Source organism: Cetorhinus maximus, chromosome 13 (genome assembly GCF_964194155.1).
Source record: "Cetorhinus maximus chromosome 13, sCetMax3.hap1.1, whole genome shotgun sequence".
Taxonomy (NCBI): Eukaryota; Metazoa; Chordata; class Chondrichthyes; order Lamniformes; family Cetorhinidae; genus Cetorhinus; species Cetorhinus maximus.
In genome coordinates, this window is record NC_135891.1 from 117,964,895 (window position 1) to 118,089,284 (window position 124,390).

At 44.7% G+C, this 124,390-nt stretch overlaps 3 protein-coding genes and 1 pseudogene across 5 annotated transcripts; 3 read left to right on the plus strand and 1 right to left on the minus strand.

The window, feature by feature from the left end:
• Positions 1–21,480: 21,480 nt before the first annotated feature.
• Positions 21,481–36,208, plus strand: LOC144689040 (uncharacterized). Of its 2 annotated transcripts, XR_013578549.1 has the most exons (5): positions 25,741–25,762; positions 31,273–31,354; positions 32,946–33,078; positions 34,040–34,156; positions 34,644–36,208. XR_013578549.1 is itself a non-coding variant. In XM_078556155.1 (4 exons), the coding sequence occupies exons 1-4, from the start codon at positions 21,607–21,609 to the stop codon at positions 34,672–34,674; spliced, it is 423 nt and encodes a 140-aa protein (XP_078412281.1). In that variant the 5' UTR covers positions 21,481–21,606; the 3' UTR covers positions 34,675–36,208. The 2 variants fall into 2 exon arrangements, 1 of the variants encoding a protein (XP_078412281.1); XM_078556155.1 differs by lacking the exons at positions 25,741–25,762; positions 34,040–34,156 and adding an exon at positions 21,481–21,783.
• Positions 36,209–39,196: 2,988 nt separating this feature from the next.
• On the plus strand, positions 39,197–64,329 carry LOC144689077 (uncharacterized). 2 transcript variants are annotated; one of them, XM_078556227.1, is made up of 6 exons: positions 39,197–39,675; positions 53,256–53,352; positions 56,296–56,407; positions 58,715–58,822; positions 60,951–61,695; positions 62,097–64,329. In XM_078556227.1, the coding sequence occupies exons 1-4, from the start codon at positions 39,379–39,381 to the stop codon at positions 58,818–58,820; spliced, it is 612 nt and encodes a 203-aa protein (XP_078412353.1). In that variant the 5' UTR covers positions 39,197–39,378; the 3' UTR covers positions 58,821–58,822; positions 60,951–61,695; positions 62,097–64,329. The 2 variants fall into 2 exon arrangements, with proteins under 2 accessions (XP_078412353.1, XP_078412354.1); XM_078556228.1 differs by lacking the exon at positions 39,197–39,675 and adding an exon at positions 45,683–46,013.
• LOC144689299 (small nucleolar RNA SNORA53) lies at positions 57,335–57,513 on the plus strand (annotated as a pseudogene).
• A 7,353-nt stretch (positions 64,330–71,682) lies between the features above and the next one.
• pgpep1 (pyroglutamyl-peptidase I) lies at positions 71,683–108,532 on the minus strand. The gene is made up of 5 exons (XM_078556226.1): positions 108,308–108,532; positions 93,775–93,827; positions 84,835–84,951; positions 83,254–83,486; positions 71,683–79,194 (listed from the first exon to the last, which is right to left on the minus strand). Exons 1-5 carry the CDS (start codon positions 108,342–108,344, stop codon positions 79,002–79,004), a joined length of 633 nt encoding a protein of 210 aa, XP_078412352.1. The 5' UTR covers positions 108,345–108,532; the 3' UTR covers positions 71,683–79,001.
• Positions 108,533–124,390: the final 15,858 nt, after the last annotated feature.

Here is a 124,390-nt window from a genome sequence, read left to right on the forward strand (position 1 = left end):
GAAGCAGGCTGGGGAAAGAGAAACACAATCCCATCAACGTTCAGAAAGAAAGGCCCACTGAGACTGAATCATGGGCTTGTGTCCCACCCAGGTATTTGTTATTTTAAATAATATGTACTTTAGCGGGATATTGGTTTCTGAATCTACTGAACACAAAGGGTGTGAAATAGGCAGAGACAGAATCCAAATTCCTGGAATCAAGGCTAGGCTGAGGGAGCCAGCAAAAAGTGGAACCAAAATATCCGCAAGGAATTCTGTGGAGCCTTATAACTTCCACCGAAAAGATGATTTCCAAAGGCCATTAGATTTGTAAACATTGAGAAAATTATCGGACGCACAGGAGCCATGAGTTCTGGTCTGTCTTCCTGAAGCATTCATAATGCGCCAGGCTCTCTCTCACTCACATAAACAGCGTGATTTTAACTTCCCACCACATGCCGTCGGGGGTGGGGGGTCAGTTAAAAATGAGGCCAGTGATTTGTCTCCCTCTGACCCCACTCTCTTATTCCATGTCCCGATCTTAACCATTCTTTTGAGTAAGTGAACACAGCACCAGCATTGAAGGAAGGAGGCTCCTTATTTATAATTTCATCAGCCTCCTCAGGACTTCCCAAAAGGCTTTACAGGCACTAAAGCATTTTTTTCTGAAATGTATTTACTGTTTCAATGTAGGAAATGCAGAAGTCAGTTTTCACACAGCTCATGATCCCACAAGCATCAATGAGTTGCATAAAATCAATTTAAGTGATGTTGACTGAGGGATAAATATTTGCCCAGAGCACCAGGGAGAACTACCCTGCTTTTCTTCAAAATGGCGGCCGTAGGGTATTTAACATCCACCTGAGACAGCAGACAGGGCCTCGGTTTAATGTCTCATCCAAAGAACGGCACCTCCGACAGTACTGCACCGAGAGGTTTTGTGCTCAACTCTCTGGATTGAGACTCAGACCCACAACCTTTTGCTCCAGTGGCTACACACTGAGCCACAGCTGACACTTCAAGGCCTGTTGATGTTATGAGGACTTGGTTACTATATTTGTCAGAGACCTGCAGGGCAAACAGCAAGAGTTTTATTCTCACGGAGACGGGACCTTTTGGGAGCGAGGGATTCATGAGCCAGTTAGGTCATTACATTTTATTCGGTTTCCTTTGTGAGCCGGTGGGGGGGGGATCAAAGCTCCTCTTGCTTTTGCGATCAAGACTTGAGCCTCCCATCGTCTGGCCTTCCCCACCACTGCACCCCACCTCCCCTGGCCCCTGATTGCACCCAGAGCTCCCCATTACCTGAGTCCCTGGCTGTGGCCTTTTGCTCCTGCTTGCTGGCCTGGTGGTGGATCTGGATGGTTTTAGGTGAATCACCAATAAAAGCTATGGAACTAGATGTTAGGATTGGCTGGGCCTCAATTCCCTGGATTCCCCAGACGGTGAGGCTAGGCACCTTTAGAAATTGGGGCCATTGTTTCTGTGAAGAGTAGGCCTGTCTCTGTCTATCTAGTTACCCCTTTGTCCTCATTTTGCTCCTCTCTGCTCTGGAAGGCACCACCACTAGTGCTGAACCTGCCCATACTGCACACAAGTAGCCATTCTTCATGTGTGAGGTAACAAGCTTGTTGGACCAGAGTGGCGGTCACAGGCGAGTAAGATCTCGAGGTAAGAATGAAGAGTTCTTGATGCTAAGAAAAATGTTTTCCCCGCCCTGGGGAATCTAGAACACAGGGTCATAATCTCAGGATGAGGGGTCAGCCATGAAGACTAAGATGAGGAGAATTTTCTTCACTCAGGGGGCTGTGAATCTTTGGAATTCTCTACCCCAGAGGGCTGTGGATGCTCAGTCATTGAGTATATTCAAAACTGCGATTGGTAGGTTTTTGGACACTAAGGGAGTTAAGGATATGGGGATAATGTGGGAAGGTGAAGTTGGGACAGAAGATCAACCATGATCTTGTTGAATGGTGTAGCAGGCTCTGTTTTATTTTACTGCTCAATCACTGCGTAAAGGTGAAATCTGGAGCCAGTCTTTCCTTGACATAGGTTCATTCACAAAACCCAAAGAACACAGGCACAGACTCCCTTTTCCTTCCCCCAATACAGGTGGAAACCAGTTCTTATATATACTTAAGAATAATGCCCTAACCTTTCCCCGGTTAGTAATAGCTGCTCTCACAGCTAGAGCACGCACTTCATTGTGACAGGACTGCAACATTAACAGACCCAAAGGAGCAAATGGCCTACTCCAGCTCCCATTTCTTACATTCTCACCTTCCTAAGCCTAAAAGGGAGTTGGGTAGGAACTTGAGGATGAGGAACTTACAGGGTTAGAAAAGGAAAGCCAGAACATGAAACTAGCAGTGACTGCTCTTTCATAGAAACAGCACAGGCACGATGGTCCGAAAGGCCTCCTTCTGTGCTGTAGGCTCGTTTGGTTTTATTTACTCAGCATTGCACAAACAGCTCGACCCCCTAAGAATGCAAGAGAGCGACAGGGAGAGAGAGGAAGAGGAAGACACAAGGCAGGCCTAAAATTTGTCCTCCATCCTCATTAGCATTTTATATATTAGAATTTCAGTGCGGTGAGGGGAGCATGCAGGGCATCGCACAAATGGACATGTGCGTTCACGCACCCTGCTTAAAATGATGTTTAAATCCTATCACCAAAAACAACAACAACTTATATTTATATAGCACCTTTAATGGGATGAAACGTCCCAAGACACTGCACAGGAACATTATAAAACAAAGTGTGACACTGAGACACATGAGGAGATATTAGGTTGGATGACCAAAAGCTTGGACAAAAAGGTAGATTTTTAAGGAGTGTCTTAAAGGAGGGAAGCGAGGTAGAGAGGTGTAGGGAGGGAATCCCAGAGTTTAGGACCCAGGCAACTGAAGGCACGGCCGCGATTAAATTAAAGGAGTGCAGATATCCCGGAGGACTGTGGGGCTGGAGAGATTGCAGAGATAAGGATGGCATGACCATGGATGATTGGAAAGCAAGCATGAGAATTTTAAAATAATGATATTGCTTGATCGGGTGCCAGTGTAGGTCAGTGAGCACAGGGGTGGCAGGGGGTCTGGACTTGTAGTGAGTTAAAACATGGGCAGCTGGGTTTTGGATGACCTCGAGTTTACGGAGGGTAGAATGTGGGACAGCAGCCAGGGTTGCGTTGGAATAGTCACGTCCAGAGTAACGAAGGCACGGCTGAGAGTTTGCAACCGACGAGTTGAAACAGGGGCAAAGGCGGGCGATGTTACGGAGGTGAAAATAGACGGTCTTAGTGGTGGATTCACCAAGGCAACAGTGCCTCTTTAACTAATAAGTAAGTGCGGGAAAAAATTGCGCAACTGAATGCGATTAGTCAGAGAGGTGAATGCAGACAGTGTGTGGTGAGCAACGTCCACAGGCTGTTTCCTGCAGCTCTCTGTCAACCCGGCAGTTTTGTATGGGCCTCACTACCATCTGGCATTGATAAAACCCTCAACGTGAATAACTGAACTATATTGTACACAGGCATGTACAGACACGCAGAATTAAGTACCAAAATAAATACACAACCAATTATACCCATACTCACGCACAGATAAACAATGACAATTTTAATATTAATCATTTTCTAGCATTATCTGTGCAAATTTATCAACACGCCCCATTCAGAGTCCAGTGCGCAGTGGACAGCATCCCCACTTCTGCCCCCACCCAAACCTCCCCCATCCTCACTGTGACACCCACTACCCCTGTCTCCGTTACCCTCAGGGGCCCAACAATCTCAAGCAAAACATTGGAGCGTGCTGGATTTGTATCTGATTGGCAGCGTGCAGATTGAAGCAGCAGCTTGTATTTTGCTGTGAGGTTGGCCACAGAGAGGCAGCCTGGACTTCCTGGTGCTCAGGCCCTGCGTGACCAGTGTTTATTCATGTTTTTAAGTGTCCTTCATACCAATGCCGTGAGGCAGCAGGGATCAAAGGGGTGAGACAAGAAGCAAAGGAACGCGCAGCAACTCATCTTTGGCAGGAGGGCAGCACTGGTTGGCACCCGTACCATTTGCCATTTGTTCTAACTAATCTTCCCACCTCATAAAGTGAGGGTGCCAACTCATTTGGGATGCAGGTCATTGGGCACTGGCTTTCATCCAGTGCTTCTCCCCAGTGGCCATTCATATAATATCGAATGGTGGAGCAGGCTTGGAGGGCCAAATGGCCTACTCATGCCCCTCTGTTCCTAATCATATAGCACAGGAGGCCATTTGGCCCATTGTGCTTGTGCCATCCCTTTGAAAGAGTTATCCAATTAGTCCCACTTCCATGGCCTTTCCTATTTTCTTCTTCACGTATTTAACATACATAACGAACATACGAATTAGGAGCAGGAGTAGGCCCCTCGGACCCTGGAGCCTGCTCCACCATTCAATAAGATCATGCCTGATCTGATTGTAACCTCAATCCCACATTGCCGCCTATCCCCGATAACCTTTCACTCCCTCGTTAATCAAGAATCTAACTAGGATAAACCAATTCCCTTATGAGTGTTACGATTGAATCTGCTTCCACCACCCTTTCAGGCAGCACATTCCAGATCACAACAATTCACTGGGTAAAAATAAGTCTCCTCGTCTACCCCTCTTGTTCTTTTGCCAATTATTTTCAATCTGTATCCTTTGGTTACCAACCCTTCTGCCACTGGAAACAGTTTCTCCCTATTTACTGTTTCATAAACTCTTTGTAGTTTGGAAAACTTCTATTAAATCTCCTCTTTAACCTTCTCTGCTCTAAGGAGAACAATCTCAGCTTCTCCAATCTCTCCACATATCAAAATTCTTTCATCCCTGGTACCATTCTGGTAAATCTCCTCTGCACCCTCTCCATAGCCTTGACATCCTTTCTAGAGTGTGATGCCCAGAAATTGGACCCAATACTCCAGCTGAGGCCTAACCAGTTATTTTTTGTTTATTTGTTCATGGGATGTGGGCATCACTGGCTAGGCTGGCATTTATTGCCCATCCCTTGAGACGGTGGTGGTGAGCTGCCTTCTAGAATCGCTGCAGTCCATGTGGTGTAGGTACACCCACAGTGCTGTTAGGGAGGGAGTTACAAGGCTTTGACCCAGCAACAGTGAAGGAACAGCGATATATTTCCAAGTCAGTGTGGCTTGGAGGGGAACTTTCAGATGGTGGTGTTCCCATCTATCTGCTGCCCTTGTCCTTCTAGATGGTAGCGGTCATGGGTTTGGCAGGTGCTGTCTCAGGAGCCTTGGTGAGTTTCTGCAGTGCATCTTGTAGATGGTACACACTGCTGCCATTGTGCATCGTGGTGGAGGAAGAGAATGTTTGTGGATGGTGTGCCAATCAAGTGGGCTGCTTTGTCCTGGACGGTGCCAAGCTTCTTGAGTGTTGTTGGAGCCGCAGTCATCCAGGAAAGTGTAGAGTATTCCATCACACTCCTGACTTGTGCCTTGTAGATGGTGGACAGGCGCTGGGGAGTCAGGAGGTGAGTTATTCACCGCACAATTCCCAGCCTCTGACTTGCTCTTGTATTTATATAGCTGGTTCAGTTCAGTTTCTGGTCAATGGCAAACCCAGGATGTTGATGGTGGGGGATTCAGCGATGGCAATGCCATTGAATATTGAGGGGTAATGGTTAGATTCTCTCTTGTTGAAGATGGTCATTGCCTGACACTTGTGTGGCGTGAACGTTACTTGCCACTTATCAGCCCAAGCCCGGATATTGTCCAGGTCTTGCTGCATATGGACACAGACTGCTTCAATATTTATATCTGAATATAATGTATATTTACTGTATCTTCCTTGATTTTGTACTCTAAGCCTTTATTTATAAAGTCAAGGGTTCATCTTGTTAGACAGGCAGCAAGGACACTGTTAGAATCATGATTACACAGGACCCTGAGCCAATCAGAGGCATCGACAGCAGTGTTTCCTGGTATGCTGTGTCAGCCTTGGCTAAGTGGCTAGCAATGAGCCTCCGACTCAGGGGGATGTGGGTTCAAGCCTCACTCCAGAGACTTGAGTCCACAATCTGACCTAACGCTCGCAGTACAGAACTGAAGGGGTGCTTTACTGTCAAAGGTGCTGTCTTTCAGGTAAGATGTTGGGCCGAGGCCCTCTTGGATTAGTATTAGATATCAAAAATCCACTATTTTAAAGAAGAGCAGGGAAGTTCTCCAAGGTGTCCTGGCTAATATTTATCCCTCAACCAACACCACTGACCCAGATTATTGGATCATCATCTTAGTGCTGTTTGTGGGATCTTGCTATGCCCAAATTTGTTAAGTGGGGGGGTGGGACAGGTAGAGCTGGATAGAGGGCCAGTGATAGGTGGAGATAACCAAAAGATGTCACAGACAAAAGGACAAAGAGGTGTTGACGGTGGTGACATTAGCTAAGAAATGTGCTGATGGTGACAATAAGGGTAGAAAGCAGGACGAGCAAGGTACAGATAGCCCTAGTGGGGGTAGGGATGGGGGAGAGAGTTCATGATCTAAAGTTGTTGAACTCAAGGCACTTTACAGCCTTCCGGACTGAATATTGAGTTCAACAACTTTAGATCATGAACTCTCTCCTCCATCCCCACCCCCTTTCCGATCCCCCTTTTTCCAATAATTTATATATATTTCTCTTTTCCCACCTATTTCCATTATTTTTAAATGTATTTCCATCCATTGTTTTATCTCTACCTTTTAGTCTATTTCGATCCCTTCCCCCCACCCCACCCCCACTAGGGTTATCTGTACCTTGCTCGTCCTGCTTTCTACCCTTAATGTCACCTATTAGCACATTTCTTAGATAATATCACCACCATCAACACCTCTTTGTCCTTTTGCCTATGACATCTTTTGGTTATCTCCACCTATCACTGGCCCTCTATCCAGCTCTACCTGTCCCACCCTCCCTTAAACCAGCTTACATTTCACCTCTTTTCTATTTTTCCTTAGTTCTGATGAAGAGTCATACGGACTCAAAATGTTAACTGTGTTCCTCTCCGCAGATGCTGTCAGACCTGCTGAGTTTTTCCAGGTATTTTTGCTTTTGTTTTGGATTTCCAGCATCCGCAGTTTTTTGCTTTTATCTAAGAGATTGCCAAATATGTCATAGACAAAAGGACAAAGGGGTGTTGACGGTGGTGATATTAGCTAAGGAATGTGCTAATGATGACATTAAGGGTAGGAAGCAGGACGAGCAAGGTACAGATAGCCCTAGTGGGGGTGGGGTGGGGGGAAGGGATCGAAATAGGCTAAAAGGTAGAGATAAAACAATGGATGGAAATACATTTAAAATAATGGAAATAGGTGGGAAAAGAAAAATATATATTAAAAAAAGGTTAAGTGGGTGACTGAATAAAGGCTTTGAAGATGATGAGAGGTTTGAGAATGTAGATAAAGACATACTATAATAAAAGCAAAATGCTTCAGATGCTAGAGGGCTGAAATAAAGACAGAAAGTACTGGAAAAACTCAGCAGTTCTGGCAGCATCTGTGGGGGAGAGAAGCAGAGTTAATGTTCGAGTCCAATATGACCCTTCTTCGGGACTGAGAGACAAACTGTTCCCTCTGGTGAGTTCACCAATAACCAGGGGTCATAGACTTAAAAATCATCGGCAAAAGACCTAGTGGGGCAATGGGAGAATACTTTTCACTCAGCGTTGCCAGGATCTGGAATGCTCAACGCAAAAAAGTGGCGGAAGCTGATTCCATCAATAATTTTAAAACAGGTTGGACAGGCAGCTAACTTGCAGGAAAAAGGAGAGACCATGGGACGAACCTTTACTGCTCTTCCAAAGAGCCAGGACTAACCTTTACTGCTCTTCCAAAGAGCCAGCACGATGGGCCAAATGGCCTCCCTCTGAGTTGTCAGGTTCTGTAAAAAGGCACTATCTGAATGCAAGTTCTTTCACACTCTTTAACCTTCAGTCTGGATTTGAAAAACGGCAGGAAGACTTGGCAACTTGATAGACACTCGAAACACTGAGTGAATGAAGGAAGAAGCTGCTGATTAAACAATCTGCCACATTCACTGACAAACGCAGCATGGTTTAAAAAAATGTGAAGAATGAGATGGGGCATCCTGAATGGCTCCTGGCACGTTCCCCCTTGGCAAAGAGGGAAACAACACTCGCTTTGAGGTGTGGGCGTAAATGCTGGCCATAAAAAATTGCCAAGTGATTGGGAGAGTAACGGGCAGAGCAAAGTGCCAAAATTTGATCAAAGTTTGTCTAAAACAGATCTGTCTCTCCACAAACCTCAAGTTAAATAACTGACTGGTTAACGACTGACTGGTTAGTGTGACTGATTGTTTAATGACTGACTGGTTAGTGTGAATGATTGATTCATGACTGACTGGTTAGTGTGAACAGCACCAATAGTATGTCCCGTAATTGTTTCTCATTCAAGAGAGGAAACCAAATCTGGAGGCTGACATTTTGGCTGAAAAACAGGTGTAAATTCAGTCTCCCAGTCCGAAAGCGAAGTCCAAAGGAATGTGGGCTGGGGAATCAAAGTTACAGTATGTAGCCTTGTTGCGTTCAATAAATACTTGACTTAGAATGGTTAATGGAATGGCTGCCTTTATTTCAGAACCCCTGGGATGTTCTCCTAGATAAAACAATATCAGACAATATTACAAAGAGGGTCCCGGAATGAATAGCTGCTGGACCATCCTTCTGGCTCAGTGGGACTTGAGCCCATAATCCAGGCTGACACTCTCTGTGCTGTACTGAGGGGGAAGTCTGCACTGTCGGAGGTGTCGCCTTCTGGATGAGTTGTTAAATCAAGGCTCCGTCTGCCCTCTGGCCATTTACCTTCATTGTTTCTTGTGGCATCTTGCTGTGCACAAATTGGTTGCTACATTTGGGGAGGCGGTCGCATAGTGGTATTGTCACTGGACTAATATTCCAGAGACCCAGGGTAATGCTCTGGGGACCTGGGTACGAATCCCACCACAGCAGATGGTGGAATTTAAGTTCAATAAAAATCTGGAATTAAAAGTCTAATGATGACCATGAGACCATTGTCGATCGTTGTAAAAACCCATCTGGTTCACTAATGTCCTTTAGGGAAGGAAATCTGCCGTCCTTGCCTGGTCTGGCCTACATGTGACTCCAGACCCACAGCAATGTGGTTGACTCCCAAATGCCCTCTGAACAAGGGCAATTAGGGATGGGCAATAAATGCTGGCCTAACCAGCGACACCCACACCCCATGAACGAATAAAACAAATTATAACAGCTACTGCACTTCGGAAAAATATCCCATTGTCCGTATAGCAATCTGGGACGCCCTGAGGTTGTGAAAGGTGCTATACAAATGCAACTTCTTTTTTTTTCCACCACTGGGGGCCCTCCAATGATCAAATAGAAAAACAACTTTCATTCCTATAGCACCTTTCACAACCACCCGACATCACGAAGCGCTTTTAAAGCCAATGAGTAGTCAGTCAGTGAAGTGTAGTCACTGTTGTCATGGCAGTCAATGTGTGCACAGCAAGATCCCACAAAACAACAATTTGACAATGAGCAGATGATGTGTTTTTAATGATATTGATTAAGGGATGAACCAAAATCAGGAGCCTGCCCACTACATTTAACTAAGTAATTAAGGGTACATTAGGCTTGTTACCAAGCCAATTGACCTTGACAATACGTTGCCCGCACCGTACCATGGTTGGCTGGGCAGTCAGGCGGGAGTGGGCAGCCTGATATTTTAAAATAAATTCTTCAAAGAGCGGATAGAAAGGGGGCGTTCTATCTCCGGGGTTGGCCTTTTGCCAACTGGGGGGGTGGCTCCTCCAAGATAGAAACTCCCCTTTCTTCCTACCCACCCTCAGCCTTAAACTCACCCCCATCCCTTTCCTAACCTACCCAAAACCTCCCTGCCCAAGACCCCAGTTCTACCTGTTTGCACTGATCCATGGGTCTTCTTCCTCCCCCTCTTGCAGTCCTGGTAGTGTCCACTAAAGCACATTTGGCGCTCCCAGGACTGACAGCTCCCGAGGGAGGGTCTTCCTCAACAGAGAGGGGTGGAAGTCCCACTCTGCCCCTCTTTAACCTGCCCGTCGTGCATTCTGGATGAGGTGGAGATTAGCACGGAGCAGGTTGGCTCTGACCTGTGCATCCTTCCAGCCAGTTGTGGGTGGGGGCGGAGGAGTGGGGGGCAGTAGTACCCCAGTGTTATACAGTGACAGACCGGCACTGTACCCCAGTGTTATACAGTGACAGACCCGTACTGTACCCCAGTGTTATACAGTGACAGACCGGCACTGTACCCCAGTGTTATACAGTGACAGACCCGTCCCCACCCGTACAGTACCCCAGTGTTATACAGTGACAGATCTGTTCCCACCAGTACTGTACCCCAGTGTTATACAGTGACAGACCCGTCCCCACCCGTACAGTACCCCAGTGTTATACAGTGACAGATCTGTTCCCACCAGTACTGTACCCCAGTGTTATACAGTGACAGACCCATCCCCACCCGTACTGTACCCCAGTGTTATACAGTGACAGGCCCGTCCCCACCAGTACTGTACCCCAGTGTTATACAGTGACAGGCCCGTCCCCACCAGTACTGTACCCCAGTGTTATACAGTGACAGACCCGTACTGTACTCCAGTGTTATACAGTGACAGACCCGTACTGTACCCCAGTGTTATACAGTGACAGACCCGTACTGTACCCCAGTGTTATACAGTGACAGACCCGTACTGTACCCCAGTGTTATACAGTGACAGACCCGTACTGTACCCCAGTGTTATACAGTGACAGGCCCGTCCCCACCCGTACTGTACCCCAGTGTTATACAGTGACAGGCCCGTCCCCACCCGTACTGTACCCCAGTGTTATACAGTGACAGACCTGTCCCCACCAGCACTGTACCCCAGTGTTATACAGTGACAGACCTGTCCCCACCAGTACTGTACCCCAGTGTTATACAGTGACAGACCTGTCCCCACCAGCACTGTACCCCAGTGTTATACAGTGACAGACCTGTCCACACCAGTACTGTACTCCAGTGTTATACAGTGACAGACCTGTCCCCACCAGTACTGTACCCCAGTGTTATACAGTGACAGGCCCATCCCCACCAGTACTGTACCCCAGTGTTATACAGTGACAGACCTGTCCCCACCAGTACTGTACCCCAGTGTTATACAGTGACAGGCCCATCCCCACCAGTACTGTACCCCAGTGTTATACAATGACAGACCTGTCCCCACCAGTACTGTACCCCAGTGTTATACAGTGACAGACCTGTCCACACCAGTACTGTACCCCAGTGTTATACAGTGACAGGCCCGTCCCCACCAGTACTGTACCCCAGTGTTATACAGTGACAGGCCCGTCCCCACCCGTACAGTACCCCAGTGTTATACAATGACAGGCCCATCCCCACCAGTACTGTACCCCAGTGTTATACAGTGACAGACCCGTCCCCACCAGTACTGTACCCCAGTGTTATACAGTGACAGACCCGTACCCACCAGTACTGTACCCCAGTGTTATACAGTGACAGAGCCGTCCCCACCAGTACTGTACCCCAGTGTTATACAGTGACAGACCCGTCCCCACCAGTACTGTACCCGTGTTATACAGTGACAGACCCGTCCCCACGTGTACTGTACCCCAGTGTTATACAGTGACAGACCCGTCCCCACGTGTACTGTACCCCAGTGTTATACAGTGACAGACCTGACCCCACCAGTACTGTACCCGTGTTATACAGTGACAGACCCGTCCCCACGTGTACTGTACCCCAGTGTTATACAGTGACAGACCCGTACCCACCAGTACTGTACCCCAGTGTTATACAGTGACAGACCTGTCCCCACCAGTACTGTACCCCAGTGTTATACAGTGACAGACCCATCCCCACCCGTACTGTACCCCAGTGTTATACAGTGACAGACCTGTCCCCACCAGTATTGTACCCCAGTGTTATACAGTGACAGACCCATCCCCACCCGTACTGTACCCCAGTGTTATACAGTGACAGACCTGTCCCCACCAGTACTGTACCCCAGTGTTGTACAGTGACAGATCTGTTCCCACCAGTACTGTACCCCAGTGTTGTTCAGTGTCAGACCTGTCCCCACCAGTACTGTACCCCAGTGTTATACAGTGACAGACCTGTCCCCACCAGTACTGTACCCCAGTGTTATACAGTGACAGACCCGTCCCCACCCGTACTGTACCCCTGTGTTATACAGTGACAGACCTGTCCTCACCCGTATTGTACTCCAGTGTTATACAGTGACAGACCTGTCCCCACCAGTACTTTACCCCAGTGTTATACAGTGACAGACCTGTCCCCAACAATCCTGTATCCCATTGTGAAATTGTGACAGTCCTGCACAATACAATGCAGTGGAATGTACACACAAGTTTTAGACACTCATCTCAGAGTTATATTAAAGCAGAGAGGCAGTAAAGGATTTAAAATATACTTTGAGATGCAGTGAGAAGGTGTTATGAGCTGATGCATCAGTGATGATGTATTCCAAAGGTCTGCAGACTCCACTGCCACCTAGTGCCTATCAGCTGCAACTGGAGCAAGATGGCCTTCTCTCCAACAACAATGTGTATTTATATAGCGCATTTAACATAATAAAGCAATCCAAGGTGCTTCACAGGGGGCAATAAGAAGCAAAATTTGCTAGTGAGTCACATGAGGAGATAATGGTCTTAAGGATTTTAAGGAGGAAAGAGAGATAGAGAGGTGGAGAGGTTTAGGGAGAGAATTCCAGAGCTAGGGCCCCTGGCAGCTGAAGGCGGAGCACATGGTGGAGCGATTAAAATCAGGGAAACACAAAAGGCCGGAATTAGAGGAGCACAGAGATCGCGGAGAGCTGCTCAGCTAGCAGAGGGTACTCAGATAGGGAGGCCTCGGAGGGATTTGAAAACAAGACTTCAAATTTTAAAATTGTAGCATTGCTTCACCGGGAGCCAATGTAAGTCAGGGAGCATAGCTCTCCGATGGGTGAACGGTTCTCAGTGTGCCTAAGGAGAGGGGCAGCAGACCTTTGGACCAGCTCAAGTTTAGCAAGGGCAGGATATGGGAGGCCAGCCAGGAGTGTGCTGGAATAATCAAGCCTAGAGGTAAGAAAGGCATGGATGAGGGTTTCAGCAGCTGATGAGCTGAGACAGGGGGTGGACTCGGGGCAATATTACAGAGGTGGAAATAGGCCGTCTTAGAGATGAGACGGATCTCAGCTTGGGAGTTCATCTCAGGGTCAAACGGGTTTAGTCTCAGATGTTGAATTCTTCACTCAGAGGGCATTGGACCTCCAGAGAACCACAAGATTCAAGAGGCGGAAACTTCACTGAAGGTAAGTTTTGGATTAATTTTGCAATAACTGCCGGCCTGTGTGAGAATAATCTCGGGTACAATTATAATCAGCTACTCTTGCACCAAGTCCATTCGTCCAACCCCTGTGCTCACCAACCTACATTGCCTCCGGTCCAGCAATACCTCAGGTTAAAAAATTCTCATCTGTGTTTTCAAATCCCTCCATGGCCTCAACACTCCCCACCTCCCCCCCGCTCCACCACCCTCCACGATTAAAATGGAAAATGCTGGAAAAACTCAGCAGGTCTGGCAGCATCTGTGAAGGGAGAAACAGAGTTAACGTTTCGAGTCCAGTACGACCCTTCCTCAGGCGTCCGAGATGTCGGTGCTCCTGGCCTCTTTAATGTCCATCATTTCCGTCACCTTCACCGTTGGCGGCCGTGCCTTCAGCTGCCTGAGCCCGGAGCTTTGGAATTCCCTCCATAAACCTCGACCGCCTCGCTACCTCTCTCTCCCCCTTTAACACACTCCTTAAAACCAGCTCCTTTGATCTGTCCTAATGTCACTTACCTGGCTCGGTGTCAGTTTTTGTTTGATAACACGCCCGAGAGATGCCTCGGGATGGTTTACTATGCTGAAGGCATGATCTAAATGCAAGTCATTGTTGTCAAGAGGTCAGAAAAAAAGACTTAGCCTATTTCTAGCACACGGCCCCCATCTAGTGGTCATTCTTGGTGCAGCAGATTTAGGTGTTCATTAGATTAAGACCAAGTGGTCCAATAGAAATAGCTGACTATAGCCGACACAGGTGAAGAGGCTGTTGTAACCACATCCGCTGATTTTAGTAGAAATTGCCTCACACACAATTCGGGTAAATGTACTTCACACACATGTACATGCATTAAGGAGAATCTTGGTCATTATATGAGGGAGAAAGGAATAGGTGAACGCGCTGATCGGGTGAGATGATGTGGGTTTGGCAGAGGCTCATGTGGAGCATAAACCAGCACAGGCCAGTTGGGCTGAATGGCCTGTTTCTGTACTGTAAATTCTGTTTGATGTGCATTTTCTCCTACGAAATTCCACAACCACTCTGGAACGAAGGAAATAAAACAGTCACAATGATTTTAAAAAAGCTCGCACACTCTGCTCCTAGTCTCACCATTTTACTAACAAAGGCACAAAAGAGGTTAAAATTCACAACTATGCACCATTCAAACATGAGCATAGGCCCAATGACAGTGCCAATTATTCATCATTCCTGCCAGTCAGAAATGAAATTATCCACATCTGGATTTCCAATGAGCCACATGTGGTTAGTGGTTTCACACTGTCTTTGTGTGAAATCCAAGCTGCCAGTGCAGAGACCTCCATCAAAGGGTAGGGGTGGGGCGGGTGGGGGTGTGCACAGAGAGGAACAGGCCGCAATTGGAGAGACAGTGGCATGATAGTAATGTCACTGGACTTGTAACCCAGAGGCCCAGGCTAATGTTCTGATGAACATGGGTTCAAATCTCACCACAGCAGCTGGTGGGATTTAGATTCAATTAATAATCTGGAACTGAAAATTGGTCCCAGTAATGGTGACCATGAAACCATTGTTGACTGTTGTAAAAAACCATCTAGTTCACTAATGGGAAGGAAATCTGTTGTCCTTACCCGTTCTGGCCCTACATGTGACTCCAGACCCACAGCAATGTGGTTGACTCTTAATTGCCCTCTGAAATGGCCTGGCAAGCCTCTCAGTTCAAGGGCAATTAGGGATGGGCAACAAATGCTGGCCTTGCCAGTGATGCCCACATCCCATGAAAGGATAAAGAAAATAAATCAGGGCCTGGAGCCTGCAGTCAATCAGATCATGCCTGATCCGTTTGCCCATCTTCACTCCATGTTCCTTAATACCCAACAGAAAGAAATCTATCAATCTCAGTCTTGAAATCTTCAACTGCACCCCCCTCCCCGAGCATCCACAGCCTGTTTTTGGGAGAGAGTTCCAGGTATCCACTCCCCTTTGTGTGAAGAAGTGCTTCCCGACATCAGCCTGAATGGCCTGGCTCGAATTCTAAGATTATGCCCCCTTGTTCTTGATTCCCCCACTAAAGGAAATAGTTTCACTATATCTACCCTATTAAAACCTTTTAGCATTTTAAACACCTTGATTAAAATCAGCCCTCAAGGGAACGCAAGACAAGAATCGCATTCATTTTTGATCTTTAAACACTGGCATCATTCTGGTGAAAACAGAAAATGCTGTAAATAGTCAGTCTGGCTGTATCTGTGGAGGGAGAGAAATCCTCGGTCGATAGGTCATCCCTGAAACGTTGATTCTGTTTCTCTCACTCTCTCCACAGACTCTGCCACACCTGCTGAGTATTTCCAGCATTTTCTGTTTTTATTCCAGATTTTCGGCATCCGCAGTATTTTCCTTCCATATCCCTCCTGCTATCTCTGCGCTGCACACTGTCCTAGGCCAACACACCCTTCCTGATCATTCCTGTTAATGTGAGGTTGTCCACTTTGGCAGGAAGGTTAGAAAAGCAGAATGTTGTTTAAACGAAGAGAGATAGCAGACTGCTGCAGAGGGACCTGGGTGTCCTTGGATATGAACCACAAAAAAATCAGCATACAGGCACGGCCAGTAATTAGGAAGGCAAATGGGATGTTGGGGCGGAATTTTCCATAAATGAGACTGAGTGTGGTGGTGGTGGGCATTTTCGGCAGTGTTCACCCCGCTCACTGGGATGGGAGCCTCGTTAAATATGCAAAGGCACGTATCAGTCCAAATCACCTGGTGGGTCAGGAGTGCGGCGGCTGTCGGCTGGTGGGTTCGCTGGTCCATACGTCATTTTTTAAAGGCCAGTCCAGCACACAATCGCACTCCTTCCAGCCCACCAGAGATGTCCGGCAGCCAGAAGAGGAAGGCCAAGAGCCTGAAGAGAAATGCAGCACCCACTTCACGCACCAGGCCCTCCAGGTCTTAACCTGAGGGGTTCAGGCACACGGGCAAGTGCTCTATCCCAGGGATGGCTGCAGGAAGCGCAGCAGCCTCACCTCTCTGGCCTGGGAGGCCATCGCGGAGCAGGTCAGTGTGGCTGGCACTGGTGCCCGAAATGCCATCCAGTGCAGGAAGAGGCTGAATGATCTCATCTGCTCTGCCAGGGTAAGTCATCCTTCAACACCCTCCTCCAATATCAAACTCTCATCGTGGCATCATACACTCCAATAGCTACTCTCTTCAGGGATCCCACACAACCATTAGCAGGGGACACATCAATGCTTATTCTCCATCCGAGACTTTCACACCACCACCATCCCATTGATCATGTTGCTCACACTCCATCCTCTGGCCCTTCTGGGGAGGGCTCCCCACACACAGGGGACAAGCATGTCACCCAACCTCTGCTCCGTCCCTTCTCATCACCTGCCTCTCTTTCCTCTTCATACAGGACAAGCTGGGGCACAACAGGAGCGAGAGAGCGCAGACCAGAGGAGGGACAGCCGACATCATCACCCTCAGTGAGTTTGAGGGGGCTGCAGCTGAGCTAGCTGGGGAGGACAGGGGTCGCTCCTGTGGGGGAGGGGAGACCGGCCTCTCCCACCAACCCAGTGCAGACCACAGCTCCATCACCTCATCAAACCCTGACATTCACAGTGAGTCACGTGCAGTCTTATCGAGCTCATGCCCTCTTTGCTTAAAGTCTGCTCTCCGCAGCCCTTTCTCTAACTTTGAGCCTGTTTCTCTGTTCTTCTCTTTTAACTGAGCTAAACTGGGATTTATTTCTGTCCCCTGTCTTGGTCCCATACTTGGGGCTTCTATTTGGGATGTCTCCCTGTCCCCCTCCCTTGTCCCCTGCCTGGGACACTTGCTCACCATGGTGCTCTGCACCCAGTCACCTGACCCAGGTTTCCGCGCTGTTTTTCTCCTGCACAAGCGCACTTGGTCCTCAGCCCTAAGAGCGTAAAAGATGTAGAACTGTGCGTTTGCAGGCCGATCCCGGACTGGGTGTGAGCGGGAGGTTCGAGCGTTGTTGGGATTTGGAGTTCACGACCTCCATGCTCAAGACTATGGTAGGCTTGGGTTGCGAAACAGATTTCAGTCTGATCATTTAACGAGAGCGGAGGAGTTGTGAGAGGTGATAGTGAGGTAGAGCTGGGTGTCATCAGCGTAGATGTGAAAAACTAATGTTATTGAGGATGTTGCCAACAGACACAATATAGGTAAGAAATAGCTGGGGGCCAAGGATAGATCCTTGGGGAACACTAGAGGTGACGGTGCGGGAGCAGGAAGTGAATCCATTGCATGAAATACTTTGGCTATGATTAGATAGGTGAGAATGGGACCAGTTGGGAGCAGTCGCCCCCAGCCGGACGACAGTGCGGAGGGGTTGGAGGAGGATGGTGTGGTCAAACCGTGTCAAAGGCTGAAGACAGGTCGAGAAGGACGAGGAGGAAAAGTTTACCTTTGTCACAGTCACACAGGATGTCATTTGTGACTTTGATAAGAGCTGTTTTGATACTGCGGCAGGGCAGAAACCTGATTGGAGGGATTCAGACATGGAGTTCTGGGAAAGATGGAAATGGATTTGGGAGGTGACAACACATCCAAAGACTTTGGAGAGGAAAGGGGGGGGCGCGGGGTAGAGATGGGACAGTAGTTTGCAAGGACAGTGAGGTCAAGTGTCGATGTTTTACGGAGAGGGTGATGATGGCAGATTGAAAGGAAAGAGGGACAACACCAGAAAGAGGGAGAACTGTTTACACTATCAGCTAAAATGAGGGGTAGTTGGGTGGTCAGCAGTGATGATTTCGAGAAAGTGGAGGGATTGAGAGAGAGATGTTGGTGAGGTAGATCTGGGTGCACATGTGGCGTCTGATCTGTGATTTTGATGGAATCATAAATTCAAATTAAAAAAGACCCTCCCTCTCTCTGCCTCAGGCATAAACAGACAGAGAAAAAAACAAGTGTTTCAGTTCACAAATTACATTCTATAAATTTCTCAAGAGCTCGACAAACTGAACTGCTTCCCCCAATTATCAGAAATCGAATTAACTAGAAGGAGAGCTGAAATCTCTGTTATTTCCTGAACTCCCAGGTTGAGTTTCAGTTTATATTTTTGATTCTCTGTGAGTTCAGATCAAGTTTTGTGTTTTAATCGCATTTATGTAAGAGATGGAACAGGTCATTTTATTTTTTATTCTTTCACGGGATGTGGGCTTCGCTGGCTGGGCGAAGGTGGTGGTGAGCTGCCTTCTTGAACTGCTACAGTCCATGTGGTGCAGGTACACCCACAGTGCTGTTAGGGAGGGAGTTCCAAGATTTTGACCCAGCGACAGTGAAGGAACGGCGATATATTTCCAAGTCAGGATGGTGAGTGACTTGGAGAGGAACATCCAGGCGGTGATGTTCCCATATGTCTGCTGCCCTTGTCCTTCTAGATGGTAAAGACTGCGGGTTTGGAAGGTGCTGTCTAAGGAGCCTTGGTGAGTTGCTGCAGTGCATTTTGTAGATGGTGCACACTGCTGCAACTGTGTGTCGGTGGTGGAGGGGCTGTAGTATTAGGGTTGTTCTGAACTGTAAGGATTAATGTGGGACTGGGGAAACAGTACCGCCCACATTATTATGTAGAGAGTCACATGGGAGTAGTAGAGTGTAGTGGTGAGCCTGGTAGAAATCAGCATGAAGATAGCACCTAGTCAGGACTGTATCCTATATATAAAATTGGAGCAAGCAAAATTTAACAAAACAGTCCAAAAGCCCGGGGAACCTGTAAACCCTGTCATAAATGATTTTTACAGATTGACTGAAGGCTGTGGCTATGGTGACCTTAAGTCAGAGCTCATAAGAGACCAAAAAGTAGGGGAATGGCTAATGATACTCTTTCAGATGTATTTCAATCTAAAGAAGACCTGACTTGGAAAAAACCATCCAAATCATCAGACAATTGGAAATCCACCAGCAAAACTGACCCATTTTGTGTGGTGAAGTTAAACTGTGCTACAGAGAAACCCCAACAGTTCAGCTCATAAAGCCACAAAAGGGCAAGGAGAGTCCAGGGTAAGGAAAGCAATACCCAAGCAAAACACAAGATGGTGGCAGACCATGTGAGCGCTGCGGTGCCAAAAGACCTCACAGGCATGAGCAGTGTCAGCAATCAGTCTGCAGAGCCTCCGCTGCAACTGACTGGGACACTTTGGAAAGGTGTGTAAGTCCAAAACCTCGAGACGTGTGGAGGATCCCAAACGGGTCCATGAGATAGAAAAGCCATGCCAAGAAATCATCCAACAATGCTTCTTGGGGGAAATTAGGGATCCCAGATTCACACTTTGGAATGCTGACACATCTGTAAATGGTCACTGCACGAATTTCAAGTTAGACACAGGAGCCAGTGTGACAGTCCTGTTAGATCAGTAACTGTGGCTAAAAGACCTCTGGCTATGGACAACAGACACACCATTGTGCAGCCCTGAAGGAATCTAACTACCGGTCATAGGCATGATTCAAGAGCCACTCCAGTATGGCAACAAGCAAATAACTGAAATTCTGAAAGCCATCTACAATTAACCCTTTTTTCTCCTGAGCAGCGATGCCTGTGTGTTGCACAAGTGCACATGAAGAAACAGAGCACAGCTTTAGAAGCCAAACTGCAGGTTGAGCTCAAGGATGAGGAACACACAAAGATAAGGGAGGTAAACCTTCAACTTCCAGGAAGAACATGGCGGAGATTACTGAAAAAGAAAACCCGAGTCCACTCTGTGAATGACCGGAATGAACATTCTCTCCGGATGGAGAGGGATGAGCCCATGGTATCCAACCAAGGAAGACAGATCCTCGGCCAAGAAAACTACAACACTAAGGTGAACAAGGAGCGAACCAGGTGTTGACACCTGAGTATTTGAAACACCAAGTACTACAACTTCAACTCCAGGCCCACAAAGTCAGCACAAAGCAGTTGAGACTACCACTCCTCCAAACTTGAAAAGAATGACATCTGGAAGAGTCGCAAAGTCTCCAGACCATCTGAATCTGTAAATCCAGAGACTGTGGGTGGGGTGGAGGGGAGAAGAGGTAGCATGTAAATATTATTGTAAATATATTTGAGTAAAGACTTGGTGGGGAGGTGTAGTATAAGGGTGTTCTGGACTGTAAGGGTTAATGTGGGACGGGGGAAATAGTAACCCCCACATTATGATGTACAGAGTCACATGGGAGGGGAAGAGTGTGGCGGTGGGCCTGATAGAAATTGACCTGAAGATAGCACCTAGTCAGGGCTGTAGCCTATATATATGTACATAATTATGTGTTATTAATAAACAGTTATTGTTCAACCATACAAGCCTCTAGATCTCTTCATGAGGCAACAAGCAAAGTTACAACAATTACCCTCGTATCAATGGCTGGAAAAACTAATAAAGGATCAGATTAAAATTCTCCTGCTCACTCCCCACACCCTTTAATATCTCACCCTGTCTAATCCCACTGTGGCCACCCCACCTACCCCCTAATATCTCTAATATTTCATTAGCTTTCTAAATCATTTTTTATTGCTTCGTATGGGAGATATTATTTACACTCATAGTTGCCAAAGTCACCAACAAGCTTCTCACTGGTTTTAACATTTTGATGATGTGCTGTGACAATCCAACTCTTTCTTTCATTTCCAACTCCACAACAGTGACTACAACAGTACTCCATTGGCTGTAAAGCACTTTGCAACATTCGGTGGTCATGAGGGGCGCTATGTAAATGCAAGTCTCTCTTTTCTTTTCCCTGGATCTAAAGAGCAAATACAGGTTTTGTTAGCTCTGGATTTTCGGCATCTGCAATATTTTAAACAAGTCATTTTGCCGTCCACTTCACCTGGACAGACAACGGCCCATCCTGGTCCCCAGGCCCTGAAACTATCTACCGCTCAGCAAGAACTTCCCTGTCAGTTCTAAAGAAAGGTCATCGACCTGAAATGTTAACTCTGTTTCTCTGTCCGCAGAAGCTGCTGAGTATTATCTGCACGTTCGGTTTAGGTTCCTCTCTCAGTGACCCTGGCTGAGCCAATCAGTGCAATCCTGAGCACCCTGTGGTTTCCAGCAGTTTGGTGTTGATGTTGTGAACTTCACTGATGATGTTGAGAAAGGGAAATGTGACTGTCCAACGTTTCACCGGAGTAAAAGCAGTACAACTTCTCCATACACCAATCTTGGGCCCTGCCAGCTATGTCCTTTTCCTGCTGCTTTTCCAGCACTAAAATACATTTCAGCTTCTGGGAGGACAGGAAAATGCTCAAATCTTTAAGTGCCTGCATCACAAAACTCCACTGCCTTTTATGTGCCCTGATCGTGGCATTTTGGGGTATGACTCTGATTTCCACCCATTCACAGCAAGAGGAATATATACAGTGACAGAACACGCATCTGCGGGAAGCTTTGAAGAATTCGAGGCGAAGGAAGAAACCCTGGCCAATCAGCTCCAAAACATCCAGGGTGATATAGTCAAGGAGATGGTGAGTCACAGAGCGGGTTATTGGAGGGAGATCCAGCACGATGGATAAACCACAGGAGAGAGCTGGGCAGTGTTTAACTCAAGGCCAATGTTAGATACTGAACATGGAGTGAGGGTCAGTATTGAGGGAGCGTTGCACCTTCGGAGGCCCAGGACTGAGGGAGAGCTGCACTGTCAGAGGGTCAATAGTGACAAAGTGCTGCACTGTCGGAGGGTCAGTGCTGACGGAGTGCAGCACCGTTGGAGGATCAGTACCTTTGGGGTGCTGCACTGTTGGCGTCAGTACTGAGGGAGTCCTGCACTGTCAGAGGATCAGCACTGAAGGAGTGCTGCACTGTTGCAGGGTAAGGAATGAAGGAGTTTTACACTGTCCGAAAGTCAGTACTGAGGGAGTGTTGCATCTTCTGAGGGGCAGTATTGAGGGAGTACTGCACTGCCAGAGTGTCAGTACTGAAGGAGTGCCACACTGTCACAGGGTCAGAACTGAGAGAGTGCTGCACTGTCGGAGGGTTAGCAGTGACGGAGTGCTGTGTTGTCGGAGGTCAGAACCGAGGGAGTGATGCGTTGTCGGAAGGTCAATACTGAGGGAGTGCTGCCCTGTCAGAGTGTCCATACTGAGGGTGTGCTGAACTGCCAGAGGTCAATTCTGAGGGAGTACAGCACTGTCTGAAGATCAGTACTGAAGCTGTACTGCACTTTCAGAGGGTCAGTACTGAGGGGGTGCTGTATTGTCGGAGGGTCAAGACTGAGGGAGTGTTGCACTGTGGGAGGGTCAGCACTGAGGGAGTGCTGCACTGTCAGAGGTTCAGTACTGAGGGAGTGCTGAATTGTTGGAGGGTCAGGATTGAGGGAGTGCTGCACTGTTGGAAGGTCAGCACTGAGGGTGTGTTGCACTGTCAGAGGGTCAGTACTGAGGGTGCGTTGCGCTGTCAGAGGGTCAGTACTGAAGTGGTGCTACACTGTCAGAGGGTCAGTACTGACGGAGCACTGTACTATCAGAGGGTCAGTACCTAAGGAGTGCTGCAATGTTGGAGGGTCAGTACCGAAGGAGTGCTGCACTGTTGCAGGGTAAGGAATGAGGGAGTTGTACACTGTCGGAAAGTCAGTACTGAGGGAGTGTTGCATCATCTGAGGGGCAGTATTGAGGGAGTGAGGCACTGTTGTAGGGTAAGAATTGAGAGAGTGCTGCACTGTCGGAGGGTCAGCACTGAGAGAGTGCTGCATTATCGGAGGGTCAGTACTGAGGGACCACTGCACTGTCGGAGGATCAATAGTGATGAAGTGCTGCACTGTAGGAGAGTCAGTACTGAGGGAGTGCTGCACTGTAGGAGGGTCAGTACTGAGGGAGTGCTGCACTGTAGGAGGGTCAGTACTGAGGGAGTGCTGCACTGTAGGAGGGTCAGTACTGAGGGAGTGCTGCACTGTAGGAGGGTCAGTACTGAGGGAGTGCTGCACTGTAGGAGGGTCAGTACTGAGGGAGTGCTGCCCTGTCAGAGGGTCAGTACCGAGAGAGTGCTGCACAGTCAGATGATCAGTACTGAGGGACCGCTGCACTGCCAGAGGGTCAGTACTGCAGGAGTGCTGCACTGTCGCAGCGTGAGTGATGAGGGAGCGTTGCACTGTCGGAAAGTCAGCACTGAGGGGGTGCTGCACCTTTGGAGAAGCAGTACTGAGGGAGTGCTGCACTGTCGGAAGGTCAGTACTGAGAGAGTGTGCACTGTTGGGTGGTCAGTACTGAGGGAGCGCTGAATTGTCGGAGGGTCAGTGCTGAACGAGGCCAGTATTGAGGGACAAGTGAGAATCAGAGAGGTTTACGGAGGAAATTCCAGTGTTTAGGGCCCAGGCAGCTGAAGATACGGCCACCGATGGTGGAATGATGATAACGAAGAACGTGCGAGTGTCAAGAATTGGAGGAATGTAGAGATCTTGGAGGATTGTGGGGCTGGAGGAAGTTACAGAGATAGGGCGGGGAAGAGATGTCGGGAGATATGAAGGCACAGCCATCAATTATGGAGCAATTAAAACTGGGGATGCTCAAGAGGCCAGAATCAGGTAGGAGGGAGGGAGTGGAGTGCAGAAATCTCAGAGAGTTGTAGAGTTGGAGGAGATTACAGAGATAGGGAGGGGGGCGCGAGGCTATGGAGGGAGTTGAATCTAGGATGAGAATTTTAAAATCAAGACATTTCTTGACCCAGAGCCAATAAGGTCAGTGAGCCCAGTGAGGGGTGATAGGGTTACGGGACTTGATGCGAGTTAAGACATGAATAGCAGAGTTTCGAGTGACCTCAAATTTAGGGAGGGTAGAATGTGGGAGATCAGCCAGGAGAGCATTGGAATACTTAAGTCTAGAGGTAACAAAGGTATGGATGAGGGTTTCAGCAGTAGTTGAGCTGAGACAGGGGGAAAGATGAGCGATATTACAGAGGTGGAAATAGATGATCTTGGTGATAGCATGAATATGAGGTCAGGTGCTCAACTCAGGATCAAACGTAACACTGAGGTTGTGAACAGACTGGCTTAATCTCAGACTACTGCCAAGGAGAGGGGTGGAGTCCGAAGCTAGGGAACAGAAGTTGGGGCAGGAACCAAAACAATGGCTTCAGTCTTCCCAGTATTTAATTGGAGAAAATTTCTGCTCACCCAGAACTGGATATCAGATTAGCAGTCTGATAACTTAGCAACAGTGACGGAGCCGAAAGAGGCGGTGGTGGGGTAGAGCCGGGTGGCATCAGCATATATGTGAAAACTAACACTGTGCTTTTGGATGATGTCGCCGAGGGTCAGCATGTAGATGAGAAATAGGAGGAGCCGAGGACAGACTGGGGTAACCGAGCAGTAGCAGGGAGGGAATCTATTGCAAGTGATTCTCGGGCTATGATTAGATAATTGAGAATGGGACCAGTTGGGAGCAGTCGCCCCCAGCCGGACGACAGTGCGGAGGGGTTGGAGGAGGATGGTGTGGTCAAACCGTGTCAAAGGCTGAAGACAGGTCGAGAAGGACGAGGAGGATAAGTTTACCTTTGTCACAGTCACACAGGATGTCATTTGTGACTTTGATAAGAGCTGTTTTGATACTGCGGCAGGGCAGAAACCTGATTGGAGGGATTCAGACATGGAGTTCTGGGAAAGATGGAAATGGATTTGGAAGGTGACAACACATCCAAAGACTTTGGAGAGGAAAGGGGGGGTGCGGGGTAGAGATGGGACAGTAGTTTGCAAGGACAGTGAGGTCAAGTGTCGATGTTTTACGGAGAGGGTGATGATGGCAGATTGAAAGGAAAGAGGGACAACACCAGAAAGAGGGAGAACTGTTTACACTATCAGCTAAAATGAGGGGTAGTTGGGTGGTCAGCAGTGATGATTTCGAGAAAGTGGAGGGATTGAGAGAGAGATGTTGGTGAGGTAGATCTGGGTGCACATGTGGCGTCTGAACTGTGATTTTGATGGAATCATAAATTTAAATTAAAAAAGACCCTCCCTCTCTCTGCCTCAGGCAAAAACAGACAGAGAAAAAAAAGATGCTGTCAGACCTGCTGAGTTTTTCCGGGTATTTTTACTTTTATTTTTATTTAAAAAAAGAACAAGTGTTTTGGTTTACAAATTACATTCTATAAATTTCTCAAGAGCTCGAAAAACTGGACTGCCTCCCCCAATTATCAGAAATTGAATTAACTAGAGGGGGAGCTGGTCTCCCAGGTTCAGTTTCAGTTTCTATTTCCGATTCTCTGTGACTTCAGTTCAAGTTTTGTTTTTTTAGTATCATTTACATAAGAGACAGAACAGGTCATCACCCTGGCAACACCAGCTAGAAAAACCAATGAAGGAGATGGATTAAAACCCTCTCTTGCTCACTCCCCCACGCCCTTAAAGATCCCACGCAGTCTAATCCCACTCTCCACATTATATCCACTACAGATAACTGCACAGCCTGGTCATCAGGTGCTGAAACTCTCTGTACCTCGGCCTTTGAGGGGGAGAAGGTGATCAGGTGGGGATTTGAAGAAGGTTGTAGTTGAACAGTCAGTGCTGAAGCTGTCTGTCCCTCGCCATTAATTTTCCGTCAATGCCCCTTTAAGTAATCCTGGCTGAGCCAATCAGGGCAATCGCGAGCACAATGTGATTTCCAGGAACTTGGTGTTAATGTTGTGAAGTTCACTGATGATGTTGAGAAACGGAAACGTGACTGTCTAACATTTCACTGCAGTGAAAGCAACATAACCTTCTCCATACGCCATTTTTGGGCACTACTGGGGAGGTCCTTTCCCTGCTGCTGCCGGGCCACTAACACACATTATTTCAGCTGTGTGAGGACAGCACAATGCTCAGATCATACTATGCTTTTGCCAGACAAAATCCCTTAATTGTTATTTTGATTTGCCTGGTCGTCTCTATTTTTTGCTATATGTTAATGCCTCCCACTCCGCAGCAAAAGGAGGGACAGCTCCATGAACAGCGAACACATCTGCAGGAAGCTTTGGAGAGATTCGAGGCGAAGGCAGAAACTTTGGGAATTCAGCTCCAGAGTGAGCAAGTCAAGGAGCCGGTGAGTCACAGAGCGGGTTGTTAGAGGGAGAGCCAGCACGGTGGATAAACACAAGAGGGAGTTGAGATCTGTTTAATTTAAGGCCAAGGTTAGATTGGGGTTAAACAGAATGGGGAGTGAGAAGAAAACCTGCTTCTCTCACTTCACTCTGAATGAATGTTGAGTCCAAGTGAAACACCTTTCCGGATTGTCCCAGGGAATACTGAGGGCGTGCTGCACTGCCGGAGGGTCAGCGCTGAGGGAGCGCTGCACTGCCGGAGGGTCAGCGCTGAGGGAGCGCTGCACTGCCGGGGGGTCAGCGCTGAGGGCGTGCTGCACTGCCGGGGGGTCAGCGCTGAGGGCGTGCTGCACTGCCGGGGGGTCAGCGCTGAGGGCGTGCTGCACTGCCGGGGGGTCAGCGCTGAGGGCGTGCTGCACTGCCGGGGGGTCAGCGCTGAGGGCGTGCTGCACTGCCGGGGGGTCAGCGCTGAGGGCGTGCTGCACTGCCGGGGGGTCAGCGCTGTGGGACCGCTGCACTGCCGGGGGGTCAGCGCTGAGGGCGTGCTGCACTGCCGGGGGGTCAGCGCTGAGGGCGTGCTGCACTGCCGGGGGGTCAGCGCTGAGGGCGTGCTGCACTGCCGGGGGGTCAGCGCTGAGGGCGTGCTGCACTGCCGGGGGGTCAGCGCTGAGGGCGTGCTGCACTGCCGGGGGGTCAGCGCTGAGGGCGTGCTGCACTGCCGGGGGGTCAGCGCTGAGGGCGTGCTGCACTGCCGGGGGGTCAGCGCTGTGGGACCGCTGCACTGCCGGGGGGTCAGCGCTGAGGGCGTGCTGCACTGCCGGGGGGTCAGCGCTGTGGGACCGCTGCACTGCCGGGGGGGTCTCTACTAAGGGAGCACTGATCTGTTGGGGGGACAGGACTGGGGGAGAACTGCACTGTTGGGGGGGGACGTCAGTACCGAGGGACCACCACACAGTTGGAGAGTCATTTCTAGTGGCACTCTGCACTATTGGCATGGCATTAATGAGGTATACTGTGGCATCTTTATTTTGTTCTTCAATCCCAGGGTTCCCGTCCTGGAGGATTTACTGTCAGTGATTATCACTAAAGTAACATCACTGCGCCACCCCACCACCCCCAATATGCTCACATACACTCACACTTCTGCATGGTTCCTAAAAGCCCTTTACTTTGTAATTTCCCTCCCCACCTTTATAAACTGTTTCTCAGCTACCCTTACAGCTGACGTCTTTCTGAATCTTTCTTAGTTATTTCTCTCCCATTTGGGTGTTTTACTTTCGTTCCTCCAATTCCGGCCTCTTGCATACCCATTGGCAGTCGTGCCTTCAGCCCCCTGGGCCCCGAGTTCTGGAATTCCCTCCCTAAACCTCTCCGCCTCTCAACATCTCTCTCCCCCTTTAAGACGCTCCTTAAAACCAAACTCTCTGACCAAGCTTTTCTGTCCTGACAAAAACATAAGAAGTCAGAGCTGGAGTCAGTTGTTTGGCTCCTGCTCTGCTATCCCACAAGATCACAGCTAAGCTTCCACCTGAACTCTCCACGCATGTTTCTCTGTCCTTTCCCAGCGTAATGCCAAGTCTTTTCTGATAACTCTCTTAGGAAACACCTTGAGATATTTTACAAAGTGAAATGGTGCTCCATAAATGTAACCTGTTGTTGTAGCATTACGAGCTCCATATAAAGTGCATTTTTCATGTTCCATGCTATTTATACTCATTTCCCTCTCATCAGTGAGTTTTTAAAAGACGCTTTTTTGAGGAACTCTCAGATAAGCTAAAGACACCTTGCAGCTTTGATCATTGATCTTGTGGTGGGACAGTGACTGTTGGTGTCTCTGGCTCATTGTCACATAATACCTGAAAAACATAACAACAACTTGTATTTATATAGCACCTTTAACATAGTAAAACTTCCCAAAGTGCTTCACAGGAGTGTTATCGGATAAAATAGTGACCCGTGCCACACAAGATATTAGGGCAGGAGATCAAAAGCTTGGCCACAGGGGTAGGTTTCAGAGGAGGAGTGAGAAGCAGAGAGGTTTATGGAGGAAATCCCAGAGTTTAGGGCCCAGGCAGCTGAAGATACGGCCACTGATACTGGAGTGATGTTAACCGGGAACGCGCGAGAGTCTAGAATTGGAGGAATGTAGAGATCTTGGAGGGGAGTGGGGCTGGAGGAAGTTACAGAGATAGGGCAGGGAAGAGGTATGGAGGGATTTGAGAGCAAAGATAAATATTTTAAAATTGAGGTGTTATTTAACTGGGAGCCAGTTTAGGTCGTCAAACACAGGGATGAGAGGTGAACAGGACTTGGTGCAAGTTAGGATAGAGGCAGCAGAGTTTTGGATTAGCTCAAGATTGCAGAAGGATTCTGGACTGGAGTTCATTGGAGTAGTCAAGTCCAGAGGTAACAAAGGCATGAATGGAGGTTTCAACAGCTGCTGAGCTGAGACAGGGCTGGATACAGGTGATATTACAGAGGTGGAAGTAGGCACGCTACTGTGATAATTGATGGTTGTGAAAGCAGTCATGCAGCACTAATCCAGGAATGGAAACTCTCAGGCTTATGACAACAGACAGAGTGAAATAGCAAGCAATAATTTTTTAAAACACTGCAGACATTTTTTTTCAAAGATTTAATGAACAGGACTTTTAAATGCCTTGACAACTTGACAACACTCTTTGATAGGTGTTTTGGACAGCTCCTCCTTGCAGTTTTGACAGTTAATTTTGACAGGTCTGTTGTCAGTCCCAATGAGCTTCACAGTGCATTAGCTTATGCACTTTTTATGCACATTCATGCCCAGTTCTAACACTTCCATAAGGCACCTGACTTCCCCCAAAGGGCACCTGACCTCCACCAAAGGGTTCCAGGACCATATCGAAGGGGGTACCTTATCTTTCCAAAGGGCCTGGCTATCCAAACAAATCCACCAAGTTCTGACCTGGTCTTACCAGGTCTACTCTGCACATTCCAGGTTTCACACTCCTGGGACACAAAAATACCACTTCACTGGAGGCAGCTGATGATGTGCATAGATCATTAAATGTGGCAGGGCAGGTGGAGAGAGCAATTAATAAAGCATATAGTATCTTGGGCTTTATTAAGAGGGGCATAGAGTACAAGAGCAAGGAAGTTATGCTGAATTTATATAAGACACTCGTTAGACCTCAGCTGGAATATTGTGTACAGTTCTGGGCACCATATTATAGGAAGGGTGTGAACATTGGAGAGAGTGCAGAAGAGGTTTACAAGAACGGTTCCAGGGATGAGAAACTTCAGTTACGAAGATAGATTGGGGAGTTTGGGGCTGTTCTCCTTGGAGTGAAGAAGACTGGGAGGAGACTTGATAGAGATGTTCAAAATCATGAGGGGGCTGGACGGAGTAGATAGGGAGAAGCTGTTCACACTCGTAAAAAGATCAAGAACGAGAAGGCACAGATTTAAAGTGATTTGCAAAAGAAGCAAGTGTGACGTGAGAAAAATTTTTCACATGAGTGTCTCAGATCTGGAATGCACTGCCTGGAAGTGTGGTGGAGGCAGGTTCAATTGTGGCATTTAAGAGGGCATTAGATGATTATTTGAATAGAAACAATGTGCAAAGGTACATTGGGGAAAAGGCAGGGCAATGGCACTAGGTCCTAATGCTCATTTGGAGAGCTGGTGCAGACATGATGAACCATACCCAATCGCGCCCCTGTGAAAATGGGAAGTGTCATGTTCCAGGGTGGGACTTAGGATTTTCGGGCAGTTCCATTATTTTCGCCACAACAGAGGGGATCTCTCCATCGTGGCGAAAATCTGGGCCAAGTTCTCTTTGTCAAGTTTGCCACTGACATCACACCCGCCATTTTGAAGGGCTGATTAAATACTGTTTGGAGGATTTGCAAATAGGGTTGAGGTTCGGATCAGGCAAGTCAAATTGAATGGCAGAAAAGGCTGAATGGCTTCCTTCTGTTCCTGTATTGTTTGCGCTATGTTCTAAATAAGTTAAGGGGATAGTAACATTGTGGTAACGTTACTGGACTAATAATCCAGAGGCCCAGACTAATGTGACATTAGTTCAAATCCTGCTATGACAGCTTGGGGAATTTAAATTTAATTCATTAATAAATCTGGAACCCTCTCCGGCCTACATGTGAATCTAGACCCACAGTATTGTGGTTGACTCTGAAATGGCCTCACAAGCCATTCTGTTGTACAAAATTGCTACAGAAATGCCAAAACTGTGGGTGTATCTACACCATGTGGAGTACAGCAATTTAAGAAGGTGGCTTACCACTCAAGGGCAATTAGGGATGGACAATAAATGATGGTCTTGCTAGCTACGCCCACATCCCAAGAGTAAATTAAAAAAAATAACTATAGCCAGAGGTTGAAAAATTCCTAGATTTTTGGGTTGGGTTCTGGTTAGCTTGGATACTTGGTGAAGATGTGAATTGTTTCTTTGTCACACTTCTCCTAGCCGCTTGTACACAGCTGTAAACTGCAGCAGTGACACACTCTTGGAGATGATACCAACCTTGGAGTCCAGGTCCACTTTCCTGATGCCTGATGACCTGTCACCTCTCCGTGGAAGATAACAGAACAAAGACAGCAAAATCTCAAAGGGAACAAAGATCAGGACCCTTATCATCTGGAGAGACTTTCCTCTGGATTCAAACCCCAATTCCTGAAGTGAGAGGCCAGTAAGGGAGCCAAATTGCTGATGGCATTTAAACCTGTTCATTACTGTGCACGATGACACAATGGGCCAATGGCCTCTTTCTGTGCCATAAACTTTCTATGATTTTGTGTTTTTTGCCCAAGAAGGTGATCTGAGTCCTTGCTCCTGTGGGTTATCCCACAGTGTAAACTCGTTTTCTCAAAGGGACTTGACAAGCACTTGAACAATGTCTCACTTTTATTGTGCTTTTTTTGACCTTTTCAAACAGACATCTCTGCGAAAGGAAATCGTAGATCAGAAGGAAACCATTGCAGGCCTACAGAATCAAATCAGTGACTTGAACAAGGAAAACGGAAACGTGCAAGGTCAGTACAACAACAAAGTGCATTTATATAGCATCTTTAATGTAACAAGCGATCCCAAGATGCTTCACAAGTGTGCACTTGGACAAAATTTAATACTGACTCACTTCAGGAAAAACTTTGGTCAAAGAGGTAGTTTTTAAGAAGTGTCTTAAAGGACGTGAGAGGTAAAGAGGCAGAGAGCTTAGGGCCCAGGCAGCTGAAGGCACAGCTGCCAATGGTGGAGCGATTGAAATCGAGGATGCTCAAGAGGCCAGAATTAGACTGTGGGACTGGAGGAGGTTCAGAGAGAGGGAGGGGGTGAGGTAATGGAGGTATGAATCCCTCCAAGATCCATCAGATACATCGTAGCTCTATGGTTTTACTAAGAAGTTAAAAAGCACAGCCTAGCACACAATGAGAAAAGGAATCTTGACCACTAACTCCACGCATTTCTGTTTATATGGAATAATCTTGGCTGAAGTGGATGGAGAAAAATTGCAAAACTGAAATTGAAGCAATTCCCAACCCCAATAGCCCCTGTTGGAAGTGTGAAGACACAGGCTCAATTGCGATGCACCTCAAGCGCAAATAGCCCTATGACACTCACTACCTGGGCTCAAACAACAAGAATGGGCCACCTTGGGCTGGTAGCTGGTCCTAGTGAGCCTATATCCCATTAAGAGTCATTGAGCTGCATTTTATCATCAGGAATGGAGGTGGGTGGTGGAGGGTGGGGTGCAGTAAAATAATGGGCAGCCATGTTGGGTTGGCTCCCTATCATTGTCATGCCGTCAGGGAACTTTCCCAGCGATGGGCTCTGAAAGGGATCGGCTACTCACTCCATCAAGGCAGCTGATTTGCATAATTAAAGGCCATTTAAGGGCCATTTTACGGGGCTGCCATCACTTCCTGCTGATGGCCGGGTGAGCCCCTGCCCCTCTCCACCCCACCACGGAGGAAGGCCACCAGCTTCATGGAGGCAGCCTCCCTGAAGCAGCCTTGCCGGGGGGTGGGGGGGTGGGGGTGGGGTGGGGGGGGTGTCATCAGAGCCAGAGGATCCATTCCCCAGACAGGGGGCCACATTAGGCAGCCCCCGCTGCCCCAACAATTCCCTTGGAGAGGCTTCCCCTTCATCTTGTGGGGCCTACTTGCTCCTGGCCTACCACCCCCGGAGTTTAATTTTTGCTCATCTGTCTGAGGCCACTTCCATTTTGAGGTGCCCCCGAGGTCACGCGCCTGCCTCAGCTGTGCCTATCCCTCCATGGGGCCGGTGCAAGGCTTCAGAGCTGCCAGCCTTGGATTGGGCCAACAGCATGGAGATCCCAATGTCGTGCTTAATTGAATGGTGGGCCTGCAGGCAGCCAATAAAGAGGCTGCTTGTAGTAAAATTAGTGAGCGAGCCCAGATGCCCAGCAAGTGCAAACCCAGGACACACTTTTCAGCCCAACATTGGGATCCCAATAGCATTCAGTAGAGGAGCCAAGAGAATTCGTAAAAACGATATGAAAGAGCGATTTGCTTTTAATTCAGGGTCAAACACTTTGAAGCTGAAAAGGCCCCAGGATCAAATCAACACTGTCCGTGATTTCAACAGTTTTCTGTTTTGCTATAGGTGATCTTGTAAAATTGATGAAGCAATTCTCCATCCAGGAACAGCAGCTCAGTAAGGTGACTGGCTACCTGCAGGGGAAACAGGGAGACGTTGATGAGTTGACTAGTCAAAACTCAAGGTTGCGTTCACAACTGTAAGAGCCTGTGTCATTTTAAATATTATTTTTACATTTGGAAGTGTTGGTGAAAGTCAGAGGCCCAGAGGCCTGCACACAGCAGCAAGAAACTGCAGATTTGGAAAAATACTTGAAAAACTAAAATGGGGAAAAAGAAAGAGGATTGAGGCTCTCTTTCAGGGAGCCAGCACAGACATAATGGGCCGAATGGCTGCCTTCTGTGCTGCATCACTCTGAGGGAACATGCATTGCAAAGAAAGAAAGGCTTGTATTAATATCGTTCCTTTTACAACCTCAGGACTTCACAAAGCGCTTTACAGCCAATGAAGTACTTTTTGAAGTACATTCATTGTTGTAAATGTAGGAAACAGGGCAGCCAGTTTACACACAGCAAGATCCCATAGACAGCAATGTGATAATGGCCAGATAATCTGTTTTTTTTGATGTCAGTCAAGGAATAAATATTGGTCACGGGGATAGATAACCCCTCCTGCTTTTCTTCAAAATTGTTCCATGGGATCCTGCCTGAGAGGGCAGGATTGGATTAACATCGTATCCGAAAGATGGCACTGCCAACAGTGCAGCACTCCCTCAGTACTGGCACCTGGAGTATTAGCCTGCATCATGTGCTAAAGTTCTGGAGTGGGACTGAACTCACAACTTTCTGGCCCGGAGGTGAGAATGCTACCGACAGGCATCTAAAGAAATTATCGGAGAGCATCGGGATCAGGCTTAACTAGCGAGGATAGGTGAATATTCTGGGGATCCTCTTAATTCCCTTTAGCCAAGAGGCAGTGTTTCAACAGAATTTTCCTGCAGGAATGTAAAAGTGTGGACAAAGTCCATGACAGGGTAGAGCGTACATGGACTATTGGAGGATTGGGTTGATGGACAAACCTCTCTGCATTCCGTGCTTTACATTCCTATCATTCTTAATATTGGAATTAATTCTCACTTTATCTTAATTCATTTCTTATAGAGACAAGTGTGAGAATAAACCCTGCAGTCAGCTGAATTATAGCAGCCAGTTGTCCGTTCTGAGCTGTATTTTCAGTTATTGCTTGGGTTCCGGATCGTGCTGTGAATGCAGTTAATGGTAAGTTAATGGTAAAGTTAAGTCAAAGAAGAAGAATCTCTGGATTGATAGCCAGTCTGCATAGAGGAATGGGGTTAGGGTAGGGGTTGCAGTATAAGGGTCTGGCACATAAGGGGTTAATGTGGGACTGAGTACAGTACCGCCCACACAATGGTGTAAGAAGACACATGACCCAGACCCAGGGGTCAGTGTGGTGTTGAGTACAGATGGACCAAGACTTAAGCATGGAGATAGCTCATAGCCTGTACCCTTTACTGTGCACGTGCAAGTAGTTCTAGTAGTTAATAAAGACTTTCAGTCAACCTACAGAAGACTACAAAGACTTCTTTAAGACATACCGTTCTGTAGCCAACACCTTCCCAACAGGAGAGCGGGGGAGGGGTTCGAGGGCGTGGGGTTAGGTGGGGAGGGGACAGGGTGAGTGGGGCAGGAATGAACTTGGGAAAAGGTAATAACAATTCTGAAACCTTTTCCTTGTGCTGTACAGGATTCATCCAAAGTCCTGCGATGATGTGTAGTCCTCAATGTGTAGAAATGAAACAAACTCCTCTGTGCAAAGTGGCTAACTGTGATCGGAGGAAGAAACATTGACTTCTCTGGATAGTGATCCTAACAAGAACAATAACACAAACGTCAGCATTCTCTGTGACTTGAATGGAAAACACCATCCTTTAAAGTTGACAGATTGTCCAGTGATGATTTAGACAGACAACATCTCACCAAAGCCCAGATTCACTCGCTTGTCTCCCATTTCAATGGCAACTTGTCACTCTCCTAATTGTGTTGCTTGTGTCATATTAACCACCTGAAGGCTTCCTTAGGAGGAAGTGTTGTTGGGCTTGCTGTAGCAGAGTGTGGTTTCCAGCCCACCATGTTTAATCAACAGTGATAAATGATAGCCTGGCTTGGCGACAACACGGACATATAGACACCGAATGTGAAAAGGCCATTGAGTACATCGGTGTTACTCCATCCTGCTATAAACTCCACCCACCCATTTAATCTCCTTCTGCAGCCTGTGTACATGTCAATGAACCAATCATTCTTTCCCAGTCTACAAAACTGTGATATTTCCTCCCTTTGTGCCATCCTGCCTTTCTCTTACAATCCACAGAATTTGGAAACCCAAGATTCACTCTAGTCACTATATCCCCATTGCTCCTACTTGTCCCTCATGAACTCTGAATCTCAGTTCTTCACTCCTCAGGGATTAATTACACAGTTAATAGATGCATCATATTGGCAAATGGTTGCTATAATGGCATATCAAAGCACGGGGGGCAATTACTAGTGACTGAGTTTGCATCTTTCACCGTGAAGGTTGGTGATCTGGACTAACACCAGGTGTTGAGATTTGCCAGCCCTTGTCTTACACTCCCCTTGCCACAATTATGACAATAGATGTCTTTTAGCATAATTTCTCTTCAGCAAACAGAAGGTGTGTATGGGAATCAGAGAAGGATCCAACTTCTTGGAAAAAGATTGTTTGATTTTTGTTCCTGTAACAGCTTGTGCTGGTTTTGGAGTGGCAGGATTTGTCACCCCTGCTATTTCTTTGTAAATTAGGTTCTGTTGTTATTCAGCCGTCTCTGATGTAACAGGACTAGCTCATGCAGCCCATCAAGCCTTTTGAGGATATTAATTTGAGTGAGGACACAGATTTAAGATAAAGGGGAAGATGAGAAGAATACTTGTTGCACAGCGAGTTGTTGTGATCTGGAATGTGCGGCTTGAAAGGGTGGTGGAAGCAGACTCAATAGAAACTTTCAAAAGAGAACTGGATAAATACTTGAAACGGAAAATATTGCAGCAACATGGGGAAAGGGCCCAGGGGAGTGGGATCAATTGGACAGATCTTTCAAAGAGCTTGCAGAGGCACAAAGGACTGAATGGCTTCCATCTGGGCTGTATAATTCTATGATCATTTATGCTTTCCCAAAGACTATCTAATGTAACACCAAGTTGATTGTATGTCTGTATTTTTACTAAAACAGTTCTGTCAGATTTGCAATGAAATAAAACAACTTTAAAAAAACTACTCTTGTACCAAGTTTGTTGCATTCACTGACCTCCAGATTTTTAAACAGCAGTCATTCTGAAAGCCACAGTGATTGGAACAAAGGGCATGATGCAGTCGTTGGGATCTCGGTCTATACGGGGTAATATTCCAGCTTCACCCCACTGACTCATTGCTGGAAACTTGGCATTTGCAGCCTATGACTCTCAGATCAATTACTGTGACGCCTTTGGAAAACTACTGCTGAGTTTCTGATTCTCACCATCATTGCATGTGGGAGAGAATGGACCCTCATATGTTGATCATTGGAACCCTTTGATTAGTTTCCAGCCTGCAACTTACTCCGATGTATCTGTTGCTTTTGACGCCACGCTCCCCAACCCCCCGATTAAATTGCATCCTGCAATGCATTTCTAGGCATTTGTTATTCTATATATAAAGCCCACCCAAGCCATTGATTGGATTCTAGCCTGTAACTCAGTCCTGGATATCTGTTATTCTATGGCCAGAACCTTTGGCTTAGCGAGCAGGGGCGGGGCCTGCGCGCAGACACGCGGTGACGCCAGGCGTGCGTCCCGACGTCACCGCGTGTCATTCAGATTTTCAGTCCGGTGGGCGCATACCCACTGCGTGCCTGCCGCACTGTCAAAGGCCTATTAAGGTAATTTAAATATCGATTAAAATAATAAACTGAGCTGCCCGTCCAACCTTAAGGCTGGCGAAGAGCCCAGGCGGCCTTCGCATTTTTCATGGAACCTCATCCAAGGGCGGGATGAGGCTTCATGAAGGTAGTTAAAGTTTTATAAAAACTTTTAGTAACATTCATAGACATGTCCCAGCTCATATGACACTTTCACATGAGGGGACATGTCTTAAATTTTTTTTTTTCCTTATTAAAATTTTCAGAACTTAAGCTAATCTCCCTGAGTCAGCTCTGTGCCTCAGGGAGATTTCTGCACCCTTTCGCGCACACAGAGAACGCTCAGTGCTTCCGGGCGCGCATCACGCTGGGTGGGTGTTAATTGGCCCGCCCACGTCCACTCCCACTCAATCCTCCCGACAGGGAGAAAACTCTCCCCTATGTATAAACAACATGAACCCTTCCATATGATTTCAGCCTCAAGGACCTTGCCTTAGTAACCATTCCTCATATGTGAGTCTAAACAGTGAGTGTCAGGGGGGTTCTCGAATCCTAGAGGTGGTGTTGGGGTGTACTGGTTATCCACAGTTAAGTCTTGTCTTCTCTGAACCTCCACTTGTGCAGGATGTGCTGGGTGGTTACGTTCGATGAATGGCACAGAAACAGGCCATTCGGCCCAAGCATTCCATGCTGGTGTTAATGCTGCACTTCAGCCTCCTCCCATCTTTTCTCATCTAAACCTATCATCATAATCCTCTAATTCCTTCTCCAGCATATGCTTGCCTGGTTTCCCCTTAAATGCATTTATACTATTTGCTTCAGCCACTCATTGTGGTAGCGAGTTCCATATTCTCACCACTCTCTGGGTAAAGAAGTTTCTCCTGAATTCCCTGGGTTTCTTGGTGACTATCTTATATTGATGACCTCTAGTTATGCTCTTCCCCACAAGAGGAAACATTTTCTCTGTATCCAGTCTATCAAAACCTTTCATCATTTTCAAGACCTCTATTAGGTCATCCCTCAGCCTTCTGTTTTCAAAAGAAGAGACGCATCCTGTCGATCCTTTCCTGATATGTGTACCAACAGACTTCTGATATCATCCTTGTAAATCTTCTCCGCACCCACTCCAGTGCCTCTATACTGTTCTTAGAACATAGTGGCCAGGACTGCATGTAGTACTCTAAAGGTGGTCCAACCAAGGTTCAACACAGGTTTAATGTAACCTCCCTACTTTTCAATCCCATTCCTCTGGAAATAAAGCCTAGTGCTTTATTGCCTTTTTTTATGCTAACCTGCGATGTAATTTTTAGTGATTGGCTATCAGCTTGGCTATGACAAGCCACAGTGGGAAATACCATGGACTTGGACCCCCCCCTTACCTGGGGGCTCTCTCTCTCTCTCCATTGTGATGACTGAGATCAGCTGTGATCTGAGTTTTATTTTATTCATTCATGAGATGTGGGTGTTGCTGGCTAGGCCAGCATTTATTGCGCATCCCTAGTTACCCTTGAGAAGGTGGTGGTGAGCTGCCTTCTTGAACCGCTGCAGTCCATGTGGTGTAGGTACACCCACAGTGCTGTTAGGGAGGGGGTTCCAGGATTTTGACCCAGCGACAGTGAAGGAACAGCGATATATTTCCAAGTCAGGATGGTGAGTGGCTTGGAGGGGATCTTCCAGGTGGAGGTGTTCCCATGTGTCTGCTGCCCTCGTCCTTCATGGTAGTGGTCGTGGGTTTGGGCGGCGCTGCCTAAGCAGCCTTGGTGAGTTGCTGCAGTGCATCTTGTAGATGGTACACGTTGCTGCAACTGTGTGTCGGTGGTGGAGGGAGTGAATGTTTGTGGATGGGGTGCCAATCAAGTGGCTGCTTTGTCCTGCACAGTGTCAAGCTGACACCAAGGTGGGAGTAGCAAAGCAGTTGCACAAGGCCCATTTGGTTTCCCCTGAGTAGAGCAGGCAGCATTGTATACAGCAAATATGGTGTTTTAAACAGGGAGAAGAGACAGTTAATCACTACAAATAATTTGTTGTTTCACCTGAAAGGAGCATTTGGCATCCAAGCCAATGGGAAAGCCGGAGGTGAAAGGGCAGGTGTTGCATCTATTGCACTTAGAAAGATGAGACAGGAGTAGGATATTCAGCAGATGAAGATTGAGAGACATGGGGAGAAGATGGGTAGTTGAACCATCAGAGTCTTACTCAGGTGTTGAGACTGTCTGTTCTGCAGCATAAGTTGATAATACTGGAAATAAAAATAGAAATATTAATTACATGTGGCTTCCTTCAGGCTCAGATGATGCCAGCAGCCTGCGTCTGCTCTCAGCAGTAGTGATCGTGGCCTAGCCAATCAATGCAATTCTGAGCACCATGTGATTTCCAAGAATTTGGTGTTGATGTTGTGAAGTTCACTGATGATGTTGAGAAACAGAAAAGTGACTCGGTTGCATTTCACTAGAGTAAAGGCAGTGGAACGTTCTTCATACATTTATATTGGCCACTACTGGCCTCTTGTCATTTCGCTGATATTGTCTGGACATTAACACTTTCAGCTCCTGGGACAACAGCAGAATGCTGACAGCTTTATGTGCCTGGATCATAAGACGCCCGTACTTAGTCTTTATTCTGTTCTGCCTGGTCCTCGTGACGCTCTTCAGTGTGTTGCCACCCGTGACCCCACACCAAGATCACCAAAGTATGTTGAATGCTGTGGAGACTGTGCGGCTACACAGGGAGAACAGATGGCTTTGGGCACAAAATGCATTCCTGCAAGAGCGTCTGACAATTTCAGAGGCAAAGGCGGAGGATCTGGTGTCTCAGCTCTCGAAGATCACTCACAACCAGGAAGAGGAGAAGCGTGACGAACTGGTGAGTCACAGAGACCCGGCTCCTGAGAGAGAGGGAGAGAGGGAATGATGGAAAAACACAGGAGAGAGACTGGTTGTGTTTAACTGGAGGCGATTGTTGGATGCAGAATGTGGAATGAGAGATGAGAAAGAAGGACTTGAACCTCTATAGCACCTTTCACAGCCATAGGATGTTTAAAAGCACTTCACAGACAATGAAATACTTTTAAAGTGTGGTCACTGCTGTAATGTTGGTAACATGGCTGCCAATTTGTGCACAAGATTACACAAACAGCAATGTGACAATACTGAGATGCCCACTTTTTGTGCTGTCACTTGAACAGACAGTTTTCCTGCTTTTATTCAAAATGACAGGATCTCTACCTGAGAGAGCAGCCAGGGCTTTGGTTTAACATCACATCCAAAAGACAGCCCCTTTGACTGTGCTACACTCCCTTGGTATGGCAACAGGGACCCAGCCAATATTGTTCTGCACATGTCCTGGATTGGGGCTCGAACCTGTTGACTCAGGGGAAGAGCCTTAACCAATCCCTGGCTGACCGTTCTCCTTGCTTTGCCTTCAGATTTAAGATAATCTGAGGAATTCCGCCAGGTCGACACTCCCAGTACAGTACTGAGGGAGTGCTGCAGTGTCGGAGGGTCAGTACTGAGGGAGTGCTGCAGTGTCGGAGGGTCAGTACTGAGGGAGCGCTGCAGTGTTAGAGGGTCAGTACTGAGGGAGTGCTGCAGTGTCGGATGGCCAGTACTGAGGGAGTGCTGCAGTGTCGGAGGGTCAGTACTGAGGGAGTGCTGCACTGTTAGAGGGTCAGTACTGAGGGAGTGCTGCACTGTTCGAGGGTCAGTACTGAGGGAGTGCTGCAGTGTCGGAGGGTCAGTACTGAGGGAGTGCTGTAGTGTCGGAGGGTCAGTACTGAGGGAGTGCTGCACTGTTAGAGGGTCAGTACTGAGGGAGTGCTGCAGTGTCGGAGGGTCAGTACTGAGGGAGTGCTGCAGTGTCGGAGGGTCAGTACTGAGGGAGTGCTGCACTGTTAGAGGGTCAGTACTGAGGCAGTGCTGCAGTGTCGGAGGGTCAGTACTGAGGGAGTGCTGCAGTGTCAGAGGGTCAGTACTGAGGGAGTGCTGCACTGTTTGAGGGTCAGTACTGAGGGAGTGCTGCACCATTAGAGGGTCAGTACTGAGGGAGTGCTGCAGTGTCAGAGGGTCAGTACTGAGGGAGTGCTGCACTGTCGGAGGGTCAGTGCTGAGGGAGTGCTGCAGTGTCGGAGGGTCAGTACTGAGGGAGTGCTACACTGTCGGAGGGTCAGTACTGAGGGAGTGCTGCAGTGTCAGAGGGTCAGTACTGAGGGAGTGCTGCATTGTCAGAGGGTCAGTACTGAGGGAGTGCTGCACTGTCGGGGGATCAGTACTAAGGGAACACAGCACTCTCGGAGGGTCAGTACTGGGGGAGCGCTGCACTGTTCGAGGGTCAGTACTGAGGGAGTGCTGCACTGTTAGAGGGTCAGTACTGAGGGAGTGCTGCACTGTCAGAGGGTCAGTACTGGGGGAGCGCTGCACTGTTCGAGGGTTAGTACTGAGGCAGTGCTGCACTGTCGGAGGGTCATTACTGGGGCAGTGCTTCACTGTCAAGTGTCAGTGCTGAGGTGGTGCTGCACTGTTCGAGGGTCAGTACTGAGGGAGTGCTGCAGTGTTGAAGGGTCAGTTCTGAGGGAGTGGCGCACTCTCAGAGGGTCAATAATGAGGGAGCACTGCATTGTCAGATGTCAGTACTGAGGGAGTGCTGCCCTGTTGGAGGGTCAGCACTGAGGGAGTGCTGCACTGTCAGAGGATCAGTACTTAGGGAGTGCTGCGCTGTTCGAGGGTCAGTACTTAGGGAGTGCTGCACTTTTGGAGGGTCAGTACTGAGGTGGTGCTGCACTGTAGGAGGGTCATTACCGAGGGAGTACCACACAATCAGAGGGTCAGTACAGAGGGAGCGCTGCACTGTCGGAGGGCCAGTACTGAGGGAGTGCTGCACTGTCAGAGAGTCAGTAGTGAGGGAGTGCTGCATTTTGGAGGTGCAATGTTTCAAATAAGACTTTAAATTGAGGTCTCCTCCTCCCTTTCAGGTGTATGCCGATATTTCATTGATGAGCAGGAGAGTTTCCCCCTGTGTCATGTCCAATACTCATCCCTCACCAGGGCTAAAAATTCAGATTATCTGGTCATTATCTCAGTACTGTTTATGGGATCTTGCTGTTTGTAAATTGGCTGATATGTTTCCTACATTATAACAATGACTGCACTTCAATAAGTGTTTCATTGCATGTGAAGTGCTTTGGGGTGTTCTGAGGTTGTGAAAGTTTCTATAAAATTGTAAATTTTTTAAAATCAATCATTCCTTCCTGCTGGAGAATTTACCGTCAGTGATTATTACTGAAATACATACCTGCTTCTCCCAGCCTTACTCTTATACTTCTCCATAGTGACCAAAATTCTTGACAATGGCCATACTTTATGTGTTCACCCACTGCAGTGTTCATCACGGCCAGCATGGTATCCTGACTCACACTTGACACGGTCACTCACATACTCAGACACAAACTCATACACCTCCACTCCCACAATCACATTACACACTTGTGGCAAGTAACATTTACATCACACAAGTGCCAGGCAATGAACATCCTCCACAAGGGCTAATCTCCCCTTGACGTTCAGTGACATTATCATCAATGAATCCCCCACTATCAACATCCTGGAAGTTACCATTTACTAGAAATTCAACTTTATCAGCCATATATATATTGTGGCTACAAGAGCAGGTCAGAGGCTGGGAATTCCATGGCGAGTAACTTGCCTCCTGACTCCCCAAAGCCTGTCCACCATCTACAAGGCACAGGTCAGGGGTGTGATGGAATACTCCCCAGTTGCCTGGATGAGTGCAGCTCCAACAACACTCAAAAAGCTCAATGCCATCCAGGACAAAGCAGCCCACCTGATTGGCACGCATCCACCGCCTTCAACATTCATTCCCTCCGCCACCGATGCACAGTAACAGCAGTGTGTACCATCTACAGGATGCACTGCAGCAACTCACCAAGGCTCCTTAGACAGCACCTTCCCAACCTGTGACCTCTACCACCTGGAAGGACAAGGGCAGCAGATAGATGGGAACACCACCACCTGGAAATTCCCTCCAAACCACACATCACCCTGACTTGAAAATATATCACCATTCCTTCACTGTCGCTGGGTCAAAATCCTGAAACTCCCTCCCTAACAGCACTGTGGATGTACCTACACCACATGGACTGCAGCGGTTCAAGAAGGCGGATCACCACCACCTTCTCAAGGGCAATTAGGGATGGGCAATAAATGCTGGCCTTGCTAGTGATGCCCACATCCCATAAATAAAGAAAAACACTCTATTCCCACTCACACATTCACTCAATTCACATGCACTGACACACACATCCATCGACTCTCACACAGACATCTACTCTCTCACACATACACACACCGACAAATCCTTGCTCAAGCATCCATACCCACGTGCCCACACACACACTCTTCACTCCGTAAATTCCCTGTCCATTTTTATAAACTGTTTCTTGGTTGCATTTCCAGACAGTCAACTTTTTGAATTCTTCCTATTTGTCTCTCTCCGCTGTAGTTATTGTTCCTCCAGTTCTGGTCTCTTGTGCGTCCCTGGTTTTTGTCCCTCCACCATTGGCAGCTGTGCTTTCTCCCCATCTTGGACTCTACCGATTCATTTAATGTCTTCCCCCACACCTTGTACACTCACCCCCGTCATGTCAATGTATCAATCATTCTTTCCCAGGGCCTACATTTCCTCATCCTTCTCTGCCCTGCCTTCCTTATACAGTCAAGCTTCACATCCTCGAGCCACTACATCCCAATTTCCCAATTTCTCCTACTCTTTCATCTTTCATTTGGGTTTCTCAAAAAAATCAGGGATTAATTACACAATTAACAGATGCAACCAATTTAGAGGAGGTGGTGGTGTAGTGGTATTGTCACAGGACTAGTGACCCAGGGTAATGCTTGGGGGACCTAGGTTTGAATCCCACTATGGCAGATGGCGAAATTTGAATTCAATAAAAAATCTGGAACTATAAGTCTAATGATGACCACGAAACCATTGTTATAAAAACCCACCTGGTTCACTAATGTCCTTTAGGGAAGGAAATCTGCCATCCTTACCTGGTCTGGCCTACATGTGGCTCCAGACGCACAGCAATATGGTTGACTCTTAAATGCCCTCTGAAATAGCATAGCAAGCCACTCAGTACTCAAGGGTAATTAGGGATGGGCAACAAATGCTGGCCCACCCAGCGACGCCCACATCCCATGAACAAATAAAAAAAATGGTTGCTGTTACACTTTAAGGGCAGGGATCATTTTTAGCATTAGCAGGTCATTCAGAGCCTGTTCTGCCATTCAATAAGACCATAAATGATCTGTGAGCTAACTCCATATACCCAGCTTTGCCTTATATCCCTTAATACCATTCAGTTTGAGATATATTCACCACTGCTTACCCGAAAATTCCCATTCTCAGCAATTCCCCAACTTTTACACTCTGATGCATTCCTTTTGGGAATACTCTGTGCATCAGCAGGTGCATCAATCAGTGCGACATGGAAAACCTCTATATTTCCTGTGCTTGAGAAATCTCCTCTTATACTTTCTTTACACAGAAAAGCCTATGGCAACTGGTTTAACCCTATCATTATCTCGCCATAATTTAATGGCCCAATTACAAAAGATGTCATTTATCCAACTGCCCACCCAAGTCAGGCCAGATTCTGAAGATCCCTAGCTTCCCACATTCAGACTCCTATCAGATCGTAAACATTTCACTGCTAGTGTCTAGCCAAATCACAGAATCTCACAATTATATAGAAGGAGGCCATTTGGCCCATCATGTCTGTGCCAACTCTCTGAATGAGCAATTCACCTAGTTCCACTCTCCTGCCTTCTGCCCGTAACCCTGCGCATTCCTCCTCTTCAGGCAATAATCCAATTCCCCCCACCCCCGAATGCCTCACACTCTCAGACAGCGCATTCCAGGTCCTAACCAATCGCTGCGTGAAAAAAGTTTCTCCTCGTGTCTCCACCGCTTCTTGCCAGTTACCTTAAATCTGAGCCCTCTCACTCTCAATCCTTCCACCAATGGGAACAGTTTCTCTCTATTCTATCCAGACCCCTCATTTGAATACCTAATCAAGGGAATCGTGGTGGCCTTGGCACCCACTTATGTTGGTTCAGCTCTAACTACATCTGGGCCTTAGAGATTCTGCTAAGGTGTTTATCTTGTAATTCTCATGCAGCAGCCTGCCTGCTAGATTTCTGTTGAACATTTTTTTGACCATTGGGCCAATGAAGGCCAAAATCACAATTTCTCACCAAGTCACCATGGTGTGTCACAAGCAGGATTAAAAACATGGTTCAGTCATATCACAACTAATGAAACTCCTAATTTACAACTGGTCAGACATAGTGTTTAAGTTAGTTTTCATTAATTAGCAAAAAAAGACCTGTTGTAGCAATTTCTCAGAATTTGTACAGAGGCTTGAGGGATATGGGAAGAAGGTGGGTGGGTGGGATTGAGAGCTATGAGGAGAAAGTAGGTGGGATTGAGGGATAAGAGAAGTGGGAGGGTAGAATAGACGGATATAAGGGGTAGGTGGGTGCGATTGAGGGATATGGGGAGAGGATGATGTGAAAGGTATTATAAGTAGATGGGGAGGTTTGACCAATTTATTGGGTCTTTTGGTGCCCTGAAAACTCTTAAACCTTCAGGTATGAAGTGCCCAATATTACAATTCACAAAATAACCTGAAACGAAACTAAGAAATTTCAGTGTAAATCAGGGTGGACTGGCCTGTTGCCAAAATCTGAAATGGTTTGAAACATGTGACTTCCAGTAAATTTGTGATGTGTGTGGAGGGGAAAAGGGAGGAGGGACTATTAAGATATTTGATGGTAGAAATGATGTAATTGGCTGCTGAACAGGAATATTGCAACACAAGGACAGGCAGAAGCTGAGCTGCTAGTGCAGTGCTGGCTGCAGAAAAGTTCCTGTGTCTAACAGACAGATCGAGGATGAACTTGGGCAGCAAGAACCGGTGCTGTCCTTTAATATGGATAATTTTGGGGCTGTTATTTATTGCGGTGATTGTTACAAGTTTGGCGATCATTCTGACGAACACAGAACCTATGAAGCGGTTGGCCGAGTGTCAGGCCCAACTTAGAAATAACAGTTCGTTGCAGAATGAGTACATGGAGATGATGGCGGATGCACAGTCCTCATTGAAGAACTGTCAGGATCAATCGGTGAGCAGTAAAAGCATCGAGAGTTACGGCGATATTAATTCCAGTAAATATAGCCAAAGTAATCTTTGACATGTTTGATAATAGAAAGTATTTAAGCAATGGTATTTGTTGCTAAAATAACGTGTTGCAGCTCTTCAACAAAACCCAGAGCCTTTGTAAAATATCAAATCTTTTCATCATTTTGTTTGGAAGTGCATAATCCATGGGTACGTTATTTAGTGGTTATGTTACTTGGGATCTGTAATTCAGAGAGCTGATTTCAAATCCCATCCTGGCAGTTTGAGAATTTAAGTTTAGTTTAAAAAAACTTCTGAAAATAAAAAATCTGTTTATCAGGAAAAGTAACCATGAAACTGTCATATATATATAAAAAATAAAATCACTGGTTCATTAAATGTCCCCTTAGAGGAGGAAACCTGCTGTCCTTACCTGGTCCGTGTTGATATATGACTCTAGTCCCACTGACACCCTCTGAAATTGCTTAACAAGAAGACAATTTGTACAAATCAACATCCTCGGGATTACCGTTAACTCGAAACTTAACCAGGCCAGCCACATAATTACTGTGGCTAAAAAAGCAGGTCAGGGGCTGGGAATTCTGTGCCGAGAGACTCACTTCCTAAACTCCATCGCTGGGTTGAAATCCTGGAAGTGCCTCCCTAACAGCACTGTGGCTGTGCCTACACCACACGGACTGCAGGGTTCAACGCGGCAGCTCACCACCACCTTCTCATGGGCAATTATTGAATAGAAAAAACACATATATAAATCGCCATGGTGACTGTTTCATTGACATTAGTGCCATTCTGATCAATAAAGCGCTGGAAAGTCCCAGGTTTACTCCCCATTTGGTGCTGACTAAGCTCATCTCAAGACAAAGTTCAAGACGAAGGCAACACAATCATTGAATAACATGTTTCAGGATTTGGGGAGGACATGTAAAAAAAGTTAGTTTCTATGGGATCGAGAATCCACATTAGTTGCTGAGTGTCCTGTGTTAGCTCCAGGACCAGCAGACATTTGGTTAACCAGCTGGAAATGAGTTAAAACATGGGTTTTGTAAGTTGTGCCGGGATTCTGCTGATAAACAGAATAGCTAAAGTAAGCATCAAGCTAGTCTGTTGTAATTTGGACTAAATCTGGTTTTGCCATTGGGGAATGGGACTGAGTTAATTTTATACAACGTAACTGAGATAATAAGATAATTGAAGGGAAGATACATTTTGCTGTGTCCATGTTCTGCTGATTCTGTAGACTCCTTGCTTCACAGTGAGAAAGAAAAATCACCTAAAGGGTTAAATTACAAAGGGAAGCCAGAACAGAAAAATAATAAGAAAAAGCCTTGACATGTGAAATGACCTGAGATCAAAGGTAGGCGAAGAGTAGATAAAAAGTACATAGGACACATAAGCACAAATATGTGTTGTTTGATCTTGGAATGAATAGTACGTTATTAGAAGAGATAAGTGATGATCGAGAAACTGTATGGGTAAGCAAAGTCAAATAGCTAACCTAGATATAATTATAAGACAATAAAAAAGGGAAAGTTAATAAGATCACTGTGTAAATATGCTGGAGTCACATAATTGTACTGTATAAATACTGCTTGTTGAAAATTGTAACATTGTACAGTTTAGTGCTTGATGTAACCTGTAATTGTTGGTATTTTTCCTTGACAACAGCAATTATATTTATTCATGGGATGTGGGCTTTGCTGGCCAGGCCATTTATTGCCCATCCCTAGTTGCCCTTGAAGCAATTTGTTACAACTGAGGGGCTTCTAGGCCATTTCAGAGGGTGTGTAAGAGTCAAGTCTGGAGTCACATGTAGGCCAGCAGATGGGTTTTTACAACAATTGTTTCATGGTCATCATTAGACTTTTAATTCCAGATTTTTATTGAATTCAAATTCCACCATCTGCCGTAGCAGGTTTGAAACCTGGTCCCCAGAACATTACCCTGGGTCTCTGGATCTAAAGTCCAGCAACAATACCACTGCACCATCACCTCCCCCTAACAATATACATGGAATTTCGAAGGTAAAGTGGCATATAGATGTGAACAAATCCTTGTGAATACAGTGTCTCAATGGGGTTGGATTTTGAACCCATGAACAAGAACAGAAGCAGGCAAGCACTAAAAGTAGTACCAAAATTCTGAATAAGAGTCATATTTGACTCAAAATGTTAACTCTGTTTCTCTCTGCACAGACGCTGCCAGACCTGCTGAATATTTTTAGCATTTTCTGATTTTATTTTAGATTTTCAGCAGCTGCAGTATTTTGCTTTATTTACCAGAGAAAGCACCACTGGCTTCACTGGCTCCACCCCAACTCTCGGCCACTTTCTGAGAGGCGGGATGTGAGGGTGGGGGGAGCGGAGGGGATAACAAGGGTTGCAGTACATTGCCAGCAGCTGATTAGAAAAACTAAAGATCACATAAGGCCAATTGAACGAAACCAACAGAGGTTTTCCAGTCAAGCTCCAGGTTGCCTGGAGGTCCAATTTAGCTGCCTGGAATCAGACTCCCGAGTGGCAGACTCAAGGTGGGGAGGGGCAGGTGGGGGGGGTGGGGGGCAGTGCTCAAGGCAGCCTTAGAGGTCACCCCCACCTGCCCGCCTGCCTGCCTGAGTGCAGCAGTGCCGCAAGCCACCTCTTTCCCATCCCCCACCCTCCCCCTCAGTGGTCACCCATCTGCAAAGGTAATTTTTTAGTTAAGTTTTGAAAAAGCTGTAGAGAAAGGCCGCGCCCATTTTGAAACTCTTTATCCGCCGGTGACATAGCCTGCCGCTGCTTTCAGCAGGATGGCCTCTGATTGGCCCTCCACCTCTGACAGCCCGCCTACCATCCTTAATTGGATGGTGAGCCTATCTTCTGGCCATCAATTTGGAGAAAATCACGTTGCAGAACATCACCAAGCCAAAAATTAACAGAAAGCACTGACATTTCTGTAATGCCTTTCACAATCTCAGGTCAAACATTGCACTTCACAGCCAATGAAATACTTTTGGAAGTAAAGCCACTGTCATAATGTAGAAAACATGACAGCCATTATGTGCATAGCAAGATCCCACAAGTGGCAATGTGACATTTATGAGCAGATAATCCATTTTAGTAATGTTAGATGAGGGATAATTAATGGTTAGGCCACTAAAGGTAACTCCCCTGCCATTCCTCAAGTTGGAACCTTGGGATCTTTAACATCCATCTGAGGGAGCAGGTGGTGCTTCAATTTAACATCTCACCTGAAAGATGGTACCTCCGACAGTGCTGCGCTCCCTCAGTACTGCACCTCCAACAGTGCAGCACTCCCTCAGTACTCACCCTCTGACAGTGCAGCATTCCCCAAGTACTGCATCTCCGACAGTGTAGCACCCCTCACTACTGACCCTCCGACAGTGCAGTGTTCCCTCAGTACTGACCCTCCAACAGTGCAGCACTCCTTCAGTTCTGCAGTGGGAGTTCAGCCTAGATTATGAACTCACAATGTCTCTGGAATGTGAACGCACAACTTTTTGATTGGGAAGTGAACGTGTTACGCAATGAAGCACAGAAAAGATAAAAAACATTAATAAGAACTTTAACACCCAAGAAAGATAATGATTACACAGTAGGAAATGCTGATCCCAGCAGTGTCCAGTCACCCAGTGCTCACCTAGTGGTCAAATTTCTCTCAATTTCCTGTCATGACGGGTGGAAGTTTGGTGTAAAGTTGGTGAGATGGTGCAATCGATCAAAAATCTGGTAGATCGGGACGACCTCCTAAGATGTTAGGAACAGGAGGAGGCCATTCAGCCTTGAGCCCATTTTGCCATTCATTTCAATCATGCTTGACCTGCACCTACCACCATTTACCTGCACTTGCTCCACATCCCTGAATCCTTTCACTCAACAGGAGTCTACTAATCTCAGTCTTGAATGCTCCAAATGACACCCAACATCATAAGTCTTTTGTTGGGGGGAGAGTTTCAGATTTCCACTCCCCTTTGGATTATGGGTGATTGTTTCCTGAACTCACTCCTGAACAGCCTAGCTATAATTTTAGGATTGCGCCTCCTTGTCCTGGAACCCCACCGACACCCTCTCCCCACCAGCTCCCCCAATGCCTCATACATCCCCGTCCGCTCCATCACCACTCCATCATCAGAATTAGTTTCCCTGCACCTTGTTTTTAATTCAGTCTCAGTACGTGGGCACTGTCAGAAAGACCAACATTTATTGCCCATCCCTAGTTGCCCTTGAGAAGGTGGTGGTGAGCTGCCTTCTTGAACACTACAGTCCGTTTAGTGTTGGTACACTCACAGTGCTGTTAGGGAAGGAGTTCCAGGATTTTGACCCAGCGACAGTGAAGGAACGGCGATATATTTCCAAGTCAGGATGGTGAGTGACTTGGAGGGGAACTTGCAGGTGCTGATACCCAACCAATCTCTTAATCATTTAAAATACCTTGATTAGATTGCCGCTCAACCTTAGAAACATAATGGGATAGGACATAAGTTTGTACAATTTGTGCTCATAAGGGCTGAGTGAGGTGTAATATTGCCAATTCTGATTGGACAAATTCCTAATGTTTCATCACATCTTCTTTCTCGAACTGCCCTGCCCCCACACTCTTGCCATTGGTCACCCACCAACTTCCATCCTCATAGATGGATGACTTCCCTATGGTCTATTTGAAAGCAATCAGACTGTTGTTACCTGATTGGATGATTCTTGACCATCGTTCAAACAGGTTCGTCTCCTTTGTCCAACATTTTACAATCAATGCACAGAAGTGTTTGAAAAACATTTAGTTTAGAAACTCCATTTTTTTTGTAATGTCTCTACAATTTATCCTCCTGAGTTTTATTCACAGCAATATCCTGGAGATTAATCTATAATTCCTGGAGACTCTAGGGCAACTCTGGAATGATGGCAACATTTGGGCTAGGGCACTTTTCTCTCAATAAGAGAAGGCAGGGGGTGACCTGATGGAGGCCTATAAAATTAGAAATGCTTTAGATAGGCTAAACAAAGAGAAGATGTTTCCACTTGTGGGTGAGACCAGAACTAGGGGCCACAAATATAAGAGAGTAACTAATAAATTCGCAAGAAAGTACCATTGTAAGGGGAAACAACATATTTATACGACATGAGAAGAGGGTGCAGAGTCCACTTGCCAACCAATCAGCACTCTCTTCTCATACAGTATAAACATGTTGTTTCCCCTGACATTGGTATTTTCTTGTGAATTGTCCTGATGAGTGCAAGATGAAAACCTTTGACAAAAAAATCTCTTTTTTTCAGCAATACTCAAGTTCCATACTCCCATTGGCTATTTGTTGTCAGACCACAAGTTTAACAGGCATATCAGTGGTCCTTGTGTTTTTAGAGCTTGCAGTTTGAGCTTTGCTTTAATGAATGGCTCCCATAGTGTTGAATTAAAAGAAGCAGAATTTTGTGTATTGGTGTAAAATGGAGGGGGAAATGCAATTCAATATAAATTAGAGCATTTTCCTCCTTCTTTACTATGGTTACATAGAATTACATCAAGTCTACAGCACGGAAACAGGCCATTTGACCCAACTGGTCTGTGCCACCACACGAGCCTCCTCTCACCCTCTCCTCTTCTCATTCCATCAGCATATCCTTCTTCTCCTTTCGCCCTCCTGTGTTTATCCAGCTTCCTCTTAAATGCACCCATATTAATCGCCTTAGCCACTGCCTATGGTACCGAGTTCCATTCCTGTTTATGGTGAAACACTGCAACCACAATTGTGACACTGTGACTTGACTCCACATGAAGCAAAAAATAATTCCATCTTCTCAGCCCCCAACTGGGTCCAGGTCAAACTGCTTTCTATCTCAGAGACATGGATTACTTGCAAAGCCGGTCCAGCTCATTCTTTTGTTGGGGTGTAAACGTGTTCAGCATTTCCAGAATTGAGCAAGAATCAGCCTATGATCAGTGGGTAGCTCTCTGCCCTGAGTCAGGAGGTTGTGGGTTTAAGACTTATTCAAGAGACCTGGGCACAAACTCTAAGTCTGCACCCCCCACTGCAGCACTGAGGGAGTGCTGCAATGTCAGAAGTCCTGTCTTTCTGAACAGAATGTTAAGCCAAGGCCTGTCTGCTCTCTCCAGATGGAGGTAAATGACCTCATGGTATTGTCATGAAAATATAAAAAATTTCATAATATTATTGTGATTTATTGTAAAGGTAGGTTAATAGTGGGGTTTGGATTAGTTTTTCTGTGTGGATGTGTTGGTGGGGGGAGGTTTAATTGAATTGGAAGCAGCTGGTCTGGAGCTTTTGAATTATCAAAAGGGAAGCAAGGTTTGAAATGCTAAATACATAAACATGTTGATGTTTTAGAATGGTGTGAGGAACATTTGTATTTTTAAATTAGATTAGTTTGAATTTCAAAGGGATGGTAAGATGTTACACCATAAGCCATAAGGAGCTAAGCCAAACAGTGTATTTATTTTCCTCAAAGGTTATTGATAATACAAATACTAGAAAAGATTTATATTATGAGAAAAGTAAAGTTGCAAAGACATATTGGAACAATGGAATTTACATTAAAAAGGGGAAAACATGTATAAAGGAGATGAGGTTATGTGTAAGAGGAAGGCATTCTAAGATCAAACACAAGTTTGAAAAGCCTCCAGCCTCTATGCATCAAGCTGCTGCATACAGGAACCAAAGCTAAGAAAACTCACTTTGAATCTCCCTGTCCAGGGTATTGTTTGCTTTGCCTAGGTCTGTTGAAATCTGTTTTGTTTTATTGTTGCCTTTTGGAGCTGTATCTGGGGGTCAAATTAATTAGAGGAGTTAGGAGTTATTATAGTAGTAATTTGTAGACCTATGTATGTGCTTAAAGTATTTTCTTCTATTAATAAATGTTTAATTTAGTTTTGCAAAAAATGTCTAAGACTCGGTGGATTTATCACCACTGAATTCAAGGCTTGCATCTCAAAATAGAATACAAATTACAAAACAGTTGTGGCAGTTGTTTCAAGTTTCCCTCTGGGATTTGAGCAGCTCGGCATTTACCATTCACTGTGCCATAACAGTATTATCTGAAGAAGAGCAGTACAGAGGGAGCTTTGCCCTATACCTAATCCATGCTGTATCTAAGTGCTTTGGTGCTCACAATGAGTGTCAAAATGAGAAAGTGATCTACCTCTTACCTCCAACATCACTCATCTTGAAAATCACAAAAATTCACAAAAACCTGGTGACGTGTGTATGTTTTTGTCCCAGGCTCGGCAGAGTAAGGATATTTTGGATTTAGGGAAGAGGGTGAAAGAGATCGAACTTCTCAACGGCAACCTCAGCAAGAAACAAGAGTACCTAGAAGGTTAGAGTTCGTCAATATTTCATAATTGTGTTGGTGGGTATTGGGAGGGGTTGTGCCTGGGGTCATTCGCTGGAAATTGATCAGGAGATACAATCTTTGTGACACAGGTTTGGAGGAATAATGGCATCTCCTGTTGGAGCATTAGCTCCCCACTCCCTCCCTGCACCTCGTCCACACCCCTAATTGCTATTTAGTGACCTCCACTGCTGGAAGCATATATGCTCAGTGATGTCAGAAGTCACTCAGTGGGTAGAACTCTCATCTCTGAGGAAGAAAGGCATGGAGTTCAAGTCCCATTCTAAGGGTCTGAGCAGATAATCCAGGCTGACACTCCCTGTGGAGATGCTGCAGTATTGGAGTTGCCATCTTTTGAATCAGACATGAGAGCGATGCCCTGTCTGCTCTTAGGTCAACATAAAGGATATCATGGCACTATCTTGAACAAGAGACCAGGAGTTGTGCCTGGTGTCCTGGCCAATGTTTATTAATTAGGCAGATTATCTGATCATTATCTCATTTCTGTTTGTTGGAGCTCGCTGTGTGCAATTTGCAACAATGGCTAGACTTCAAGTAGTATTAAATTGGCTGTAAAGCCATTTAGAAGAAGCTGAGGTCAAAGGTGCTACAGAAATGTAAGTTCTTTTTTCAGTTTGGGGAAGTTTTGAAAGTTCCTTCTTTAATTGTCAACTTTCTAACTCAGGAACTGCCTCTGAATCATGGGATCAGCACAATAGGGACTTTCTAAACCTAGCCCATTATAATGTGCTGAGTTTCTAACCGTCACAGATTAGACATGCTTCGTCTTGTTTCCTTTGTCAGCTTCCTCTCTAATGACACATCGTTTTCTTGGCGACCATTATCCCTTAGCACCGTGCTCCAAAAATTAAGTTTCAATTTAAGTTTTGTGGCTTGCACAAGAATTGGAATTTGAATGGCTGGAGGTGTGTTCCAATTTTACAGTTGTCAGCAACAGCAACAACATTTGTTCATATCTATCGTCTTTTAAGTGTAGGAAAAAGAATACTTTATACATGAGGCAGCCAGTATGACCATCAAACACTCCCAGGACAGGTACAGCACGGGGTTAGATACAGAGTAAAGCTCCCTCTACACTGTCCCCTCAAACACTCCCAGGGCAGGTACAGCACGGGGTTAGATACAAAGTAAAGCTCCCTCTACACTGTCCCCATCAAACACTCCCAGGGCAGGTACAGCATGGGATTAGATACAGAGTAAAGCTCCCTCTACACTGTCCCCATCAAACACTCCCAGGACAGGTACAACACGGGGTTAGATACAGAGTAAAGCCCCCTCTACACGGTGCCCATCAAACACTCCCAGGACAGGTACGGCATGGGGTTAGATACAGAGTAAAGCTCCCTCTACACTGTCCCTATCAAACACTCCCAGGACAGGTACAGTATGGGATTAGATACAGAATAGAGCTCCCTCTACACTGTCCCTATCAAACACTCCCAGAACAGGTACAGCATGTGGTTAGATACAGAGTAAAGCTCCCGCTACACTGTCCCTATCAAACACTCCCAGGGCAGGTACAGCATGGGATTGGATACAGAATAGAGCTCCCTCTACACTGTCCCCATCAAACACTCCCAGGGCAGGTACAGCATGGGGTCAGAAACAGAATAGAGCTCCCTCTACACTGTCCCCATCAAACACTCCCAGGGCAGGTACAGCATGGGGTCAGAAACAGAGCAAAACTCCCTCTACACTGTCCCCATCAAACACTCCCAGGACAGGTACAACACGGGGTTAGATACAGAGTAAAGCCCCCTCTACACTGTGCCCATCAAACACTCCCAGGGCAGGTACAGCACGGGGTTAGATACAGAGTAAAGCTCCCTCTACACTGTCCCCATCAAACACTCCCAAGACAGGTACAACACGGGGTTAGATACAGAGTAAAGCCCCCTCTACACTGTGCTCATCAAACACTCCCAGGGCAGTACAGCACGGGGTTAGATACAGAGTAAAGCTCCCTCTACAATGACCCCATCAAACGCTCCCAGGATAAGTAGAGCACGAAGTTGGATACAGAGCAAAGCTCCCTCTACATTGTCCCCATCAAACACTCCCAGGGCAGGTATAGCATGGGATTAGATACAACGTAAAGCTCCCTCTACACTGTCCCTATCAAATACTCCCAGGGTAGGTACAGCATGGGGTTAGATACAGTGTAAAGCTCCCTCTACATTGTCCCCATCAAATACTCCCAGGGCAGGTACAGCATGGGGTAAGACACAGAATAAAGCTCCCTCTACTCTGTCCCCGTCAAACACTCCCAGGGCAGGTACAGCATGGGATTAAATACAGCGTACAGCTCCATCTACACGGTCCCTATCAAACACTCCCAGGGCAGGTACAGCAAGGGGTTAGATACAAAGTAAACCTCCCTCTACACTGTCCCATCAAACACTTCCAGGACAGGTACAGCATGGGGTTAGACACAGAGTAAAGCCCCCTCTACACTGTCCCCATCAAACACTCCCAGGACAGGTACAGCACGGGGTTAGACACAGAGTAAAGCCCCCTCTACACTGTCCCCATCAAACACTCCCAGGGCAGGTGCAGTACGGGGTTAGATACAGAGTAAAGCTCCCTCTACATTTTTCTGTAAAAACACTTCAACCCCCTCAACCTAAACTGTGCCTCCCATTGCACCAGTCCAGAAATGCCATTTGTGTAAGCACTATCCTAATAAGCACACTGAGAGATGTGTCAAATTAAGACCTGCTGTATCTTATGCGACCAAAGCTACCAAAAGCTGACATGAGGCAGACACACTCATTTCGTGTAGCACTCTTCGAGTCAACTCGTTGCCTAATTTGGATCTGATTCCTTCTCCTGAGTGTGAAATACATCAGTTTCTTTATTTGTCTTCTTTTTCTCATCTTTTTGAATGGGAATGTTTCTGTTGATTAGCTGAAGCACAGAAATGGCAGGAGCAATCCAACCAGTGTGAAATGAACATGGCCACAACCAATGATCATCTAAAAAGGGCAAGGGAAGAGTTAAAAGCGTGTCAATCGGACAGGTGAGTGACAATAACAGAAAGTTACATTTATATAACGCCTTTAATGTAGTAAAACATCCCCAGGGCCTTCACAGGAACATAATCAAATAAAGTTTATTACTGAGCTTCCTAAGGAGCTATTAGGACAGCAGATCAAAAGCTTAGTCAAAGAGGTCAGTTTGAAGAAGTCTTAAAGGAAGAGAAAGAGTTAGAGAGGTGAAGAGGTTTAGGGAGGGAAGTCTAGAGCTTAGGGATATTAGGTTTTCTTTTTGCTAAATTTTGGTAGCCAATTAATTGATGTTGACTTTTTTAAGTGACAAACTTAATTCAGCATAATTGAGAGGATGTGTTACAGTGTCTGAGTGGTTGTTTACACGGTACAAGTGAAAGTTATATTACCCCATGCCTTGAGTCAAAGTCACAGTGACAAGAGTCTTAACCCCCTTACCCAAGCACCTGGCTTGTCCTCTGAGCGTCTCTTGAAGTCTTCTGCCCCAAATGCTTGGATCTTCTTTATTCCAAACCTTCCCATAATCTAAAACATTAAATTTCACTAGACCAATCATTAACAATGCAGCCATCGCCTATTGTCCAATTCTAGAGTCAGCCTGTCCATGAGTGTCTGGCTTTGCTTGGGTTTCAGCCTAATAATCCTCAACATCACTTGTTTTCATATTGCTGAAGTTGTTATCAGTGCAGGGAACGCAAAGAGATATCATTCACACTGGAGACATCACTGTGTCCTTGATGATTCAATGATTCTGGCTCGAGGCACTCCCTCATCCTGTCTCAAATGAGGACATCAGTCCTCCCTTATTCCATATCACATTCCTGTTCAAGTTTCTCATTCCCATGCACAAAGCTATCTCTGCTTGCTGCTCTGTTCTTTTATTTATCTTTAATTTATTAGGCATATTACCCATTCCCTCTCTTTTAAGAATCCTGTTTCTCATGCTACCCTTCCATCTTAATGTTAACTGTAATTGTGAGATTTGTAAAGTCAAAGGTGCTTGAGTCATTGGCGTTTTAAAGTAATATTCCTGCACAGTAGCCCTTCTGTTGCGATGTGAAATACCGTTACTAATAAGCTGTTGCTGCCATCAGGACTTTGCTGTTGTGTGGATCATGTTCATCAAAATCCACCTGGTTTAAATATTGCAATGAAATGTGATGCACTTGCGAGATTTAACTGTCTCTTAGCTTAATACAAAGATAAAACAAAACATATACATGTGATATTCTTGCGATTACATGGTAGCAGTACTGTAACATAAACTTTTTCTCATTACACATTTGTCCTGATAAACAATTAATGAATATTCTGGAGGACACCCAAATACAAAAGGGCCCAGGCAGCTGAAAGCACACACCAATGGTGGATCCATGAGAATCAGGGATGCACAAGAGGCCTGAATTGGAGGAGCGTAGAGGAGGTTACGTAGAGGCTGGAGGGCTGGAGGAGGTTACAGAGATGGAGCGGTTTGAAAGCAAGGATAAGAATTTTAAAACCAAGGCATTGGTGGTACAGAAGCCAGTACAGGTCAGTGAGCACAGAGGTGATGGATGAACCAGACACTGGGTAAGTAAGCATACGGGCAGCAGAGTTTTGGATGAGCTTAAGTTTAAGGTGAGTGGAAGGTGGTAGAATGTTGGAATAGTCGAATGATCCTACAAGACTGCAGAGTCTTAAAAGTAGTAGAGGGAAGATGAAAAGATATTTTTGATTTAACGCCTTTACAGAGAAGGTCGTGAATGTGCAAAATGGACAGTTTGATCTAAACGTAACAGCAAATTTAAGAGAAAGACAGAGAAATGGAGAACACCTCTTGAAAGGGCAGTGAAAGCAGATTCAATAATAACTTTCAAAAGAGAATTGGATAAATATTTGATGAAGAAATATTTGCAGAGCTACGTGGAAAGAGCAGGGGAGTGATACTAATTGGATAGCTCTTTGAGCTGGCACAGGCACAATGGGCTGAATGGCTTCTTTCTGTGCTATGAGCTTTTATCCTGGAAAACAATTAGACAGGGATGTCATGAGATATTGCCCTGTTCTGCCACTGGCGCATAAATCCCGGTGGTCATGTATGTCACTATATATATGCAACCCTGTTCCTCATCAGATATCTAGCCAATTCCTTTTGATCAATTCTACAGTCTCAGCTACTTCTGGTGACAGTCGCACCCATCCAAGGGAAAAGGTTTCCCCTAATTTCACTTGAGATTATTTTTATTTCACATTGCGTCTTCTTCCAACAGTCACACACTGAATTAAATAACCTGCTCACACCTCGCCAAATTTTTCTGAAATAATTTTCTTTCTTACAGGAATGCATGTCGACATCAGCTGCAGTATGGCCAAGCTAGTACAGTGCATGGACACGTTGGTTTGGTTGCTCTCTCTGTCATGTCTCTCAAATTACTGTGTAGTTAGAGGTAAGTGCTGTCATGATTTGTCCATTCAAATGATAACTATAGGTGCCATATTAACGTGAAAACAGTAAGAAAGAAGACATTTTTCTCTACCCTTTTCTTGACCTGGAGCCTGAAATTTAAAAGCTGCTGCTGATCTGCAAACCATCCTAACCACACAGCAATTAAACTCTAATTGACCTCAGGGTTTATAGCAATTAGACTCTGATTGACCAGATGATTTACCTCAGGTAGACTCTGAATGACCTCAGGATTTTACTGTAATTATTTTGATTAATCTGAGCATTAGTGCAATTAATCTCTCTCTGCTTCTCAGATTGTGTGAGATTTTGTAATTTTAAAGGATCTGAGCACAATGAATACAGATCACCTTAGCAGTCAGAGGCTGGGAACACTGCAGCGAGTGGCTCACCTCTTGACTCCGTAAAGCCTATCCGCCATCTACAAGGCACAAGTTAGGAGTGTGATGGAATACTTGAATACTCTTCACTTGCCTGGATGACTGTAGCTCCAACAACACTCAAGGAGCTCGACATCATCCAGGACAAAGCAGCCCAGTTGATCTTCACCCCATCCACCATCTTAAACACTCACTCCCTCCACCACTGGGACATGAGGCTGCAGTGTGTATCTTCTGCAAGATGCACTGCAGCAACTTGCCAAGGCTTCTTCAACAGCACCTTCCAAATCTGTGACTTCACCACCTAGAAAGAAAGGGACAGCGGATGCATGGCAACACCACAACCTGCAAGTTCCTCTCTAAGTCATGCACCATTCTGACTAGGAACTATATCACTGTTCCTTCACTGTCATTGGGCCAAAATCAAAATCCTTGGGAACTCCATTTCCTTCTACCACTGCGAGAGCTCATCACACAGGCTGCAAAGTGATTCACCACCATCCTTTCAAGGACTAATGAGATAGGCAATAAAACTTAGGACCGTGCTGATCTATGTAGCACAGTTACCATAGGAATATAGGCACAGAAGGAGACCATTCAGCCCCTTGAGCCTGTTCTACCATTTGACCCTGTTCCACCATTTTATTAAATCATAGCCGATTTGCACTTTAATTCCTCCCACCAACCTTCATCTGTAACCCTTAATACTCTTGTCTGTCAAACATCTATCAATCTCAGTGTTGGCATTTTCAGTTGACCCCGCCCTCAATAGTTTTTTTGGGGGGAGAGTTCCAGGTTTGCACAACCCTTTGTATAAAGAAGTACTTCCTGATATAATTCCTGAATGGCCTGGCTCTAATTTTAAGGTTTTGCCGCCTTGTTCTGGAGTTGCCCCACCAGAGGAAGTAGTTTCTCTCTATCTACCTCATCAACTCCTTTAATCATTTAAACAACTCAATTAGATCACACCTTAATCTACTATAATCAGGAATACAAGCCTAGTCTATGCAACCTGTCCTCATAATTTAACTCTTTTAGGTGCAGATTCGTTTTGTAGGCCTGATATAATACTGACCACACTGGGTAACACGTGTTCTCATTGAAAGACTGAGGAGTGAGCCCCTTCGCATTGTTTTCACCATGTGTAGATTAGATGGGTTTGGTGGATATCTGGTAAAGATCCCTTGAGTCATTAAACACCAGTAGATTATTGGCCTTTCCCTGTTCCCAATGTTGGATCCTGATCATGTGTAGATGCTATGCTACTTATTCAGTATATCCTATGATGGGAGATCTTGAGCTGCAGTGGTAGTGTCCCTGTCTCCGGACCAGAAGTTGCAGGTTCAACTCCCCGCCAGGATTTGTTGGCCATGGAAGGAGTGTTCAAGCCCTGGTTCAATCAGCCTGTGAATCCTTGCACCACTTCCCAAAGGGAAAAGGGTGTGTGAAGATACCTGAAGAAATATATCCCATTTTGTTTTCAAAATTTCCGCATATTCTATCATTATGAAATGCACTGACTGAAAAGATGGTAGAAGGAGATTCAGTCATAACATTCAACAGAAAATTTGACATTTGAAAAGCAAAAGCAAAGGAAGATGTGGGACTCGGTTGGGGGGATGAGCAGGGGGCAGTGGGGCTAATTGAATAGCTCTTTCAAAGAGGCAGATCAGCAAAATGGCCTTCTTCTGTAAGATTCTATGACTTGAAAGCTCTTTGTTTTACCTTTAGGATCGGTACAAGGATTGGAATGCAGGACCAAAAGAAAACCACTTTGCATTATCACCAACTTTTTAATGAGAAAAAGCAAAAAGAAATTAAATTTGTAATGCTAATACTGCCTCCTGAGATGAATATGCATCCCACAGGGTACAGTAAGATTCAGAATATAAAAATCAGCATTTTAATTTAAAAAAATGTTATTTCTATCATTTCTGAACAAATGATGCTGAAAAAAGCAAGTGGCGATTGACAATGGGAAAGTGCAGACTGGCACATGTGCAAAGCTACCAACAGACAAATACACATGGTAAATCCTTATGGCATCAGGTTCTTGCATGGTGACATTATAACCCAGTGTCTCACACTATACCCTGGTCCCTCACACTATCACCCAGTGTCTCACATTATAACCCAGTGTCTCACACTATACCCTGGTCCCTCACACTATAACCCAGTGTCTCACACTATACCCTGGTCCCTCACACTATCACCCAGTGTCTCACATTATAACCCAGTGTCTCACACTATACCCTGGTCCCTCACACTATCACCCAGTGTCTCACACTATACCCTGGTCCCTCACACTATAACCCAGTGTCTCACATTATAACCCAGTGTCTCACACTATACCCTGGTCCCTCACACTATCACCCAGTGTCTCACATTATAACCCAGTGTCTCACACTATACCCTGGTCCCTCACACTATAACCCAGTGTCTCACACTATACCCTGGTCCCTCACACTATCACCCAGTGTCTCACATTATAACCCAGTGTCTCACACTATACCCTGGTCCCTCACACTATCACCCAGTGTCTCACACTATACCCTGGTCCCTCACACTATCACCCAGTGTCTCACATTATAACCCAGTGTCTCACACTATACCCTGGTCCCTCACATTATAACCCAGTGTCTCACACTATACCCTGGTCCCTCACACTATCACCCAGTGTCTCACATTATAACCCAGTGTCTCACACTATACCCTGGTCCCTCACACTATCACCCAGTGTCTCACATTATAACCCAGTGTCTCACACTATACCCTGGTCCCTCACACTATCACCCAGTGTCTCACATTATAACCCAGTGTCTCACACTATACCCTGGTCCCTCACACTATCACCCAGTGTCTCACATTATAACCCAGTGTCTCACACTATACCCTGGTCCCTCACACTATAACCCAGTGTCTCACACTATAACCCAGTATTTCACACTACACCTGGGTTACTCACATGAACCTACCTTGCCAGGGATGAGGGAAGAGGAAGAGCTGATCAAGGAATTAATTTGCTCACCGGCTAATTAGTTTAGTAATTTAATGCAAGTGATTCTGCAGGAACCATATCATAAAATTCCAAATGATTGATACAAGAAGCCCAGATGTCGTGATTGGCAACTCTGCTTTTCAAAAGTATGATGCGTATTTGTGATCACACATGTCAGTGACACTGTGTATGAATGGTGCAGGAATAGTGAAAGGTGAAACTAACAGGTAGAGGAGCCCTAATGGGTTTAACACTGAACCTATTCAGCTAGTGCAGAGGAGCAAACGAAACCACAGGGTGTAGAATTACAAGGCCAAAATTATAAAATATGAGTTAGAGGAAGTAACATACATCCTTAGACAGCACCTTCCAAACCCACGACCACTACCATCTAGAAGGGCAAGGTGAGCAGATTCATGGGAACACCATTACCTGGAAGTTCCCCTCCAAGTCACTCACCATCCTGACTTGGCAATATATTGCCGTTCCTTCACTGGATCACAATCCTGGGAATCTCTCCCTAACAGCACTGTGGGTGTACCTACACCACATGGACTGCAGCGGTTCAAGAAGGCAGCTCACCACCACCTTCTCAAGGGCAACTAGGGATGTGCAATAAATGCTGACCCAACCAGTGATGCCCACATCCCATGAATGAATAAAAAAAAACTTTCTAGTGATCAAGTGAAACCGTAATTCAAATATTGCATCCAGCTCCGGTCATTAAGAAATAGACATTCATGAGGAGGAGGGAGTGTAGAGGAGAGATGTCAGGCTGACCTCCAAGTGTCAGGGATAGAGACCAATCTGGTGAAACTGGGGCTTCTCAGCCAGTCTCTCACACCCCACCACCCTGCTGCAGTTCACAGAGACACTATTCCTAACCAAATGCCCATTCTTTCTTTCAGAGAGAGACAATGCTCATCTGACTCCTCCATTATTGGCACACTTCTTCCCATTAAATTCAACCTGGCACTGCCCCCTTCCATCCCAGTCCGGATTGCACCCTTTACTCAACACCCTTATCCAAAGCTCTCCGCCCTCTCCCTCCTTCACAACTCTTCATCAAATTTCTGTTTTCATGAATGTTCCGACTGACAGTTTACATTTATTTAAGTTAAATTTAGTTACGAAAAGTCATTTATGGTCATTCACAACGGTGGAAGTTAAACGACATTCTGTCCTGGTTAATTTAGCCCCGTTCATTGCAGTGGTGTACATGAGGTAAAACATTTCTTTGAGTATTAACACGGCTGTTCACAGCTGCTGTGACCTGTCTATTTTGGACACACTCTGTTTTTATGAAACTGATTCCATTTTAACACTTCAGGAAATCGAACTTTCACAGCCTTCCCTTTAGTAATCACTATAAATTCCAATGAAAGGATTGTAGTGTGGTGAGATAGCAAGCAAACTGTCCAAGGCTTGAGTAGGAGCCCCCGGAGATGGGGGCCCAGTCTGCACCTGCTCCTGGTCAGAAATTGTCACTTAGCTGTTCAATTGTCACTACAGATTCCAGAGACAGTGTTGGGATTGGTAACAAAGCTCCTCCAAAGTGTGCTCATATGTTCTGCAAATTTTGACGGTCATTGTTTCCGAGGCGTTGCCAATATTTTTTTTCCCTGGACTCTGAAATAACTGAAGCCTACTATCCAATACCATGGAGCCGGGGTTGCCAACCCTCCAGGATTATCCTGGAGTCTCCAGGAATTAAAGATTCTGGAACACTGTAGCAAATTAAACAGAGTGGAAGATCGTAGAGGCATTAAAAAAATGAACGCATGCTTTTATTATCTTCTTTGAACATTCTGGTTAGTTATAAATATATTGGCGATGTGGGGATTGGATAAAACAGCTGTCTGACCAGTTGAAGGTCATCCAATAAAATCCCCTGGAATGCGTCCAAACAAAGCCGCCCTCTCCTGAAAGAGTAGTTTCAATGTCTCAATGCCATCAGAGGTTTTATTATCTAGAGGAAAATGCATTGTTTGTAAGAATACTTTATTTTTAAAGCAAAGTAAAAATCGTGTAATCAAAAAATAAGTTGAGAAACAACTAACAATATGGTGAAGTAATTTGTATGTTTTACATCTTGGAATAAAATAATACAACTCTCCTGCTTTTTGTGGCAACCATCTTTCTCACATTTTCATGTATTTGTTCTTGGTAGCTGAAACCATCTATTGATCATCCCTCGCCCCTTTTTTCCAACTCCCTTCGCTTTTTCTTGGTCTTGTTCAGGCTCCAGGCTGGAGGTAGCTTCTGAATCAGAACATTGTAGGTTCAACCTATATCCCAGAGACTTGACCCCACATTTCAAACTGAGACTCCCAGCAGCACTGCTCTGTAGTGCTGCACTGTCAAAGGGTCAGTACCAAGGGAGCGCCGCACTGTCAAAGGGTCAGTACCGAGGGAGCGCCGCACTGTCAAAGGGTCAGTACCAAGAGAGTGCCACACTACCAAAAGGGTCAGCACTGAGGGAGCGTCGCGCTGTCGGAGGGTCAGTACTGAGGGAGCGTCGCGCTGCCGGAGGGTCAGTACTGAGGGAGCGCCACGCTGTCGGAGGGTCAGTACTGAGGGAGCGTCACGCTGTCAGAGGGTCAGTACTGAGGGAGCGCCACGCTGCCGGAGAGTCAGTACTGAGGGAGCGCCGCGCTGCCGGAGGGTCAGTACTGAGGGAGCGCCGCGCTGCCGGAGGGTCAGTACTGAGGGAGCGTCGCGCTGCCGGCGAGTCAGTACTGAGGGAGCGCCACGCTGTCGGAGGCTCAGTACTGAGGGAGCGCCACGCTGTCGGAGGGTCAGTACTGAGGGAGCGCCGCGCTGTCGGAGGGTCAGTACTGAGGGAGCGCCACGCTGTCGGAGGGTCAGTACTGAGGGAGCGCCACGCTGTCGGAGGGTCAGTACTGAGGGAGCGCTGCGCTGCCGGAGGGTCAGTACTGAGGGAGCGCCACGCTGTCGGAGGGTCAGTACTGAGGGAGCGCCACGCTGCCGGATGGTCAGTACTGAGGGAGCGCCATGCTGTCGGAGGGTCAGTACTGAGGGAGCGCCACGCTGTCGGAGGGTCAGTATTGAGGGAGCGCCGCGCTGTCGGAGGGTCAGTACTGAGGGAGTACCGCACTGTCTGGTGTACTCTTTCTAGATGAAATATTAAACCGAGGCCTCCTCCAGGGGATGCAAAAGGTCCCATGAACATGATTTCAACGAAGGGCATGGGAGTTCTCCGCAGAGTTGTAGGGCCAATATTTATCCCTGAACCAATATCACTAAAACTGTTGTTCAGGTTCACAGTTAGCCACTGGGTCGAAAGCTTTCTTGATCTCTCTCTCTTGCTTTCCTTCCTCCGGCATTCACTGCTTCCTAAAGTGCTTGTGATGAAAACTGAGTGGTTCTGGCAAATCCCAGGCTGAGCATCGCTGAACAGGTTATTGGTGAGCAAAGAAAGAACTTGCATTTATAGAGCACCTTTCACAGCCTCAGAATGTTCCAAAACATTTTACAGGCAATTAAGTATTTTTGAAGTGTAGTCACTGTTGTCCTGTAGGAAACCGTTGGGCTTGATGTTAGTGGTGTAGTGCACTAGCTCAGCATGGCCCAGGCTGCAGCTGGCAAAATAAGTCTTCAGTCACTACAGGGGTTGCCAACCCTCCAGGATTGCCCTGGAGTCTCCTAGAATGAGAGATTAATCTTCAGGACACCGGCTGCAAGCAGGACTTGAGAGAAATCAAAGTTACATTTTATTCATTCTCTTTGAACACTTTCACTTGTTAGTTATAAAAATATTAGACATAAGAATAAATGGTTATTTGATTGACAGTCAAGAATCATCTGATTGGATAAAAATGGTCACTCTTTCCGATTAATGTGGGAAGAAGGGGCACTGTGAGGATGGACTTGCCAGGGGACCAATGACACGGGGACGGGGCACTGCCGGGATAAAATGTATCAGCCACCATGCCATTGGAGGTGGGAAGTCAAATACTAAGATCTCCAGGAATACGTCTGACCAGAGTTGGAAACCTTATTGGCTATGGCTGGGACCTGTAACCTTTGTAGTGTCCAGTGAACAGCTTGTGAACTGAATGCTACATTGATGATGGTTGGGACCTTGGAACTAGGCAAATCCCATCGACCACTTTATTTTCTCCATTACCACTCTCTTTGGCTGTTGCATGATGAAATCTTTTGTTATTTAATCTCCCCAGCCCTCCAACCTATCGCAGAGCTTTCCTTCCCCCTCTCCCCCTTCCACTGGTTTAAAAGCTCTCACATTTCTTTCTTCTGTTCAGATGAAAGGTCACTCAACCTGAAATGTTAAATCTTTTTCTCTCTCCCCCCCAGATGCTGCCTGACCTGCTGAGTATTTCTGGCATTTTGTGTTTTTATTTCTATTAACCGCTCGCTCCCTTTTTACCTAAGGACATCTCAAGAATTTACTTTAGAAAGCAAAACCAGCAGATTTCTTCCCCTGACAGCTCACAATTCTCAAACAGGACCGCGAGAACAACAGCTGTAAAACCTTGCGCCAAGTATTATCGGAACACAGTTAATATTAATCGCTTTATAGATGACAGCTGTTGTTGGCAGTTCTTTGCTCATTTCAAAGCCACTGCTCCCTCTTTTTGTAATTTCACTCTGGCCTCCTCCCCTGTCTCAGGGTGCAATAGGAAAGGGCGGTCTAGTTACAGAGACCATTGGTGCGTTTTCTGTTACGCATGAAACCTGCTACCTGGACGATCATCCGCTGTGTTCACTGACCCACATTGGCTCCTGCTCTAGCCACACCTTGGTTTTAAAACATTCATCCTTGTTTAAAATTTCTCCATGGCCTCTCACAATCTCTGTAATCTCCTCCAGCCCTATAACCCTTCGAGATCTCTGCTGTACTCCAATTTGGGCCTCTAGCACATCCCCAATTCTCATCGTTCCACCATTAGCAGTTATCTTTGGCTATTTGGGCCCTACACTCTAGCATTCCCTCCCCAAGCCCCTCTCTCTCCTCTTAGACATTCTTTAAAACCCTCCCCTTTGCCCAAAACTTTGGACACCCAACCTGATGTGCGCGTGTTTCGGTGTCAAATGTTTGTTACTGTGAAGGAGTTTGGAATGTTTCACTACCTTAAAAGCGCTAAATAATTGCAAGTTGTTATTTGACTGTCGCTTGTGTGTGTGCTGGAAATCAGAGATAACGGCAGGAAATGCTGGACACAAGTCAGAATATCTCGGAAAAACAAGTCAATGCTTCTAGTGGTGGCTCTAGCATCACCTGGTGTCTGCAGGTTGAACAGCTGCCCTACCAAACACTGGCTTTTCTGCATTTCCGTACACTTCCTCTTTCAAAGCTAGCACATTTTCTCCAGTGGTAGCAGTGTGTACTGTCTACAAGGTGCACTGCAGGCATGCTCCAAGGCTCCTTTCACAGCACCATTCAAACCTGTGACCTCTACTACCTAGAAGGATAAGGCCAGCAGACGCTTGGGAACACCACCACCTGGAAGTTCCCCTCAAGTTACACACCACCCTGACCTGGAAATAGATCGCTATTCCCTCACTGCAACTGGGTCAAAATCCTGGAACTCCCTTCCTAACAGCACTGTGGGTGCACCTACACCAATGGCTCACCACCACCTTCTTAATCAGGGATAGGCAACAAATGCTGGCCTTATCAGTAATATGCACATCCCATAAAAGAATAAGAAGCAAATGTGGAGCCACTATGACATTTGAGAGAGTCAGTGTCCACCAGCCACCTTCTCCAGCAGGGATTTGCCAAACAAACAATCAGTCTCAGTGCACCTGGAACTGAGTAGGGCAAAGAGAAAAATAGACTAGAATTCCAGTCTACTGTACGATGACTAATGCTCCACAATATCATCCATCTCCACCTCAGTTCATCTGCTGCTGAAAGCGTCATCCATGCTACGTTACCTCTAGATTCTTGTGCTCAGGCTTCCTGCCATCTCCCACCCTCTAAACTTTAGCTCATTCAAGAGGGCATTAGATAATTATTTAAATACAAACAACGTGCAGGGTTAGGGGAAAAAGGCAGGAGAATGGCAGAGTCATAGTGCTCATTCGGAAAGTTGGTGAAGACACAATGGGCCGAATGGCCTCCTGCACCGTAACAAATCTGTGATTCAGCAATCCAAAACTCTGTCACCGGTATACTAACTCACACCTAGTCCCATTCACCCATCATCCTCCCATCCGACAATGCAACAAATTTTCATCCTCACGTTCAAATCCCTCCATGGCATCACTCCTCATCCCTGTAACCTGCTCTAACCCTACAACACACTGAGATCTCCACTAACAATTCCAGCCTCTTGAACATCCAATTTCTATCACTCTACATTAGCATCCATGCCTTCAGCTACCTGGGCCTTAAGCTCTAGAATTCCCTCCCAAAACGTTGTCCAATTTCTCTCCTCCTTTAAGATGCTCCTTAAATCTGCTACTTTGACCAAGCTTTTGGTTCACATGTCTTACTATCTCCATAAGTGGCTTGGTGTCAAAATTTGTTTCGCAAATGCTCCTGTGAAGCATCTTGGGGTCTTTATGACTTTAAAGTTGCTAGATAAATTCAAGTTATTGTTGTATGCACAGAAAATGTAAGCATGGGTGTTGATTGAGGGGATTGAAGTCATCTCTGACTCTGCCCATTGGTCATTCAGCCTCATGCCACACCTGCTGGACTACTGAATGAAAAATAATGAGAAGAAGGGAAGAAAATGTAAGTAGGCACAAGTTAAAATCCTTCATAAGGTGCCCCTGCCAGTCCCCAAAACTCCAAACCCAACCAACTACAACTTGCTCTTATTCAGCATCTTTAGTAAAACATCCCTAGGTGTTTTACAGGATATTCGGACAAAAACTGATAGAACATAAGGACGGCTTACCACACCCTTGATCAAAGAGGCAAGTTTGATAGAGCATCTTAAATGGAGAAGGGATAGAGAGGCAGAAGGGTTTAGGGTGGAAATTCCAGAGTTTAACGTCTAGATAGCTTAAGGCATCACTGCCAATGGTGGTTCAAAGCAAGTGGAGAATATGCAATCGGCCAGAATTGAAGAAAGAGTTTCTGGAAAGGTTAAGGGCTGTAGAAAAAGTGTGTCTGGGTCAAGTTAACAAATAAGGAATCTCAAATTGCACCAGAATAAATTTTCTTTGAAATACAACCTTTATCTATGAAAATGTGATGAAGAACTTCATGGAAGAGGAGAGGAAAGGATGCTAGGAAATGAGCACCAAACAAGCCATTGAGAGAGATTGGCCCACCTTCTTGGACTGCTGCAGTCTGCGTGGTGCAGGTGCACCCACAATGATGTTAGTGTGTGTTCCAGGATTTCGACTCTGAGATGATGAAGGAACCGCAGATCTATGCCCAAATCAGGATGGTGCGTGACTTGAAGGTGATGGTGTTTTCATGTGTCTGTTGTCCTTGTCCTTTGAGGTAGTAGAGGTCGTGGGTTTGGAAGTTGCTGGATCTTTTAGATGGTATACACTGCTGCCACTGTACATTGGTGGCGAATATTTAAGCCAGTGTGTAGGATATAGTGGGATCTTTACATCCACCTGAGGTGGCAGGCAAGGCATCGAATCAAAATCTCATCTAAAGGACGCACCTGACAGTACAGCACTCCCTCAGTACTGACACATACTGGATTTTGCAATCAAGTGTCCAAAGTTTGGCTTCGACCCACAACGTTCTGATTCAGTTGAGTGCTACCCATTGGGCTGCAGCTAATTCACCGCAATTAGATTTTAATCATGCAACAGGACAAAACTAAATACAGCTGCACCTTAATAGCAGAATATGTTGTGCATTATGTGGTACAAAACCATTACAAAACAGTGTACAATCCAACGCACCATGAACATTGACATGAGAAGTTCACAAGCTAATGAAAACAAAGGACTTACAAATTTTAAAGTTATATTCAAAAATTGATTTTTATTTTCTGAACAGGATCTTCACATTTCTCTCAGACTAACATTAGTACGTTTATAAATGTTTTCCTCAAAGCTATTCCTCCTTCCCCCCCTCCCCCCACCAGCCCAATTTATTTTATTTCAGGAAATAAAACCTAAGTAATTTCTCAGGGTAAAAGATAGTTCCCTACATTTTCAGAAGAATTACACCTTTTATTAGGAATCACCGAAGTTCCAAGTTAGGGAACTGGAATATAGTGCGACAGACTAAACTGTTTCCTGATCCTCTTAGAATATGCTGTTAGTGTACAGACTAACGGCACTATTGTACAAAATGTATTGACCGTACGCTGGGAGTTCCTCTCAATGTTACAAATGGCAATACACTAAAAGCTTATAACTTATGCTGTTCACTTTTCCTGAAAAAGCAAAAAGCACCCGATTTCTCTAAGAAAACTTCTCGAAACACAGTCACAGCAGGTATCAGGTATTCTGTGCACGGCAAGGTCCCACAAACCGCTTCAACTTGTGCCATGGGATCTGATCAGAAAAGTGGGACCTCTCTACCAATGCAGCATGCCCTCAGCACTGCATTAAAAGCACCAGCTTGGATTACTGGCTCCTGGAGCAGGATATGAATCCACAAACCTGACTCAGGAGGTGGGGGGGGTGGAAGACTGCTAACATGCCAAACTAATTCACAAAATCTCTACACGTTTGAACGGAATCCTTTTACGATTTTGCTAGAATTGCCAGAGGAAATCTTCACAACTGCATACTGGATTTCGCTACATGTACCTCAGAAGTTTACAGTCCATTTGGACCATTGCATCTATGCTAGTTCTTTGCTAGAACAGTCCAAAACTAATTCTGAAGACCTACTCCTGCACACTCCATTTCAATCATTTACTTTTCTTTTCCATCTGCCTCAACTATTCCCTCCTAATACTCTATCCTTCTACGTAAAGAAATTTCCCCATCCCCGTCCACTCACTCTCCATGACCATTTTAAGTTGATGACCCCTCGTCACAGAATCCCTGATCACAAGAAACAATTTCTCCCAACAAAACCTTCAAAGAATAATTTTAAACGCCCCTCAAGTCTCCTGGCCCTTCTGTGCTCACAGTATTTCAGAGTGTCCCATCTCTGAGGCAGCCAAATAATTTCTCTTCAAACCAGCACCATCCCACATTCATCACTTAACAATTTGCTGATAAATGCTTGAAAACCACCACAAGTTTACATTGCAACCACTGCTACATGGGGCATCCATTACAAAACCAGATAGCAGCACAAAATAAAACTGGCAGAGTACACATTATCAAAAATACATACATGGAAGTGATTTCCGACTGTGCTCTCAGCGAGTCAGACAATGACATTCAAATGCTGAAGTTCTGCTGCTGCAGGTTCTCCAAACAGGATTTCTGCCTCTTTCTCAGCCCTGTAAACATCATTTAAGCAGATCCCATCACCACAAGGTTAGATACAGAGTGAAGCTCTCTCTACAGTGTCTCCATCAAACATTCCCAGGGCAGGTACAGCACGGGGTTAGATACAATGGCCCAAAACTTCCGTTCCCCAGAGAATTGTACCCCAGAGGTACTCCAGAAGGTACACTGGGGGACGCCCCTCACCCCCCCAATAAATCCACACACAAGGGCTACATGACAACTGCCCAGGAAGTTTAAACTTCCGACGGGCAATTACCCTGCACCTGGAGCCATCCGATAGTCCGATTTAAGACAGAGGCTTTGGATAGTTCCAACCCTCTCAGCAGAATAGCTACCTAGCAAAACTCAGAAGGATTAAAACCACTTCTAGCTCCTGGGTAATTATGGTACTGTGCCCCAGCCCTCTACCACCCTCCTTGACCATCCTACCTCCTCACCCGCTACCTTCTCCCTGGCTTCTCAAAGTGGCTGGTACCTTTAAACTTACCTGTTTTACAGCAGCTAGTGCTGTAAAAAGGGAGCATGGCTTCACTCCCCCAAAGCTGCTATCCTGGACTAGGCGGGGGAGACTGGAGCTACTACACAGCACTTTTTTCACCAGGCCCGGGTGAGAACAGCAGGCAAGAAATGTGCAGCTCCCGGCCTGGGTAAGTAAAAAGGAGCAATCCGACTGTGACTACCACTCCACAGAAGTTCTGGTCCAAAGCAAACTTTCCACTGTCCGATTAATTTCTCTTGGTTCCAATGACCTGTGCCGTACCCATGTGACCTTTCTACCTCCTGCACCATTATTTGTGTGACCAGAGACTGCCATATTAAGGGTGAACTGTAACCAGTTTCAACCCCTGTAAGAACCACAGATACCAGGATATGGCTGCTGTAGATACTGGATCCTTGCATGCAGAAGAATGACTTTTTCTTATTGTTTTTTGAGTTGAATTTGAATGCCAATCCAGCAGGAAAAGGACAATGTCAAGCTCACTGCGTTGCTCAATCCCCTAATAATTTGTACAGGCCTAAACGCATTCCTTATTTGAGGCATGTAATTTGACATCGAGTTGAGAGGTGATATTGCTGAGGTGAGCAGCCATTTCTGCTGTTCCCTATGCAGGATCAGCACACAGGATAGCGCAAGCTTAGCCCTTCTCAACAAGCACTTTCAGATCAAGATTCAATATTAATAAAGGCTCATTCATCGGTTTAGATAATTTTGACTTGTTTAAAAGAAAGTGTCAACCAAACATAAAAACCAATTTACTGCAAGGTCTCCTCTACCTGCTCCACCCCATCACCAACTTACTTCTTCCTCTCCTCTAGACATTCACAGAACAAACTATACCATGGTTGAATGGCAACAAGTGGGAGGCTAACCAAATAGAGTTGTTTCTCATAGCAATACCAAACGTCTCTATAACACCCAAGTCACCCCTCACAGGGCATGAATGCTCCTCCAATATAGAGAGGCTCAGGTATCAAGGTCAGGACACAACCTTTCCTCACCTGATAGTTGATCTCTGCCTCAATTCTCATGTAACCAACAAACTCACTCTCACCACTTTTTGACTATTTTATCAACATGGGCAGCGCATCCATGGACCTTCATGTAATCCATAGCTCCAAATACCTCACCTGTCCTGTGCACACGCACGCCTCCATTTTGTGTTGGAACCAACTCCTTGTTTCTCCTCCTGCTCTAATGTCCTTCCCTACCGCCTCATCACAGTGGAATACCCCACCCACCTCAATCTTCCTATAAAACCCAAGGTTCGCACCATCTACTCAACTGATTTCAGGAGTCTCAGCACTGTCCTGCACATTGAGTCATGACCCCTTCAAGCAAGTTTCACAATATTTAAAATAAAAAATTTTGTTTTCTCTGCTACTCAGTGTAAGTGACAAGAACAACTTTCTGGAGCAACCATCTAACTCAAACTATGGTGCTCTCTGATCTTAATGTTAAAATGGTTCAGTGAAGAAGGAACTGGTAGCTCAGAGATGAGGAACTATCCTTTCACATAGGGAAAGGAGGTTTGAATCCAGCCTAAATTAATGATTTACTATTAATGGTTTTTGTTTCTTGGTATCACTAGTGACAAAGTATAGTCAGTTTTTATGGTCTGAATCCAACTCGTGACAGGAACAAGTTCACTGCAGAAAGCTGCTCAAATTCGGCATAAAATCTAACCTGGATTTATATAACACCAGATTCTCAGAGTACTTCATTTTCAACAAAATTGCTTTGAACCAAATGTTAAGTAGGCAAGTGTAGAAATCATTTTGTACAAGGAAAGATCCTACAAAGAGCAGTGAGTAAGCCAATTAATGTCTGTCTGATGGCATTGCTCGAGAAATATTGGTCAGGACACTGGGCAAACTCCCTGCTCCTCTCAGAATAGTGCCACAGGATCTTTAACATTCCCTCAAGTTATAGGGCCTTGGCTTTACATCTCAGCCCAAGGACTGCACTCCCAACAGTGCTGTGCTCCCTCAGTATTGCACTACAATGACAACCTAGATTCTGCGCTCAAGAGCTGGAAGTAGAATTCAAACCCAAACCTCCCGACCATCACCACTGAGTCCAGCTGACACACAGTAAATCTACTCAGGCGTCAGTTATGGCTCATTGGGTGGCACTCTTCCCTTTCATTCAGAAGATCATTGGTTCAAGCCTCATTCCAGAGCCTTGAGCACATAGCCATGGCTGACATTCCACTGAGAGGTGCCATTTTTCTGATGAGATGTTAAACAGAGGCTCCCTCTGCCTTCTCAGGTGAATGTAAAAGGATTCCAGGATACAATCTGACGAACAGCAGGGAGTAATTTCCCCAGTGCCCTATCCAACATTTATCACTTAACCAACATCAAAACTGTTGCTTGTGGGATCTTGCTGTGTGCAAACTGGCCTGTTTTTCAAACATTGACTATACCTAAAAATGCTTAATTAGCTGCAAAGCACTCTGGGTGTCCTGAGGTTATGAAAAGTGCCATATAATTGAAAGTTCTTATTTTTTTCCACTTGAGGAACTGAGTGTGGACATGCTATTAGAAAAAGGGGCTTCTCCTGAAGCTGCATCTCTGACACATTTCACTGTATCTCTCTTGTACCATTGCAGATCTGAGCAAGTTTGATGGCAACACAGTTTGTGTAAAATGGAAACAATATTTCAGTGAGCGAGAGGTTAATCTGTAGAATAAATCCGCAGGGAGATAATGGAAGCAGTGGCTATTGATTCCTTCAAGCACAGGTTAGATTTCTTTCAGGAAATAAGATTTAGGGAGGATTTTGAGACAATGAGAGTGTACTGTGCTTGGGAGAAACAGTGATTTTGGATCACTGGGGGAATTTCCTCACCTCATATCTGGCTCTGTTGTAGACTAATTAGAATCAAAATCAACAAGCGCAAGAAGTGGCCATTCGGCCCTTTGTTCTTGTGACAGCTCAAAAGAATTACCAATTAATTCCGCTCTTCCTACTCTCTTCTCATAGCACTGCCAATGTTGCCTTTATAAGGATATATCCAGCTCTCTTTAGAAGATTACTAACGAATCTGCTTCCACGATCCTTAGGCAGTGCATTCTAGATAGAAATATAGTAGTGCCTCAAATCTAGTTATCCAAAAATTGGAGTTGTCTGAAAACCAGACATTTTTAGAATGCTCCATGCATCAATATTAATTGAATAAAATTTTTTAAAAACTTACCTGGACAACTCAGCTGGGCGCTGCATTGGTGCAGTGAGGTACCTGACTAGTTACCCCATTTGCTGCTTGCGCGCTGGTCTATTCCTGCGCTCCAAGCGACCCTTGACCCTAACTGACCCACTTGACCCGAACCACCCAAAGTCCGGCAAGATCTGAAATTCGGCATGGCCTTGGTCCCAAGGTTGCTAGTTTTGGGACAATGTACTTGCAATTGGTAGATTGATGTTCAAGATTAGTGAATAGCCCCATTAGTGTTTATTATGCAATTCCCTGGAAGGTGAACCAGGTGGACCTTGCGTCTCGCAATTCCTGTGATCCTTATATAAAAAAGAGGAACCACCAGGATATCAGGATGCAGAATGCTACACCAAATAGACAGCCATGTCTATCACTGTGACAAGCGCACTCCACATGCAGAACAATTATATTCCAATGAAAATACCAGAGATTAAATAGAAAAAAATCCACAAATGCAGTGCAGTCATTTAAGGTCCAAAACAAGCAAATTACAGAATTAATATTTTTTCTTCTCCAGGTACAGAACAATCAGCCTTCACCACCCTTTATGTGATGCTCCATTCCTCCATTTTTCTCTTCTGCTTCCAAGTTTGCAAGAGATTAAAGAAATTTGCAGAACATGAATGCACCGCACTAGAGTACAAGGGTGACTGGTGGGGGGGCAGGGGAGAATGGAACATACAAGTTGTTATAAACAGACAACCGTTAAATCAAACTAAAAATCATTTTTAAAAAGCTCTTGCATTTTAAATCTGATTTTAAAAGAAACAGGAAAGATCACTTGGCACTTCCAAGATAAATGTTTCTGTGTACAACTGGGAAATCCCATCTCCCTAGCAGCTTTGAAAGTATTTTAAAACCCTTCTCCCATCTCTTTAACCTCCTTAGCCAGACAACCCTCAAGAGATCTGGGCACTCTTCCAATTCTGGCCTCGTGTGTCCCTAAATTCCTATGCCCCACCATTGACAGCCGTTCCATCAGATTTAAACTCTGGAATTCCCTCCCGAAACTACTCTGCCTCTCCCTCCTATAAGATGCGCCTTAAAACCTACTGCTTTCCCTGTGCTAATATCTCTTTGTGCAGCTCAATGTCACATTTTGTCTGATAACGCTCCCACAAAGCACCTTGGGACATTTTACTCTATTAAAGGCACTACAAAAATCCAAGAAGTAGGCTTCCAAGTTTAAATGCAGCCACTTTAACAATATATATATTCCTACAGCACAGTATTTACATTGTCTAGTATTACAAGTTTAGTACGTCAAACTTACCTTGTAAATCACTCAGCTACAATCAAAACCTACACAAGACCAACTGGCTTTTTAATCCTACGGCTGTGTGGCAACTTCACTGCACATTAGGTTTAGAGCCCAGGACTATGCTTTCAATAGCCATGGTTAAAAATCCTAGCTCCAGTTAACAAGACTCATCTATCCGAGGTTCCATGAAAATTTATTGGAAAAGGAATTGATGCATCAACTAACCCATCAGGGTTTCAGACTAACCCAACGAGCCATCCTCCTTTCCATCATATCCTTCACTCCCTTCTCCAGAAACTTAAACTGTCTCCAGCCTCCACTTTTAATGTCCAGCTGAATGGCTTTCCCTGATGACTTTGTAGAATCATTGAATGGCATAGTAGAGGAGGCCGGTTGGCCCATTGACCCTGTGCTGGCTCTTTGAAAAAACTCGCCCCCACTCCTCACTTTGCTCTTTCCCCACAATTTATTCCAAAAGTCTATTGCACTTTGGGTAAAAACTAATGTCATTCATTATTTTGTTTCATTACAAGCGAAATACATCCTCATGCCACAAACCAGTTAGAGAATGTATGCAGCAACAGGAAAACTCCAGTGTGGAGACAATATTAAACAAATATTTGGCCAGTAGCACTGGATGCACCAGCCAAGGCACAAGCCAGCTTGCAGTCACAAGCCTCCACTGAATTCCAGCTTTCAGCTATGTTGGTGTGGGATGCAGACATGGTGGGTCAGAGGTTAAGGGGCCAGGTGTTTCCTCTAGCACAAGAACTGCAATAGGGATAGTGAAAAAATAATTTAAAGAAAAGGTTACCTCATGGCTGGTCTGTCTTTCTCTTTCTAGACACAAATAAGTTCCACTGAAGGTCAGGAAGAACCCAAGGATGGAGGAGGCTATACGAAGAAATGCGCTACCCAGTTTCACTCACACCACACGTCTGCCCTAAAACTTGACACAGTGGAACACATGCATTCACTTTAGTGGACATCTTCAAGATCAGAAGGGGCAGCTCACCAGGGGACAGCTTGCAGGATGCTGCAGCTCCCTGGGGAATGGGGTCTGCAGTGCAATGCCCCTTACAAGGAGATCCCATCCCCAAACATGCTGCACGTGGTGAATTGCAAAGTTTTCCTTGGATTAATCTGAGGAACAGACCTGCTCCCGATATAGTGGGAAGCCAAAAGAGGGCAGAACAGTACTGAACCTAAACCTACTGAACCTCCCACCAACATGGCCACAAGAGGAGACCCAGGTGAGGGAGAGCATAATTGTAAAGCGCATGACGGAGGGAAGGGAACTAGGATTTGTTATGAGCTTGATGTCAACCTCAGGCTTAAAATCCATGGCCACCAAAATAATTAAGGTCTCAAAACAGCTAAAATATTCTATTAACTAATATTTCTTGTATTATTTTAACCTAGTTAAAACCATCTAAGCTATGATTAGTTTAGCCCAAACCTTATTAAAGAGATACAAAATCTAGTCAAAACTGACTGAAGTACAAAGCAAACATTGCATACGTGTGCTGTGAGCATGTGTTCTCTTTGAGTAATGATAATATCTAAGTGCCTAAGTGCATTCAGCCTCAAGGGCTGTGGCTTTTTAGCCTCTGGGGTGAAGTTCAGCAGAATGTTCAAAGTGGAGTTTCTGTGACCATCTGTCTTTTTTCTCCACACACCTATCATCATCTTTCTGAAACAGAACTTTTTAAAGACAGCAAGAGAAAGAGAGAGAGTGCAAAAGAGAGAAAGCAAGAGAGAAAAAAGGAATAACAAGAGAGCAGGCGAAAGAGAATGAGTATTAGAATGCAAAAGAAAAAGCGAGAAACAGTGAGATTTAAAGACAGAAAGCATGTGCAACAGCAGTGAGACAGAAAAAAAGCACATGCAAAATAAAGATCATGTGCACAAGTGACAGAGAAATGCACACCAAAAGGACAGAGTGAACAAGACAGAGACAGGGAGGAGAACAAAAAGAAAAAGAAGTGACAGATTTACCATAGAACCCGAAAAGATCAAAAAAATATAGCTGCTGTCCATGGCTCAGATTAAAAACAGCTTAATCAGAAAAGTCTCATTTGAAAACATATTATAAAAATTGAACACAGAATTAAATGTATCACAGTGTGTACGTGCACTCATTACACCAGTCCAGGGGGAGGTGTTCTGGAGTTCACACTGTCTCAGCACCTTAGGGATCTGAGCTTTAAATATGGTGCGTGTGCTTCCCCTACCCTCAAACAAAAAACAATTCAGTTACCAAGATGGAGGCTCCGGACCCACTCAATTGCCCCTCCCACACCAGAACAGGTGAATTTTACAATGGCAGCTATGGTCAGGGTTGCACCCCACGACAGTTTAGAAAGAAGAAAATCATTTTGATGACAGATCTTCTCGCCCTAGTGCCCACTCCCAAGAGCTCAGTGCCCCATCTGGCAGTTCATCTTGGCAATGGGACGTTCCAACACTCCCAACATTACTCCGATAATGGTTTGGAGAGCTCGTCCCAGCTGCTCAGCCGTGTATGGCTTCCCCAGAGGAGGGACGTGAATGAAGGCTGATTTTCCATGGCTCAGGTGTAGAGAGGTATAGTACGTAAAATCACAGAGGTATCTGGATGGAGAGAGAGGCAAAATTTATAATCAATCATAGGGATAATCATTCAGCACAGGAGGCCATTTGACCCACATGCCTGTGCTGGCTCTTTGGTCAAGCTATCTGATTAACCTCATTTCCCCCACTACTTCCCCATGCATTGCAAAGTTTTCCTTTCAAGTATTTATCAAATTCCCTTCTTAAAAATTACTAGTGAATCTGCTTCCACCACCCTTTCAGGCAGCGCATTCCAGATCACAACTCGCTGCATAGAACAAAATTACTCATCTTCCCAATTATCTTAAATCTGTGTCCTCTGGTTACCGACCCTTCTGCCACCGGCAACAGTTTCTTCTTATTTGGATACGGTGGCGTAGTGGCAATGTCACTGGACTAGAAATCCAGAGGCTCAGGCTAATGCTCTGGGACATGGGTTCAAATCTCAACAGTAGCTGCTGGAATTTAAATTCCATTAATAAAATCTGGAATTAAAAGCTAGTCTCAGTAACGGTGACCATGAAATCATTGTTGATTGACATAAATACCCATCTGGTTCACGAATGGCTTTTAGGGGAGGAAGTCTGCTATCCTTTTACCTGGTCTGGCCTACATGTGGCTCCAGGGCCATAACAATGTGGTTGACTCTTAACTGTTCACTGAAACAGCCTAGCCACTTAAATCAAGGGCAGTTAAGGATGGGCAACAAATGTTGGCCTTACCAGCGACACCCACATTCCATGAAAGAACAAAAAAAACTATCCAAACTGTTCATGATTTTGAGTACCTCGACTGGGAGTCTTAGATACTTTTTAAAACCAGGTTTTTTCTTGGCTTTGTTCGAGTAGGTAAGTCCCTTTCGATAATATTGCTGTGAAGCTCCACTAACCATTAAAAGGAAGCAACTTTGAATCCTTGCATCACAAAATGATTGCGGCTGATGAAAGCAAGTTCTTGAGATCCAAATCTCTCTCTCCATTTCAGCATCCGACTGCTTTGTAAGTGATTACAGGGTTATTGCCTTCACTATATACGGGAAGTCCCATTCACATGTTGAATACTAGACAGCATTGTGAAGAAAAACATCCTAAATTTGCATTTAACTAGCGTGAACGCATATCCTCTTGGGTCGACTAGTAATTTAATCTGAAGCTATTTTCTGCATTAACCATCTCCAATTTTAAACATCTCAACGCAATCAGTGCTTGGACGATCCTTACATAGACAAAAAGCCCAAGTTTATCTCCAAGTCATAATTCCAACCTCTAGAGCCAGGGAACAGTCTTTGCTGGGAACTGATGCCTCCTATTGCTTAAACCACTTCTGTCTCAGAGACCAGAATTTAAAAAGCAGTGGTCAAAGTACAGCCTAAGAACATTTTGCACCATCATGACTTCCTCTGATTTGCATTTCACTCTTTTGGCTCCTGAAGTTCGACTTTCTATTGGCCTCGATCGCCCTTCTACATTGGTTAGGACTACAGAAAGCCATTCAGCTCTTGGTCCTACCCCGCCATTGAATTAGATCATGGCTGATCTGCATCCCACAGAATCACACAGAGCAGAAGAGGCCCTTCGGCCCATCGAGTCTGCACCAACATGTGAGAAACACCTGACCTACCTACCTAATCCCATTTACCAGCACTTGGCCCAAAGCCTTGAATGTTACGACATGCCAAGTGCTCATCCAGGTACTTTTTAAAAGGATGTGAGGCAACCCGCCTCCACCACCCTCCCAGGCAGTGCATTCCAGACTGTCACCATCCTCTGGGTAAAAAAGTTTTTCCTCACATCCCCCCACCTTGAACTTACGTCCTCTCGTGACTGACCCTTCAACTAAGGGGAACAGCTGCTCCCCATCCACCCTGTCCTTGCCCCTCAAGTCTTCTCTACTCCAACAAAAACAACCCAATTCTATCCAACCTCTCTTCATAACTTAAATGTTTCATCCCAGGCAACATCCTGGTGAATCTCCTCTGCACCCCCTCCAGTACAATCACATCCTTCCTATAATGCGGCGACCAGAACTGCACATACTACTCCAGCTGTGGCTTCACCAAGGTTCTATACAACTCCAACATGACCTCCCTACTTTTGTAATCTATGCTTCGATTGATAAAGGTAAGTGTTTCATATGCCTTTTTCACCACCCCACTAACGTGCCCCTCTGCCTTCAGAGATCTATTGACACACACGCCAAGGTCTCTTTGCTCCTCAGAACTTCCTAGTGTCATGCCGTTCATTGAATACTTCCTTGTCAAATTACTCCTTCCAAAGTGTATCACCTCACACTTTTCAGGGTTAAATTCCATCTGCCACTTATCTGCTCATTTGACCATCCCGTCTATATCTTCCTGTAGCCCAAGACATTCAACCTCACTGTTAACCACCCGTCCAATCTTTGTGTCATCCGCAAACTTACTAATCCTACCCCCCACATAGTCATCTATGTCGTTTATATAAATGACGAATAATAGGGGACCCAGCACAGATCCCTGTGGTACGCTACTGGACACTGGCTTCCAGTTACTAAAACATCCTTCTGTCATCATCCTCTATCTCCTACAACTAAGCCAATTTTGAATCCACCTTATCAAATTACCCTGTATCCCATGTGCATTTGCCTTCTTTATAAGTGTCCCATGTGGGACCTTGACAAAGGCTTTGCTGAAATCCATATAAACTACATCAACTACACTACCCTCATTTATACACCTGGTCACCTCCTCAAAAAATTCAATCAAATTTGTTAGGCATGACCTCCCTCTGACAAAGCCATGCTGACTATCCCTGATCCTTGCCTCTCCAAGTGGAGATAGATTCTCTCCTTCAGAATTTTCTCCAATAGTTTCCCTACCACTGACGTGAGACTCACTGGCCTGTAGTTCCCTGGCTTCTCTCTACAACCCTTCCTAAATAGCGGAGCCACATTAGCTGTTCTCCAGTCCTCTAGCACCTCCCCCGTGGTCAGAGAGGAATTAAAAATTTGGGTAAGGGCCCCTGCGATCTCCTCCCTCAGCAGTCTGGGACACAAATCATCTGGACCTGGAGATTTACCCACTTTTAAGCCAGCCAACACCTCCAATACCTTGTCAATCCCTATAGCAATTTGCTCAAGAACCTCGCAGTCTCTCTCCCCAAGTTCGATACCTTCATCCTCATTCTCTTGGGTGAAGAAGGATGTGAAGTATTCGATCAACACTCTACCAATGTCCTCTGGCTCTGCCCATAGATTGCCCCCTTGGTCCCTGATGGGCCCTACTCTTTCCCTGGTTATCCTCTTCCCATTGATATACTTATAGAATATCTTGGGATTTTCCCTACTTTTACCAGCCAGAGCTTTCTCATATCCCCTCTTTGCTCTCCTAATTGCTTTCTTAAGCTCCACTCTGCACTTTCTGTACTCCACTAATGCCTCCGTTGATTTGCTCCCCTTGTACCTGCTAAAAGCCTCTCTTATCCTTCTCATCGTATCCTGACTCGTATCTCAACTTCATTTTACACATCCAGTCTACAGCAAGGTTTCCAGGTGTCTCTCAACATAATATTTTTCTATTTCTTTCCAACTCGTCCAGGGCCCTATTACACCCTAGTTCTAAGAAATTTGCCATCATGGTGTCCCACCATACACCAGAGTGTCTCAATGCTAATTGTTTAAATTCTGGTTTGCTGCTTTATCATCACTGACAACTTTCAGGCATCATGGGCCCAATTTTTGAGTTCAAATTGGGCCCCACCTCCCTGCACTCAAACTCACTTCCGAAATTCCAACCACCCCCCACCGTGCATTATCCGCTCAATGTTCAAAAACCTACTTAAAACCCAATTCTTCAGGGGCACAGGAGCCGAAAGGTCACTTCAACCCACCTGGCTGTTTTCATAAACCCTTCTGCCCATCCCACCACAGCCCCCCAATCCCCCAGCCTCTTTAGTTCCCTCTCTTTATTTCTTTCTGCACCCGATTTCGAATTCACCCCATTTTCTTCTCTGTTATTCCTCTCTTTCTAATCAGGAAAGCAAGTGGTACATGTTGCTAAATGGCCCTCACCAGAAAATCCTGGCCATTGCCATGCTCCCTTACCTTCCTGCATCCTTTGACACAGAAATAACCACATCCAGTTGTGGGTCAGTGATTTTGTTACACACAACATCCATGTCAATGATGGACTCAAGGCAGTCGGGTCCTCCCTGGACACAGCAGTGATTGTCCGGGCAGTAACATCGATTATCCAGCCCTTTGTAGCCCTGGTTGTGCCCGCATTTCTCCAGTGTCACAGTGGTGGCCATTCCCGAAACTCCGACATGGATGAACAACTGAAAGAAAAAGATTATGAACATTGGTAAGGAATTGACATGCATGAAAGGACCACCTGGTCCATTTATCCTGGCCCATACATAAGCTGAAACCACCACCTTCCTATCCTTCCCCCACCTTCCAGTCCAGTCTCCCCCTCCACCCACCCTATCCCAACCCTCCCCCACACTCTTATCCCCACCACCCTCCCTCCCAGGACAGGGCAGAAGGAGTTTAACTCTGTACATAACATCTATCGTACTTGCTCTGGGCATGTTTGATCAGGCAGTTTCGAGATATTTTTACCTACCTCTTGCATACTTCCACTTCTCTGTACATCTCACACTTGCCTTTGCTCCTTGTTTGCAATGAAAGCCTGAAAGCAAAACTGCAATCCACAAGCCTCAGAGGAATTCTTATTTATCCTTCAAATGGGAAGTTGGGGCCCATGTCACTTTGCTGACTTTGTACAAGGACAGTGCAAGGGACAAGGTCTAGGCAGGGGATAATGGGAGCTAGGGCTACTCAAGGGATCAATTCCTGGGATTCAGACTCTAAAGCAGGGAGGCTTGACCTGAAGGTACAGAGTTGGAAGCAGCTACAAAACAATAGAGAAGAGGGGATGGTGGAAAATTGGTCCTGATTAACAAGTGACAATTATGGACCAATCAGATCTGTGTGACATGATGAGCAACTGTTGAAAATTAATTTGTTTACAAATCTATATCAAATAGCTGAATTAGTGATTTCAATATTCTTATTGAAACATATATCGATCAGAGAAAGCAAGATGCCTGGGAGAGAGAACTTGAGGAAAACAATTAACAATAATCACATTGTAACAAGATTCTAAATTTCCAATCACATGATACCAGGGACCAGATGCAGACATTTGTCCATAATAACAATGGGATTCCATAGACCAGTTAGAATGGTGGGATTCAAGGTCCTAAAACCAGGCACAACTTGAAAATCAAATTTGACATGGAGCGTCACAATAATACAATTACAAGCAAGTACTTATATCATTGTATCAGCTAATGAGCTTAAGGTGGGCCAGGACTTTTGGTGGACTCACAGCAAACAGAGTCTATTTTAATTACAGCAAACAGAACCCAGGACCCAAACTGCAGCAAAATCTCCCAATAAAAGCAAGGCGATTTCTCCAGCGAAATGCAGTGAGAGGAGGATAGCAACGGAATATAAATTATGCACCTATAATCAATCCCATCACTTTCAGCAGCACAATCTCAAAGTGTAATTGACAGGAAAATTTACTCAATCACCTCCATTCTGGCTGGGGCTTCTATGTGCTAGCTGATAAAATCATTTGAAATCATATTATCCAGAAGGAAGAATGTACCTAACCTGGGGATTATGACGTTTCCAGAGAGAAGGAATCAAATCCAGGACCTTCTGGTATTCTACTGGAATCTCGTACACATACAGATCCACTTCATCGCCTAGCCCGAGCTTCTGCAACTCCTGAAATACAGTCAGAAGGTAAATGATAGCAGTAGAAGAATGTGGGTTCAATAGAAATCATTGCCCTTGAAATCTGTGATAAAAGCACCCTGAGCATTGATGAGCAGAGTGTCTAGATAACCATCTGAGGGTTACAAATAGCACAAGATCCTGCAAGCCATCCCGCAAAGTTCAGACAACTCAGTCCCAATTCCTACTCACTGGTTTGCTCTGTTTGCACTATGGGCCTGGAGGTTTGTAGAGAGATGTTCATGCTGCTGTCACCTTTGCTTTCAAATTCCTCCATGGCCCCACCCCTCCCTATATCTGTGGCCTCCTCCAATCCTACAACACTCCGAGTTCTCTGTGCTCCTCTAATTCTGGCCTCTTGTTCATCCCTGATCATCATTATTTCCCCGACTGGTCCCATATCTGACTCTGCATTTTTCATAGAGCTTCTCAGGCACAAACTCAGCAGAATGTGATCGATACATCGAATATTCTGGGAGAGCAAAGACTTGTCTGCTGATCTCCAACTTCACTGCTGATTTGGCAACTATTTTTCAGATAAGCAAAATGTCGTCTATATTTGTAGCAAAATTGGATGGTAGAATTCATACAAAGATTAATTAACCAGAAGAAAGATATATTAAGAAAGAAATCTACAGATTAATAAAATTACAAAGGAATGAAGCAGCCAGATTCTCTAGATTTGTGCCTTTGTAAACTTCTTAAATCAAAGATTTGTGCAGTTTCGCCCTATCTTTGTCTGATGAATGCTAGTGCAGAATGACAGGCTGGGGGCTTGCTGAGTGGAAACTTAAAGGATAGCTATCACAGGCACCTAGAGGCCAACTTAAAACAGTACATGTGTACACCAACATCCCACTTCAAACAGACACAGAGAAAGGACAGTCTGCATGACGGCCCTTAGACAGAACAGCCTGTGTGCTGTGGCTCACTTAAACTCAGCCTCCATAAAAAGTCGTAACAGTGGAATAATGGAATGGCTCACATCTCAAGACAATGAAAGCCTTTGTAGGATTTCTCAATAACCAGCAGTTAGTCTAGCCATGATAGACTTCAATTGTGCCATTTTCTGTCATAACAAGTACCAAGATCTTTTCCCTATCACTTTCTCCCAGGCAATGCTGAGCAAGTTCACAGCTGTACTTAAAAGCCTGTCTCCCTCCCAGTTGGTTGAGGAACCTTCTATGTGGCCTAGTCTCTGCGTACCAGTTATTTCACAAGAGCAGTAGAACAGGTCATGAATAAAAGCAACAGAAAGTGCAAGCATAAAACAGAGCACAGGAATACACCCCAACCCTTCGATCACAAATGACCATGTTAAAGGATAGAAACCCAAATTAAAACATGGTTGGGTTTAGCAGGTATAATGGAACAGGATGCACAGATTTAAATATAAAACACCAACCCACTCCCTCCCATCATAGAGGACAACAGTATGTTAGGACAGTATCTGTGGAATAGAAAGCCCCTGAACCACAAATTAAAAGCGCAGGATACGACAGTCCCAATCTGGGACAATAAATAGGGTTATAGTTTTAGTAACTACAGTCTAAAAATGTTCATTTTTTGGTCAGGTTTTTTGAGCCAAATCACTAAAGAAACAAAATGTAGACAAAACAATAAAACAAAACACAGAACCAATTGTTGCTTCAAAGTCATGGACAGGCAAGTTCAATTCCCAGGGGGTCATACAGTCTGTATACAGGGCTCCAAGCAGACCACACTTTGTGTATTGCATTCGGTTCTGTTCAACAAGCCATAGGGGACACTTCAAAACTTTACCAACGCCACAATAGAACAACCTCAGAACTGGAGGATAAACCAGATTTCATCCTTACAAGGTGAGAAAGAAACAAAAGAAGTTATAGGACAATAAAAGATATCAATCCCAAGGCCTATTTAAGTGAAACAAAGTCTTGTATTTCTAGGATAAAAGCAAAATACTGCGGATGCTGGAAATCTGAAACAGAAACAGAAAATGCTGGAAAAACTCAGCAGGTCCGACAGCATCTGTGGAGAGAGAAAAAGAGTTAATGTCGAGTCCATATGACTCTTCTTCAGAGCTGAAGAAGAATCACACGGACTCAAAACGTCAAACTGTTCCTCTCTCCAAAGATGCTGTCAGACCTGCTGTGTTTTTCCAGCATTTTCTGTTTTTGTTTCTTGCAATCCTAAAATGCCTTTAATGCAGTAAAAATGTCCCAATGCGCAATATCAATCAAAATTTGACACCGAGCCACAGAAGGAGAAATTAGGATATAGGATCATCTTAAAGGAGGAAAGGTAGAGGGGTTTAGCAAGGGAATTCCAGAGCCTGGGGCCTTGGCTGGTAAAGGCACGGTTGCCAATGGTGGAGTGATTAAAATCAAGGACACACAAGAAACTGGATTTGGGAGGGCGGCAGAGATCTCAGACGATTGTAGGGTTGGAGAAGGTTACAGACATAGGGAGGGCTAGGTTTTCTTTTTATAAATCTGTTCTAGGGATGTAGGAATTGCTAGCAAGGCTGCTAATTTTAATCAACCATCCCCAGTTGCCTTGAATTTGAAGTGGCTGAATAGTTGATTGATTGGTAAGGATTGCAGGTTCCCTAAAAAGACATTAGTGGACTTGTTGGATTTTTCCTGACCATCCAACAGTTTCGTGGTCACTTTTACTGATTGCAATTTCTACGGAAGAATGAACTAGATGTGCAGATTGGGCTTGATCCTTGATACCTATCTTTGTAATGGGAGTTCAGGATTCTTTATACAGAGCTTGGTGCATACTGTGCAATAGCTTTGGGTGTTTTCCAACCCATTATGAAACATAAGGTCAGGTCAAGCAGTCTCACAGCTGTGAAGGGACACAGCATTGATATTTTTCATCTGCCCGTGGTTTCTCCATCCACAAGCTGAACTAACCGTGCTAGAGTGGGAAGGCATCAAGCAGACGTGAGATGCCTCTACACTTGGGAGCAGGGGGGAGGAGCCGTCTTCAATGCACTGTCTTCCGCTCATTAATCACCTGATAAGCATGACTGGTTCAGCCAGGTCTGTACTTCAGCAAGCATATCATATTGAGGAGAGCAGTGTGGGGTTTGGGGAAAGGATTTTATAGGTTCAAGAATACAAACTAAATTAAGCAAGCTGCACAAGTGTATGCCTGTTAGAGATGCCATCTTTCAGGTGAGATGTTAAACCAAAGTCCCATCTAGTCTCACAGGTGGTTGTAAAAGATCCCAAGGGAATATTTTGAAGAAAAACAAAGGAGCTCTCCCCAGTGTCCTCGGCTAATATTAATCCCTCAACCAACATCACTACGTTAGATTATCTAATGATTATCACAGTGCTGTTTGTGGGAGCTTGCTGTGCGCAAATGACAAATGGTGTTTCCTACATTCCAACAGTGACTACATTCCAAAAAGTACTCACTGGCAGTAAACACTTTGGGACTTTGAGGACAAGGAAGACACTGCATAGAATTCAAGCTTTTCCTTTCTCACTGAATGTAGCAAATGTGTGGTGTGTCAAAGAACAAAGAACAAAGAAAAGTACAGCACAGGAACAGGCCCTTTGGCTTTCCAAGCTGGCGCCGATCATATTGCCTGTCAAACTAAAACATTTTGCACTTCCGCGGTCCGTATCCCTCTATTCCCATCCTATTCATGTATTTGTCAAGCTGTCTCTTAAACACCACTTTCGTACCTGTTTCCACCACCTACTCTGGCAGTGAATTCCAGACACTCACTACCCTCTGCGTAAAAAACTTGCCCCGCACATCTCCTCTAAAGTTTTCTCCTCTCACCTTAAATCTATGTCCCCTAGTAATTGACTCTTCCACCCTGGGAAAAAGCTTCTGACTATCTACTCTGTCCATGCCACTCATAATTTTGTAAACTTCTATCAAGTCACCCCTCAATCTCCGTCAGTTTGATCGTTACTAGTGTGTCTTTACATGTAGTTTGATACTAATTTACCCAATTGCAGGATAAGCGGCTTCGAGCCCGAATTCTGAAACAAGTGATTGTGATGATCGCAAATCAAGTTTTTATTTTTCAGCACTGTTGGGTTCATTTGTGATCTAATGAAAAATATTGCACAAGAAACATGCAGATCACAGATCCATGCTGATTGAAGGACAAAGACACAGTGGAGCTGGTCTTTTCTTTCCCAATCAAATTTGTTTCCATGATGCAGGAGTTTCTGGCCAAGCTGGAAATTTTATTGACCATCCCAGTTGCCTTGAGTTTGATATGACTGAGTGGTTTGCTATGACTCAACTATAATGGTGTAGGACTGGGGTCACAGAGACCAGACTGGGTGAAGGCAGCAGGATTCCTTCCCTAAAAGTGAACTGGTTGGGTTTTTGCAGGTCACTTTCAACTCACTATAGATTTTATTTATTTTGTTAGCACTCTCACATTGCCACGGTGATTTGAACCAGTGTTCTCTGGATCATTTGTAGAGGATTCTGGATTACAAGTCCAGAAAAATAACTGCTACACTGCCATACCCAGATGTTAAACAGAGGCTTTATCTGCTTTTGTGTTGAATATTAACATCTTGTGTTATTATACAAGGAACATGGGAGTTCAGCCAATGTCCTGGCCAACTTTCATTCCCCAACTAACACTCCCCCCAAAAAAAAAACAAATGGTCACTCATCTTGTTGAGGTTATTGAGATTTCAATAGGAAATGTCGCATTTTAATCGAACAATTCACTTCAAAAAGTAATAAATGAAATTACACACATTATGTCGGGCAGAGAAAAGAGCCATCCGGCTAACTGGTCCATGTCAGTGTTTACGTTCGGGACCTCCTCGCACCCCGTTTCACCCACACTATCAGCATATCCTTCTATTCTTTTCTCCATCATGTGTTTATCCAGCTTCCCCTTAGATGCCCCAATTCAATTCGCCTCAACCACTGGACCAAGTTCCACTTTCTCACCACTCTCTGGGTAAAGAAGTTTCTCTTGAATTCCCTATTGGGTTTGAGTGGCACTATGGCTGCTAGTGCAAGTGTGCCTCCCAAGTCAAAATAGCTTTACATGGAATTCACAGCACAGAAGCAGGTCATTCAGCCTATCTAGTCGAGGCTGGTGTTTACGTTCCACATGAGCCTTGCCCCAACCTCCTTCATCTCTCCTCATCAACATACTCTTCTATTCCTTTCACCCTCATGTGTTTATCCAGCTTCCCTTAAATGCATCTATACTTTTCATCTCAACCACTCCCAGCGACTGCGAGTTCCACATTCTCATTGCTCACTGGGTAACCAATACTTAGCTGTTTGTTATGAAACTATTATATTTTTCATAATAGTATTGCGGGAAATCGTAAGGTTTATGGTTGAGTGTGTGGATGGTTCTGTGTGACTGATTTAACTGAATTAGAGACAAATAGACTGCAAGGTTGAAATTATCAGAAGAGTCAGGTATAAAAAGGGCATTTGAATTGCTAACGAGTGAGCTAGAGTCCAAGAGTCAGTAGATAAGGTGTGAAGGACATTTGCATTTTTAGATAAGTGAACAAGTTGTTTGATTTTCAAAGGGATGTTAGCTGTAAATATCCTACGAAAATAAACAGGGCAAGTATATTACGTTCATTTTTCCCAAAAGGAAAAAGGCTAAATTGACATGATTTTTTTGGAAAAAGTAAATTTCCAAAGACATGTAGAACAATGGGATTTTACACATTAAAAAAGAGAAATATATATAAAGGAGGATGGAAGGCTATGTGTTGTGGTCATGTAACATTTTGAAAGGTACCCTGTGTAAAGCAGCCTTGGGGAAAAGCCTCTAGCCACTTTTGCAGAAGTCTGCTGTGTCCAGTAACCAAAGTTGTGTTTAAAAAGCCTTTGGAATTCCACTGTCAAGTGGGTGCATGTGGTAACCTTGCTGGATTGCCTATTTAGATTTAAAATCTATTTTGGACTGTTGCCTTAAAGGGGATGTGTAGTTGGGAGTCAGGTTAATTAGGAATTTTTGTTACAATATCAAGTAACTGTAATCTTATGTCTGTTTGAATTAGTTTTTGTTAATAAGTGTTTTAATTTAATTTTTAAAATCTCTAAAGTTGTTAGTGGACTCACTACTTCTGAATTCAGTGCCAACTCTGATTGGACATATTCCTGGAGGTTGCATCATGCGATTTCCCAGTCCAACTACCCCACCTAGTCAAACAGCTTTTCCCCCCACCCCCCTCAGTTTCCAATACTTTTATAAATAAAATAAAATGTTTTAAACCAATGAAAAATAAACTTAAAATATGTAATGCCTTTATTATTTTTCTTTCAGATTGCGCACAGCAGTGTCCAGGAGATTAACCTTACAATTTCTGCAGACTCCAGGGCAAACCTGGAGGGTTGGCAACCCTAACAAATGGCAATTTGATTTCTATCAGTACTTTTGTCATGAAGCAGTTCAGGAGATTTCTATCCTCCAAATATTTATATAAATTTTAAAATGATCTAGTTCAGCTCTGACACAAGTGATTTAGAACAAGTAAAAAAGTTTGTCTGGTGCAACCAGAGTCAGTCAAGAAACTAAAAATTGCAGCCTTCAGTCATCCTAGAACCGACTTACTGGTGTTAAACATTGTAACTTTCTGATTGATGCTTCTCTGATTAAAATGCAGATCCCGTTGCCCTGGGAACAGACGTCTGGTCGCTTGCCTTTGTGTCGGCTCATTCCCACTGCCTGCTGTCTGGATCAGTGCTAGTACAAAGCCCCCGAGTGTGTTTAGGGTTGATGTTGGGGGCGCAGGGTGGGGGGTGAGGAAAGGAACTCGATTAAAAGTCGATATCAAGCTCACACATGAAACAATATTACAACCAGGAAGTGGCCAAAGACCATGGTTTTGTAAAAGATCTACACTGCAATCTCAAGCATCTCTCTCCACCTGGTCTGTAAACCAGGGTGATCATTAATTGCTGTAAGTGTCTCAAAAAGACTGGCTTCCCTCACCCAGGGAACTCAGCCATGACCCCAGTGTCAGTATTAAAAATACTCCGTTCACCTAGGTAATGGAGGGACCCCAAAAAGCAAGGGCCCCTGTCTCTTAAAATTAGAGCCAGTCATTCAAAGGTAATGTTAGAAAGCACTTCTTCATACAAAGTAATGAAAAGAGAGAATGGCCTCTCCTCAAAAAGTTGATGAGGCTGGATGGAGTTCAATTGAAAATTTTAAAACTATGATTGATGTATTTTGTTAGGCAAGGATATTAAGAGTTATAGAACCAAGCTGGGTAGATGCAGTTAAGATACAAATCAATCAAATTCTAATTGAATAGAACAGGTAGAGGGGGTGAATGATCTACACCTGTTCCAATGTACCCACTATCTTTTTTTTCCCAATAATTTATATAGATTTTTCTTTTCCCACCTATTTCCATTATTTTTAAATGTATTTCCATCCATTGTTTTATCTCTACCTTTTAGCCTATTTCGATTCCTTCACCCCACCCCACCCCCATTAGGGTTATCTGTACCTTGACAAAAACAGAATTACCTGGAAAAACTCAGCAGGTCTGGCAGCATCGGTGGAGAAGAAATCAGTTAAAGTTTCGAGCCTTCATGGCCCTTCGGCAGCTTTTTGTTTCTATCTGTACCTTGCTTGTCCTGCTTTCTACCCTTAATTAGCACATTCCTTAGATAATATCACCACCTTCAACACCTCTTTGTCCTTTTGTCTATGACATCTTTTGGCTATCTCCACCTATCACTGGCCCTCTATCCAGCTCTACCCTCCCCCATCCCCTTAAACCAGTTTATATTTCACCTCTTTTCTATTTTTACTTAGTTCTGTTGAAGAGTCATACGGACTCGAAACATTAACTGTGTTCCTCTCCGCAGATGCTGCCAGACCTGCTGAGTTTTTCCAGCTATTTTTATTTTTGTATTGGATTTCCAGCATCTGCAGTTTTTTGCTTTTACCCACTATCTAATATGTCCACTGTTTGTCACCTTGGTATTGCTCACAGATCTAGGTCAGAAGTTGTGGGTTCAAGCCCCAACTCCAGGACTTCAGTATTGTTCAAGATCCTTTCGATGGGAACTTATACCAATCTTCTGTGGGACTCTGATGAATGTTAAAGATCCCAAGGTACAAAGAGGAGAAAGAAATTCTCCAGTCCTTGTTTTTCCACCAATACCACTCAGATCCTCTTGGTGAGAAGGTAAAGATTAGCTGCCTTCTTGAACCATTGCAGTCTTTATTCCTTATAGAGATCAACTAGTTTTTTTTTGATTATCCAACAGCTTGCTTCATGGTCACTTTTACTGATAACTATGTTCCATTTCTAGGTTTTATAAACAGAGTTTAAATGCTCAAACTCCCTTGTTGGGATTTGAACTGTCACCTCTATATCTTTAGTCTGGGTCTCTGGATTACTAGCCAACAACAACTTGCATTTATATAGTGCTTTTAATATAATTAAATGCCTCAAGGCACTTTAAAGTACTGTACAACAAAACTGGATCCTGAGCCACATAAGGCACTATTAGGACAGATGGCCAAAAGCTTAGTCAAATAGGTAGGTTTTCAGGACCGTCATGAAGGAGAAGAGTGAAATAAAAAGATAGGAAAGGTTTAGAGACAGAATTCCAGAGCTTAGGGGCTATACAGCTGAAGGCATGGACAGCTGAAGGCACAATCTCCAACAGAGCAATTAAAATTGGGGATGCCCAAGAGATTAGAATTAAAGAGTAGAGATCCCAAAGGATTGGGGGCTGGAGGAGATTATAGAGATAGAGAAGGGCAAGTACAGTAACCTAACCACTACACTAACATTTTATATTTTTAATGACCAAAAACCAAAAAAGTCTTCTTACCTGCACAGCAACCCAGCTTGCATTGGTAGTATGTTCTCCAAAGGGGCCAAACCCTAAAAATCAAAGCATTTCAACATTACAAAATTAAGTACAAAAGCCGGATGCTTTAGAATCAGGCTTTTCAAGTATCAGTAACAAATAGACATGTACGAAAATCTTTTGCTCATTATGTTGAGTGAGTGCTAACCCACTTTAGATGTCAGCCGTGGTTCAAAAGCTTTGGAGTTCCAGTTCCATTCCAGAGTCCTGAATACATAATCCAGGCTGACACTCGCAGTGCAGTACTGTGGGAGTGCTGCACTGTCAGAGATGCTCGCTCTCTCTGATGTGGCGTTAACCGTCTGCTTTCTCAGATAGACCTAAAATTATCCCATTATTTCAAAGAACAGCAAAAAAGAGTGCTCGAATCCTGGATCATTATTTCTCCCTCAGCACCATCACTAAAATACATCAACTGGCTGATTGTTGTTTGTGGGAGCTTGTTGTGTGCAATTTGGCTATGTTTACCTACAATAGTAAATACACTTTAAAAAGTCCTCACTGACTGTAAAGTACCTTAGCAAACCCTAAGGCTGTGAAAGCATCATACAAATGCAAGTTCTTTTTTAATTTAAATTCAAGGAATTTGATTTAATTATGGAAAGCTTCATTGAAAAAAGGTGACAAATATTAAGACAGTAACATGGGAACCACTACTCAGAAATGTACCATTTGGCCATTTATCCTCTACATTAACACGTGTCCTAATTCCAATCTCATATGCCTGTCCTGTCCTTATCCCCCCTTTCCGTCACCCACCCACCTAACCTATTCTTAAATATTGACACGATCTCTGTTTCAACCATGAACTCTAGTAATGCATTCCATAGTCTCACAGGAAACTGTGCATAATGCTCGTCTTTTGTTTAATCTTGTATACATGACCCCTTGCTCTAGAACCTCAATCACTGGAGACGATTTGCTTCTATCCATTCTGTCCCACTACCGTACTTAATTTTAAACACCTCTATCACATGGTCCCATAACATCCTCCATTATTTAAAAATGCCCCAGTTTTTCAAGTTTTTCTTCATCTTTGTATTTTCACATACTAGACAGAACTCCAGTGAGTCTGTGCTGTGCCCTCTCTTATTGTCTGAACATCCATCCCATGATATGCAGCCCTAAATTGAATAGAGTGCTCCAATTGTGGATTAAGATTTTATGTCAATTCACTATTACATGTCCATTTTCATATTCTATCCCAAGAATGATAACAGATTGAGAGCATTTACTTCGAAGCAAAGGGTGGGACTCTTGCCTTTAGAAAGGAGAAGGTTATGGGGTGACCTGATAGAGGTCTTTAAAATTATGAAAGGGCTCAATAGGGTAGACTTGAAGATGTTCCCATTTGTTGGTGGAGACCAGAACCAGTGATAAATATAAGAGTCACCAATAAATTCAATAGAGAATTCAGGAGGAACGTCTTTACCCAGAGATTGATGAGAATGTAGAACTTGCTACCACAGGGAGTGACCTGAATTGAATAGTATGTATGTATTTAAGGGGAAGCTGGATAAACAAGAGGGAGAAAGGAATAGATGGATATGTTGATGGGGTGAGATGAAGAGGGGTGGGAGGAGGCTCATGTGGAGCATAAACACAGGCATAGATTCTAAACAGTGAAACAGGCCCAACTAGTCTATGTATTTAACTCTTGCTATAAAACAGAGGTTCTAAAGTGTTGCACTATTGGCAGAGAGGTCATTCTCATCAGAGCTCAGCTTCATTGGGTTGGTCATGTGGTTCGCATGGAGGATTGCCACAGTATTCTACAGGAACCTGCACCATAGCATGTCCCAAACTTAGACATAAAGACAACCTGAAAGCCAACCTCAGAACTTGTAAGCTGGATCCCAATACATGGGGAAAAAACAACTTTGGACAGTCCCAAACAAAGTCTCTGTCATTGAGCAATTTCGACATTTGAGGAGAACAGCCAAGTGCCTTCAGGACAAGCGAGCACAGCACAAAGCCAATGCCTCCATCCACCCCTCCAACATTGACTTCATATGCTTATCAGCTACACAAATCAAGATGTGATACCAACCTAGACTGTAAACTACTTTTGGTAAACACTCATCCATCCAAATGACAGGAGAATCCATCATCATTAAACCCATTATTCTACCTTTTACTTTGAAATGTGTGTTTATCTTGAGTTGCTGATTTTAAACGTTGAAATTGATATCTCTGCTCTTTTACATCCTACTTTTCTCAAAGTAGAATTGCTTCTTTTAAAAGACAATTATATATAAATACAGACATTGAATTCAATCTGCCACTGTTTTCCACACAATGTTCTGATCAATATTTTTCCTCATCTTTCCTTGTTCCTCATGAGTTATTTTTACTTTCTCATTCAATATAGAGCCTGCTGACTCTATATCTGGATCATTCATGTACACATAAACAGTAGTGGAGCCAAGTCAGAACCCTGTGAGACACCACTACCCACAACACCTTCCACTCCCCTGCTCACCTGTGCCAGTTTTGGGGCTGCCCATCAGGAAAACCTAAACCACTCACTGCAGTAAGTCAGTTGCAATCTCAGCTATAGCACCATGCAATGTCAACTTCAACACAGTACAGAGAATTAAATGTGTGCGTAAAAAATGGACTCACTGTGCAGTGCAGATGTAATAGATGTGGGGGGAGGTGGGAAGGAGAAAAGAGGTCTGACTTTGTGATAAACATATGTCAGTTGGTGAGTGTTTTTTCTCTCTCTCTCTCCCTCCCCCCGACCCCCCCACCCTGCACCTCTGGAAGAATACAAAATGCTGGAAGTTATGTTACAGTTTATAAATTTCTGGGTTAAACTACATACAAAGTGTTGCACTCAGCTCTGGGCACCTCACCTCAGGAAAAATATGAGAGACTGGAGGGGGGACCCCAGATGAGATTCACCACAATAATATCAGGGTTAAAGGGGTTTATAATTATGAGGACATGTTGCATAGACTAGGCTTGTAGTTCCTCGAGTATAGAAGATTAAGGGGTGATCGAATTGAGATTTTTAAGATGACTAAAGGATTTGATTAGAGTAGATGGAGAGAAGCTATTTGCTCTGGTGGAGGAAACCCAGAACAGGGGAACATCACCACAGAAACACCTAGCTCTGATTTTAACGTTATCTCAGGAATTATTTCTCCATACAAGAATAAAAGAAATCTGCAACTTTCCCCCTCAAAGCTGTTGAGGCTAGGGGGTTGGTGGTGGTGGGTGGGGGGGGGGGGGGTGGAGGGGGTGGGGGGCGGGGGGTGTGTGGTAAAAACTGATAGATTTTTTTATTCAGCAAGGGGGATTAAAGGTTACAGAACCCAGGCAGGTGGTGGAGTTATGATCTAATTGAATGGCAGAACAAGATCAAGGGGCTGAATGGCCTCCTCCTGTTCCAAGAAACGCTGCTTGATAAGAAAGCTGGGAAAGTTTATTCATCCAAGTCACACCATCTTTCTCAGCACAAGGACTATGATGTCAAAGAACCTTCGCCACCCATCTCCAGTTCCCTCAAGACGGGGATGGTTCACTTTCTAGAAGCAGTTGGTGGTGTAATTGAGTACCTTGCTCTGTCACTTCAAAGGATGGTGTTTACACCATTCCAGTTTCATGGTCACTTTTCCATTCTCGGTTGTTCACTCTAAATTTGACATGGTGGGATTTAAACTCACAACATAACTGGCATTAATATAAATGCCTTTAGTATAGTAAACAACACACACACACACACACACACACACATACATACGATTAGGAGGAGTGGGCCACTCGGCCCCTCGGCTCTGCCATTCAATGAGATCATGGCTGATCTGATTGTAACCTCAACCCCACATTCCTACCTACCCCCGATAACCATTCACCCCCTCGTTAAACAAGATCTATCTAGCTCTGCCTTAAAAATGTTCAAGGGCTCTGTTCCTCAAAAAGGCGGTGGAAGCAAAGTTCCAAAGACTCACTACCCTCAAAAAAATTTATCATCTATCTTAAATGAGTGATCCCTTATTTTTAAACTGTGACCCCTAGTTCTAGATTCTCCCACAAGAGGAAACATCCTCCCACAAAATTCAAGAAGCTTGACACCATCCAGGACAAAGCAGCCCGCTTGATTGGCATCACATTCACAAACATTCACTCCCTCCACCTAATAGCGGCAGTGTGTACTATCTACAAGATGCACTGCAGGAATTCACCAAGGCTCCTTCAATAGCACCTTCGAAACCCACGGCGTCTACCATCTAGAAGGACAAGGGCAGCAGATAGATGGGAACACCATCACCTGCAAGTTCCCCTCCAAGCCACTCACCATCCTGACTTGGAAATATGTCACTATTCCTTCACTGTCGCTGGGTTAAAATCCTGGAACTCCCTTCCTAACAGCACTGTGGGTGTACCTACACCACATGGACTGCAGCGGTTCAAGAAGGCAGCTCACTACCACTTTCTCAAGGGCAACTAAGGGTGGGCAATAAATGCTGGCCCAGCCAGTGAAACCCACATCCCGTGAATGAATAAAAGAAAAAATCCACCCTGTCAAATCCCCTCAGGATCTTAAAAGTTTCAATCGAGTCACCTCTTACTCTAAACTCTAGTGGATTCAAGCCTAACCTGTCCAACCTTTCCTCATAAGACAATCCGTCCATCCCTTACGAGCCTAGTAAACTTTCTCTGAACTGCTTCTAACGCATTTACGTCTTTCCGTATATAAGCAGACCAATACCGTACATAGTGCTCCAGATGTGGTCTCACCAGTGCCCTGTCTAACTGAAGCATAACCTCCCTACTTTTGTAATCAATTCCTCTCACAATAAATGATAACATTCTATTAGCTTTCCTAATCACCTGCTGTACCAAAATACTAGCCTTTTGTAAAAGCTAAATACAGCGGATGCAGGAAATCTGAAATAAAAACAGAAAATGCTGGAAAAACTCAGGTCTGGCAGCCTATGTGGAGATAGGAACAGAGTTAAGGTTTCAAGTCTATATGACTCTTCAGAACCGAAGGGGAGTCATATGGACTCGAAAAGTTAACTCTTTCGCTCTCCACAGATGCTTCCAGACTTGCTGAGTTTTAACAGTGTTTTCTGTTTTTACTAGCCTTTTGCAATTCATGCACTGGGACACCCAGATGCCTCTGAATCTCAGAGCTCTGCAATCTCTCCCTATTTTGATGCTAAGCTTCGTTTTTATTCTTCCTGCCAAAATGAACAATTTCATATTTGCCCACATTATACTCTATGTGCCAGATCTTTGCCCACTCACTTGACCTGTCCTTATGTCCTCTTCACAATTTACTTTCCTACCTATCTTTGTCATCAGCAAATTTAGCAATCATTCCTTCAGTTCCTTCATTCAAGTCATTTATATTAATTGTAAAAAAGTTGAGGCCCCAACACTGATCCCTATGGCACAACACTCGTAACATCCTGCCAACCAGAAAAAGACCCATTTATGCCAATTCTCTGCTTCCTGTTAGCTAGACAATTTTCTATCTATGCCAATATTACCCCTACACCATGAGCTTTTATTTTCCACAATAACCTTTGATGTGGCACTTTATCAAATGCCTCCAGATCAGCATTACCAAATAAAATTTGGCACCAGGCAGTATAAGGATATATTAGGACTACAAGTTTGGTCAAAGAAGGTGGTTTTGAAATACTCTTAACTGGCAAGGGAGCTTGTTAAGGTTTTAGAAACTCCAGATGTTAGGGCCCAGGCAGATGAAGGCGCACCCGCCAATGTGCAAGAGGAAGAGCACAGAGATCTCAGAGGTTTGTAGGGCTGGACAAGGTTACAGTAATAGGAAGGGGAAAGGCCATGGAAGGATTTGACCAGAAGGATCAGAATTTTAAAACTGAGGTAACGCAACATGTACAGGGTGGTGTTGGGGGCGGGGGGTGTTGGGGGGTGGGGGAGAGGGTGGGTGATTGGGTCTTGGTGCGAGTTAGGATAGAAGAAGGTCCTTTGAATGCACTTAAGTTTACAGAGGGCTGCGGTCAACAAGGAGTGGATTGAAATGGTTGAGGGTTTCAGCAGCAGATGAGCTGAGGCAGGGACAGATACAGAGGTGGAAATAGATGACCTCTGGGTTACTATTCAAATGTCAGGGCCAGTACAGTTTGATGCCAAGAATTTCACTTGAAAGCTGACATCTCAACAACAAAAGAAAAGATCAGGTTGCACATATTTTGAAAGGCATGGGTTACTCAGTAGCTGAAATGACAGGTTAGCATTTCAGGCACAACCCAGAGCTGGAGAAAGTATTGAATCCAAAATGTTAACCTATCCAGTCAGCCCCCAGGGTGCAGTCAGGCTCACTAAGAGCTTCTAGCATGTTATTTCAGATTTTCAACACTGCCAGATTTATTTTTTCACTTCTGCCTTAGCTGGTGATCCAACTTAATCAAGAAAGCCTGCAGTCAGAGGGTAGGGCTGTTTCTTTTGTAAAATTTCATTCTTGGAATGTAAGCATCACTGGCAGGGCTGCCATTTGGTATTCATTGCTCCTCTAGGTGGTATGGTGAGACACTTTCGTGGACTGCTTTAGTCTGTGTGGCGAAGGTGCTCCCACAGTGCTGTAGGTATTTTGACCCAGTGACAATGGAGGAACAACTGATATATGTCCAATGTGTGTGTATTGCATGTGCTGCTCTTCTCCCTCACAGCATGGAGGTCACAAGAACTACTACCAAGGAAGCAGTGGTGAGCTGCTGCAATTCAGCCCATAGACAGCATGTGCAGCTGGTGGAGGGGTTAGACTTTTAGGCACCAAATATTAGCAGTGTTTGCATAGGCCTGACTCCTTTAAGGGCAATACTCAGCTGCAGTGGTCTAAAATGGACAGTTTGAGGTTATGTAGAGGAACTTTCACCAGATTGGCAGTTGTTTGTGTATCAGTCTTCTGCCCTTGGTGAGAGAAGAGATTTGTCAAGGTCAGAATAAAAAATGCAGCAAAAAAAAATAATAATAGACACTTGTTTATTCAGAAGAAAAAAAAGCTTTTGACACAATCTGGCAGATGTAAATTAGACAAGATTTTTATTAACAGATTACAGGAATGGGCAGACCTGTGCAAGTATTCAGGATAAGGCAGAGAGCATAAAAAAAAATTGCTCAAAAAACTCAACTATGGCTGAGTTCTGAAGAAAGGTCATTGACCTGATGTGTTAATTCTGTTTCTTTCCCCAAAGATGCTGCTTGACCTGTTATTTCCAGCATTTTCTGTTCCTAATTCAGGTTTCCAACTTCAGCAAAATTTTGCTTTTGTAAGACAAAGGACAGGCAGGAATGTTACACCATGCCATTCACAAATTATTGTTCAGCTGCAAGAGTGGAAGTGTGCCCCTTCATGGCCACAATGCCTTAATGTTGAGTAAATGGAGAACAATCAGAACTCCAAACTTTCTTGAAGTATTGTTACAGATCAGAGCCCGTAAATATTTGGCTTTTTTCTTAATGTTTTACATCTGTTTTTGTAGTCTGAAAGCTGAATACTAGATTCAATAATTCTAACTGCTTAAATGGTTAATGTCTTTATGAAAACAACATTTGATACAACACATTAGCACTTCACTACTAACATCTCCCTCTGCCAGTCCAAGCCACATGACTCATTTAATGTATGCTCCAGAAAGACTTCAAAACAAAATGCTTAATACAAACTGAAGGATAGAGAATGATTAATTCCTTCTGAATTCAGAGGCTGTGTCTATTATAATTTAACAGCTGCTCATCAGTGAACTTAACTTGCAATTACATAGTGCCTTTAACATAGGATTACATCCCAAATATTTCATGGGAGCATTATCAAAACAAAATTTGACAGACATGCAAGGGGATATTAGGACAGGTGACCAAAAGGTTGGATGAAGAGATAGGCTTTAAGAAGTGAAGTAAAGGGGAAAGGAGGGTTTAGGAATGGAATTCCAGAGTTTAAGGCCATAAGATGTAGGAGCAGAAGTAGACCATTTGGCCCACTGAATGGCAGAGCAGACTCAATGAGATCATGGCTGATCTGATAATCCTCAACTTTACTTTCCTGCCTTTTCCCCATAACTCATGATTCCCTTACTGATTAAAAATCTGCCTCTCTCAGCCTTAGAGAAAAAAATTCCTCATCTGTCTTAAATGGGAGATTATGTCCTCTGATCATAGACTCTCCCACAAGGGGAAACCACCTCAGCACCTACCCTGTCAGGCCGCCTAAGAATCTCATAGGGTCACCTCTCATTCTTCAAAACTCCAATGAGTACAGGCCCAACCTACTCAACCTCTTCTCATAAGAAAACCAATCTAGTGAACCTTCTCTGGACTGCCTCCAATGCCAGTGTATCTTTCCTCAGATAAAGGGACCAAAACTGTTCAGTATTCTAGATGTGGTCTAACTAGTGCCTTGTATAGTTTTAGCAAGACTTCCCTATTTTTATACTCCATTCTCTTTGAAATAAAGGCCAACATTTCATTGCCTTCCCTATTACCTGCTGAACTTGTATGTTGGCTTTTTGGGATTCATGCATGACGACTCCCAGATCCCTTGTGCTGTAGCTTTCTGCACTTTTTCTCCATGTAAATAACATTCAGCTCCTCTATTCTTCCTGCTAAAGTGCATAACCTCATATTTTCCCACATTTTATTCCATCTGCCAAGTTTTTGCCCACTCACTTTACCTGTCTCTATGCCTCTGTAAACTTTCATCCTCACCGCTTGCCTTCCCACCTATTAGGCTTGGCAGCTGAAAGTATGGCTGCCAACGGTGGAGCGACGAAATCAGGGATGTGCAAGATGCCAAAATCAGGAGTGCAGAGATCCCGGGGGTTGCAGGGAGGGAGAAAGTTACAGAGACAGGGAATTAACAGAAAGTTTTCTCAAACTGCACATTATGAAAGAACAACACACACCAACAAGGAGAAACAGGGAAAGTAGAGTGTGTTGGACAGCAATCAAAATTCAGAACTTAGAATAAATTTTTCCAAGATAATTTTTTAAATGACAGAAGGAATTTGCATTTATATAGCACCTCCACAACTTCAGCTCCCAATGCACTTCACAGTCAACTAAGCTATTTTAAATGTAGTCACTGCTGTAATGTAGGAAGTTTGGCAGCCAATTTGCACACAAGCAGCTCCCACACAAAGCAATATAGTAAATGGCTAGATAATGTTTTAGTGATGTTGATCTGAGGAAAACTAAGAATCGTGTAAACACTGTTGGATTTATTGCAGCATTGCATGCCATGAATTGGAGGATATGGTATAGGTCTATGAGCTGTGGTTGTCCATGATTAACTAAGTATATAGCATGTTGGTGTTTGAACCAATGAAAAACACTTAACTGTTACTCAAATTGGCCGAATTGTACGAGGAACCAATCGTGAAACACTTCACCACTGTCCTGGGATTTTTGAGCCAAGCTGTAGATAGTGACAGTACTCTTTAATCGGTGTGACCAGTGTCACATGTAAAGTAGCCATGATAAAATTGTTAACACTTGTCAACAGGATATTGTGATAGAACAGTTGCTCACTTCTTGTTATTGAAGGCAGGTCCAGATTAAATTCAGAAGGATATCACTCCCACTTCAGAAGGGTATGATTCCTTTTCAGAACAACCTGTCCATAATATCTCAATGGAAAGGATTAACCATCACTGTAGTACAGATCAGAATACTTAACAAGTGTTGGGGAGGGACAGAGCAATCAGAGTTATATAGAAGGTAGTGCAAGGAAACAGCCATTCACCCTAACTGATCTACTCTGACATTTATGTTCCATACAAGCTTTCCCCGACCTTTATCTCAAGTTAATAGCCCCAGAATTGTACACTATCAGATAGACGTCCTGCAATTTAAGGTACAAGTAATCTACTCCTGCTGTTCAGGGGTTGAATGCAGAACCCAATGATACAGAGCAGAACTCACTCAGCCAGTGTGGATCTGGGCAGTGCTAAAATTAACTTGTCTTGTAAGCTATAGAAAGATTGGAAATAAAATCAGGGTTTCTGGTATAATACCCTCCCCATTGAGCAAACAGCTTAGAAAATACTCACTGGCACTCTGATCACACACTTGATACTGAAGGGTCTTGTACTCTCTGACAAAAAAAAGTATTCTTAACTGGGAGAAGAAATAAAAACTACTTACAAGAACTAATGAACAAAAGAACAGAAGTAGAGTAATTAAACCCTCGAATCTGTTCCTCTGACTTCAGCCATGTCAACATTATTCCTCTTCTTGAGAACCCTTCACTAGTGCAGTGGGTAGCACTCACTTCAAACTCAAGTTGCAGGTTCAAGTCCCACTCCAGAGTTTTGTGCACATAATCCAGGCTGGCACTCCCAGTGTAGTACTTGGGGAATGCTGGATGGGCCACCTTTCAATGGGGCAGTAAACCGAGGATTTGTCTGTCCTCTTGGGTGGACATTTAAAAAAAAAAAATCACATGATGCTATTTGGAAGAAGAGCAGGGGATTCTCCCTAGTGCCCTGTCCAATATTTATCCCTTAAAAAAAAACTACATGGTATCTTGCAATTAGTAAAACAGCGTTTAATTAAATTTATATTATCAGGTATCAGGGTTGAGAGCTGCTATTTATCTCATTTGCACCTAATCTGTACAATGTTACATAATAACAATTTAAAATAAAATAGATAATTGTGATGAGTTTACATTGTGGGATCTTGCTGTGCAGAAATTGGTTGCTGTGTTTCCTAAATTACATCAGTGACTACACTTCAAAAGTACTTCACTAGCCATAAAGCACTCCCAGACACCGAGGTTATGAAAAGCACTATATAAATATAAGTTCTTTTATTCTTTCCTTACTCTGCCCTTCACTTGCAGGGGAGAGCACAGTTCACAATCAGTTACCCAGTTATTGTCATCATTGCTCTGCATTGCCCAACAAGCAGAAAGGATGGAAACAAAGTCTGGCACGCAGTAGGGCTTCCGTCCCCACACCGGGGAGGTTACATCCCTACCAGTGACACCCAAATCCCGATGGGCTGAGTGGCCTCTTTGGTGCTGTACCATTGTGTGATCATAAAGGGCACACAGTGACCTCAAGGAATCACCGCTCCATGCGTTTGCTTTGCTCAAAATGTCTCAGCTACACATGTGGATAGTTTGAATCTTGCAGCACAGACAGTTTACACAGGAACAGAAAAGACTTCTGCTGGAACTCCAGACTTGTTGAATCCACAGAATTTATTAGAAACAGAACTTGTAACTAAGTTCCTGATTAAGTATTTGAAACATGAGAAAAATTATTACATTCACTAGCTCCAATTTTAATTTCTCAATCTTCCCTTATCACCAATTATCTATTTTGTTTTAAATTATATTATGTAACATTGCAAAGATTAGATAAAAAATGAGACGAATAGCAGCACTCAACCCTGATGCCTGATAATATAAATTATACTAAACAAGGACTTGTTTAATTAAATAATGTTTTACTTTTGCTCAGGGTGATGAGGAATATAACACTGTTCATTTCAGGCACCCAAATTCAGCCTTGAGCACTCCCAGATCATACACAGCACAGGTTGGTAAAGTTTTGCCATATCCTAACTCACACCAAGTTCTGCTCACCCATCACCCCTGTGCCCACTGACCTATATTGGCTCCTGAGCAGCAATGTTTGGATTTTAAGATTCTCAGCCTGTTTTCAAACAGCTCCATAGCCTCATCCCTCCCTATCTCCAATGCTGCATCCCACCGATCGAGATCTCTGCACTTCTCTAACTCTGGCCTCCTGCATATCCCCCGTTTAAAAATCGCTCCATCATTGGTGGCCATACCATCAGTTTCCTGGGCCCCAAGCTCTGGAATTGCCCCCATAAACCTCTGCCTCTTTACCTCACCCTTGTCCCTTCAGGTGCTTCTTAAAACCTACCTCTAAGACTAAGTTTTTGGTCACTTGTCCTAATATCTAGTTATGTGCCTCAGCATCAACTTTTGCTTGCTATTACTCCTGTGAAGTGCCTTGGGACATATTACTGCATTAAAAGTACTCTATAAATGGAAGCTGTTGTTGATAACTTTTACCTAAAGAATGTACCAATTGATATTGAGGGTAGGGGTTTGTGGAAAGTGGGTGACATTGCTCCATCACTTTTCAACAGCCATCCTTGGTCTGGCTGAATGTCATTGTCAACTAGGGTCATATCAAGGACAGTTTTTTTCTCTCTCCCTTTCCGTCTCTCCTGAAAAAAAGATCTGCATACGCTAGAGTCCAGCTTTACAGGCAAACTCCATTCTTTAGGCAAGAGTCAAGGATATTAAGGGTTACAGGCCAAGGTGGGCACATGGAGTTTAGATACAAATAAGTTATAATTGAATGGAATAGCAGAACAGGACTAATGGGTTGAATAACCTCCTCTTGCTCTTGTGACACAGTGCCAAGGCTCCTCAAGTGGGAACATAAAAAATTCAGCAGATCCCTGGCTTCTCCTGGTACCCACACAGGTATATGCTCTAGTAGATGGAGAGCGATTAGGAACAGCATGTCAGACTGATTTCCCTCTGTCTAGTTCATGGGTTCTTAGCTCCATTATAACACTTAACAACTGCCACAGCCAAAGCCAAACAGCACAGACCATGGATACAGCATGGACATTCTGGTCAGTACGGCTCAGTATTACACAGGGCAGTGCATGTACTCACTGAGCCAGAGGGGAGGAGGTGAGGTGGTGGAGAGGGTGGTGTCAGTGTCCTTCATTGGGTCTTTCATTGATTGTATGTTCAGTGGCTGGTGAGTAGTCTGTCCACTTTCTCTGTTTATACCAGATTGGGAGGAGATAGGCGTCAGCCAGGCGTCAGTAGACAGCACTCCCCTAAAATCAATGGGTTCAAACCCCAATCCAGGGATTTGAGCCAAAAATCCAGGCCGACGCTCCCAGTGTAGCATTCCCACAGTACTGCACTGTCAGAGATGTTAAACCAAAGCCCCACCTATCCTCTCAGGTGATGTACCAGATGATCAGGAGAGTTCTCCCAAGATGTCTTAGGCCGTTATTTCTCTTTCAACTGAGAACTAAAAAACCTGAAGCTCTGGTCAGTATCTATTGCTGTTTGTGGGAGCTTGCTGTGCAAATTGCCATATTTACTAAATTATAATAAGTGACTACACTTCAAAAAAGTACTTCATTGGCTGTAAAGTATTTCAGATCATTGAGGACATGAAAGACACTATGCAAATCTACAGTCTTTATTGCTGTTCAGAGGCTATGCAAAGACAATGCTACCTAACTGCTATCATTTCACAAAGATCTTACAGGTCATTGAGACAAAAATAATGGCAGTCACATCATAAATATAATGACTGTCACTCTTCCACTTTTCATTTCCCCTTTCTACTGACTCCCATTACACTTTTTTCCATAAAATAGAACAGAAATGTACAAAATCAAGCAAAAAGTGAAACTAAATCCAGTACACTTCAAACATTTCTCAGCGTCAAAGATTTTTAGGTTTGGTAAAAGCACAACTTGAAAATGCCTGCCAGTATGCAGAGTTCACTGTTTTGAAAAGTAATTCTTGAAGCTACTTATCTCCAAGTTTAAACTTAATAAACACTAATCTCTACTTTGTTTCTGTGTCTGATTCCTTCTTTCCCTCCAGCCCCATTCTACCCTCTCTAACTAGTTAAAGACCCCAACTATTTGCAGTCAGGCAAGTCGTCACAACACTCCAAGTCACGTCACTCCTTCTACGCTTCTACAGACGCTCAACAATCCCAAGCCTTTCATGCTTGGTCTCCCCTGCCTAATTTTACTGTCTGGCCCAGTCTCTGCCCCTGTCTGACCAACTCCCTTGTCCCTTTCTTTGTCTAGTGCAGCTCTGTATCACATGCAGCCCAGCAGAGTTAGCATAATGGCTCCCCTACTGTGCCTAACACAGCAAAAAAAAAAAATAGTCCCCTCTCTGGCTTGCCTCAGTCTTTTTATTAAAATCTGGGTCCCTTTCAGATTAGTCCAATTCTATCTTATGGAGAAACCTATAATAACAGTAACGTCCACTGGAACAATGCATCACTTTCAAACTTTGCTATTGTTGACAAAAATTGCTACATGTTTGTTTTATAGCTTAAAACTACTTTCTCTAACTTGCTCAACTTATCAACAGGTGTTTACACTTCAAGAAAGTACTAGAATTTTTCTAAAAATAAAAGGTATACTTAATGAAAACTTTGCATTGACAGCAATATTTAAAAATAAACATTCTGAAGTTTACAAAGGCAGAGAAACATAAAGACAATCCAAAGGTTCTTGAAACACAACAACAAGTACACAAAGGAGTGTGCGAGGGGGGGGGGAAGCTTCAAGGATCTCCTTCCCATTCTCAGTAAAGTTATTAAAATGTAACCACAGCAGTTGGGAGTTCCCTCAGGCTGATTCACAAGAGGGGCTATCGGTGCCTCTAAGGTGTATCCAGTGCCGAGTTACTGTAACAAAGTCCAGTGGATACAATTCAGCAACACTCCCCACCGCAGTTTACCTGTGACCACCACAGTCCTGTTGCTGTTCCTCTCCATCTCCCCCAGCTGATTGCAGCCGTTTCTCTTTCCTCTCCTCCTCCTCCTGCCTTTTCCTCTCCGCTCCCCTCCACCCTCACTTACTTACTTTCTTTCTTTCTTCCTTTATTTCTTTCTCTCTCTCTCTCTCTCTCTTCCTCCTCTCCCAGACTCTCTGGCTAACTAAACCAACCCACCTTTGCGTCACCCCGTCGCGTACGCACGCCCGTGTTTGACGTCAGCGCGCCGGCTTGAGACGCCATGCGCTTTGCGTCACGTAGCCGCGCCCCTTCCCCCCCATCCTCGCCCATCGAGCGCGGGAAAACCAGTAGGACATTTGCACCGATTTATTGCCCGACTTATTCCAGATCTAGAAACCCAGTGGTCATTTGTTTAGTGCTTGTTTTGGTAACAATTAGGTTGATTTGCAGCATTAATTAGCAACCAAATTAATAAAAAATACCCCCAACTTCTCAATTAAATCAGGATTATACTACTGAAGTTATATAAGTGTCAACTCTTTATTTCTGTGTGAAACTCTTTCGAGTTATCAACAGTCACAGATTGCAACTCTTTCGAGTACAATCACAGTTCTTGGTTTCCAGGAGTGGGACATGAACCCACAACCCTCTGATTCAAAGGCAAGGGGGCTATAGACTGAGCCACAGCTGACACCTCTATTTCTGTGTGAACAGTGCACTCCAGTAACTCTGGTGCACATTAGTGGCGGAATGACTCAAGCATACCTGTGGTTGCCAGGTACAGCTGTTTCATCCTGTGGTTGGGGTCTAGATAGGGGTTTTCAGGATTGTCTATTCACCCAAAAGTATGCTGATTGAAACTGTCGTTTCTCAAAACCATTATTCTTTATTTACAGCAAGTATTTACACATTTGAATCTTTACGCCAGGTTGGAGCTTCTCCTTCCAAATCTTGCTTACTTCTCAGTCATGTGGTCTGACATCATTATTACAACAGCATCATGTATGCTTCTAATGTTAGTCTTTTACTCTACATCTCTCCCCACCCCTGCAAGTCTTTATCCCTGTCCTATTTACACGCTCCTACATCTCCCCCAAAGTCTCAGACTTCACAGGGTTGATCTCTGAGGTGCCTTGACCAATCTGCCTGATCTTGTTCCGATCTCCTTGAGGTTGAGGATATTCCATACTCTCCCTTCTGTCGGTGTGAGTCTTCTTCTCCTGAGTGGCTGTGGAGCTTGTAGTAAGTCTTTCTTCTTCTTCAGGATCTGATAGTAAGACCAAATTTCTATTGGCCTTCTCTCCAAGGATATTAAGGCACTCGATTTCTCCTTACGATACCCTGGTCTGTCTCAATCCTGTATGATCTCAGTTGTGCAGTTTTTTCAATGATTGTGATTTTCTTCTGTTGATCTCAGATCCATACTCTCTCCCTGGGCTTCAACAGTGGTAACTCACATGCTCTATGCCTGTGTTTAAAGTTCTGAGTCTGGTTGCTTCTCTGTTCTTCCTCACAGTGTTTTACCATCCCCCCCACCCCCCCCCCACCCACCCACTGTGGTCATTTGTGATGATATCAGGCTTCAGTTTTTGTGCTAGAGATGGAAGCTGTGTTCTCAATCGGGAGGTGCTGGTGCAGTGGTATTGTCACCAGATGAGTATTCCAGAGACCCAGGTTAATGCTCTGGGAAACCCGGGTTTGAATCCCACCATGGCAGATGGTGAAACCTTTGTTGATTGTCGTAAAAATCCACAGCAATATGATTGACTCTTAAATGGCCTAACAAGCATTCAGTTGTATCAAACCGCTAAAAAGCATAAAAGGAATAAAACCAGATGGACCACGGGCATCAACCTAGGTACCAGAAATGACAATGCCAAACTCAGCCCTGTAAACCCTGCAAAGTCCTCCTTACTAACATCTAGTGCCAAAGTTGGGAGAACTGTCTCACAGACTAGTCAAGCAACAGCTTGACATAGCCATACTCTCGGAATCATACCTTACAGATAATGTCCCAGACACTACCATCACCATCGCAGGGTATGTCCTGTCCTACCAGCAAGACAGAACCAGCAGAGGTGGCGGCACAGTGAAATACTGTCGGGAGGAAGTTGTCTTGGGAGACCTCAACACCAACTCCAGACCCCATGAAGTCTCATGGCATCTGGTCAAACATGGGCAAGAGAACATCCTGCTGATTACCGCGTACTGCACTCCCCTCAGCTGATGAATCAGTGCTCCTCCATGTTGAACACCACTTGGAGGAACCACTGAGGATGGTAAGGGCACAGAATGTACTCTGAGTTGGTAGCACCACTACTGACCGAGCTGGCCGAGTCCCAAAAAACATAGCTACTAGACTGGGTCTGCAGCAGGTGATGAGGGAACCAGCAAAAGGGAAAAAACATACTTGACTTCATCCTCGCCAACCTGCCTGGACAGATGCATCTGTCCATGATGTTATCGGTAGGAGTGACCACCGCAGAGTCCTTTTGGAGATGAAGTCCCGTCTTCACATTGAGAATACCCTCCATCGTGTTGTGTGGCACTACCACCATGCTAAGTGGGTTAGATTTCAAACAGATCTGGCAACTCAAGACTGGGCCTTCAGCAGCAACAGAATTGTACTCAACCACAAACTGCCAAAAAGCATAAGCAGCAAACAATAGACAGAGCTAAGAAATTCCACAACTAGCAGATCAGATCTAAACTCTGCAATTCTGTCACATCCAGTCGTGAATGGTGGAGGTCAATTAAACAACTCACTGAAGGAGTAGTCTCCACAAATATCCCCATCCTCAATGATGAAGGAGCCCAGCATGTCAGTACAAAAGATAAGGCTGAAGGATTTGCAACAACCTTCAGCCAGAAGTGCCAAGTGGATGATACATCTTGGCCTCCTCCAGGGGTCCCCAGCATCACAGAGGCCAGTCTTCAGGCAAATCGATTCATTCCACATGATATCAAGAAATGGCTGAAGGCACTGGATACTGCAAAGGCTATGGGCCTGACAATATTCCGGCAATAGTATTGAAGACTCATGCTCCAGAACTTGCTACACTCCTAGCCAAGCTTTCCAGTGCAGTTACAACACAGGCATTTACTGGGCAATGTGGAAAATTGCCCAGGTATGTCCTGTCCACAAAAGGCAGGACAAATCCAACCCAGCCAATTACCGCCACATCGTTCTACTCTCAATCGTCAGTAATGTGATGGAAGGAGTCATCAGCAGTGACATTGCTTAACAATAACCTGCTCATGGACAGTCAGTTTGGATTTCACCAGGGCCACTCAGCTCCTAACTTCACAACAGCCTTCAAATGTGAACAGAAAAGCTGAACTCCAGAGGTGAGGTGAGAGTGACTGTCCTTGAAATCAAGGCTGCATTCGACTGAGTGTGGCATCAAGGAGCTCTAACAAAACTGGAGTCAGTGGGAATCAGAGGGAAAATTCTCTCCTGGTTGGAGTCATACCTAGCATAAAGGAAGATGGTAGTGGTGGTTGGAGGTTAATCATCTCAGTTCCAGGACATCACTGCAGGAGTTCCTCAGGGTAGTGTCCTCAGCCCAACCATCTTCAGCTGTTTCATCAATGACCTTCCTTCCATCAAAAGGTCAGAAGTGGGGATGTTCGCTGATGATTGCACAATGTTCAGCGCCATTTGTGACTCCTCAGATACTGAAGTAGTCCATGTCCAAATGCAGCAAGACCTGGACAATATCCAGGCTTGGGCTGAAAAGTGGCAAGTAACATTTGTGCTGCACAAGTGCCAGGCAATGACTATCTCCAAAAAGAGAGAATCTAACCGTCGTCCCTTGATGTTCAATGGCATTACCATCGCTGAAACCCCCACTATCAACATCCTGGGGGTTACCATTCACCTGAAACTGAACTGGACTAGCCATATAAATGCTGTGGCTACAAGAGCAGGTCAGAGGCTAGGAATTGTGCAGCAAGTAACTAACCTCCTGACTCCTCAAAGCCTGTCCACCATTTACAAGGCACAAGTCAGAAATGTGATAGAATATACTCAACTTGCCTGGATGAGTACAGCTCCAACAACACTCAAGAAGCTTGACACTGTACAGGACAAAGCAGCCCGCTTGATTGGCACTCCATCCACAAACATTCACTCGCTCCACCACCGACACACAGTGGCAGCAATGTGTACCAACTACAACACCTTCCAAACAGCACCTTCCAAACCCAGGACCTCCACCATTTAGAAGGACAAGGGCAGCAGATAGATGGGAACACCACCACCTGCAAGTTCCCTTCCAAGTCACTCACCATCCTGACATGGAAATATATCGCCGTTCCTTCACCGTCACTGGGTCAAAACCCTGGAACTCCCTGCCTATCAGCACTGTGGGTGTACCTACACCACATGGGCTGCAATAGTTCAAGAAGGCAGCTCACCGCCACTTTCTTAAGGGCATTTGGGATGGGCAATAAATGTTGGCCTAGCCAGCAATACCCACATCCCATGAATGAATTTTTAAAAAATCTCCTGCCCGTTAGTAACTCTGATGGTGAGAAACCATCCTGTAATGGTGAGGTTCGATAATTCAAAAGGGCTGGATTAAGGTTTTCGTTTTTCTTCAAAATATCTTTGATGGTTCGTACGCCTCCCTCAGCTTCTCCATTCACTTATGGATAGCGAGGTGAACTGGTTACATGAACTAAACCATATTCGTTTACGAAATTGTGGAATAGCTCATTAGCAAATTGCAGCCCATTTTTGGACACTGTAATGTCCGGATGCCATGTGTTGCAAAAATTCTCTTGAGTGATTCGGAAGACTGCTTCTTCTGAAATACTATGCAATCTGTTTACTTCAATCAACTGTGAGTAGTAAACAGTGACAATCAGGAAGGTTTTCGCTATAAGTTCAAATAAGTCCACTCGCATGCACTCCCACAGCCTCCATGGAAAAGTAGAAGGTAATAGTGGTTCTTTTTTTTCTTGGCTGCTTATAGTGCATGTAAGAAAGTTAGAAATCATTTCTTCAAAACAGTGAGTAATGCCTGGCCACTAGACTGATTGCTGTGCTTTAGCATGACATTTTGCTATTCCTAGATGACCTTGGTGAAGTCTCTGCAGAATACCAAGCTGAAGTGCTCCTGGTATGACTATTCTCTCGTTGAAGACCACTAAGTCCTCAATGACTGTGAGTGCTCACACTGTTCAAAGTACTGCCGTAGTATTGGGTTAGTGGGGATATAGTCTGGCCATCCTTCTAGACAAATTTTTCGGACTTGGAGATATTCTTCATAGTTGCTGACTTATTTTATTTCCTGCAACTTTTTAGTAGTAGCTGGTAAGTACTGAGTGATTAAGGGTGTATATGCCTCAACCTCCTTGATGAAATGTAATTCTTCTTGTTTGGTTCCTTCTGATGGTATTCATAACAGTGTGTCTGCCTTGTTTGATACTTTCCTTGCACACACTGTGTCATGGAATCATATCTCATCAATCTTAGTCTGAACCACTGGATTCTGGGCAGCATCTTCACAATTTCTTTGAGGTTCAGAAGGATGACTAGTGGCTGTTGGTCTGTTTCGATTTGAAGCGCAATCCCATAATGTAGTCTGAAATTTTTTTGCATGCCTACATTGCTGCCAATGTTACTTTTTCTATCATGGTGCATCATTGTTCTGTGTTTGTTAGTGACCTAGAGGCATAGTTGACTGGTCTATCTTGCACTGTCTCTACATTTGAAATAAAACTGCCCCTAGACCTGTAGACGATGCATTTGTTGCTACTATGGTCAATAATTCTGGGTCGTAATGTGCTGAGATTTCAGAAGAGATTAAAATTTGTTTAATCATTTCAAAAGCATTTTATTGGTCCACATTCCAGCACTACTGTTGACCCCGTCTCAACAGTTGTCTTAAGGATCATTGATCTCTGCTAAAAATTGATAGGAGGTTGCCTACTTGGTTGACCATCCCAAGGAATCTTTGGAGTTCAGTAATGTTCCTGGGTTGTGGAAATTCCTTGATGACTTTTGTTTTTTTATGGATCAACTGTGATTCCAGTGGCTTGTACTATGTGACCTGAAAACTTGATCATAGGTTTGGCGAATTCACATTTTTCGTTCAATGTTAGGCCTACATCCTGTAAGACTCACAGGACTGTAGAGCATGTGATCATGCTCTTCTCTTGTGGAGCCATGTATAAGTATGTCATCCATATGGCGTGTTACTCCTTCCATGCCTTCTAGAGTGTGAGACATATTTCTCTGGAAAATTTCTCAAGCAAACACTACTCCAAAGGACAATCTATTGAAACAATAATGACTGATTGGCATTATAAATGTTGTCAGCAATCTGGATTCTTTGTCCACAGGCAACTGCCAAAATCCACTGTTCACATCCAATTTGGTAAATAAAGCACTTTTGGCCAGTTTGGCAAGTCTCTTATCTACTGAGGCCATCGGGTCATCATATTCCATTGATTTGTTTAGATAAGTTAAATCCTTGCAGATTCTTATAGAGCTGTTTGATTTCAGGACCGTAACCATTCCTGAACACCATTTTGTTAGCGTGGTGTCCGGTGAGATAATTCCTTGCTGGTGCATCTTTTCAATTTCACCCTTGACTTTATCCAAGAGTGGGTCAAAGAGGCAAATTGGTTAGGCACCAGCTCATATAGTATTTAACTTCCCTAGGCCTGTAAACAGTTTTGGAAATTCATTTTTGAAATGTACTGCTGTAGTTTTCATCAGCAACTTCATCCACTTTATAGCTTAATTTCAGTTCTAGGCATGCCTTTCTGCTTAGTGGAGAGCACCCTTGATTTTGAATGACATAGTTCAAGAGTTTCTCGGTCTTTATATTCCAGTTTTGCCATGAGTTAGCCTTTGACTCTTAAAGTTGTCCCACCAGGAACATGTAATTTGATAGATGAGAGTTGCAATGTAATCTGTTTAAGCCATTTGACTTTATATATAAAAACAGAAACGCCTGTTCTTGTGTCTAGTTTAAACTCTGTGTCCACTTTGAGCTTAGTACTCCAATACTTGTTTTCAGTATCATTTACCTCCCCCGGGAAGGGTAGTTCCATGCTTGTGCTTCTTCCACTTCTTGTATGTGGCTCTGTTTTAAAATTTTCTCCCCGTTTTTACAGGTTGTCAGTGTTTTCGAATGAAACACAGTTTTGAAATGGTCTATTTTACCACAGTTGTGCTTCCGTCCTACCTTCCTCACCTGATCATAACAAGTGAAGTGATGCATTTTCCTATTTTGCACACTAACTGTGTCCAGGTGCTAAGGAATGGAACACTCTATCTAACAAAAATTAATATCAAACACTCCCAGGACAAGTACAGCACGGGGTTAGATACAGAGTAAAGCTCCCTCTACAGTTCCAGAGGAGTGTGTGAAAGATGGATTGAGTGAGAGAGGAATCTAAATGGCTTCAATATGATGAAGAATTTTAACTGCAAGTGATCATAGTGCTTCTTGATAAGTTTCTGCTCACTGTGGGGTCAATGAATGGATATATTAGATTCTGGATAGCTGTATACGATATGTATCTAGCAATCACCAGGCAGCCTTTGTGAGCAAAGTGAGCAGGCAATGTCATAATCACAAAGGGACAGTGATCACATCATTGTCTTGTGTTAGCTGTGGCTCAATTGGTAGCTCTCTCACCTCTAAACTGCAAGGCTCTGGGTTCAAGTTCCACTCCAGGGGTTAAATGCAAAATCAAGGCTGACACTCCAGTCAAGTACTGAGGGAGCATTGTACGGTTAGAAGTGCTGACTTTTGGATGAGATGTAAAACCAAGGCCCTATCAGTCTGCTTGCGCGGATGTTAAAGGCTCTGTAGCACTATCTTGATGAAGAGCGGGGGAATTATTCCCGGTGTCCTGACCAATATGTTCCCCTAATCAACATGACAAACAAATAGATTATCAGGTCATTATCACGTTGCTGTTTGTGGGATCTTGCTGTGCACAAATTGGCTGCCATGTTTCCGACATTGCAACAGTGACTGCAATCAAAGTGCACTTAATTGGCTGTAAAGTGCTTTCAGACATCTAGTGGTTGTGAAAATTTCTATACGAATGCAAGCCTTTTTTTTACTTTATAGCAGAACAAGAGAGCTGTTGTACATTTTGTTAATTTGAAAGCTAAAAAGGAATTCTGAGCCAATGGTTCTTTGACAATAGGACTGTCTTTCACGTCGAATTACAGAAAATTTATAGCACAGAAACAGACCATTCAGCCCAACTGGTTTATGCTCCATACTGGCCTCTTCCCACCCTACTTTACCCATACACCGAAAAACTCTTTTATATTATGCAAGAACTGTGCTGTAGGGAGCAGCAAAATTACTTTTGGATTGCAACTGCTGCATGGGACATGCACATTAGGAGCAATTCCCACTGACACAAAAACTCTTAGTACAATATAAAAGCAATAGTTATTATCTGTGTTTCTCTCTGTAATTGATGATGCCAATGCATTTTCTTTTTCTAATGTGACGAGGTGTCCAGTAGGAAACTAACCCTGATCAGAATATGGAAGAAACTAAGGCCGTTTCAATTCTTTTTTCTGTTATGTGATTCATGTGAAAAAATGTGTACCGCACCAGTCAGACTTCCCTGAATATGTAGCTCAGTACCAGACATTGGGTACACTTACTGAGGCAGCCACCAGGAGAATCTATTCCCCATTTATCACAATAGGATGAGGGATTTTTAACTATTTTTAAGTTGGACATCATATAACAACACATTTTTTCCTGAAATTGAAAATAGTTCTGCTGGTCATGTATTATCAGTAAAAAAATTGTACACAGTGGAATCTAAACCAAGCCAGACCTCACTCAGGTGGTGGGAAATACAATCATGCACTCTTGTCAGTATTTACAGGGGGTCCTGGGGAGTGTGTCAGTTTGTACAGGGGGTCCCCAGGAGTGTGTCGGTATTTACAGGGGGTCCCTGGGGAGTGTGTCAGTATTTACTAGGGGTCCTTGAGAGCATCAGTATTTACAGAGGTTCCTGGATGAGTGGATCGGTATTTACAGGGAGCCCCTTGGAGTGTGTCAGTATTTACTGGGGTCCCCAAAAGTGTGCTGGCATTTACAGGGGCTCTGTGGGAGTCTGTCAGCATTTACAGGAGTTCCATCACAGCGAAACCATACTACTCTGTCTGTGTGTGTATGAGTGTGTTTGAGTGTGTGTGTACGTCTGTGTGTATGTGTGAGTGGTTGTGTGTGAATGTGTGTGTGAGAGAGAGAGTGTGTGTTTGTGTGAGTGTGTATGTGTTTGTGACTGTGTGTATTGTGACTATGTGTTTGTGTGAGTGAGTGTGTGTTTGTTTGTGTGAGTGTGTGTGTGTGTGTGTGGTTGTGGGTGCACATCCACCCTCTGGTGGCTAACTACAGGATAACATTGGCAGTGTTCTAAGAAGAGGGAAGAACATAAGAAATAAGAACAGGAGCAGACAGATCATGTGATCCAATAAGTCTCTTCCACCATTCAATAAAATTGTGGCTGATCTTTGACCACAATTCCGCTTTCCTACCTGATCCCCATATACCTTAATTACCTCTAGAGTCCAAAAATCTATCAATCTCAGTCTTGAATATGCTGAATAAATGAGCAGCCACAGGCTCTGTGTGCAGAACCCCAAAGATTCCCTCCGAGTAAAGAAATTTCTTGTCATCTCTATCTTAAATGACCGACCCCTTATACTGAGTCTATAACTCCCTCTTCTAAGCTCTACAGACAGGGGAAACAACTTCTCAGCATCTACCCTGTCAAATCCCCTGAGAATCTTATAAATTGCAATTAGATCACCTCTCATTTTTGTAAACTCGAGAGAATATTGTCCTAGTCTACTAACAGGACAACCTTCTCATCCCTGGAATCTCTCCCCTCTTTTTCACCTTTCATTCTTCTAAATTCCAGAAAGTATCAGTCCATTCTCCTCAACATCGCAAGATGGGACAACCCTCTTATCCCAGGAATTGCTCAGTCTCCAAGGCAAGTATATCAATTCTCAGATAAGGAGACCAAACCTGCGCACCGTCCTTGAGGAGCCAAGCAATAGAGTTGCGAACCATCCAGGATTACCCTGGAGTCTCCGGGAGCTGAAGATTAACCTCCTGGACAGTGCCGCGAGAACATCTCAGAGAAAAATATCCCAGTGGAGAAAAAAAGATTGTGTTTTTTTTTAATGTTTATGTTCTTTGCATTAATATAGGCGAGTGGGTGCATTTTGACAGACAATCAGATATCATGCAATTGAATCATGAACCATCTCTTCGCCTTCCAATTGGTCAAAGAAGATGATGTGTCATAATGATGGATGTGTCAGGTGATCAATGGAGTGTGGGGCGGGGCAATAGGAGGAAGATATTATATAATGAAACCTCCAGGAATACATCCACCCAGAGTTGGCAACCCAGTCCTAACAAAGGGGAATAAAATGTTAAAAGATAGGAAGTCGTTGTCTGTTCAGTAGCAACGGGTTACTACAGCAGTGCTCCCGATATTGCATGAAAACTAAGTTCGCTCATCAGCCCATACTTTTACTCATTTTTTCCCTTTGATGCTGCAGGCATAGAACCAGCATATAATTCTGCAGCAGCAGCTTCTATCAGGTAGCCCAGTTGGTTACTCATTATGTTTTGCAGTACTGTAAAGTGTGGAGTATTCAGTCCTTTATTCATTTGAAACAGGCAGATGTTGAAAGCAGTGGCTCAGCAGGTAGCACCCTTGCCTCTGAATCAGGTGTTGAATTCAGGTCCCATTCCAAAGATTTGAACACAAAAAACCCCAGGCTGATACACCAGTGCAGTACTGAGCGACTGCTGCCTTGTCAGAGGTACTGACTTTTTGCATGAGACATTAAAATGAGACCCCATCAGCTCTTTCAGGCGGACACAAAAGATCCCAGGGCCACAATTTTGAAGAAGAACAGTGGAGTTCTTTTCTAAGTCCTTGTCAATATTAAATCCTCAGCCAGCATCACTCAAAACAGATTATTTGGCCATCACCACGTTGCTGTTTTTGGAAGTTTGCTGCGAAAAAATTGATTGTTGTGTTTCCCACATTACAATGTGACAACACTTCAAAAATACTTTATTTCTGTAAAGCACTTTGGAATGTCTTAAGACTGTCAAAGGTGCTATAGACATGTCGACCTTTCTTTGATGCCACAAAAAGTCACAGGAGGGGAGCAAAGGAGGAAGTACAGAGGATAGATCTTTCTGGCCCAAGGCTGTGTGTGATGGTGGTCAGCACTGACACATGACCCTGGCAGATTGTGGGAAAGAGCATGATGCATCTAAAGAAATACTTTAAGATAAGGATAGGGGGGCCAGTTGGGTGGTGGTGATAATAACTCACCCTGAAAAGGCATGCAACAATATCATCCTGCATCATATATCCTGTCTGAGCAAGATCATCTAGATCAGTGGCTCCATAATTTTCACACTATTGGTACAAGCCTTGGGGGTCAAATGTTAAAGGTGCACTTTGTAACGCCAAAGGGAAGAGCATAGAATGAGAACCGTGTTGAGCTTGGTGTGATGACATCCGACATAACCTGTTGAATGTCACTCATTATGTTTATACAGGAAGAATGGATACTTGGAATCCGTACCCCAGTCAGAGTCAGAATCAGTGTGTATAGAACTCATACCCCACTGACAGTCAGTGCGCGTGTGAGACCGTGGGTGTACCTACACTACATGGACTGCAGCAGTTCAAGAAGACAGCTCACCATCACCTTCTCAAGGGCAACTAGGGATGGGCAATGCGAGAGCCAGTGTGTGTGGAATCTGTACTCCAGTGAGAGTCAGTGTGTGTGGAATCCATATCCCAGTGAGAGTCAGTATCAGTGGAACCCAAACCCCAGTGAGAGTCAGTGTGTGTAAAACCCGTACCCCAGTGAGAGGCAAATGTGTGGAACCTGTTCCCCAGTGAGAGTCAGTGCCCTCAGGAGTAGGTTTTGGTGAAGAGATGTAACTTTTTTCTATTCATTCATGGGATGTGGAATCGCTGGCTGGGCCAGCATTTATTGCCCATTCCTAGTTGCCCTTGAGAAGGTGGTGCTGAGCTGCCTTCTTGAACCGCTGCAGTTCATGTGCTGTAGGTACACCCACAGTGCTGTTAGGGAGCAGGTTTCAGGATTTTGACCCAGCGACAGTAAAGGAACGGCGATATATTTCCAAGTCAGGATGGTGAGTGACTTGGAGGGGAACTTCCAGGTGGCGTGCTACCATGTGTCTGCTGCCCTTGTCCTTCTAGATGGTAGCTGTTGTGGGATTGGAAGGTGCTGTCTATGGTGGCTTGCTGGGTTGCTGCAGTGCATCTTGTAGATGGTACACACTGCTGCCATCAGTGCTGGAGAGAGTGAATGTTTGTGGACGGGGTGCCAATCAAGTGGCTGCTTTGTCCTGGATGGTGTCAAGCTTCTTAAGTGTTGTTGGAGCTGCACTCACCCAGGCAAGTGAAGAGTATTCCATCACACTCCTGACTTGTGCCTTATAGATGGTGGACAGGCTTTGGGGAGGCAGGAGATGAGTTACTTGCCACAGAATTCGTAGCCTCTGACCTGCTCTTGTAGCCACAGTATTTATATGGTGGGTCCAGTTCAGTTTCTGGTCAATGGTAACCCCCAGGGTGTTGATAGTATGGGATTCAGCGATGGCAATACCATTGAATTTCAAGTGGCGATGGTTAGATTCTGTCTTGTTAGAGATGGTCATTGCCTGGCACTTGTGTGGCGCAAATGTTACGTGCCACTTGTCAGCCCAAGCCTACATGTTGTCCAGGTCTTGCTGCATTTGGATATGGACTGATTCAGTATCTGAGGAGTCGCAGATGGTGCTGAACATTGTGCAATCATCGGCGAGCATCCCCACTTCTGACCTTATGATGGAGCTGCAGAAGCAAGTTCTTTAAAAAGGTGTAAAGGATAGGTGATGTCCTGAGTTCTCTGAGATTCAATCTTCTGACTCAGAGGTGTGAGAATATAGGTCAAATTGGGATCCTTATGTTCAGCCACTCACCACCTCCAGAGTCAGTGGAGTTGCTGGGGCATTCTTGGCCAGCATGTAGGGCAGTCAGTGACAAGAATTTAATAATGAGAATGAGTCTTTTCAAAGGAAAGCTGAAGTCCTTTTGCTCTGGCCCTCAAGAGATAAATTAAGCACAGAATGCTACATTAATTTATCTTGAATACTTGGCATAAAGTGATTAAAGCTTTCACAGTAACAGGCTGGGATAACAGGACTACAACCAAGTTGGCCCAATTCTCCAATTGTTCTGCGCTATCTATTCCTGTCAGCTTTGTCCTGTCCCAAATTGGTACTTCAAGAAGGTCAGTAAGTTTGATTGGAATTTGGTTTCATGTCAGACTCCTCCCCGTTTGCAATTCATCTTCATATCTTGGCTCTCATTTTCTTGGCAATTATTTTAAATCTATGACCTCAGGTTAACAACCCTCCCGCTGTTTGGATCTTCTGTTTGTTATGAAAAGGGAGGTGTTTTCATTTTGAAATGCAACAATACTACATGTCTTATCTGGCTTGCCATAGTCATGTGGCCTCTGCCATGAGGCAATCTCTAAGCTGCCATTTTACATCAGTTCAATTAAGGCTCTCACTGAGAAAGCATCGGTGTCTTTGAGCATGAAACATGATGTCTAAAGTGGAGATAAAATGGAGGTTTGAAACCCTGAAAATGCCACAGCTCAGAAAGGCATAGAGAAATGTTCAAATCTGCTAAAAGCTGCTGATAAAGGACAATGAAAAGCAAACTCAAACTGAAGGCTGCAAGTAAAATACTGGGTGAGTTAACATGGTTGTAAACTTCCCCCTCCCAGCTTCTGTCGAAATTAAAGGTGATAGGTGGCGGTACTAGCAGTTTTTCTGCTTGCAATGGCAAAACTATGAGCTGGCAATAGCTTTAATTAACAAGCCACATGCATATTGATGTCCCTCATCCCTGGGAGCATTCTGGTCAATCTACTGTGCACCCTTTCCAAGTGCTTGACATCCTTCTCAAAATGTGGTGCCTAGAATTGAACACACTACTCCAGCTGGGGCCTAAAAGTTTACCACCACTTCCCTGCTTCTGTATATATCAGTGTCTTTTTTTTATTTAGCTATTCCTAACGCTGAGAAATTCTTTCTGTGAAACACAGAGATATTAGACATGTACCAAGCACAACATGTAGCCAGAGAGCAGAAAGAATATTGAGATGTTTTGGGGATGAAGCTATTTGCGGGTTATTCTCGCTATAAACTGCATGGGTTGCGGCAGCCAGCTATTATTACAGGCTTCTATATGTGAAGTTAATTAACTCCTCTATTATTCGGTGTTTTCCCTTTTAATCTCAATTACACAGATGAGTCCAATGTCAGGAATATTAATGGCTGTCATTGGGAGCCACATTTTCATGCAGGCAGTGATTACAGCTGTTAATCAGTAATAGGTTGGATTATGCAGCAAATTAATTACCAAAGCAGTAATAAAATGTCAGATTAACTTTTCACGTTTTTAACAACTTTCTTCTGAAATTCCACCTCCATTTCTGAAGACACTGACTCTCCCTGGGGTATGGGTTCCACACACACTGACTCTCCCTGGGGTACAGGTTCCACACACACTGACTCTCCCTGGGGTACGTGTTCCACACACACTGACTCTCCCTGGGATATGGGTTCCACACACACTGACTCTCCCTGGGATATGGGTTCCACACACACTGACTCTCCCTGGGATATGGGTTCCACGCACACTGACTCTCCCTGGGATACGGGTTCCGCACACTGACTCTCACTGGGGTACTGGTTCCATACACACTGACTCTCACTGGGGTACTGGTTCCATACACACTGAATCTCACTTGGGTACTGGTTCCATACACACTGACTCTCACTTGGGTACTGGTTCCATACACACTGACTCTCACTTGGGTACTGGTTCCATACACACTGACTCTCACTGGGGTACTGGTTCCATACACACTGACTCTCACTGGGGTACTGGTTCCATACACACTGACTCTCACTCGGGTACTGGTTCCATACACACTGACTCTCACTGGGGAACTGGTTCCATACACACTGACTCTCACTGGGGTACTGGTTCCATACACACTGACTCTCACTGGGGTACTGGTTCCACGCACACTAACTCTCCCTGGGGTATGGGTTCCACACACGCACTGGTTCTCACTGCTGTACAGGTTCTGCACACTGACTCTCACTGAGGTACGGATTCCAAGTATCCATTCTTCTTGTGTAAGCATAATGAGGGACAATCAACAGGCTTTTTAAAGATTCATTCACGGGATGAGGTCTTCGCTGGCTGGGCCAGCATTTATTGCCCATCCCCAGTAGCCCTTGAGAAGGTGGTGGTGAGCTGCCTTGTTGAACCGCTGCAGTCCATGTGGTGTAGGTACACCCACAGTGCTGTTAGGAAGGGAGTTCCTGAATTTTCACCCAGTGACAATGAAGGAATGATGATATAGTTCTGAGTCAGGATGGTGAGTGGCTAGGAGGCTTATCTTTTACTGATGTGCTGGAGTCCCCCATCATTGAGGGTGGGGATGTTTGTGGAGCTTCCTCCTCCAGTGAGTTAATTATCCACCACCATTCACGACTGGAAGTGGCAGGACTGCAAGTTTAGATCTGATCTGTTGGTTGTGGAATCACTTAGCTCTGTCTAGCATTTGCTGCTTATGCTGTTTGGCCTGCAAGTAGTCCTATGCTGTAACTTCACCAAGTTGACACGTCATTTTTAGGTATGCCTGGTGCTGCTCTTGACATGCCCTCCTGTACTCTTCATTGAACCTGGGTTGATCCCCTGGTTTGGTGGTAATGGTAGAGTGGGGGATCTGCCAGGTCATAAGTTGACAGATTGTGGTTCAGTACAATTCCGCTGCTGCTGATGGCCCATTGCACCTCATGGTTGCCCGGTCTTAAGTTGCTAGATCTGTTCAGAATCTGTACCATTTAGCATGGTGCTCGCAAGAGTTTATTATCAAGTATGTGCGTTCATGCTGTTTTCCCTTTTCTTTATCACAGGAATGCTTGTACAACTAAAGAGTTGCAA

What these genes read in the sequence shown, in the direction of transcription:
- LOC144689040 (XM_078556155.1), top strand. Translation starts at nt 21,607, where the DNA reads ATGTGCCCTGATCGTGGCATTTTGGGGTATGACTCTGATTTCCACCCA. An exon ending in GTGATATAGTCAAGGAGATG is followed by an intron (nt 21,784 to 31,272) that starts GTGAGTCACAGA and finishes TCTCTGCGAAAG; the next exon opens with GAAATCGTAGATCAGAAGGA. An exon ending in TCAAGGTTGCGTTCACAACT is followed by an intron (nt 33,079 to 34,643) that starts GTAAGAGCCTGT and finishes TGTGCTGTACAG; the next exon opens with GATTCATCCAAAGTCCTGCG.
- pgpep1 (XM_078556226.1), bottom strand. Translation starts at nt 108,344, where the DNA reads ATGGAGAGGAACAGCAACAGGACTGTGGTGGTCACAG. An exon ending in CAGGACTGTGGTGGTCACAG is followed by an intron (nt 93,828 to 108,307) that starts GTAAACTGCGGT and finishes TTTGATTTTTAG; the next exon opens with GGTTTGGCCCCTTTGGAGAA. An exon ending in CAAGCTGGGTTGCTGTGCAG is followed by an intron (nt 84,952 to 93,774) that starts GTAAGAAGACTT and finishes ACTGTATTTCAG; the next exon opens with GAGTTGCAGAAGCTCGGGCT.
- LOC144689077 (XM_078556227.1), top strand. Translation starts at nt 39,379, where the DNA reads ATGCTGACAGCTTTATGTGCCTGGATCATAAGACGCCCGTACTTAGTC. An exon ending in AGGAGAAGCGTGACGAACTG is followed by an intron (nt 39,676 to 53,255) that starts GTGAGTCACAGA and finishes TTTTTGTCCCAG; the next exon opens with GCTCGGCAGAGTAAGGATAT. An exon ending in AAAGCGTGTCAATCGGACAG is followed by an intron (nt 56,408 to 58,714) that starts GTGAGTGACAAT and finishes TCTTTCTTACAG; the next exon opens with GAATGCATGTCGACATCAGC.